At 41.3% G+C, this 129,616-nt stretch overlaps 6 protein-coding genes and 3 long non-coding RNA genes across 22 annotated transcripts; 3 read left to right on the top strand and 6 right to left on the bottom strand.

The window, feature by feature from the left end:
• Positions 1–7,628: 7,628 nt before the first annotated feature.
• LOC113029698 (uncharacterized) lies at positions 7,629–13,777 on the bottom strand. Of its 2 annotated transcripts, none has more exons than XM_080306706.1 (3): positions 13,516–13,777; positions 13,105–13,290; positions 7,629–10,667 (listed from the first exon to the last, which is right to left on the bottom strand). In XM_080306706.1, the coding sequence occupies exon 3, from the start codon at positions 10,630–10,632 to the stop codon at positions 9,052–9,054; it is 1,581 nt and encodes a 526-aa protein (XP_080162832.1). In that variant the 5' UTR covers positions 10,633–10,667; positions 13,105–13,290; positions 13,516–13,777; the 3' UTR covers positions 7,629–9,051. The 2 variants fall into 2 exon arrangements, with proteins under 2 accessions (XP_080162832.1, XP_026036476.2); XM_026180691.2 differs by having other exon boundaries at positions 13,578–13,777.
• An 11,874-nt stretch (positions 13,778–25,651) lies between these two features.
• Positions 25,652–50,736, bottom strand: LOC113029466 (uncharacterized). Of its 9 annotated transcripts, XM_080306701.1 has the most exons (6): positions 50,011–50,698; positions 49,600–49,785; positions 31,431–32,127; positions 31,126–31,226; positions 30,078–30,137; positions 25,652–30,004 (listed from the first exon to the last, which is right to left on the bottom strand). In XM_080306701.1, the coding sequence occupies exon 6, from the start codon at positions 29,967–29,969 to the stop codon at positions 28,545–28,547; it is 1,425 nt and encodes a 474-aa protein (XP_080162827.1). In that variant the 5' UTR covers positions 29,970–30,004; positions 30,078–30,137; positions 31,126–31,226; positions 31,431–32,127; positions 49,600–49,785; positions 50,011–50,698; the 3' UTR covers positions 25,652–28,544. The 9 variants fall into 9 exon arrangements, with proteins under 9 accessions (XP_080162827.1, XP_080162828.1, XP_080162826.1 ...); XM_080306702.1 differs by lacking the exon at positions 30,078–30,137 and having other exon boundaries at positions 31,369–32,127; XM_080306700.1 differs by lacking the exon at positions 30,078–30,137.
• A 775-nt stretch (positions 50,737–51,511) lies between these two features.
• LOC145431176 (uncharacterized) lies at positions 51,512–60,084 on the bottom strand. Its single transcript, XR_013911519.1, has 4 exons — positions 59,804–60,084; positions 52,385–59,645; positions 52,225–52,301; positions 51,512–52,087 (listed from the first exon to the last, which is right to left on the bottom strand). It is a non-coding gene; the product is annotated as an uncharacterized LOC145431176 (long non-coding RNA).
• A 2,363-nt stretch (positions 60,085–62,447) lies between these two features.
• On the top strand, positions 62,448–77,672 carry LOC113029506 (uncharacterized). The gene is made up of 4 exons (XM_080306712.1): positions 62,448–62,745; positions 70,528–70,633; positions 71,914–72,678; positions 76,065–77,672. The coding sequence occupies exons 2-4, from the start codon at positions 70,616–70,618 to the stop codon at positions 76,641–76,643; spliced, it is 1,362 nt and encodes a 453-aa protein (XP_080162838.1). The 5' UTR covers positions 62,448–62,745; positions 70,528–70,615; the 3' UTR covers positions 76,644–77,672.
• Positions 63,181–63,627, bottom strand: LOC145431178 (uncharacterized). Its single transcript, XR_013911522.1, has 2 exons — positions 63,498–63,627; positions 63,181–63,366 (listed from the first exon to the last, which is right to left on the bottom strand). It is a non-coding gene; the product is annotated as an uncharacterized LOC145431178 (long non-coding RNA).
• Positions 77,673–82,699: 5,027 nt separating the features above from the next.
• On the top strand, positions 82,700–97,050 carry LOC113029514 (uncharacterized). 2 transcript variants are annotated; one of them, XR_013911518.1, is made up of 7 exons: positions 82,700–83,008; positions 84,698–84,803; positions 86,137–89,038; positions 92,661–92,813; positions 93,229–93,333; positions 94,744–94,812; positions 94,919–97,050. It is a non-coding gene; the product is annotated as an uncharacterized LOC113029514 (long non-coding RNA). The 2 variants fall into 2 exon arrangements; XR_003273426.2 differs by having other exon boundaries at positions 82,741–84,803.
• A 1,517-nt stretch (positions 97,051–98,567) lies between these two features.
• LOC113029507 (uncharacterized) lies at positions 98,568–106,244 on the bottom strand. The gene is made up of 4 exons (XM_026180396.2): positions 106,006–106,244; positions 103,609–103,714; positions 102,005–102,685; positions 98,568–100,340 (listed from the first exon to the last, which is right to left on the bottom strand). The coding sequence occupies exons 2-4, from the start codon at positions 103,624–103,626 to the stop codon at positions 99,723–99,725; spliced, it is 1,317 nt and encodes a 438-aa protein (XP_026036181.2). The 5' UTR covers positions 103,627–103,714; positions 106,006–106,244; the 3' UTR covers positions 98,568–99,722.
• Positions 106,245–110,038: 3,794 nt separating this feature from the next.
• LOC113029487 (uncharacterized) lies at positions 110,039–114,886 on the bottom strand. Of its 4 annotated transcripts, XM_080306734.1 has the most exons (4): positions 114,715–114,875; positions 113,698–113,883; positions 113,221–113,282; positions 110,039–112,289 (listed from the first exon to the last, which is right to left on the bottom strand). In XM_080306734.1, exon 4 carries the CDS (start codon positions 112,252–112,254, stop codon positions 111,052–111,054), a length of 1,203 nt encoding a protein of 400 aa, XP_080162860.1. In that variant the 5' UTR covers positions 112,255–112,289; positions 113,221–113,282; positions 113,698–113,883; positions 114,715–114,875; the 3' UTR covers positions 110,039–111,051. The 4 variants fall into 4 exon arrangements, with proteins under 4 accessions (XP_080162860.1, XP_080162859.1, XP_026036161.2 ...); XM_080306733.1 differs by lacking the exon at positions 113,221–113,282 and having other exon boundaries at positions 114,715–114,886; XM_026180376.2 differs by lacking the exon at positions 113,221–113,282 and having other exon boundaries at positions 114,842–114,864.
• Positions 114,887–124,228: 9,342 nt separating this feature from the next.
• Positions 124,229–129,189, top strand: LOC145431169 (putative RNA-directed DNA polymerase from transposon X-element). The gene is made up of 2 exons (XM_080306650.1): positions 124,229–124,454; positions 125,523–129,189. Exon 2 carries the CDS (start codon positions 126,277–126,279, stop codon positions 129,187–129,189), a length of 2,913 nt encoding a protein of 970 aa, XP_080162776.1. The 5' UTR covers positions 124,229–124,454; positions 125,523–126,276.
• The last annotated feature ends 427 nt before the right edge of the window (positions 129,190–129,616 follow it).

Here is a 129,616-nt window from a genome sequence, read left to right as displayed (position 1 = left end):
TGTCTTTGTGCCATTCTGCCTTTAATCAGTTCGAACCAATCTCTCTCTCTCAGCTGCATGAAATAGTCTGCAAGGTTAAGACTACCAACTGTTCCACCGATGCTATCCCCTCTCGGCTTCTGAAGCAGGTTCTGGACTCAGTCGGACCTTTCCTTCTGGTCCTGATCAATGCCTGCCTCAGTTCTGGTTGTTTTCCAACACCCTTCAAGCACGCTGTTGTTCAACCTCTCCTTAAAAAGCCTAATCTAGATCCATCCCTACTCTCTAACTATAGGCCCATTTCCAACCTCCCTTTTCTGTCTAAAGTACTGGAACGAGCCGCCCTCACGCAGCTCCAGCTATTTCTTGACAATAACAATCTCTATGAGAAGTTCCAGTCTGGTTTTAGAGCTCGGCATAGCACAGAAACCGCCCTTCTGAGAGTTTTTAATGATTTGCTTTTAACTGTTGACTCTGGTTGTGCTGCTGTCTTAGTAACCCTGGACCTGACAGCAGCCTTCGACACTGTTGATCACAACATACTGCTATCCCGCCTTCAACATTGTGTCGGTTTAAAGGGCACTGTCTTAAAGTTTTTCCAGTCCTATTTGAATAATAGGAGTTTTTCTGTTCACCTTGGTGAACTGTCATCTCCCAGAGCTCCTTTAACCTGTGGCGTACCTCAGGGGTCCATACTAGGCCCCCTGTTGTTTATTCTGTACTTGCTCCCTCTGGGCGATGTGCTCCGTAAACATAATGTGTCCTTCCACATCTTTGCCGATGATATTCAGATCTACCTCCCTCTGAGGTTGAACTGCAATGTTTCTTTGCAGCCGCTACTCTCCTGCTTGTCTGACATTAAGACTTGGATGACTCTTAACTTCTTACACCTTAATGAAAGCAAAACTGAAGTCATTGTGTTTGGGCTTCCTAAAGATCCCAACTTCTCTCTTGACTTTTTGGGACCCCTAACCTCCGATTGCACTTCTTCCATTAAGAGTCTTGGTGTTATTTTTGACAATGCTTTTAAACTTGATAAACAAATCAGCTCTGTAGTTAAGGGATCTTTTTATCATTTGCGGATTTTAGCCAAAGTCAAGTCTTACCTTTGCAGGAACGATCTAGAAAGAGTGGTCCATGCTTTTATTACTTCACGGCTAGACTACTGCAATTCCCTCTATGCTGGCCTAGATCGTTCCTGTCTACATCGCCTTCAACTGGTGCAGAACGCTGCCGCTCGCCTGTTGACCGGTTCAAAAAAAAGAGACCACATCACTCCGGTTCTCTGCTCTCTCCACTGGCTCCCAGTTGCCTTTAGGATTGATTTTAAAATCTTATTGCTGGCTTTTAAGGTTTTAAATGGCACTGCACCTTCTTACCTGTCAGAACTCCTTAGTACTTATCGCCCCAGGAGATCTTTGAGGTCAGCCGACCTGATGCTTTTAGATGTTCCCAGGTATAAATTAAAGACAAAGGGAGAGAGGGCGTTTGCTGTGGCTGCACCCAGACTGTGGAACAGTTTACCTCCTCACGTCAGACTCTCCAAAAGCCTAGAAACTTTTAAAACCGCTCTTAAAACTCACCTCTTTTCATTGGCTTTTAGAAAGGTTTAATTTATTTGTTTTATATATTTTTATTTTATTTTTATCAGCGAGGTGTTATTACGAAATTGTGTTCTATTGTATTTTATCTGTATTTACTGTACAGCACTTTGGTCAGCCTTGGTTGTTTTTAAATGTGCTCTATAAATAAACTTGACTTGACTTGACTTGACAAGCACATCCTTGTGAAGATCTGTTTCTTGTGATGTTGCTTCCTGCTTTTATAACCCTTTTGGTCAGCAGGAGGTCACACACACATTCTCGCATGCATACAGATGTTTACACACACATACACACGCACATTCGTACGCACATACACACATTCTTACCTGCACACACACACACACACACATACATAAAGTGCATTGTCTTTGTAACCAAGTGGGGTTTATGAGGGGAGGTACTATTGTTTTGTGTCAACTGTTTTCCCAATAAAAGGCAGCAAGCAGAGGCCGGATTTGGGGTCATTTTGTGGTAGACACCGACTAGGCCTCCCTTGCATGTAAATCGATTGATCGCTGACTGTCTTGTTTTCTTCATGACAAATAAGTCTCTAAACCAGCGGGCCTTGTGAAAACACAGACCCAACAGCCACCTTCTCTCTTAAAGCCTCATTCTCTTTAACAAGCAAGGATTGGGAGGTCTTCATGCTGCTCAGTCTCTTGTCGAACTCATTCATTCCTTCTTCCATATCGGTAATTCGTTGGCCGTACCCACTCAGGATTGAATGTAGAGAAGCAATAGATGCCCGGTTCTCCTCCCGAAACGAGTTGATAGAGGCTTGTACCGCCGTAACCGCATTTGCTAGCGCATCCATGCTGTTAGCTTTAGCATCTGTTTCTGTACTGGCCGAGGAGTTTGAATCGCCCCGCGCTGTGGCTTTCCCACCCTGTCGTTTGGGCAGTTGAGGAGGCATTCATCCACTCATAGGATAATAAAGTCACCTACTAAATGTTCAAACGAAGTTCAGTCAGTTGCAAGGTGCAGAATGAATGAATTTAATATATTAAAGCGGGAGCTGTGGAAGACACGACTACTTATGACCTATGCTCAAGCGCCCCCCCTCCTCCCAATGTAGTATTAATTCTGTTCGAATGTCCTGGAGGAAATTTATCTATTTCAGCATCCATAATACAGTTAAAGTCTCGACCTAGTAATAATTTGGCATTTGGAAATTTATTTAACCAGCTAGATTTTTTTTTCATCACCGTCAAAAATAAATGATCATTTTCTAGCTTTGTGTTAAAATTGGCTTTATGTTTAAAATAGGTTTGAAGACCCCTAGCATTAAAAAAAAAAGAAAGTACACAAATTGACAAAGAAATTAAAAAAATATGCCCTTCGGGCCTGGGGAGGGTGCCATAGGACGAGCGTCTGGTGGCCGGGCCTTAGTCCATGGGGCCCAGCCTGGCACAGCCCGAAAAGGGGACATGGGCCTATCCTCCCACAGGCCCACCACCCGCAGGAGGTACCATAGGGGTCAGGTGCATGGTGTGCCGGGTGGCCCTGGCGGACTGATCCCCAGCTGCTAAAACTGGCAATTGGGACATGGAATGTCACCTCTCTGGTGGGGAAAGAGCCTGAGTTAGTGCGTGAGGTTGAGAGGTACCGGCTAGATATAGTCGGGCTCACCTCTACGCATGGCTTGGGCTCTGGAACCAGTCTCCTGGAGAGGGGCTGGACTCTGTCTCAGTCTGGAGTTGCTCCTGGTGAGAGGTGGCGGGCTAGGGTGGGTATTCTAATATCCCCTTGGCTTGCTGCCGGTACGTTGGGGTTCTTCCCGGTGGATGAGAGGGTTTGTTCCCTGCGCCTTAGGGTCGGGGAACGGGTCCTGACTGTCATCTGCGCTTATGCGCCGAGTGGTAGTTCAGAGTACCCAGCCTTCTTAGAGTCCCTGGGGGGGGGGGTGCTGGAAGGTGCCCCACCTGGAGACTCTGTTGTCCTGCTGGGAGACTTCAGTGCTCACGTGGGTAACGACAGCGAGACCTGGAGGGGCGTGATTGGGAGGAATGGCCTTCCTGACCTGAACCTGAGCGGTGTTTTGTTATTGGACTTCTGTGACAATCACAGTTTGGCCATAACGAACACCTTGTTCGAACCAAAGAGTGTCCATAAGTGCACGCGGCATCAGGACACTCTAGGCCACAGGTCGATGATCGATTTTGTAATCGTGTCACTAGACCTGCGACCATATGTTCTGGACACTCGAGTAAAGAGAGGGGTTGAGGTGTCAACTGATCACCAATTGGTGGTGAGTTAGATCAGGTGGCGGGGGAGGACGCTGGACAGACCTGGTGCACCTAAACGTGTAGTTAGGGTGTGCTGGGGAACGTCTAGCAGAGGCCCCAGTCCGCGAGATCTTCAACGCACACCTCCGGCAGAGCTTCAACAGCATTCCGAGGGAGACTGGGGACATTGAGTCCAAATGGACCATGTTCAGCATCTCCATTGCCGAAGCTGCTTCATTGAGCTGCAGTTGCAAGGTGGTTGGTGCCTGCTGGGCACCCCCCCCCCCCCTACTTTATCAAAGTAGATGTCTTTCTGAAAGTGCTGTAACTAAGTTTAAGAATATAATCCACCCACTGTTATCATCTTCAATGCCCTGTACCAACACAGAGCAGAGCAGCAATCTGAACGCTACCCCAACAGAGGTCGATTATCTTATTAATAATTTCACCTCCTCACTATGTACGACTCTGGATACTGTAGCTCCTGTGAAAACTAAGGTCTCTAATCAGAAGTACCTGACTCCGTGGTATAATTCTCAAACACGTAGCCTAAAGCAGATGACTCGTAATCTGGAGAGGAAATGGCGTGTCACAAATTTAGAAGATCATAATTTTGCCTGGAGAAATAGTTTGCTGCTTTATAAGAAAGCCCTCCGCAAAGCCAGAACATCTTACTATTCATCACTGATTGAAGAAAATAAGAACAACCCCAGGTTTCTCTTCAGCACTGTAGCCAGGCTGACAAAAGTCAGAGCTCTTTTGAGCCAACCATCCCTTTAACATTAATTATTAATGACTTCATGAACTTCTTCACAAATAGATTTTTTATCATTAGAGAAAAAATTACCAGTAATCATCCCACAGATGTAATATTATCTACAGCTACTCTTAGTACCATTGATGTTAAGTTAGACTCTTTTTCTCTAATTGATCTTTCTGAGTTAACTTCAATAATTACTTCCTCCAAACCATCAACGTGTCTTTTAGACCCCATTCCTACAAAACTGCTCAAAGAAGTCCTGCCATTAATTAATTCTTCGATCTTAAATATGATCAACCTATCTCTAATGATCGGCTATGTACCACAGGCCTTCAAGCTAGCTGTAGTTAAACCTTTACTCAAAAAGCCATCTCTAGACCCAGCAGTCTTAGCTAATTATAGGCCAATCTCCAACCTTCCTTTCATATCAAAAATCCTTGAAAGAGTAGTTGTCAAACAGCTAACAGATCATCTGCAGAGGAATGGTTTATTTGAAGAGTTTCAGTCAGGTTTCAGAGCTCATCACAGCACAGGAACAGCTTTAGTGAAGGTTACAAATGATCTTCTTATGGCCTCTGACAGTGGACTCATCTCTGTGCTTGTCCTGCTAGACCTCAGTGCAGCATTCGATACTGTTGACCATAATATCCTATTAGAGCGATTAGAACATGCTGTAGGTATTACAGGTACTGTGCTGCAGTGGTTTGTATCATATCTATCTAATAGACTCCAATTTGTGCATGTAAATGGAGAGTCCTCTTCACACACTGAGGTTAATTATGGAGTTCCACAGGGTTCAGTGCTAGGACCAATTCTGTTTACATTATACATGCTTCCCTTAGGCAGTATCATTAGAAGACATAGCATACATTTACACTGCTATGCCGATGACACCCAGCTCTATCTGTCCATGAAGCCAGATAACACACACCAATTAATTAAACTGCAGGAATGTCTTAAAGATATAAAGACCTGGATGGCCGCTAACTTTCTGCTTCTTAATTCAGATAAAACTGAGGTTATTGTACTCGGCCCTGAAAATCTTAGAAATATGGTATCTAACCAGATTCTTACTCTGGATGGCATTACCTTGGCCTCCAGTAACACTGTGAGGAACCTTGGAGTCATTTTTGACCAGGACATGTCCTTCAACGCACATATTAAACAAACATGTAAGACTGCGTTCTTCCATTTGCGCAACATCTCTAAAATTAGAAATATCCTGTCTCAGAGTGACGCTGAAAAACTAGTTCATGCTTTTATTACTTCCAGGCTGGACGACTGTAATTCATTATTATCAGGAAGTCCTAAAAACTCACTGAAAAGCCTTCAGCTAATCCAAAATGCTGCAGCAAGAGTCCTGACAGGGACTAGAAAGAGAGAGCAGATTTCTTCTGTATTGGCTTCCCTTCATTGGCTTCCTGTTAAATCCAGAATTGAATTCAAAATCCTGCTCCTCACTTACAAGGTCTTAAATAATCAGGCCCCATCTTATCTTAATGACCTTGTAGTACCATATCACCCTATTAGAGCACTTCGCTCTCACTCTGCAGGCCTACTTGTTGTTCCTAGAGTATTTAAAAGTAGAATGAGAGGCAGAGCCTTCAGTTTTCAGGCCCCTCTTCTGTGGAACCAGCTTCCAGTTTGGATTCAGGAGACAGACACTATCTCTACTTTTAAGATTAGGCTTCAAACTTTCCTTTTTGCTAAAGCATATAGTTAGGGCTGGACCAGGTGACCCTGAATCCTCCCTTAGTTATGCTGCAATAGATGTAGGCTGCCGGGGGATTCCCATGATGCATTGAGTTTTTCCTTTCCAGTCACCTTTCCCACTCACTATGTGTTAACAGACCTCTCTGCATTGAATCATATCTGTTATTAACCTCTGTCTCTCTTCCACAGCATGTCTTTATCCTGTCTTCATTCTCTCACCCCAACCGGTCGCAGCAGATGGCCCCGCCCCTCCCTGAGCCTTGTTCTGCCGGAGGTTTCTTCCTGTTAAAAGGGAGTTTTTCCTTCCCACTGTCGCCAAAGTGCTTGCTCATAGGGGGTCATATGATTGTTGGGCGATCGTGGCTCAAGAGTTGGGAGTTCGCCTTGTAATCGGAAGGTTGCCGGTTCGAGCCCCGGCTTGGACAGTCTCGGTCGTTGTGTCCTTGGGCAAGACACTTCACCCGTTGCCTACTGGTGGTGGTCAGAGGGCCCGGTGGCGCCAGTGTCCGGCAGCCTCGCCTCTGTCAGTGCGCCCCAGGGTGGCTGTGGCTACAATGTAGCTTGCCATCACCAGTGTGTGAATGTGTGTTTGAATGGGTGGATGACTGGATATGTAAAGCGCTTTGGGGTCCTTAGGGACTAGTAAAGCGCTATATAAATACAGGCCATTTACCATTCTCTGTATCTATGAAGCGCCTTGAGGCGACTTTTGTTGTGATTTGGCGCTATATAAATAAAATTGAATTGAAATTATATTGGTTTCACTGGTAAAAATAAATAATTGAAATGGGTATATATTTGTTTTTTGTTAAGTTGCCTAATAATTATGCACAGTAATAGTCACCTGCACACACAGATATCCCCCTAAAATAGCTAAAACTAAAAACTACTTCCAAAAACATTCAGCTTTGATATTAATGAGTTTTTTGGGTTCATTGAGAACATGGTTGTTGTTCAATAATAAAATTATTCCTCAAAAATACAACTTGCCTAATAATTCTGCACTCCCTGTATTAATGATTAACAGCCCATTGTTCATTAGTATGCAAACATACTCTTTATAAGATTGGAGAAACCTGCAGTCAGCTGAGACTGAAGAAGTCTCTGGGATGAGTTACGAAACGTTTGTCCCACTGAAAACGCTACGTCCAGATGAACAGAATCAACTTCTGGGATTTCCTTACCTGGATGATTGAGCATGCATCAAGATATTACCCACAATTACTTAGGTACACGGGAACAAAGGGACAGCAAGTCAGTTTCTTACAGAGGAAGAAAAAAAAATTTATACTGCAATTAATTTTAAGCAGTGTGTAATTATTCAGAAAAAAACCCCGGAAAGATACATCACATCTTTCTACATTTTATTTTTCATAGGATTCAGTTAATCTTTTACATACTGTCTAGATAAAATGACTACAATTTATGACTTACAATAAAAATATTTTTACTGCAACATAAAAAAAATGTAGGTTTGTCTCTTCATGGAGCAAAACACACTCACATCCTGTAAGAAAACACAGACCACTGAAAACTTTACACATGGGTAAGAAAATATTTAATTTTCCACATACTGCCTGTTTAAAAATGACACAAATTTATCAATTTACCTTTTTTTTTACTGTAACATTATAAATTGCAGGAGGGGTTGTGTCTTTGTGGAGCAAAACAGACTCACACAATATTGTACGGCAATAGAGCCCATTTAAAACACATTTCATGTGAGTTACAACAGAAGTGGCGCAGCACTGACACTGATAATTACCTCACGATGAACAGCCAAATAAACAGTAACAGGTCTGACAGTTTGATCCAGAAGGTGAACTCTTCTGACATTTTGCTTTTCTTGTGATCAGATGATGGGAGTAATGTTTGCTCTGCATGCTGTTTGTGGACACAGCCAGTGAAGTTTAACTTGCTAAACTTGGAACAAGTTGAATTGTGAAGCCTGATCTCAAGCTTTTTAAGTTTGACGCAGCATCCAGAAGAACTTTTGTTCAAACCCCCGTTTCTCCCACTGTGTTCAAATGAACCCTGTCAGGGTAATGTCTAGGGCTGCCACGATTAGTCGACTAGTCACGATTACGCCGACAACTAATTTAATAGTCGACGCGTCGTTTGAAGCTTTGCAAGATCCCAAAAGACGCAGGAATAAGTAGTAGGATTTAAGAGTGTAATAACGGACTGAAACAGAAGATGGCAGCACTGCATGTACAAGGATGACAGCTGCCATTAAACCCCGAAGAAGAAGAAGCTGTGTCCCAGAATTCATAGCACAGCTCAGTTTCCAACAATGGCGGCAGCTAGTCAGTTTTATTCTTATCATTCTTTCTGGGTGACAAAATAAACGTTTAACATATTTTCAGGCGAGAATGTAGCTGTGTAAACTTCAAATATCTGCTCAGTTTATCAAGACACCACATTTTTTCAAAAGCTCGATAGCGAACCGGTGAGAACACCGGACTCCCGGCAAATCGTTTTTCAAACCCACCGGCGTCTCTCGCTACTCAGGTTAAACATGATATATAAGTCACTTAGATAACTTAAAAATGTTACTGTTCGGGGTTTTTTTGTATTTTATTTGTTCCTGAGTAAATCGGTTTGGCTGAGATTAAAGTTATAGTTTTTACACAGCTGAATAAACGTCAAGCAGACAGCTGATTATCAGAAGTGTGAGATGCTCGAGAATTTACTCCGGTGTCCTGTTATATTTTAGATAGCAAGGAGTTTATTAAACTTCACCGAAACAATCTGCACATTTCATTAAAATTTAATAAACTATCACCTTGTCAGAGGAGGACACTTTGTGGGTTTTCTGATGCCTCAATAGATTTGTTTTATGGATGAAAGACTTTCCACACTGACCACATACAAATGATTTAACTCCAGAGTGGGTGAGCTGATGTGATTTTAAGCCACTCATGTAAGTAAAAGCCTTTCCACACTGACCACATACAAATTGTTTAGCACCAGAGTGGATGAGCTGATGTGATTTTAAGCCAGTCATGTGAGTAAAAGCCTTTCCACAGTCACCACATACAAATTGTTTAGTACCAGAGTGGGTGAGCTGATGTGATTTCAAGGCAGCAATGTGTGTAAAAGACTCTCCACACTGCTCACAGCTGAAAGGTTTATCTCCACTGTGGATGAGCTGATGTGATTTTAAGCCAGTCATGTAAGTAAAAGCCTTTCCACACTGACCACATACAAATTGTTTAGCACCAGAGTGGATGAGCTGATGTGATTTTAAGCCATTCATGTGAGTAAAAGCCTTTCCACAGTCACCACATACAAATTGTTTAGTACCAGAGTGGGTGAGCTGATGTGATTTCAAGGCAGCAATGTGAGTAAAAGACTGTTCACACTGCTCACAGTTGAAAGGTTTATCTCCACTGTGGATGAGCTGATGTCTTTTTAAGTTACCAACGTAAGCAAAAGCCTTTCCACACTGATCACAGCTGAGAGGTTTATCTCCACTGTGGATAAGCTGATGTGTTTTTAAATTGCCCATCTGAGTAAAAGACTTTCCACACAGATCACAACTGAATGGTTTATCTCCACTGTGGATGAGCTGATGTGTTTTTAATCTACCAATCTCAGTAAAAGCCTTTCCACACTGATCACAGGTGAAAGGTTTAACTTCACTGTGGACGCCCTGATGTCTCTCTAAGTGATCTCTATAATGAAAAGACTTTCCACACTGATCACAGACAAATGATTTACCTCCAACATGGATCTTATAATGTCTCTTTAAGTGACCTTTGTGAGTAAAAGACTTCCCACACTGATCACAGCATAAAGCTTTAAATGCAGTGTGGAGGTGCTGATGTACTTTTAAGCTGCATCTCTGAGTAAAGGTGTTTCCACACTGATCACAGCTGAATGGTTTAACTTCACTGTGGACGAGCTGATGTGCTTTTAAGCGGTTACTCTGAATAAAAGACTTTCCGCACTCACCACAGCTGAATGGTTTCACACTGCTGTGGATCAGCTTATGTATCTTTAAATGATATTTCTGAATAAAAGACTTTCCACACTGATCACAGCTGAATGGTTTCACATCGGTGTGGATCAGCTGATGTCTTTTTAAGTTGTTACTGTGAGTAAAAGACATCCCACACAGATCACAGTTGAAAGCTTTAAATTTCGTGTGGACGAGCTGATGTGATTTTAAGTTGCATCTCTGAGTAAAGGTCTTTCCACACTGATCACAGCTCAAGCTTCTCTCCTCCCTGTTGGCGCGCTTGCGTCTTCTGGGCTGCTTCATAGCAGGAAAAGTCTTTTCCACAGGGATCGCCGCTGGCTCATCTTTACTTGCTGGTGCTGGATGTTTTTGGTTGATGTCATCCATGTGCTCAGGTTTTGGCCTGCTTTCACTTCTTTCTCCTGTAATGACAAAGAACCCAAACAGTGACATCAGGTCTATACCTTCAGCTCATCCACAAGTGCCCCCTCTTACCTCACAAAGATAAACAGTTTCACCATCTGCCAAACGTCTCAGGTGCCTGGGGACGCTATGCTGTGGTAAATATTTGAAGTGAGTGTAGAATGTTTAGCTGATTTAGAGTTTAGAAATGTGTTATCATAGAATGTAGAACTATTGTAGAGACACTGCCCTTAAAGTAATAAAGGCCTCACTGTGTTGTGAACTTAGGAGTAGATTGTAGAAGGCTTCTCCCCCACTGAGTGGAAATTCCCCAGAGGATGTTTTAGGGTGGGGGTTTCAACATTGTAACTGGATAACTGTGGTCTGGAAGTGAGAGGGGTTTTATGACCTCTAGGGAGTTACCTACACCCACAGTGTTTTAACTGTCACGCACACACATCCACACGCACACTCACTTGAAGGAAATTTCCGTCCCCGGTTTCCTCCAAGGCGTGAGCGATAAGCAGAGTTTTGTCCTTTCCTTATAAGACTCCTAATTATTCAAAGTAACACTCTGGTATGCCGTTCAGCTGGGTTAGTTACGATATCGGGAGCAGTTAGGAGAACAAAGTGATACAGAGACTGTTCAGATTGCTTTCCCAGAATCAACTCAAAGGTTTATTTGGTACACAGCAGTTTATATAGAGAAAAAAAGGTTCGTGTGTCAGCTTTCCCAGTTCAAACCGGTACAGACTAAATAAGGAAACGTCTTCCTGCCTTCTGAGCAAAGTATCCCTTGTGTAGTTTATCAGTTCAGCTACAATTTATGATCATCCCAGCAAAATACACTCCTAGACATAGAATACAGAGTTCTTTCATTAGTGAATTCTGAAACAAACCACCTGGCCTTTAACGAGCCTTTTCCAGGAGATAAAGAAAAAGGGAGGATGGGAGTAAGGAAGTGGTCTCGTCTCTGTGGTGTTTTCGACCTTGGGGTACCAGCCTGTGAGTCTTACACATTAATTCTTGGGTCACAGAGAAAGAGAAAAACAACTAGTAAATGGGCCTTATTGAGTAGCAGTTTCTCTGCACAACATCACCACAAAACATTATCCTGTAAATGCTACCATGGTATCAAAATATCACAACATCACTCATGTGCACACAGTCACACACGAGCACTCATATAGGCACGCGGGAACGCGCACATGTAGGCATTCATGTGCTCGTGCACATAGACACAGACACAGAGTTTGCAGCACACCGTAGGGGGTTTTATGACAGCCTCTATAAAGCTGGCTGTAACTAACAAAGGGGTGAAGATTTTTGCAGAGGGACATCGGCCTCGTCTTCCCTTCTAGAAGTGCATGCTTAAATGAAGATGAATAAAGATTTTGTGAAAATGACTACTGAGTCCGGAGCCATCTCTGGATGCTCGAGGAATAAAAAGAACCGGGGTAAAACTGATTTCACAACATGAGCTCATTTTGGGGATAAAAGTAGTAAAAGTTCAACTTGTGAATAAAATTTTGGCTTGTGTGAGTTTTTTAGTTTTTACTTTGTTCAAATTTGAAGAACATCACACTTACAATGTGCAGTTCAGGTTGTATGTGTGAGAGCTGTACAACCAAATCCACACTGGCTCAGATTTCCCTCTGATTAACCACGAGGGTGTCACAGTTATCAAAGTCTGCAGACACTGTCAGCTGCAATCAACACCTTTTATTCTAATGCACAGGTGAGTTATAATGCATCTCCACTAGAAGATGGTCCCCTGTTATCTACTTTTTCACAGGCAAGCGTGGGTGAGAGTCTACAGCTTTCCACCCCCCAAGGACACGTAGTCTAATGCCTTTATTTTTCATGGCCATGTCCACTTAATACTGCACTATATGGTTATATGGCATTTTAGTTAATATACAGCATAGAATTGAGGCACTTCAAATATTTTCATCTCAACACCTCCTCCCTGGAGATAAGGAGTCTCACTATCTGCCTAATGTCTCATGGTGCCTGGGAGTGTCAGTCCAACTCACTCACAATACCCATCTGTGTGTGGAATAACATATTTGATGTTTTCCTATATGTAGAACAAAGTCGCACAAAATGTACTATAGATATTACTAAAGTCATTTTGTCAAAACATATGATCAACACATAAAATAAAGAAATGTCCATCACAAGAGTTAGCAGCTTACACAAGAACAGAAAGAATATGAAAGAGAAGTGGAAAAGGAAAACAGAGGATTATTAACGAGGTCATGATCACTCCACAGACATCACCTTCATATGAAGGGAAACAGAGAGTGTAACTCAAATGATAAAACATTAATGTACTGAGGCAGACAAACAGAGAGGCTAAACAGAAGGCAGAAATCAAACCAAAATGAGCTAAGAGAGAGAGACTCTGTAGAAAATGATAAAGTTAAGCAACCAGTGTAGTTATAACTGACTTACTCTGGATCTCCTCTCAGACTCAGGAGGGGGCGAGCGGGCCAGCTTTGTAGTTGGAGTCGGACCAGCAGAGACAATGGGCTCACTGACCTCCACTCCCCAAGTCAGTCACCACGAGGACAAGTTCTTTGTTTAGAGATGATTTAATCCAAGCTCACCAACAACATCACTCAGCTGTCCTCGTCAGAACTAATGAAATAAAAGCAGTAACATTTAGAAACGTCAGTTTACTAAACATAAAAATATTGCTCTTTTAGCCTCGCTCACATGTTCTGTAAAGATTAAATGACTTAAATCATCACGTGGTTTACAAAAACACATTGTTAATCTCAGCAAATAAGTGCGCATCCAGAAATAACTGTTTTATCTCGTTTGACATGGAAACTTAAAATTACAAAGACACACTGAACGCACCTTCCTACCAGCTGTAACCTAACAGGAGAACGTACGTTCGTCTTCGCAGCTGCGATACATACCTGACAAATTGCCGTTCATCAATTAGATTTAACACGACGCTTCTCCACAATACTTTGATGCGGGTTCTTCAAAAAGTGCCCATTTTTAAAACGGCGGAAAGACACAGCAAAGAGCACAGTACGCACACTCCTCCTTCCTCTTCGTCTGCTGCCCTGCTTCTTCTTCTTCTTCAGTTTTATTGGCGGTTTGCAAACAATAAAATGGTGCGTTACCGCCACCAACTGGTATGGAGTGTCGACCCTCAAGCCCTCCCCAAATGTTTACTCTTTTAAGCTACTGATGTGAGCAAAAGACTGTCCACACTGATCACAGCTGAATGGTTTCACACTGGTGTGGATCAGCTGATGTGATTTCAAGCTACCAATCTGTGGCTGCGCTGATGTCTTTTTAACCTATCAATCCGAGTAAAAGACTTTCCACACTGATCACAGTTGAAAGCTTTAAATCCAGTGTGGGCGAGCTGATGTCTCTTTAAATGACCTTTCAGAGTAAAGGTCTTCCCACACTGATCACAGCTCAAGCTTCTCTCCTCCCCGTTGGCGCGCTTGCGTCTTCTGGGCTGCTTCATAGCAGGAAAAGTCTTTTCCACAGGGATCGCCGCTGGCTCATCTTTACTTGCTGGTGCTGGATGTTTTTGGTTGATGTCATCCATGTGCTGAGGTTTGGGCCTGCTTTCACTTCTTTCTCCTGTAATGACAAAGAACCCAAACAGTGACATCAGGTCTATATCTTCAGCTCATCCACAAGTGCCCCCTCTTACCTCACAAAGCTGGTCCATGAAAATATTGTCAGGCAGGAAAATATTGTCCGTGGTGCAAAAAAGGTTGGGGACCGCTGGTCTACAGCTTTCTACCCCCCAAGGACACGTAGTCTAATGTCTTTATTTTTCAGGGCCATGTCCACTTAATACTACACTATTCGGTTATATGGCATTTTAGTTCATATACAGCATAGAATTGAGGCACTTCAAATATTTTCATCTCAACACCTCCTCCCTGGAGATAAGGAGGAGTCTCACTATCTGCCTAATGTCTCATGGTGCCTGGGAGTGTCAGTCCAACTCACTCACAATACCCATCTGTGTGTGGAATAACCTGTGAAATACATATTTGATGTTTTCCTATGTGTAAAACAAAACCACACAAAATGTACTATAGATATTACTAAAGTCATATTGTCAAAACATATGATCAACACATAAAATAAAGAAATGTCCATCACAAGAGTTAGCAGCTTACACAAGAAAAGACGTCAGAAAGAATATGAAAGAAGAGAAGTGGAAAAAGAAAACGGAGCATTTTTAATGAGGTCATGCTGAGCCTCTTGTCGCGATTGTTTTATGTTGGGCTGAGAACAAACAACCAATACTCAGATCAGGTCCAGTACACAACAATTATGTATTAAGCACATATGTGGGAGACGTGCACGATACCACCCTCAGTGTAATCCGGGAGATCTTAAAGAGGAAGCACAAGCACTTCTTTATTTAAAGGGTTGTACACGCCCCCTTGAACTTTCCCACATTTTGTCACATTACAGCCACAAACATGAATCCATTTTATTTTTATTCCACGTGAAAGACGAACATAAGGTGGTGTACACGTAAGAAGTGTAATGAAAATCAAACATGATTCCACACATTTTTTTACAAATAAATAACTGAAAAGTGGGGAGTGCGTAATTATTCAGCCCCCTGAGTCAATACGTTGTAATGATAATAATGGATTGCATTTATATAGCGCTTTTCAAGGCACCCGAAGCGCTTTACAATTCCACTATTCATTCACTTTCACATTCACACACTGGTGGAGGCAAGCAGGTTGCAGCCACAGCTGCCCTGGGGCAGACTGACAGAAGCGAGGCTGCTATACCGCGCCATCGGCCCCTCTGGCCGGTAGGGTAAAGTGTCTTGCCCAAGGACACGACGACCAGGACAGAGAGATCGAACCGGTGACCTTCTGGTTACAGATGCGCTTCCCAACCGCTGAGCCATGGTCACCCCACCTTTGTAGAACCACCTTTTTCTGCAATTACAGCTGCCAGTCTTTTAGGGTCTGTCTCTACCAGCTTTGCACATCTAGAGACTGAAATTTTTCCCCATTCTTCTTTGCAAAACAGCTCCAGCTCAGTCAGATTACATAGACAGGGTTTGTGAACAGCAGTTTTCAGATCTTGCCACAGATTCTCGATTCGATTTAGACACCAGACAGGTCAGAGATAAAATTATTGAAAATTTAAAGCAGGCTTAGGCTACAAAAAGATTTCCCAGGCCTTGAACATCCCACGGAGCACTGTTGAAGCGAACAGTGGGGCTGAATAAATACGGACGTCCCACTTTTCAGTTATTTATTTACAAGCAAAACACTGAGTATAAGCCATCTAATTTATCTTGTAATTTAGCAAGGTTCAATTTATCCTCTTCAATTAGTGTCAATTTGAGAGATTGATTTTTCTTCCTCTAATCTTTTCGATTTCACATTAAGGCTGCCAACCTTCCTTAAATATTTGTCAATTTCAAATTTTAATAATTCCCAGTTATTTGCAAACTTTAATTTTTCTCGAGCTATAGATCAATAGTTTGAGATCAGTTCTTTAAGATCCTTTTTCACATCATCTTTCTCTAAAAAAGAGCTGTTGAGTTTCCAATATGTAGATTTAACAACAGAAGATTTAGGGGAAGTTAAATTTATTTTAATACGGCTTTATGATCTGTTGCTGGCGAAGGCCACCTACATCTATGCTATCGCTATCAAAACTTTCCAAAACTAACCAAAAGGTTGCACTAAGTAAACGTTTTGGAATGAGGATATTTGAATCTCCAAATGTCTATGAGTTTAAGGCGTACTATAACAGCTTTCAATGTAGTAGTAATTCTTTTTTTTTAACACTTGTAGTTTTCCAATTATCATACATAGCATTCCTATTATTTTACAGAAAACCACAAAACAACAATCCCACAGATCATAAAGACAGATAATACCAAGACGGGAAAAGGGAAACAAAAAACAAAACAAACAAACAAACAAACAAAAAAACAAACAAAAAGCACAGCAACAACAGCAAAAAAAAGAAAAAGAAAGGGGGGAGGGGGGTGCACCTCTCTATTGTTTTTACAGGACTGTTCTAGGGCAAACAAAAACACTGAAGATTCCAGTTCCAGACCGGATAAATTGTTGACGTATGTTAACAGAGGGTTCCACGTTGTGTGGAATTTGCCGATGGATCCGTTCAGAGTACATCTGATTTTTTCCAGTTTGACATTTTGCATAACATCCGTTATCCAGCGGTGGTGTGATGGAGCAGTAGTAGACTTCCATTTAAATAAAATCAGGCGTCTCGCTAATAATGACAAAAACGCAATGACCCTCTGTAAATGGGCAGGGGGAACAGAAGTCACAATACCAGAGAAACAACCAAAAACTGTCACCAAGGGGGAGGCGAGATGTTATAGGCATAGGCTTTAGAGATGACTTCAAAAAATGATGACCAGAAAGGAGCAATTTTCGGACAGGACCAAAACATATGAAGGGAAGTAGCTGGAGTCTGTTTGCATCTATCACACGATGGGTCTATGTCTATGTTCGGAAATATTTTTGCTAGTTTAACTTTTGAAAAATGTAACCTGTGTAACACTTTGAATTGTATTAGGGAGTGTCTTGAACATATAGAAGACGAATGGACCCTGGTAAGAGCCATATCTCACTCTTCGTCAGACAGCTGGGCACTGTCGTGGAAAATTTAACAATAACCTGCAACACACCCAGCGAGCTTGATTTGAAGTGGGTTTAATAAACACATTGCAATGTGGAGAGAGCATCCCAGTGAAACACCGGGACCATCTCCGGATTGTGGCCACCGCCCACACAGACAAAGAGCATTCCACAACCTCACATGTTGGCCCCTCTCATGGGGGGGCTATACCTCCTCCCTCACAGAGAGAATTATGACCTTGTTTTCTGCTTAGCCTTCACCTAAGGATTTACATCCCTGATAAGCAGAAGGAGCCTCACTATCTGTTTAATGTCTCCCATTACAATGGCCTCACTGTGTTAACTTTCCACATGCATGTAAACTAGTGACAGGAGTGCTCTTACTATGGTAAAGTGGGAAAGTGATATTACTATAACTAATGTGATATGATTAAATGTGTGATTAATACATGAGAAAAGAAATCTGCCACCACAGCACCCAAATCATTCTCCCACTGTTCTCGAATGTATGAAATAGACAGGTTATATGTCTTAGTTACATCAAGCTGCTCTCTCATAAGAACCCGTTGTTAAGATAAGGAAGTTTTTAGGTGTGTGATATATTTCCTATTTTATCATTAAATCTCCCAATTTATTAACTGTTTCTGTAAAAGACCCTCTTCCCCAGTGTTATTAGGGATTGAGGCACACATGCCTCACCAAACATCACACACTCCTTTGTGCCATTTGCTTTGCCCTGTCCAGATGTTTGCCATCAGGGACAGTGAATGTCCGAACCTGTAGGCAAATGAATAGCACAAACATATACTAACACTGATGTTAGTGCTTCTCGAGTTTTAAAGTAAAACCCAAAAGTAGCCATGAGTTTCCACACAGCCAACACTTCTGAGCTACATTTTGCAACAGAATTATAGATCTTTCCTCTCTGTCTATGCAGCGTACTGTACTCTTTACTATTGTAGGGCCATCAGCCCGTTTAAAAGGTGTGAACCCTCTCCAAGGCATTTACAATTATCTTTACTGTGCCCACATCAGTGATTGGGGAAACCAAAACAACCACAACTCTGGAAGAACGACTTCCTTCTTTAGTGCTTCCAGCATGTTTGAGGCCGATCAAAACCCCTCAATGAAATGGGATAAACCAAAAATCCAATCTTTACGGTGTCAAATGTGTAAAAATTGAGTACACATGTCAAAAGAACTCACGACTGTTACTATTGTTAAAATCTCCCAATTCTTTCGATCTTTGGGCTGAAGGACGGACAATACTCGGTGTACAAATGCTCAATCAACAATCTTTTATTACATACAATTGAACACTTTACGAGCATAAACCATCCGGATGGGGAGACATGCATGAAGAGGGTCACAGCAAATCTCAAACTGGTGGAGGGTTACTCAAACTCTTATAGCCTCTAGTGGCCCACACCTAGTCATAAAAACCTAAACATTCACATTCTTTCTAACTCCTAGCGAGCCTGACTTATGGCCTTGGCTCCCTGTTTTGTCTGCCTTCAACAACGGTGGGGGTGTAGTCTCCCGTGGAATGTGCTCTCTGTCTCCTCCACTATCAGAAAAAGCAAGGACCTGACTCTCTGAAAACCGTGTTTCTTATAACTCAGCAGTATAATGCATCATAAACAATATCATTCATTCACACTGAATCAGCAGTCTAACGTAATACAAATCAGTTTAATAACTGTAATAGTTTTCACCTAATTCAGGAGAATACTACAAACTAAAACTACATAATGATTTCACAATCTTTAATCAGGGGTATAACATGGCATAAGATCATATTATAATCCCACACTATGTTTACTCAGACAATGAGGGCCTAATGCACTTACGCATCAGGAACTGACATGCTAGATAATCAGTCTCCCTACCCTACAAAATCTACACAAGTTGCTGTAAAACATGCATGCTATAATTACTCCAATCACTTTTACTCATGCTCAGGACTCTAACAGAGTTTGTGATGTTCGGAGAATCATGTAAATGCATATAATTTATAAAATGGTTATTAACGTCACAACAACAACCTCCGTAACTTGAAAACACACTAAGCTTTCCAGGGAAAGTGATTGGCTGTTTTAAGCAGGTGTGATAAGCATTCATTCGCTGATCCCTCTTGGGTGCCACAGAGTCTCACTCTGCAGTTGCTGAGTTGGAGCTCAGCACGCTCTTGTTGGAGGAGGGGGCTCTTTTCAGCCCTCACCCTCTCGTTCCAACGCAGCTTTATGGTTATTGCTGTGGTTCTGGAATCTTCTCATGATGACTAGTAGGGCCCCAAACCCCATGACCTTTGACCTTAACCACTGCCTGGGCTGTCAGCTCTGTTATGAATGGTCCCTGTTCTTGCTGGGTCTCTGAAGACTTCTGATCAGCACGCAGACTCAGTCAGGAGATTCCACCCTTGGGATGATTTCTTCCAGCAATACTCTGGCTGCTGCACCTGTATCTCTTCACTAGGAGGAAAAACTTCTAACCATTTAGAAAACACGTCAACCATCATCATAATAATAATAATAATGAATTGCATTTATATAGCACTTTTCGAGACCCTCAAAGCGCTTTACAATTCCACTATTCATTCACTCTCACATTCACACACTGGTGGAGGCAGCTACAGTCATGGGCAGACTGACAGAAGCGAGGCTTCAAACCACATTTTCCTTTCAGTTCAGTGAAGTTTACTTATAGATCATCAAAACCTTATCTGAACATGGACTTAACCCCCCTGTAGAGGTTTAATACCTGTACATGAACGGTTAATCCCACAAATCACAGTAAAAAGCCATGGACAAAAACACCATGAAAAAACTCATGGAAAACATAGAAAACATTGTTTAAACCTAGAATCCCTCCGTTTGACACGTGGTCTCTCCCATGAGTCAACTCATCAGAACTAGGAGAATAACAAAAAGGAAAAGGTTAGTTACACAAATTCTCAGACAACATCAGGGCTCCTCCTCCGGAGTAATTTTGCTTCAGCCCTGTTAAAGACTAAAACCAGCATTAATGTCATGTCAAGTGGGTCTAACTCTTGGCTCTGCCTGGAGCCTGCATCCACACCACAATTACCTAGAAACCAAAATTGGTGAGTAAATACAAACTTCACACTTACGAACAACTGTAGGTTATGAGAGTAATAAGGCATCCAACACAGACAAAAGTGTGTCATATGCAGTTTATTTCCCCAAATCATTAAAACACTACTGTTACCATAATTTGCTCAAACCATGGATCATCCCATGTGTTTAATTAAGTTACTGGTTACAGTAGTTTTATCTTAAGTAATGTCACTCACTTGTTTTCACACTTTGAGCTCAACACCTTAAAATGAATAACGATATGATAATGAGTAATCACTGCACAATCTGCTTCATTTCACTCATGTCTGCCTGCGTGACGCCAGAACCCTTAGAGAGGGAAAAAAAACATTAGCCAGTGGTGTTTCCTCGCAGGTCGGGCCTGGATCAACAGATTCCAGAGGTGTTGCTGTAAATCATGTGGTCAACCCTCCTTGTCTGTGAAAGGAGTGATACCAATTTTAACACAGTATGTGTTTCACATTGAATACACATTTTTCTCCTGTAGCATTTAACATTTTCCAACAATACAGTGTGTTACTGTAACCAACAAGCAGCCAGGAAAACACAGTTTTCTCCACACAAAATCAGTAACACAGAAAAGTAGCAGCTTAAGGGTTAAGTCTGTAAGGCCCACACACACTCATGTGAACCTACAGTCTCCCCTCCTCTGGTCTCTGTCATCCTCCTGCTCCTGCAAAAACAAGCAAACAAAAGCACATACATCCACCCCTTTTCACTGTTTGGGTGGGTTAGGCATTAGCAGTGACTAATGCTAAAATAGTTAACGTCTTCACAATTTCAAGTCAGTCACACTTAGTCCACATCATCAGTCCAGCCACAGTCCAATCACATGCATTCATCCAGTCACATGCAATCGTACCAATCATTGCTGATAGTAGAAAACCGCGCATGAATTTAAATATCCACTGACAGCAATATTTCATCATTCCAAAAATAAAAATTATTCTTATTGCTTTTGAAATGGATTGAATCGCTACAATTCTTTTAAAACAGAGGACTTACTATCTAATATGGTCAGCGTCCTATGTAGGTGAATTTTCTCAGAAGCCCATTGTAATCTAGAGAAGCTCACCTTATATTTGCTCTCAATTAAAGTATTTTATAACACTTTTACTCCTGATCTTGCAGGCCTGCTTTTACATCATCAACACACAAAATATCACCCCCAGAGGGATGATACCTGGCAGGTTTTTTCCCCCTAAGTGCACCGTTACAAACAAAACATATTAGGCCTTGTTCAGGACATGTCTAAATATATATAAAAAATAAACCTGTGTTTCTCTTACAAAAAGAAAACAACCCTAACCTATCTGGCAAAATCAGCCTGGTACTAAAACCAACAAACAAACAAACAAACCAAATCTACCAGAAATCACAGGAAAAGTTTTGCTTTCTGGTGACACAACATGCTGTAGGGATTAAAATCTGCCATGCAGTGTTGCAGTCACTGCTTCTGTTCATGTTCCCCACATCATATTTACGCCTTTAGACGAAGAAGAACACCCACTAGAATACCCAAACTGAGTTTCTAGGAACCTGCACCCAATAATTGCAGCAGTAAGGAAGCCAGGCTTTCCCTGTTGGTCCGCTTGAAAATCCTCCCAAATCAAAACAGCTCACCGTTGCAGATCCTTTTCAGTGCCTCTCTTGGTTCTTTTAAAAATTCCTGCATGTGTGAGTCGCTGAAGCACAGTTCGCAGTTCCCCCATGTACTTGAGGAACACGAGACTTTTTCAGATAAATAAAGGCAAATATTGCAAACTACACAAAAGGCAGCCGCTAAAGCGTTTAAGTTTCAAAATAGGACAAACAAAACAGACTAAATTGTCAATTCCACTTAGAAACAAAATATTAATTCTATAAATAAATCTTAGTTGGTTTTACAGAAGAACAGACAAAATTGACTAACTTTTGTCAATATCAAATAAACTGAGAACTAAAAGGAAATTCTCAATCTCTCCTTGTTGTATAGATTAGCTTTTCAAACAGTTTTAACAGTTACTTTAGTCTGACAAAAGCCGAATGACGAATTAGTGATTCTCTGTGCAACTTAATTTGGATTGGCTGTTCTTTTTTTTTTAAGAGTCCAAGAGAGATGAGGCCTATCGCAATAGTTTAATTTTTCTATTGAGAAAAAGTTATTTCGCAATACATTTAGTTATTGTTCTATCGCCCAGCTCTAATGCTTATCCTACAAAATCAATCTCTCACTCTCCCTCTCTGTCTTTCACTCACTCACACAGACACACACCACCACTGTCAACTTTGCTAAATTACTAATGAAAAACACTGACCAGGCAGCTGTGATTGAGCAGCAATGTCCATCCAACTCTTTTCATGGTTGTTGTAGTCGTGATAACTTTGTGAGGCCACATTGAAAAGCCTCGGATATGGAAGCGTAGAGCTGCCACCCAGGCAAAAGAAAAGTGAAAAGTATATTGTTCTAACAATATACCTTTCACGTTTTTTAACAATATAATATCACATTATTACAATATACAGAATTATCACATTCGTACAATATAAATATTATATAGACTACATCGCAGCTCCAGTCACGCTTCCATCACCGTCTTTCTCGTCTTTTCCCAGAGTAACAGCCAAACAGGAGGATCTATTGGCTAGCACAGCTTCACAGAAAGAACCTTGAGAGCAAACTGCTGCTGAAGCTTAACCATCACCTCACTGAGTGAAGAAATGGCACATTTTTGCTAAATATGCAGAAATAGATGCACACCCATACAATTTATGGTAAACTGAGCTGGCTTGTATGTACATGAGGAAGATGTCTCGTTCTGTTTTCTCTGAGGTTGCTGTGGCATTTGGAGCAAAAATGAATATAAAGTTTACAGCATATCTTGTCACTGGAAATTGTTTGCACTGTTTATATATTTATATTATTTACTGTAGGTATTGGTGAAAAAAGCTTGTTTGAAAAATGTTGTGAAAATCTGGAAATTAGAATTGTTGTGCTTTATTTTGTTGATCTTTTTACATATATTCCTTTTGGAAATACTAAAATTTGTATATTTATTAATTTTTGTTTGTCTGATAGCATTTATAAAATAAATCGGACATTTCAAACAGTTACTCGCTACTTGAGTAGTCTTTTCACCAAGTACTTTACTCTTACTCGAGTAACTTTTTTGAAGACTACTTTTCACTTTTACTTGAGTAATAATATTTCAAAGTCATGCTACTCTTACTTGAGTACAATTTTTGGATACTCGACCCACCTCTGTAACCGGGGCATGATCAGAAATGACAATTGGATCATATTTACAGTCTGTAATAGCACTCAGTAAGTAGGGGCCAACCAGAAAAAAAATCTATCCTAGAAAATGACTTATGCACATTAGAGTAAAATGAATACTCCCTTCTAGTGGGATACTTAAATCTCCAAGGGTCTACAAGTTTATGTGGCTCTACGAACGACTGAATTGTTTGCACAGATTTAGATGGTCTTGTTAGGATGCCTGGGTCGTTGACCCAGGGTTTTTGAGTTTATTATTTATTATTTCTAGTCTTTGGTTTCTTTGAGTTCTGTCTTATGGTTTATGTCTCTGTCTTCTCTAGTTGCTCTGTCTCCCCTGTCTGCTATATCCCCGTGTCCAGTCAGTGTCTGTGTCTGCCCTGGTCCCACGTCTCTGTTCCCTCTGTTGTAGTGCCTGCATGTGAGTCTGTGTCTTTTGTTCAGTCTGTGTTATGGGTTTCCTGTTTTACTTTGAAAGTCCATGTCTGATGTTACTGTGTCTGGTTTTGCTTCCCCTTGTCTCGTTAGGCCTGATTTGCCCCAGCTGTGCTTCCCTCCTGTTACCCATTCCCTGATTGCTCCCTCTGTGTATTTGAGCCCTGTGTTTGTGTCTGTGTTGCGATCTACCGTTTACCTAGCTGTGTGTTCTGTCAGTCCTCTGGTGTAAGTTTATTTTGATTTTTTCCAGTTATGTTATATTTGAGTTTAACATTAAAGCTGTTTTGAGTTCACATCTGTCTTCGGAGTCTGCACCTTGGGTCCTTTTCCTGCCTGCACACAGCCGTCACATAACAGGTCTTAGTAAAGATTGGGAAGAGCGATCCCAAACAGAATCCATTACCAGGTTGTAATCCCCAGACATAACCAGATGATAACTATCCAGATTGGGAATGGAGCTTAGCATTAGCGCTCAGCCTGAGCTGGAGGTTTAAGGGTCGAGGGTCTGCGAGCCAGAGGGGTCTGCTCAGCCAGAGCTGGAGGTTTGAGCTCCGGGGGTCTGCGTGCCGGATGGGCTGCTTAGCCCAGGCTAGAGGTTTAAGGGCCGAGGGTCTGTGCGCCAGAGAGCGCCATTCAGCCCAATCTGGGGGTTTGAGCTACATGGGTCTGCACACTAGAGGTGCCCGCTCAACCTGAGGTGGAAGTTTGAGCGCAGAGGATCTGCGCACCGGATGGTCCCGCTCTGCCTGAGTCGGAGGTTTGAGCACCGGGGGTCTGCGAGCTGTCCATACCTACCACACCTGCACACCCGCTTCCTCATCCAGCACCGACTGCACCGCTGCTTCCGAGTCCAGCAGCGAAACACCAGCCATCAGCCAAGACCAATAATCATTGGCCACTTTCCAGGCCAACAGCTAAGGAGCTGTTGAGAGCCACCGGAGCCGTTATGTTATCAGTGCCACAGGACCCAGGGCAGGCCGGTTGATCTGTAACACCACTGTCACTGGACCCGGGGCAGGCTGCCTGAGCCGCAATGCTGCTGCCACTGGTCTCATCGCAGGCCGCCTAGACTGTTTTGGTGCCACTGAACCCGTGGGAGGCTGCCTAAACGGTCTTGCCGGATTTGCCACCAACCAAGTTGGCCACAAGAACTTGGCTTGTTGGACTGTGTGCCGCTGCTGCTGGAGGTGCAGCCGGGTTTTTTAATTGTTTGGACTTAGGCTCTGATATTGTTTTGAGTCCTTCGTCATGGAAAACCACCACCCCCCCCCCCCCCCCCAGCAGGCACCTTCAGGCCTGCTGGGGGGGTTCATTCATTATGCAAATGTACTCTTTATAAGATTGGAGAAACCTGCAGTCAGCTGAGACTGAAGAAGTCTCTGGGATGAGTGACGAAACGTTTGTCCCACTGAAAACGCTACGTCCAGATGAACAGAATCAACTTCTGGGATTTCCTTACCTGGATGATTGAGCATGCATCAAGATATTACCCACAATTACTTAGGTACACGGGAACAAAGGGACAGCAAGTCAGTTTTATCATAAATGACACATTTATGACTTACAATAAAAATATTTTTATTGCAACATAAAAAAAAATGTAGGTTTGTCTCTTCATGGAGCAAAACACACTCACATCCTGTAAGAAAACACAGACCACTGAAAACTTTACACATGGGTAAGAAAATATTTAGTTTTCCACATACTGCCTGTTTCAAAATGACACAAATTTATCAATTTACCTTTTTTTTTTTACTGTAACATTAAAAATTGCAGGAGGGGTTGTGTCTTTGTGGAGCAAAACAGACTCACACAATATTGTAAGACAATAGAGCCCATTTAAAACACATTTCATGTGAGTTACAATAGAAGTGGCGCAGCACTGACACTGATAATTACCTCACGATGAATAGCCAAATAAACCAGGGGTCCCCAATCCCAGTCCACGAGGGCCGGTGTCCCTGCAGGGTTTAGAGGTGTCCTTGATCCGTCATAGATGATTTAAAAAATGTTAAATTATCCCCTTCAACATGTCTTGACGTTGTCCAGAGGCCTGGTAATGAAGTAATCATGTGATTCAGGTGTGTTGACCCAGAGTGAGATCTAAAACCTGCAGGGACACCGGCCCTCGTGGACTGGGATTGGGGACTCCTGAAATAAACAGTAACAGGTCTGACAGTTTGACCCAGAAGGTGAACTCTTCTGACAATTTGTTTTTCTTGTGATCAGATGATGGGAGTAATTTTTTCTCTGTATGCTGTTTGTGGACACAGCCAGTGAAGTTTAACTTGCTAAACTTGGAACAAGTTGAATTGTGAAGCCTGATCTCAAGCTTTTTAAGTTTGACGCAGCATCCAGAAGAACTTTTGTTCAAACCCCTGTTTCTCCCACTGTGTTCAAATGAACCCTGTCAGGGTAATGTCTAGGGCTGCCACGATTAGTCGACTAGTCACGATTACGTCGACTATCAAAATCGCCAACGACTAATTTAATAGTCAAGGCGTCGTTTGAAGCTTTGTAAGATCCCAAAAGACGCAGGAATAAGTAGTAGGATTTAAGAGTGTAATAACGGACTGAAACAGAAGATGGCAGCACTGCATGAAGAAGGATGACAGCTGCCATTAAACACCGAAGAAGAAGAAGCTGTGTCCCAGAATTCATTGCACAGCTCAGTTTCCAACAATGGCGGCAGCTAGTCAGTTTTATTCTTATCATTCTTTCTGGGTCACAAAGTAAACGCTTAACATATTTTCAGGCGAGAATGTAGCTGTGTAAACTTCAAATATCTGCTCAGTTTATCAAGACACCACATTTTTTCAAAAGTGCTCCGACGTTTTCGGAGACTTCGATAGCTAGCCGGGGTTACAGGCTCCCTGGAGCCGGTGAGAACACCGGACTCCCGGCAAATGGTTTCCAAACCCACCGCCATCTTTCGCTACTCAGGTTAAACATGATATATAAGTCACTTAGATAACTTAAAAATGTTACTGTTCTGCTTTTTTTTCAGTATTTTATTTGTTCCTGAGTAAATCGGTTTGGCTGAGATTAAAGTTATAGTTTTTACACAGCTGAAAAAACGTCAAGCAGACAGCTGATTATCAGAAATGTGAGATGCTCGAGAATATACTCCGGTGTCCTGTTATATTTTAGATAGCAAGGAGTAGGGATTTGGTATCGTTTAGGTTTTATCCGATACCGGTGCCAAACTGGTACTTTTGAAACGGTGCCGGTGCCTAAACGGTGTTCAAACCGGTGCTTAAAGAATGGAGAACACAAAATTGGTCCAAAAACCTCTCATGTTCAGCTGTTTTTTTGTAAAAAGATAACAATGTTAGTCTTTTCTGCAGCTATGGGGCATATATGGCAACACTCTTGGCTGGAAGCAGTGCTTAATCAATGGAAAAAACAAACTTTCTCCAAAAACCTCATGTTTAACTGTTTTCCAATCTTTCTTTGGTCATTTTAGCCTTTTTGGCCAGGGTGAAGGGAGTATCTGCCATCAAACAAGAAGACAGCCGCAAATAGATATGATGCTGTTTGCTAGTTCACCTTACATGCATTAATGTAATAACGTGTTTAGCCTACTCAACGTAAATTACACACGAACAACATTAAGCTACTCACGCAGAGAAGAACGGCTGCTGCTGCATCATCATTTCTGCTACACTGGCAGGGCTAGGGGCCAGGACTCCCCTCTTCGGGTTTTTGGGGGATGTTGCTAACTCCGGGTCCGATAACAGGCACCACACCCGCAGTAGATGTGCTCGGTGTGAGGTCTCGCAGCAAGCTCTCAAATACGGCGCATTTTTCGGCTTTAAAAAACACCGTTATGCGTCGCCAGGTGTTTCATTGGATTCGAGGTGTTACCTCCTTTGACAGTATCAAAGTATCACCTTAAAGCACTTGTTGCAGGCTGCTGAGTTTGCATATTTTGCTGTGAAGTACAGCCAGACTTTTCACCGCTTTGCCTTGGGCATTTTTAATCTGTAGCTCTGCTCCAAAAGAACGTACGTACCTGGACCCGCCTACTATCCTCGGAAACGTAAAATGATTGGCTAGAATCTAAAGTGTATGACATCTCAGGAAAATAAAAGCACCGAAATAAAGCACCGAAATGTGCGCTTCTTTTCGGTCTGGTTACTACCGTTTATGTCAGAACTGGTGCCGTCATGGCACCGGATACAGGTACCCATCCCTAGCAAGGAGTTTATTAAACTTCACCGAAACAATCTGCACATTTCATTAAAATTTAATAAACTATCACCTTGTCTCTATTCTTAGTTAGCACAGACCTTAAACACTTAAAGCTGTAAGCTCATGATAGTTATATAAGAGCAGATGCATGCTGTACATTTTACGTCCAATGGATGCATGATCTGATTAGTCGACTAATTGCAAAAATAATCGGTGACTAGTCGACTATCAAAATAATCATTTGTGGCAGCCCTAGTAATGTCCCATTGGTCTTCCACTTTTCTCAGAGGAGGACACTTTGTGGGTTTTCTGATGCCTCAATAGATTTGTTTTATGGATGAAAGACTTTCCACAGTGACCACATACAAATGATTTAACTCCAGAGTGGGTGAGCTGATGTGATTTTAAGCTAGTCATGTGAGTAAAAGCCTTTCCACACTGACCACATACAAATTGTTTAGCACCAGAGTGGATCAGCTGATGTGATTTTAAGCCAGTCATGTGAGTAAAAGCCTTTCCACATTGACCACATTTAAATGATGTAACTCCAGAGTGGGTGAGCTGATGTGATTTTAAGCCAGTCATGTGAGTAAAAGCCTTTCCACATTGACCACATTTAAATGATTTAACTCCAGAGTGGGTGAGCTGATGTGATTTTAAGCCAGTCATGTGAGTAAAAGCCTTTCCACATTGACCACATTTAAATGATGTAACTCCAGAGTGGATGAGCTGATGTGCTTTTAACCTTTCGATCTCAATATAAGCCTTTCCACAGTCACCACATACAAATTGTTTAGTACCAGAGTGGATAAGCTGATGTGATTTCAAGGCAGCAATGTGAGTAAAAGACTTTCCACACTGCTCACAGCTGAAGGGTTTATCTCCACTGTGGATGAGCTGATGTCTTTTTAAGTTACCAACGTAAGCAAAAGCCTTTCCACACTGATCACAGGTGAGAGGTTTATCTCCACTGTGGATGAGCTGATGTACTTTTAAATTGCCTATCTGAGTAAAAGACTTTCCACACAGATCACAACTGAATGGTTTATCTCCACTGTGGATAAGCTGATGTGTTTTTAAATTGCCCATCTGAGTAAAAGACTTTCCACACAGATCACACCTGAATGGTTTATCTCCACTGTGGATGAGCTGATGTGTTTTTAATCTACCAATCTCAGTAAAAGCCTTTCCACACTGATCACAGGTGAAAGGTTTAACTTCACTGTGGACGCCCTGATGTCTCTCTAAGTGATCTCTATCCTGAAAAGACTTTCCACACTGATCACATCTGAATGGTTTCACACCGGTGTGGATCAGCTGATGTGTTTTTAAGCCACCAATCCGAGTAAAGGTCTTTCCACACTGATCACAGCTGAATGGTTTCACACCGGTGTGGATCAGCTGATGTCTTTTTAAGTTGCTACTGTGAGTAAAAGACATCCCACACAGATCACAGTTGAAAGCTTTAAATTTCGTGTGGACGAGCTGATGTGATTTTAAGTTGCATCTCTGAGTAAAGGTCTTTCCACACTGGTCACAGCTCAAGCTTCTCTCCTCCCCGTTGGCGCGCTTGCGTCTTCTGGGCTGCTTCATAGCAGGAAAAGTCTTTTCCACAGGGATCGCCGCTGGCTCATCTTTACTTGCTGGTGCTGGATGTTTTTGGTTGATGTCATCCATGTGCTGAGGTTTGGGCCTGCTTTCACTTCTTTCTCCTGTAATGACAAAGAACCCAAACAGTGACATCAGGTCTATACCTTCAGCTCATCCACAAGTGCCCCCTCTTACCTCACAAAGATAAACAGTTTCACCATCTGCCAAACGTCTCAGGTGCCTGGGGACGCTATGCTGTGGTAAACATTTGAAGTGAGCTCATTTTGGGGATAAAAGTAGTAAAAGTTCAACTTGTGAATAAAAAGTTTTTTAGTTTTTACTTTGTTCAAATTTGAAGAACATCACACTTACAATGTGCAGTTCAGGTTGTATGTGTGAGAGCTGTACAACCAAATCCACACTGGCTCAGATTTGCCTCTGATTAACCACGAGGGTGTCACAGTTATCAAAGTCTGCAGACACTGTCAGCTGCAATCAACACCTTTTATTATAATGCACAGGTGAGTTATAATGCATCTCCACTAGAAGATGGTCCCCTGTTATCTACTTTTTCACAGGCAAGCGTGGGTGAGAGTCTACAGCTTTCCACCCCCCAAGGACACGTAGTCTAATGCCTTTATTTTTCATGGCCATGTCCACTTAATACTACACTATATGGTTATATGGCATTTTAGTTCATATACAGCATAGAATTGAGGCACTTCAAATATTTTCATCTCAACACCTCCTCCCTGGAGATAAGGAGGAGTCTCACTATCTGCCTAATGTCTCATGGTGCCTGGGAGTGTCAGTCCAACTCACTCACAATACCCATCTGTGTGTGGAATAACATATTTGATGTTTTCCTATATGTAGAACAAAGTCGCACAAAATGTACTATAGATATTACTAAAGTGATATTGTCAAAACATATGATCAACACATAAAATAAAGAAATGTCCATCACAAGAGTTAGCAGCTTACACAAGAACAGAAAGAATATGAAAGAGAAGTGGAAAAGGAAAACAGAGGATTATTAACGAGGTCATGATCACTCCACAGACATCACCTTCATATGAAGGGAAACAGAGAGTGTAACTCAAATGATAAAACATTAATGTACTGAGGCAGACAAACAGAGAGGCTAAACAGAAGGCAGAAATCAAACCAAAGTGAGCTAAGAGAGAGAGACCCTGTAGAAAATGATGAAGTTAAGCAACCAGTGTAGTTATAACTGACTTACTCTGGATCTCCTCTCAGACTCAGGAGGGGGCGAGCGGGCCGGCTTTGTAGTTGGAGTCGGACCAGCAGAGACAATTGCTCTTTTAGCCTCGCTCACATGTTCTGTAAAGATTAAATTACTTAAATCATCACGTGGTTTACAAAAACACATTGTTAATCTCAGCAAATAAGTGCGCATCCAGAAATAACTGTTTTATCTCGTTTGACATGGAAACTTAAAATTACAAAGACACACTGAACGCACCTTCCTACCAGCTGTAACCTAACAGGAGAACGTACGTTCGTCTTCGCAGCTGCAACACATACCTCACAAAAAGCCGTTCATCAATTAGATTTAACACGACGCTTCTCCACAATACTTTGATGCGGGTTCTTCAAAAAGTGCCCATTTTTAAAACGGCGGAAAGACACAGCAAAGAGCACAGTACGCACACTCCTCCTTCCTCTTCGTCTGCTGCCCTGCTTCTTCTTCTTCTTCTTCTTCTTCAGTTTTATTGGCGGTTTGCAAACAATAAAATGGTGCGTTACCGCCACCAACTGTTATGGAGTGTCGACCCTCAAGCCCTACCCAAATGTTTACTCTTTTAAGCTACTGATGTGAGCAAAAGACTGTCCACACTGATCACAGCTGAATGGTTTCACACTGGTGTGGATCAGCTGATGTGATTTCAAGCTACCAATCTGTGGCTGCGCTGATGTCTTTTTAACCTATCAATCCGAGTAAAAGACTTTCCACACTGATCACAGTTGAAAGCTTTAAATCCAGTGTGGGCGAGCTGATGTCTCTTTAAATGACCTTTCAGAGTAAAGGTCTTTCCACACTGGTCACAGCTCAAGCTTCTCTCCTCCCCGTTGGCGCGCTTGCGTCTTCTGGGCTGCTTCATAGCAGGAAAAGTCTTTTCCACAGGGATCGCCGCTGGCTCATCTTTACTTGCTGGTGCTGGATGTTTTTGGTTGATGTCATCCATGTGCTCAGGTTTGGGCCTGCTTTCACTTCTTTCTCCTGTAATGACAAAGAACCCAAACAGTGACATCAGGTCTATATCTTCAGCTCATCCACAAGTGCCCCCTCTTACCTCACAAAGCTGGTCCATGAAAATATTGTCAGGCATAAACCGGTCCGTGGTGCAAAAAAGGTTGGGGACCGCTGGTCTACAGCTTTCTACCCCCCAAGGACACGTAGTCTAATGTCTTTATTTTTCAGGGCCATGTCCACTTAATACTACACTATTCGGTTATATGGCATTTTAGTTCATATACAGCATAGAATTGAGGCACTTCAAATATTTTCATCTCAACACCTCCTCCCTGGAGATAAGGAGTCTCACTATCTGCCTAATGTCTCATGGTGCCTGGGAGTGTCAGTCCAACTCACTCACAATACCCATCTGTGTGTGGAATAACCTGTGAAATACATATTTGATGTTTTCCTATGTGTAAAACAAAGCCACACAAAATGTACTATAGATATTACTAAAGTCATATTGTCAAAACATATGATCAACACATAAAATAAAGAAATGTCCATCACAAGAGTTAGCAGCTTACACAAGAAAAGACGTCAGAAAGAATATGAAAGAAGAGAAGTGGAAAAAGAAAACGGAGCATTTTTAATGAGGTCATGCTGAGCCTCTTGTCGCGATTGTTTTATGTTGGGCTGAGAACAAACAACCAATACTCAGATCAGGTCCAGTACACAACAATTATGTATTAAGCACATATGTGGGAGACGTGCACGATACCACCCTCAGTGTAATCCGGGAGATCTTAAAGAGGAAGCACAAGCACTTCTTTATTTAAAGGGTTGTACACGCCCCCTTGAACTTTCCCACATTTTGTCACATTACAGCCACAAACATGAATCCATTTTATTTTTATTCCACGTGAAAGACGAACATAAGGTGGTGTACACGTAAGAAGTGTAATGAAAATCAAACATGATTTCACACATTTTTTTACAAATAAATAACTGAAAAGTGGGGAGTGCGTAATTATTCAGCCCCCTGAGTCAATACGTTGTAATGATAATAATGGATTGCATTTATATAGCGCTTTTCAAGGCACCCGAAGCGCTTTACAATTCCACTATTCATTCACTTTCACATTCACACACTGGTGGAGGCAAGCAGGTTGCAGCCACAGCTGCCCTGGGGCAGACTGACAGAAGCGAGGCTGCTATACCGCGCCATCGGCCCCTCTGGCCGGTAGGGTAAAGTGTCTTGCCCAAGGACACGACGACCAGGACAGAGAGATCGAACCGGTGACCTTCTGGTTACAGATGCGCTTCCCAACCGCTGAGCCATGGTCACCCCACCTTTGTAGAACCACCTTTTTCTGCAATTACAGCTGCCAGTCTTTTAGGGTATGTCTCTACCAGCTTTGCACATCTAGAGACTGAAATTTTTCCCCATTCTTCTTTGCAAAACAGCTCCAGCTCAGTCAGATTACATAAGATTTGTGAACAGCAGTTTTCAGATCTTGCCACAGATTCTCGATTCGATTTAGACACCAGACAGGTCAGAGATAAAATTATTGAAAATTTAAAGCAGGCTTAGGCTACAAAAAGATTTCCCAGGCCTTGAACATCCCACGGAGCACTGTTGAAGCGAACAGTGGGGCTGAATAAATACGGACGTCCCACTTTTCAGTTATTTATTTACAAGCAAAACACTGAGTATAAGCCATCTAATTTATCTTGTAATTTAGCAAGGTTCAATTTATCCTCTTCAATTAGTGTCAATTTGAGAGATTGATTTTTCTTCCTCTAATCTTTTCGATTTCACATTAAGGCTGCCAACCTTCCTTAAATATTTGTCAATTTCAAATTTTAATAATTCCCAGTTATTTGCAAACTTTAATTTTTCTCGAGCTCTAGATCAATAGTTTGAGATCAGTTCTTTAAGATCCTTTTTCACATCATCTTTCTCTAAAAAAGAGCTGTTGAGTTTCCAATATGTAGATTTAACAACAGAAGATTTAGGGGAAGTTAAATTAATTTTAATACGGCTTTATGATCTGTTGCTGGCGAAGGCCACCTACATCTATGCTATCGCTATCAAAACTTTCCAAAACTAACCAAAAGGTTGCACTAAGTAAACGTTTTGGAATGAGGATATTTGAATCTCCAAATGTCTATGAGTTTAAGGCGTACTATAACAGCTTTCAATGTAGTAGTAATTCTTTTTTTTTAACACTTGTAGTTTTCCAATTATCATACATAGCATTCCTATTATTTTACAGAAAACCACAAAACAACAATCCCACAGATCATAAAGACAGATAATACCAAGACGGGAAAAGGGAAACAAAAAACAAAACAAACAAACAAACAAACAAAAAAACAAACAAAAAGCACAGCAACAACAGCAAAAAAAAAAAGAAAGGGGGGGGGGGGGGGTGCACCTCTCTATTGTTTTTACAGGACTGTTCTAGGGCAAACAAAAACACTGAAGATTCCAGTTCCAGACCGGATAAATTGTTGACGTATGTTAACAGAGGGTTCCACGTTGTGTGGAATTTGCCGATGGATCCGTTCAGAGTACATCTGATTTTTTCCAGTTTGACATTTTGCATAACATCCGTTATCCAGCGGTGGTGTGATGGAGCAGTAGTAGACTTCCATTTAAATAAAATCAGGCGTCTCGCTAATAATGACAAAAACGCAATGACCCTCTGTAAATGGGCAGGGGGAACAGAAGTCACAATACCAGAGAAACAACCAAAAATTGTCACCAAGGGGGAGGCGAGATGTTATAGGCATAGGCTTTAGAGATGACTTCAAAAAATGATGACCAGAAAGGAGCAATTTTCGGACAGGACCAAAACATATGAAGGGAAGTAGCTGGAGTCTGTTTGCATCTATCACACGATGGGTCTATGTCTATGTTCGGAAATATTTTTGCTAGTTTAACTTTTGAAAAATGTAACCTGTGTAACACTTTGAATTGTATTAGGGAGTGTCTTGAACATATAGAAGACGAATGGACCCTGGTAAGAGCCATATCTCACTCTTTGTCAGACAGCTGGGCACTGTCGTGGAAAATTTAACAATAACCTGCAACACACCCAGCGAGCTTGATTTGAAGTGGGTTTAATAAACACATTGCGATGTGGAGAGAGCATCCCAGTGAAACACCGGGACCATCTCCGGATTGTGGCCACCGCCCACACAGACAATGAACATTCCACAACCTCACATGTTGGCCCCTCTCACAGGGGGCTATACCTCCTCCCTCACAGAGAGAATTATGACCTTGTTTTCTGCTTGGCTGTCACCTAAGAATTTACATCCCTGATAAGCAGAAGGAGTCTCACTATCTGTTTAATGTCTCCCATTACAATGGCCTCACTGTGTTAACTTTCCACATGCATGTAAACTAGTGACAGGAGTGCTCTTACTATAGTAAAGTGAGAAAGTGATATTACTATAACTAATGTGATATGATTAAATGTGTGATAAATACATGAGAAAAGAAATCTGCCACCACAACACCCAAATCATTCTCCCACTGTTCTCGAATGTATGAAATAGACAGGTTATATGTCTTAGTTACATCAAGCGGCTCTCTCATAAGAACCCGTTGTTAAGATAAGGAAGTTTTTAGGTGTGTGATATATTTCCCACTTTATCATTAAATCTCCCAATTTATTAACTGTTTCTGTAAAAGACCCTCTTCCCCAGTGTTATTAGGGATTGAGGCACACATGCCTCACCAAACATCACACACTCCTTTGTGCCATTTGCTTTGCCCTGTCCAGATGTTTGCCATCAGGGACAGTGAATGTCCGAACCTGTAGGCAAATGAATAGCACAAACATATACTAACACTGATGTTAGTGCTTCTCGAGTTTTAAAGTAAAACCCAAAAGTAGCCATGAGTTTCCACACAGCCAACACTTCTGAGCTACATTTTGCAACAGAATTATAGATCTTTCCTCTCTGTCTATGCAGCGTACTGTACTCTTTACTATTGTAGGGCCATCAGCCCGTTTAAAAGGTGTGAACCCTCTCCAAGGCATTTACAATTATCTTTACTGTGCCCACATCAGTGATTGGGGAAACCAAAACAACCACAACTCTGGAAGAACGACTTCCTTCTTTAGTGCTTCCAGCATGTTTGAGGCCGATCAAAATCCCTCAATGAAATGGGATAAACCAAAAATCCAATCTTTACGGTGTCAAATGTGTAAAAATTGAGTACACATGTCAAAAGAACTCACGACTGTTACTATTGTTAAAATCTCCCAATTCTTTCGATCTTTGGGCTGAAGGACGGACAATACTCGGTGTACAAATGCTCAATCAACAATCTTTTATTACATACAATTGAACACTTTACGAGCATAAACCATCCGGATGGGGAGACATGCATGAAGAGGGTCACAGCAAATCTCAAACTGGTGGAGGGTTACTCAAACTCTTATAGCCTCTAGTGGCCCCCACCTAGTCATAAAAACCTAAACATTCACATTCTTTCTAACTCCTAGCGAGCCTGACTTATGGCCTTGGCTCCCTGTTTTGTCTGCCTTCAACAACGGTGGGGGTGTAGTCTCCCGTGGAATGTGCTCTCTGTCTCCTCCACTATCAGAAAAAGCAAGGACCTGACTCTCTGAAAACCGTGTTTCTTATAACTCAGCAGTATAATGCATCATAAACAATATCATTCATTCACACTGAATCAGCAGTCTAACGTAATACAAATCAGTTTAATAACTGTAATAGTTTTCACCTAATTCAGGAGAATACTACAAACTAAAACTACATAATGATTTCACAATCTTTAATCAGGGGTATAACATGGCATAAGATCATATTATAATCCCACACTATGTTTACTCAGACAATGAGGGCCTAATGCACTTACGCATCAGGAACTGACATGCTAGATAATCAGTCTCCCTACCCTACAAAATCTACACAAGTTGCTGTAAAACATGCATGCTATAATTACTCCAATCACTTTTACTCATGCTCAGGACTCTAACAGAGTTTGTGATGTTCGGAGAATCATGTAAATGCATATAATTTATAAAATGGTTATTAACGTCACAACAACAACCTCCGTAACTTGAAAACACACTAAGCTTTCCAGGGAAAGTGATTGGCTGTTTTAAGCAGGTGTGATAAGCATTCATTCGCTGATCCCTCTTGGGTGCCACAGAGTCTCACTCTGCAGTCGCTGAGTTGGAGCTCAGCACGCTCTTGTTGGAGGAGGGGGCTCTTTTCAGCCCTCACCCTCTCGTTCCAACGCAGCTTTATGGTTATTGCTGTGGTTCTGGAATCTTCTCATGATGACTAGTAGGGCCCCAAACCCCATGACCTTTGACCTTAACCACTGCCTGGGCTGTCAGCTCTGTTATGAATGGTCCCTGTTCTTGCTGGGTCTCTGAAGACTTCTGATCAGCACGCAGACTCAGTCAGGAGATTCCACCCTTGGGATGATTTCTTCCAGCAATACTCTGGCTGCTGCACCTGTATCTCTTCACTAGGAGGAAAAACTTCTAACCATTTAGAAAACACGTCAACCATCATCATAATAATAATAATAATGAATTGCATTTATATAGCACTTTTCGAGACCCTCAAAGCGCTTTACAATTCCACTATTCATTCACTCTCACATTCACACACTGGTGGAGGCAGCTACAGTCATGGGCAGACTGACAGAAGCGAGGCTTCAAACCACATTTTCCTTTCAGTTCAGTGAAGTTTACTTATAGATCATCAAAACCTTATCTGAACATGGACTTAACCCCCCTGTAGAGGTTTAATACCTGTACATGAACGGTTAATCCCACAAATCACAGTAAAAAGCCATGGACAAAAACACCATGAAAAAACTCATGGAAAACATAGAAAACATTGTTTAAACCTAGAATCCCTCCGTTTGACACGTGGTCTCTCCCATGAGTCAACTCATCAGAACTAGGAGAATAACAAAAAGGAAAAGGTTAGTTACACAAATTCTCAGACAACATCAGGGCTCCTCCTCCGGAGTAATTTTGCTTCAGCCCTGTTAAAGACTAAAATCAGCATTAATGTCATGTCAAGTGGGTCTAACTCTTGGCTCTGCCTGGAGCCTGCATCCACACCACAATTACCTAGAAACCAAAATTGGTGAGTAAATACAAACTTCACACTTACGAACAACTGTAGGTTATGAGAGTAATAAGGCATCCAACACAGACAAAAGTGTGTCATATGCAGTTTATTTCCCCAAATCATTAAAACACTACTGTTACCATAATTTGCTCAAACCATGGATCATCCCATGTGTTTAATTAAGTTACTGGTTACAGTAGTTTTATCTTAAGTAATGTCACTCACTTGTTTTCACACTTTGAGCTCAACACCTTAAAATGAATAACGATATGATAATGAGTAATCACTGCACAATCTGCTTCATTTCACTCATGTCTGCCTGCGTGACGCCAGAACCCTTAGAGAGGGAAAAAAAACATTAGCCAGTGGTGTTTCCTCGCAGGTCGGGCCTGGATCAACAGATTCCAGAGGTGTTGCTGTAAATCATGTAGTCAACCCTCCTTGTCTGTGAAAGGAGTGATACCGATTTTAACACAGTATGTGTTTCACATTGAATACACATTTTTCTCCTGTAGCATTTAACATTTTCCAACAATACAGTGTGTTACTGTAACCAACAAGCAGCCAGGAAAACACAGTTTTCTCCACACAAAATCAGTAACACAGAAAAGTAGCAGCTTAAGGGTTAAGTCTGTAAGGCCCACACACACTCATGTGAACCTACAGTCTCCCCTCCTCTGGTCTCTGTCATCCTCCTGCTCCTGCAAAAACAAGCAAACAAAAGCACATACATCCACCCTTTTTCACTGTTTGGGTGGGTTAGGCATTAGCAGTGACTAATGCTAAAATAGTTAACGTCTTCACAATTTCAAGTCAGTCACACTTAGTCCACATCATCAGTCCAGCCACAGTCCAATCACATGCATTCATCCAGTCACATGCAATCGTACCAATCATTGCTGATAGTAGAAAACCGCGCATGAATTTAAATATCCACTGACAGCAATATTTCATCATTCCAAAAATAAAAACTATTCTTATTGCTTTTGAAATGGATTGAATCGCTACAATCCTTTTAAAACAGAGGACTTACTATCTAATATGGTCAGCGTCCTATGTAGGTGAATTTTCTCAGAAGCCCATTGTAATCTAGAGAAGCTCACCTTATATTTGCTCTCAATTAAAGTATTTTATAACACTTTTACTCCTGATCTTGCAGGCCTGCTTTTACATCATCAACACACAAAATATCACCCCCAGAGGGATGATACCTGGCAGGTTTTTTCCCCCTAAGTGCACCGTTACAAACAAAACATATTAGGCCTTGTTCAGGACATGTCTAAATATATATAAAAAATAAACCTGTGTTTCTCTTACAAAAAGAAAACAACCCTAACCTATCTGGCAAAATCAGCCTGGTACTAAAACAAACCAACAAACAAACAAACCAAATCTACCAGAAATCACAGGAAAAGTTTTGCTTTCTGGTGACACAACATGCTGTAGGGATTAGAACCTGCCATGCAGTGCTGCAGTCACTGCTTCTGTTCATGTTCCCCACATCATATTTACGCCTTTAGACGAAGAAGAACACCCACTAGAATACCCAAACTGAGTTTCTAGGAACCTGCACCCAATAATTGCAGCAGTAAGGAAGCGAGGCTTTCCCTGTTGGTCCGCTTGAAAATCCTCCCAAATCAAAACAGCTCACCGTTGCAGATCCTTTTCAGTGCCTCTCTTGGTTCTTTTAAAAATTCCTGCATGTGTGAGTCGCTGAAGCACAGTTCGCAGTTCCCCCATGTACTTGAGGAACACGAGACTTTTTCAGATAAATAAAGGCAAATATTGCAAACTACACAAAAGGCAGCCGCTAAAGCGTTTAAGTTTCAAAATAGGACAAACAAAACAGACTAAATTGTCAATTCCACTTAGAAACAAAATATTAATTCTATAAAAAAATCTTAGTTGGTTTTACAGAAGAACAGACAAAATTGACTAACTTTTGTCAATATCAAATAAACTGAGAACTAAAAGGAAATTCTCAATCTCTCCTTGTTGTATAGATTAGCTTTTCAAACAGTTTTAACAGTTACTTTAGTCTGACAAAAGCCGAATGACGAATTAGTGATTCTCTGTGCAACTTAATTTGGATTGGCTGTTCTTTTTTTTTTAAGAGTCCAAGAGAGATGAGGCCTATCGCAATAGTTTAATTTTTCTATTGAGAAAAAGTTATTTCGCAATACATTTCGTTATTGTTCTATCGCCCAGCTCTAATGCTTATCCTACAAAATCAATCTCTCACTCTCCCTCTCTATCTTTCACTCACTCACACAGACACACACCACCACTGTCAACTTTGCTAAATTACTAATGAAAAACACTGACCAGGCAGCTGTGATTGAGCAGCAATGTCCATCCAACTCTTTTCATGGTTGTTGTAGTCGTGATAATTTTGTGAGGCCACATTGAAAAGCCTCGGCTATGGAAGCGTAGAGCTGCCACCCAGGCAAAAGAAAAGTGAAAAGTATATTGTTCTAACAATATACCTTTCACGTTTTTTAACAATATAATATCACATTATTACAATATACAGAATTATCACATTCGTACAATATAAATATTATATAGGCTACATCGCAACTCCAGTCACGCTTCCATCACAGTCTTTCTCATCTTTTCCCAGAGTAACAGCCAAACAGGACGATCTATTGGCTAGCACTGCTTCGCCTTGCATGCGTTCTTATTTTAAACTTAATCTGGAATTCATTGCAAACTGTTTGTGCGGGATATGAATGACAAGATTTTGTTTTTCTACAAGAGTTAGTAAAAAACATCTCCAGTGTGATCAAATCTTCTTGCCAAACATCCGCAGCTTTGCAGTGTATACAGCACTATAATGAAGAGACCCAATTCTTTTGAAAACCATACATCTTTCCACAGGTCTCAACTTCATCAGACATCACCTAGACACAAAGCTGGATGATGCCAGCGCAAACAGCAGCCTAACCGACTAAGATGATAGATCCATGGGGTCAGGAAAGCCAGATGCAGGGCTGGAGCGGTACCTTTCATGTCCATTCACTGGAGGTGTGGATCTATTGCATGGCGTTCCTCACATCAAGAAGCTGTCAATCAAAGGCAATACAGCTCTTCCTGCATCTGGAGCTTGTGAAGGACTTCTCAGTCATGCAGGACTCCTGTTCACTGCTAAACAGTCACAGCCATTTGGAGCAAAAATGAATATAAAGTTTACAGCATATCTTGTCACTGGAAATTGTTTGCACTGTTTATATATTTATATTATTTACTGTAGGTATTGGTGAAAAAAGCTTGTTTGAAAAATGTTGTGAAAATCTGGAAATTAGAATTGTTGTGCTTTATTTTGTTGATGTTTTTACATATATTCCTTTTGAAAATACTAAAATTTGTATATTTATTTATTTTTGTTTGTCTGATAGCATTTATAAAATAAATCGGACATTTCAAACAGTTACTCGCTACTTGAGTAGTCTTTTCACCAAGTACTTTACTCTTACTCGAGTAACTTTTTTGAAGACTACTTTTCACTTTTACTTGAGTAATAATATTTCAAAGTCATGCTACTCTTACTTGAGTACAATTTTTGGATACTCGACCCACCTCTGTAACCGGGGCATGATCAGAAATGACAATTGGATCATATTTACAGTCTGTAATAGCACTCAGTAAGTAGGGGCCAACCAGAAAAAAAATCTATCCTAGAAAATGACTTATGCACATTAGAGTAAAATGAATACTCCCTTCTAGTGGGATACTTAAATCTCCAAGGGTCTACAAGTTTATGTGGCTCTACGAACGACTGAATTGTTTGCACAGATTTAGATGGTCTTGTTAGGATGCCTGGGTCGTTGACCCAGGGTTTTTGAGTTTATTATTTATTATTTCTAGTCTTTGGTTTCTTTGAGTTCTGTCTTATGGTTTATGTCTCTGTCTTCTCTAGTTGCTCTGTCTCCCCTGTCAGCTGTATCCCCTTGTCTAGTTAGCGTCTCTGTGTATCCTTAGTTGCTATATCCCCGTGTCCAGTCAGTGTCTGTGTCTGCCCTGGTCCCACGTCTCTGTTCCCTCTGTTGTAGTGCTTGCATGTGAGTCTGTGTCTTTTGTTCAGTCTGTGTTATGGGTTTCCTGTTTTACTTTGAAAGTCCATGTCTGATGTTACTGTGTCTGGTTTTGCTTCCCCTTGTCTCGTTAGGCCTGATTTGCCCCAGCTGTGCTTCCCTCCTGTTACCCATTCCCTGATTGCTCCCTCTGTGTATTTGAGCCCTGTGTTTGTGTCTGTGTTGCGATCTACCGTTTACCTAGCTGTGTGTTTTGTCAGTCCTCTGGTGTAAGTTTATTTTGATTTTTTCCAGTTATGTTATATTTGAGTTTAACATTAAAGCTGTTTTGAGTTCACATCTGTCTCCGGAGTCTGCACCTTGGGTCCTTTTCCTGCCTGCACACAGCCGTCACATAACAGGTCTTAGTAAAGATTGGGAAGAGCGATCCCAAACAGAATCCATTACCAGGTTGTAATCCCCAGACATAACCAGATGATAACTATCCAGATTGGGAATGGAGCTTAGCATTAGCGCTCAGCCTGAGCTGGAGGTTTAAGGGTCGAGGGTCTGCGAGCCAGAGGGGTCTGCTCAGCCAGAGCTGGAGGTTTGAGCTCCGGGGGTCTGCGTGCCGGATGGGCTGCTTAGCCCAGGCTAGAGGTTTAAGGGCCGAGGGTCTGTGCGCCAGAGAGCGCCATTCAGCCCAATCTGGGGGTTTGAGCTACATGGGTCTGCACACTAGAGGTGCCCGCTCAACCTGAGGTGGAAGTTTGAGCGCAGAGGATCTGCGCACTGGATGGTCCCGCTCTGCCTGAGTCGGAGGTTTGAGCACCGGGGGTCTGCGAGCTGTCCATACCTACCACACCTGCACACCCGCTTCCTCATCCAGCACCGACTGCACCGCTGCTTCCGAGTCCAGCAGCGAAACACCAGCCATCAGCCAAGACCAATAATCATTGGCCACTTTCCAGGCCAACAGCTAAGGAGCTGTTGAGAGCCACCGGAGCCGTTATGTTATCAGTGCCACAGGACCCAGGGCAGGCCGGTTGATCTGTAACACCACTGTCACTGGACCCGGGGCAGGCTGCCTGAGCCGCAATGCTGCCGCCACTGGTCTCATCGCAGGCCGCCTAGACTGTTTTGGTGCCACTGAACCCGTGGGAGGCTGCCTAAACGGTCTTGCCGGATTTGCCACCAACCAAGTTGGCCACAAGAACTTGGCTTGTTGGACTGTGTGCCGCTGCTGCTGGAGGTGCAACCGGGTTTTTTAATTGTTTGGACTAAGGCTCTGATATTGTTTTGAGTCCTTCGTCATGGAAAACCCCCTCATTCATTATGCAAATGTACTCTTTATAAGATTGGAGAAACCTGCAGTCAGCTGAGACTGAAGAAGTCTCTTGGATGAGTGACGAAACGTTTGTCCCACTGAAAACGCTACGTCCAGATGAACAGAATCAACTTCTGGGATTTCCTTACCTGGATGATTGAGCATGCATCAAGATATTACCCACAATTACTTAGGTACACGAGAACAAAGGGACAGCAAGTCAGTTTTATCATAAATGACACATTTATGACTTACAATAAAAATATTTTTATTGCAACATAAAAAAATGTAGGTTTGTCTCTTCATGGAGCAAAACACTCACATCCTGTAAGAAAACACAGACCACTGAAAACTTTACACATGGGTAAGAAAATATTTAATTTTCCACATACTGCCTGTTTCAAAATGACACAAATTTATCAATTTACCTTTTTTTTACTGTAACATTAAAAATTGCAGGAGGGGTTGTGTCTTTGTGGAGCAAAACAGACTCACACAATATTGTAAGACAATAGAGCCCATTTAAAACACATTTCATGTGAGTTACAATAGAAGTGGCGCAGCACTGACACTGATAATTACCTCACGATGAATAGCCAAATAAACCAGGGGTCCCCAATCCCAGTCCACGAGGGCCGGTGTCCCTGCAGGGTTTAGAGGTGTCCTTGATCCGTCATAGATGATTTAAAAATGTTAAATTATCCCCTTCAACATGTCTTGACGTTGTCCAGAGGCCTGGTAATGAAGTAATCATGTGATTCAGGTGTGTTGACCCAGAGTGAGATCTAAAACCTGCAGGGACACCGGCCCTCGTGGACTGGGATTGGGGACTCCTAAAATAAACAGTAACAGGTCTGACAGTTTGACCCAGAAGGTGAACTGTTCTGACATTTTGTTTTTCTTGTGATCAGATGATGGGAGTAATTTTTTCTCTGTATGCTGTTTGTGGACACAGCCAGTGAAGTTTAACTTGCTAAACTTGGAACAAGTTGAATTGTGAAGCCTGATCTCAAGCTTTTTAAGTTTGACGCAGCATCCAGAAGAACTTTTGTTCAAACCCCTGTTTCTCCCACTGTGTTCAAATGAACCCTGTCAGGGTAATGTCTAGGGCTGCCACGATTAGTCGACTAGTCACGATTACGTCGACTATCAAAATCGCCAACGACTAATTTAATAGTCAAGGCGTCGTTTGAAGCTTTGTAAGATCCCAAAAGACGCAGGAATAAGTAGTAGGATTTAATAACGGACTGAAACAGAAGACGGCAGCACTGCATGAAGAAGGATGACAGCTGCCATTAAACACCGAAGAAGAAGAAGCTGTGTCCCAGAATTCATTGCACAGCTCAGTTTCCAACAATGGCGGCAGCTAGTCAGTTTTATTCTTATCATTCTTTCTGGGTCACAAAGTAAACGCTTAACATATTTTCAGGCGAGAATGTAGCTGTGTAAACTTCAAATATCTGCTCAGTTTATCAAGACACCACATTTTTTCAAAAGTGCTCCGACGTTTTCGGAGACTTCGATAGCTAGCCGGGGTTACAGGCTCCCTGGAGCCGGTGAGAACACCGGACTCCCGGCAAATGGTTTCCAAACCCACCGCCATCTTTCACTACTCAGGTTAAACATGATATATAAGTCACTTAGATAACTTAAAAATGTTACTGTTCTGCTTTTTTTCAGTATTTTATTTGTTCCTGAGTAAATCGGTTTGGCTGAGATTAAAGTTATAGTTTTTACACAGCTGAAAAAACGTCAAGCAGACAGCTGATTATCAGAAATGTGAGATGCTCGAGAATATACTCCGGTGTCCTGTTATATTTTAGATAGCAAGGAGTAGGGATTTGGTATCGTTTAGGTTTTATCCGATACCGGTGCCAAACTGGTACTTTTGAAACGGTGCCGGTGCTTAAAGAATGGAGAACACAAAATTGGTCCAAAAACCTCTCATGTTCAGCTGTTTTTTTGTAAAAAGATAACAATGTTAGTCTTTTCTGCAGCTATGGGGCATATATGGCATCACTCTTGGCTGGAAGCAGTGCTTAATCAATGGAAAAAACACAAACTTTCTCCAAAAACCTCTCATGTTTAACTGTTTTCCAATCTTTCTTTGGTCATTTTAGCCTTTTTGGCCAGGGTGAAGGGAGTATCTGCCATCAAACAAGAAGACAGCCGCAAATAGATATGATGCTGTTTGCTAGTTCACCTTACATGCATTAATGTAATAACGTGTTTAGCCTACTCAACGTAAATTACACACGAACAACATTAAGCTACTCACGCAGAGAAGAACGGCTGCTGCTGCATCATCATTTCTGCTACACTGGCAGGGCTAGGGGCCAGGACTCCCCTCTTCGGGTTTTTGGGGGATGTTGCTAACTCCGGGTCCGATAACAGGCACCACACCCGCAGTAGATGTGCTCGGTGTGAGGTCTCGCAGCAAGCTATCAAATACGGCGCATTTTTCGGCTTTAAAAAACACCGTTATGCGTCGCCAGGTGTTTCATCGGATTCGAGGTGTTACCTCCTTTGACAGTATCAAAGTATCACCTTAAAGCACTTGTTGCAGGCTGCTGAGTTTGCATATTTTGCTGTGAAGTACAGCCAGACTTTTCACCGCTTTGCCTTGGGCATTTTTAATCTGTAGCTCTGCTCCAAAAGAACGTACGTACCTGGACCCGCCTACTATCCTCGGAAACGTAAAATGATTGGCTAGAATCTAAAGTGTATGACATCTCAGGAAAATAAAAGCACCGAAATAAAGCACCGAAATGTGCGCTTCTTTTCGGTCTGGTTACTACCGTTTATGTCAGAACTGGTGCCGTCATGGCACCGGATACAGGTACCCATCCCTAGCAAGGAGTTTATTAAACTTCACCGAAACAATCTGCACATTTCATTAAAATTTAATAAACTATCACCTTGTCTCTATTCTTAGTTAGCACAGACCTTAAACACTTAAAGCTGTAATCTCATGATAGTTATATAAGAGCAGATGCATGCTGTACATTTTACGTCCAATGGATGCATGATCTGATTAGTCGACTAATTGCAAAAATAATCGGTGACTAGTCGACTATCAAAATAATCATTTGTGGCAGCCCTAGTAATGTCCCATTGGTCTTCCACTTTTCTCAGAGGAGGACACTTTGTGGGTTTTCTGATGCCTCAATAGATTTGTTTTATGGATGAAAGACTTTCCACAGTGACCACATACAAATGATTTAACTCCAGAGTGGGTGAGCTGATGTGATTTTAAGCCAGTCATGTGAGTAAAAGCCTTTCCACATTGACCACATTTAAATGATGTAACTCCAGAGTGGGTGAGCTGATGTGATTTTAAGCCAGTCATGTGAGTAAAAGCCTTTCCACATTGACCACATTTAAATGATGTAACTCCAGAGTGGGTGAGCTGATGTGATTTTAAGCCAGTCATGTGAGTAAAAGCCTTTCCACACTGACCACATACAAATTGTTTAGCACCAGAGTGGATGAGCTGATGTGCTTTTAACCTTTCGATCTCAATATAAGCCTTTCCACAGTCACCACATACAAATTGTTTAGTACCAGAGTGGATAAGCTGATGTGATTTCAAGGCAGCAATGTGAGTAAAAGACTTTCCACACTGCTCACAGCTGAAGGGTTTATCTCCACTGTGGATGAGCTGATGTCTTTTTAAGTTACTAACGTAAGCAAAAGCCTTTCCACACTGATCACAGGTGAGAGGTTTATCTCCACTGTGGATGAGCTGATGTACTTTTAAATTGCCTATCTGAGTAAAAGACTTTCCACACAGATCACAACTGAATGGTTTCTCTCCACTGTGGATGAGCTGATGTCTTTTTAAGTTACCAACGTAAGCAAAAGCCTTTCCACACTGATCACAGCTGAGAGGTTTATCTCCACTGTGGATAAGCTGATGTGTTTTTAAATTGCCCATCTGAGTAAAAGACTTTCCACACAGATCACACCTGAATGGTTTATCTCCACTGTGGATGAGCTGATGTGTTTTTAATCTACCAATCCGAGTAAAGGTCTTTCCACACTGATCACAGCTGAATGGTTTCACACCGGTGTGGATCAGCTGATGTCTTTTTAAGTTGCTACTGTGAGTAAAAGACATCCCACACAGATCACAGTTGAAAGCTTTAAATTTCGTGTGGACGAGCTGATGTGATTTTAAGTTGCATCTCTGAGTAAAGGTCTTTCCACACTGATCACAGCTGAATGGTTTCACACCGGTGTGGATCAGCTGATGTGATTTGAAGTGAAAAATCTGAGTAAAGGTCTTTCCACACTGATCACAGCTGAATGGTTTCACACCGGTGTGGATCAGCTGATGTCTTTTTAAGTTGCTACTGTGAGTAAAAGACATCCCACACAGATCACAGTTGAAAGCTTTAAATTTCGTGTGGACGAGCTGATGTGATTTTAAGTTGCATCTCTGAGTAAAGGTCTTTCCACACTGATCACAGCTGAATGGTTTCACACCGGTGTGGATCAGCTGATGTGATTTCAAGTGACCAATCTGAGTAAAAGACTTTCCACACAGATCACAGCTGAAAGCTTTAAATTTCGTGTGGACGAGCTGATGTGTTTTTAAGCTCCATCTATGAGTAAAGGTCTTTCCACACTGATCACAGCTGAATGGTTTCACACCGGTGTGGATCAGCTGATGTGATTTCAAGTGACCAATCTGAGTAAAAGACTTTCCACACAGATCACAGCTCAAGCTTCTGTCCTCCCCGTTGGCGCGCTTGCGTCTTCTGGGCTGCTTCATAGCAGGAAAAGTCTTTTCCACAGGGATCGCCGCTGGCTCATCTTTACTTGCTGGTGCTGGATGTTTTTGGTTGATGTCATCCATGTGCTGAGGTTTCGGCCTGCTTTCACTTCTTTCTCCTGTAATGACAAAGAACCCAAACAGTGACATCAGGTCTATACCTTCAGCTCATCCACAAGTGCCCCCTCTTACCTCACAAAGATAAACAGTTTCACCATCTGCCAAACGTCTCAGGTGCCTGGGGACGCTATGCTGTGGTAAACATTTGAAGTGAGCTTATTTTGGGGATAAAAGTAGTAAAAGTTCAACTTGTGAATAAAAAGTTTTTTAGTTTTTACTTTGTTCAAATTTGAAGAACATCACACTTACAATGTGCAGTTCAGGTTGTATGTGTGAGAGCTGTACAACCAAATCCACACTGACTCAGATTTCCCTCTGATTAACCACGAGGGTGTCACAGTTATCAAAGTCTGCAGACACTGTCAGCTGCAATCAACACCTTTTATTCTAATGCACAGGTGAGTTATAATGCATCTCCACTAGAAGATGGTCCCCTGTTATCTACTTTTTCACAGGCAAGCGTGGGCGAGAGTCTACAGCTTTCTACCCCCCAAGGACACGTAGTCTAATGCCTTTATTTTTCATGGCCATGTCCACTTAATACTACACTATATGGTTATATGGCATTTTAGTTAATATACAGCATAGAATTGAGGCACATCAAATATTTTCATCTCAACACCTCCTCCCTGGAGATAAGGAGTCTCACTATCTGCCTAATGTCTCATGGTGCCTGGGAGTGTCAGTCCAACTCACTCACAATACCCATCTGTGTGTGGAATAACCTGTGAAATACTTATTTGATGTTTTCCTATATGTAGAACCAAGTCACACAAAATGTACTATAGATATTACTAAAGTCATATTGTCAAAACATATGATCAACACATAAAATAAAGAAATGTCCATCACAAGAGTTAGCAGCTTACACAAGAAAAGACGTCAGAAAGAATATGAAAGAAGAAACGTGGAAAAGGAAAACAGCATTTTTAACGAAGTCATGATCACTCCACAGACATCACCTTCATATGAAGGGAAACAAAGAGTGTAACTCAAATGATAAAACATTAAGGTACTGAGGCAGACAAACAGAGGCTAAACAGAAGGCAGAAATCAAACCAAAATGAGCTAAGAGAGAGAGACTCTGTAGAAAATGATAAAGTTAAGTGTATAAAGTTAAGTTATAACTGACTTACTCTGGATCTCCTCTCAGACTCAGGAGGGGGCGAGCGGGCCGGCTTTGTAGTTGGAGTCGGACCAGCAGAGACAATGGGCTCACTGACCTCAACTCCCCAAGTCAGTCACCACGAGGACAAGTTCTTTGTTTAGAGATGATTTAATCCAAGCTCACCAACAACATCACTCAGCTGTCCTCGTCAGAACTGATAAAATAAAAGCAGTTACATTTAGAAACGTCAGTTTACTAAACATAAAAATATTGCTCTATTAGCCTCGCTCACATGTTCTGTAAAGATTAAATGACTTAAATCATCACGTGGTTTACAAAAACACATTGTTAATCTCAGCAAATAAGTGCGCATCCAGAAATAACTGTTTTATCTCGTTTGACATGGAAACTTAAAATTACAAAGACACACTGAACGCACCTTCCTACCAGCTGTAACCTAGCAGGAGAACGTACGTTCGTCTTCGCAGCTGCAATACATACTGTAACGTCGGGTTGTGTTGCGTGGTTGAGAGGAGGCGGCAAAACACCTAGCAGGCTAGTCGGAAGAACACACACCCACGCTGGTATCGGTAATCCACGGTGGTTCTTTAATACGCCTTCTTCAACAACCATATAAAAGCCCGGTTGAACGGCTGCGGCTCAACAACATAACGCCCAGCGTTCATACAACCCAAGCGTTGCAAATAAAACAACAACAAAAAAGGTCTGGAGAAGAAAACATAAATCCGTCCTTCGTTAAGCACAAGCGTGAAGGCACGTGACCTCATAATCCCGGAGCGAGAGAGCAGTGGCACAAACTGATGACACCATCAACCCTCGATTTGGGCGTCTTAAAGACTGCGGTCAAGTGAGCCCTCACTTAGGAAGTCACAGTCAAGCTAGCCGCTCCGCCAGCCGCACCGAAAATGTGGTTGCACTACTCTTACGTATATTACGGTATGGGTGAAGACTGGCTTAGAAACGCAGTGTTTTGTGTCCTGATACTATTTTACTTCACAATCCACTACCAGTTTTGGTTTATCTCCACTTTCCCCCCTGTGATCCACAGCCCAAATTACTGTATGATTCAGAGAAAATTAACAATAAAATTTACCCAATTTACTCAACTGTATTTTTAATGTCCTCATCTTTGACCTCAGATTACAGGAAAACTATAAGAGGTGACGCAGATATTTCACTGGATTATGACTCTGGGTGACCCCCACTCTGCACCCTGTGATCCACAGCCAAAATTACTGTACGGATTTTGAGAAAATTCATAGTAAAATCTTCCCATTTTGCTTTACTGTACTCTACATATTGACATCTTTGAGCTCAGATTACAGGAAAACTGTAAGAGGTGACGCAGATATTTCACTGGATTCTGACTCTGGGTGACCCCCACTCTGCATGCTGTGATCCACAGCCAAAATTACTGTACGGTTTTTGAGAAAATTGATAGTAAACTTTGCACAATTTACTGTACTATACTCTATATATTGACATCTTTGAGCTCAGATTACAGGAAAACTGTAAGAGGTGACACAGATATTTCACTGGATTATGACTCTGGGTGACCCCCACTCTGCACCCTGTGATCCACAGCCAAAATTACTGTACGGATTTTGAGAAAATTGATAGTAAACTTTGCACAATTTACTGTACTATACTCTATATATTCTCATCTTTGATCTCAGATTACAGGAAAACTATAAGAGGTGACGCAGATATCTCACTGGATTATGACTCTGGGTGACCCCCACTCTGCACCCTGTGATCCACAGCCAAAATTACTGTACGGATTTCTGATAAAATTAAATCCTATTCCATTACCAAACAAAATGAGTTCATTGAAGTATTTGCTTAACTACAAGAAATGTCTTTCCACACACAATTTAAATTTTTCAAAATGTCATTCACACACCACCTCAAGTATCAACTTCAGTTTTAGACATTATTTATTCAGTGCTTAATCACAACAATAGTCAACTTAAGGCACTTACATAATAAGTTAAACCTTACAATAATACATACAGAGAAAAACCCAACAATCATATGACCCCCTATGAGCAACAGTGGGAAGGAAAAACTCCCTTTTAACAGGAAGAAACCTCCGGCAGAACCAGGCTCAGGGAGGGGCGGGGCCATCTGCCTCAACCGGTCAGGGTGAGAAATTACATTTCTCAGATTACTGATTTCTCATATTACTACTACACAGTTTAGATATATTGTTATTCATTATCTGTCATCACACAAATCAACCCAAAAAATCAAAAAGGAAATACTTGAAGTACGTGCACAAAGCAAGAATGTTATACACATTGTGTTTTACACATGTGTTCCTCAAAACACCAATAACAACTATAAGCAGATTATTCAAGTAGCTTTCACCGCATGTGGAATTAGGTTACACAAAGCACACACTTCCACTCTGTCTTCTGAGCACTGCTGAGCTGTTCATTTGTCATGTCCAGGCATTCAGAATGGAACCAGCGGTTGCAATTATCACACTGGATCTGTAAACAAAAACATATGAACTTTCATAAACACATTACATAAATAATTCTATGTTTTAATCAATTACAATCATTAAAGACACAGAGTCAAATATTTTTTGGAAGATAACATAAAACAATTTTTAAAAATACTATACCCAGTCAATGATGGAGGGTCCTGGATTAGGTGGTTTCACTGTTGCACACATGGCACAGTTGTTGTCACTGTCAAATACTAAAACATAATATATATATATATGTTAGTGTTCATCAGTTTGACACAAATAAATATGTCCATTTGAAGAAGATATTACACACCGGAGGCCTCAAGTATTGTCTGTGCAAATGTCCTTCGTGCCTGGGCCATCTCTTTTTTTGTCGTCAAAAATCTCTGTGTGTTAGCCCTGCGACAGACTGGCGACCTGTCCGGGGTGTACCCCGCCTCTCGCCCCATGACAGCTGGGATAGGCTCCAGTGCCCCCCGCGACCCTGAAAAAGGATAAGCGGAAGCGGATGGATGGATGGATGGATGGATGGATGGATGGATGGATGGATGGCTTCCATTACTTCTTTGGCCATCTGAAATAAATAAAAAAACAACAAAAACAATTAATTGAAAACATCTGCAAATGTTACACTTCCTGTTTACACAATTTAACCTTTTAAGATTATTTTAACTTCCCCCACCCCATCTTCTTATCTAATTTCACAGAAAAATATTATTGCGTTAATGTTGTACCATACCATGATGACCATTACTCCGCAGCTAGAACCATCCCGTTGAAATGGATGTGTCAGTACTCCTCCTCGAAGTCTCACATTCACCCAGTCTGTTTTGTTGTAGCATGTCCTCCTCATTTTGAAGTATTCACTTTGTGAACATAACATACATCACATTTATATAATAATGAAAGATAAAAGTCACACAGAAAAAGACACATATAGTACAAAGACCGTTGCTCTGAACGGACTTTACAATCATTATCACAATCACCATGACTTGAAAGAGTCATTGTGTCAAGCCAATGAAAGATTAAATTCTGGTAATACCCAGTGCAAATCTTTGCTTAAAAGAGAATTTATGACCTTACGTGACAAAAACATTTTTGTAAGATGAGTTATTTATCATGGTGAACAGTGTTACTTATTATGTTTGTGTTTTTTTTTACAAGTAATGCAACCAAACATTGATTTTGTTTTAACGTATTTCTTCGTACTACAAAATGTTACGTATTTTTCAATTATCTGAATGTGTTATCACTTCTTTTTCTCAATGAATATATATATTTTGGAAAAGATACAACATCAAAAGTCAAAGGACTGAGCAGTTTTCAGAATGTGCTCGTTTCTTGTTAATAGTCCCATTTGTAGTGTTAATTACTCACCTTTCCATTTTATTGTTGGTGGGTAAACCAAAAATTTTAGTCCACGTAGGCCTCGATGAAAAGTTCAGTGTACTAATAATAATTATATGTAATGACAGCGTAACCACATATAAACGTTTCCTGTCGCAATGAAAGCTACGTTATCTGTCCGTGCGACGCAACACCTCAATAAATACCGAAAGATCAAAAGTGGGTTGGCTCTATGTCATGTGACTCTTGTCCCACACATCAGTTTGCATTGAATTAACAAATAATACTAATTTAATTCTAATAATGAAGCAAAAACTAAAAAATGTTAAGGCAGGCAATGTACGACCTTGTTATTTCATGTATAAAATATAATCAAAATAGTATTGGCCGAAATATTTCTACGAGTTACAGTATGAAAAAAAAATTATGAAACCTGTAATCAAAAGGCAAGATATTGTATAGGTAATTCATAATATTAATGTTAAAGACAATGAGTGTCAGAGAAAAAGGCAAAAGCATATTGCTTAAAATATATTGTAAAAGATGTGATTAAAGACTTTCATATAAATTATGAGAATTGGAAGTTGTTTTTATACTTCTAAGACTACTATTACTTAGAGTGACGTGAAAATTAACGAACAAGAAGGAAAATATTATTTTCTATTAAACAAGTGAGTTGAATTAGATTTTCAATGTTTTTGCAGTTAACATATTTACTGAGACAATCAAAAATGAGCATGGAACAACATCTGTTACATGCCATGGTACCCAGCTCTTTGTTTTCTCTTACTCTTGTCTTTCAGGTGTCAAGCCTCATTCAATACTCAATACACTCAATACAAAGGTAATTGGCACGTCTCTATTGGCTGATCTGGGGAACAGTAGACCAATCGCTTGCCTGGGATAATTTCAAAAAACCAGCTCCCAGGCCAGCAGGTTGGCTTCAGACTGTCTTTGAACTTTTGTTAGTAGGTGTCTATGTGTGTGAACAGAGTGTTTGGGTGTGAGGCTGGACAGATAAGATCGGGGTACCCCAAACACATTCAACTGAGCTTTAAGTGTTAAAAACACTGGGTTAGGCAGGTGATGACACTTTTGTGTCCTGTGACTGATCTTATGTGTCAAGCAGGTACACAGGCCTTTTGTTTTGCATATTATTTTATTTCCACTTTAGGGAAGCTGTTGGCGTCTTTTTGTTTTAGTAATGTCTTTGATCTGGCTCAGCCGCCTGGTTCTCGTCCCCAACATTTTTCTTTTGTTAAGCTTACTGTTATCAGGGCATGGTAAATGAACAGTAAACCTTGCCTGATGACTAATCTTCCCGTTTCCCTATCATTGATTTATTTGGGTTGTCATGGAAGAAGTATTAAACAATGCCTTTTATTAGAACATAAGCATTGATATGCAGTAATTGTATTTGAATTAGTTAAATATGAGTGGGCAACTCTGACCATGACAAGACTGCATTTACTTTAAGGAATTAATAAAAAAATGTAGACATATTGTTGTCATTATTTTTACTCTTCAATTTGATGTGTTTTTTCTTTAAGATAGTATCAGAAGTTGCTCCTCCACCATGAAAAAAAAACAACTGCATGTATTCTTTTACTACATCCATGATTCTCCTCTGTGGTCTTCCTCACTCATCCTGTTTGGAGCTTAATGTTCAACATCCTTTATCTATTAAAATTACAGAAGTAGAAGAACGTAATCATCAGAGCAGGAATCATGATAAATGATAAATAGATTACCAGTACATAAAAACATAACATTTGCATAATTTCTCTGATAACCCTGCATTGGATGGGTTTATTAACGGTGGGCTGAAATTGTACTATAGTCTGCAGATGAGGAACTTTTTAGAGTGTTGAATTAAATGTCCTCCACAATCTGTATATGAATTGTCATTAAAACCATAGAGATTCTTACTTATAAAGGAAAGAAAAGTGTGACAATGCCCATCAACATATAGTGTATATTTTTTGAAACATTACAAAGATACATGTAATTCTGGGTTCACCTGAATTACAGATTAGACTGGTGGACAAACAGAGATGTTGTGTACAACTGGTGACAGCATCAGTGACAGGGATGCCAAAAGGAAGACCAAATTAATCAGCAAGGCTGGAAGCAGAATTAGGAGGCGTCATAGTCAGCGAGGGTCAGAGATCAATGAACAAATTGCCCACCTTCTTGGATAATGCATCACCCTCAAAAGGATTCAAAATTTGGGCCATGAAGAACAGTTCAGGAAACCTATTTTATTGTTTTGTCTGTGAAACTGTATAAATGAAATGTAAATTATGTTAAAGGCAAACACATTTGTAAGCCATAAGAAACAAACATGCTTTGCATTATGTCTCTAAACATCTGTATAGACTTGATGCAATATTCAGAGCTGTGCCACTGTACTTTGCAGAGCAGTCAAACACAACCCTGATTTTTTCCGGTTTTCTCGGGTGATAGACGCCTTGATGTGGAATATACCACATATTTCCTTCTCTGGGATCATCTTCAGCTCTTTCAGCATCACCTTCCTTGAAGACATTGTCCATGAACCTTACATAATCGTCCTTAAATTTGGGATTTTTCTCAAACTTCCCTTTCAGGTGCTTAAGTCGCACCAGAGCCAGACGCTTATTTTCTGGCAGCTGAGGGCGTGCCTTAAAGGGAAGTGGCATCTCTAGGTGCCCATCAGCATTCTGGTGTATTTTCTCATTTAGCAGTTGCATGAACTGTATGTCATCTTGTGATATGCTCTTTTCTCCAGGAGCTGTGTCTTTGAAGTCTGACTCAAGCACTCTGATGATGGTGGCTGGTGTCAAGGGTGGAAGTTCCTTAACAGATAAGCGATGGCACAGGCCTGTCACTTCTGCTGATGTTGCCATTTTTTGTGAACTGCCAACAATGCTCCAGCCCAGGTCTGTCTTGATTGCATATGGCTCTTCGTCACCTCCCGCGATTACTTGCCGTGGTGCCAGTGCTCTAGGACAGTCGTAGCCTATTAACAGCCTGACCTTGCAATCCATTAACTCAGGCATCTCCTGTGCTATTCTGATTAGATGTTCCCATCTTTTGGCAGTTTCAGAGGTGGGAATGTGTGAACGTTCAAGTGGGATGAAGTCTCTGGTATAGGCAAGTGGCAAGTTGATAAAGCTTTTGGAGGAAAACCCTCTAACTCTGAGCCCACTAACTCTTTCGCTCTGAACAATGGAATCTCTTCCCATCATAGTGGTTAGCTTTAACTTCACTGGCTCTAAACTCATCCCCATCTCCTCACATACCCCTTGATCTACAAAAGTGTTGCTACTCTGTGTATCTAATAGAGCATACACTAAGGTCTCTCTCTCTGGAGTGGTGGTTGAAGAAACCCACACAGGCACGATCATGGATGTGCTCCCACCATCTCCTCTGTCCATGCAACAAGAAAGTGCAGATATGTTTTCTTCTGCCTGCATTCTATGTGATGATGTGTTCACTGGAGTCTTTGGACGGTCTTCGTGAAGAGCTGTTGGATGATGTTTTTTACAAACCCCGCAAGTCGCCTTACGCTTACAGTCTTTTGAATTGTGTCCTCTTCTGAGACAACCAAAGCACAGGTTATTGTCAAGTATGAACTTTCTTTTGTTCTCCACGGACATTTTAGCAAAGGTCTGGCATTTGTGAATAGAATGGCTTTCTCCACAGCAAATACATGTGACTGAGTTTGATGGCAAAGCATTTGCTTTTCTTTCTATATCAGGCTCATTTGAATTGTTCTCCACTCCGCTGTATCCTGTGGTTGTTCTCTCTGATGCTTTCACATTTGTGATGTATGCATTAGCCTTTGGATGCTTTATGTCTCTAGCTGACCTTTCTTCAGTGTGTTTCAAGGCATGAAATGATGTTACAGGATTGCATGCAACTTCCGTTTCTTGTGCAACAAAATCAGCAAATTGTTTGAAGCTTGGATATTCTTCTTTTTGCTGTAACTGCACTGTGACGCGACGATTCCAACGAGAAGTCACCCAGTCAGGAGGTTTTTGGAGCAATTTTTGATTCTCTTCACAGTCATTTAACGCCTGCAGTTCTTTGATGTATGGCATAGCATTGCTGTAGGCTGTCAGAAAATCACTGAATTGTCTCAGTTTAAGCGACTCTCTTGAACCAATCTTTGGCCAGTTGTTCAGTTTTTCCCTAAATGCACGCTGAATTATAAAGGGGTGGCCATACCGAGCATTCAAAGCTTCCCAAGCTTGGTCATATGCTTCGTCATCCTTTCTGTAAAAGCTTCCCTCCAATACAGACCGTGCTTCTCCACTGATGTATTTGCGTAGGTAGAACAACCTGTCAGCTGGATTTGTGCATCGCCGCTCTATCAAAGCTTTGAAACTAGTGCTCCACTCTAAGAACTTAAGTGGGTCCCCTGAGAAGACTGGGGGCTCAGGTGCAGGAAGTCTGGTGAGGACCATTGTGTCATGCAAGGCTTGCATTAACAATGACTCATTGTTGTTTGGTTGTTTATTGTTATTATTCTTGTAGGTTTGCTCTGGTATGATTTCTTCAGGAGCTAATGGAGGACAACTGACTACCGCACTGTGTGCGCTTTTGTCTTCTCCACAGGCTTCACTTGAATCTGCTTGAGAATAAGCCTTTAGCTTTGCAGTTATTACCTGAAGATCTCGCTGATTTTCTAGTCTTTTAAGCTCTTGCCTTTGTGTAGCAATAGCCTCCTCCATCTCTATCTCAGCCTGCTTCGCGGCAAGCTGTGCAGCGCACTCTGCCTTTTTTACATTGATGCTTTGCTGCTCCGATAGACAGCTTGAGCGGCAGCTACGTACAGAAGGTCGGGAGATTGTAGTCCCAAATATTGACTGAGCATATTCTCTGTCTAGCACCATGTGAAGTCTCGCATTTTCTGCCTTAGCATCAAACTCTTCTTGCCCCACTTCACTCATACGTACTTTAAGTATTCTCATCAAGTCCGCTGTTACTGCTGTGCAGGAATCAATTTTTCTTCTAGTCTCAGTAGAAGGGGCTGACTGCGATCTCATATCTTCGTATGTATTTTTCACTTGTGACTCTAGCCCTTCGACAGTATCCATCATGTCAGCTAATTCCTGGTCAGAGCACTCATCTTTAAGTTTGGAACGTGTAGCTTTAACTTGTTCTTTCCAGCTTTCATATAGTTTGATAAATTTACTCTCCTGAGAGAACTCTTGTTGCTTGAGTTCTAGCATTTTGGGCGTTAACTTTCGCTCCCTTGAGGATTTCCTGGGCTCTAGTCTTGAAGTATTAGAGGCAGGCTTCTTCAACATTATCAGCTGGATTTCTATTTTATCATGAATAGCACCTATCAGTAACTCCAATTTCTCCCTTTCAACATCATCAGTCTGTAATTTCAATTGTTCATTCAATCTACTTAGCTCTTCCTTAAGGGAATCAATTTGTTCTCTGCATTCTTCAATTTGTGATTTTTCTGTGTTTACTGACATTGTGCATGTTTCAGCAAACCTGCTGCATAAACAAGTTGTTGCTATATGTACATGCGATCCTGGCAAATATACAATTCTCAGTACAATCTGATTCTTGCAACAATTTGCTTAACTACACCCCTTGTTATTCTTCTTTTAAGTTGAACTCTTAAACATTTTTAGAACACTTTAAACAACACCACTTGTAAAATAAAAGGGAACACTTTGGCTATAATGACAGGTTGGTTACCTTTAACTCAGTACCTTTCTTAAACAAAATAAATTATTATTTTAATAGACCTCTCCAAACTCCAAACCTCTCCATGAAGTTGTGGATATATCACAGCCCAACCTGGCGCTGACTGAAGAGCTGTTATCTTTTCCTTGAAGACCGCCAGGGATTTTACAGTTCTTGCTGTGTGCAGCGGCAGAGATTTGCAGAGCTGTAGTTTATGATGGTCAATGTCGCCCTCTATTGGTGAAGTCATGGTCGTTGCTGTCCAAAGCACCAATAATGGTGTTTCCTCTTTTTAAGTTTGCAAGCCTCTTTTCCGCTGTGTTCTCGAACCACACACACTGCGCTGTCAAGAACATTTCTTCTTTTCTTATTCTGGAACATGCATTGCTTCTAACGTCGAACTTCCAGCCACATTGGCGGTACGTTTTCACTGTAACTACAGGGGTCCAACAAAGAATGGCCACGCATCATACTGATGTCTTCGGAAATTTATTTCTCTCTCTCACTCTTATTGTCTTCAGACACCGTGAAAACTGAAGAAACACAAAGTTTACAACATAAATGTCCATAAACAGTCTTGTGCAAGCAGAACACAAAAAATGCACAATAATGGGTATCACAAAAATGTCCTCTCATTACCAGTGTAGAACACGTATGCAACATTATACAAACAATATACATGAAACCATACCGTGTGCGCCTCTTGGACCACATGCAGAATAACATTAACGCTGAGGCTGTAGATGCATCTGTAGCCACGTATCCATGCTAGCTCCACAATGCCGTGGTTGTGCTCTCAACCAAACTCTGGTCATGTGACAATTACAAACTTTACCTCATACAAACTTTACAGCACTTTACATATTTAACAAACCCATATTTTGTAATCACATATTTTAGACATGTTTTTTAATTGATGTTACACTTTTATCATCTTATCTTATAAATAAATGAACTAAATTAAGCATGAATCTATCACAGAAACACAAAATAACCAACTTTATTTTAACTGTCTCAGGGACAGTTACAGTTGCCCTATCATATATGTATGTGTTCTTAATCTGAAAGGTATAAATACGGAAGTGTGTGTGCAATAAATGATGGCACAGAGGAAGGCGTGTGCCTCTGATGTAAAACTCTAACAACGTGTGTGTGGTTTATTCCTCCGTGAGATATGCGAGTTACCACGGTATTTCTGCCCTAAAAAATGGAACCTCCAACACGGAGGAATCCTCCCGAGGGATTAATAAAGTTTTATTTAATCTAATTTAATCTAATAACTTTAGTCTCAGACAAAACGCTTTACTCACCAACAAATAAAACACAACTAAAGCACTGAAAAAGGCCAAACAATAACATGTTTATGTTATTTAACGTTTACACAGCTACATTCTCGCCTGAAAATGTGTTAAAAGTTTATTTTGCGACCCAGAAAGAGAAATAAGAGTAATATTAAAACTAAGTAGCTGCAGTAATAGTAGCCATTGTTGGAAACTGGAATTGGCTGGGCCGGTCTGCGATATGGTTTTCAGTTTTGTTGTCCGGGTGGAAAATCAGGAGAAATTGGGGGGAGAATGGTCGCCCCGGGAGATTATCGGGAGGGGCACTGAAATTCGGGATTTCTCGGAAAAATCGTGAGTGTTGGCATGTATGGCCTAGCATAGCCTGTAATGTTATTGTGACGGACACATTATATGAGTGAACTTGACTTTACGTGACTTACAGGTTTCTTTGAAAAACAATTTCTTATATCCAGGTTCTTCCTTTGCGCTGCCATCCTCCTCTCCTCCTGGCAGCGCAGGTTTGCCGCTGCTGAAACTAAACAGAGCTCCCTGAAAGGCTCATCCAATCACATTGGCCATATTTGTCACATGACGTAGGACTCCAGTAGAGAACATAATTTAACTCTTTCTGCACCGAGACGCTGACAGATCATTTTTTTCTTACTATCGGGCTTGTTTTTCTTTACTCGAAGAGATCAAATTATTGGTGGGGACATGTCCCTTCCGTCCATGCCAAATCTACGCCCTTGAGTGATGGCCAAATGAAGCTTTCTGAAGCACTGAGGCTTGTATTGAAAAACGGTTCATTACTCGAAGCTTTTCAACATAGTCATCTCTGGTGACATCTGGTGGCCAAAAATATGAAGAGCAGCTTGAATCCACAAAATAAAACCAACTGCTTCATTATGATTGCCCACTCACTCTACAGAGTGGAATTCTGTCTGCTATTGGGCCACCGTTGTGTTGCTTTGAACGTTTATTTTTTGGGGTTAAAAATGTGATTTATTTGTTTAATAAATAATTTCGACCAGCAAATTTTCCTTGTTTAAACATGCACCAGTTTGTGGTCTTTCTTTGCTTTTCACTTCTTGATGTTGGTAAATAGAATAATTGGAAAACACCACGTTACATACAATATACATATAATAATGTACAACACATTATGGAGTATGCTTCTGCTGTGAGGTCCTGCCTCCATCCACTTGTGAAATTAATCGCAAGATGGGTGTATTTATCAATAATATTATATTAGGGAAATTTTCCTATAAATATTTCTGACCTGGGGGTAGAATTGATTGTGAAAGGGAAAGTGCTTATGAACTTGCAAACTAAAAACATGATGCATTTAAGGTAACCCTTTTTCATTTTTATTTAAGAAGAGAATTTGTTCCACTGTGCGATGGCCGAAACTGTTCCTTTTCGTGGAGATAATTTCTCCTGCATTAAGGAAAATCCCTTCACGTGGAACAGAAGAGGCTGGAGTGCAGAGAAACTGGTAGAGATGCAGTTATACAGTCTACCTGGGCCCCACAAACTCAGCTAAAGAGAATAAATACATGAAATTGCTGCACATTTGGCAGACTAACATTTTAAGATTAATTGAAAAATAAAATATATATATTTTAACATTAAATGTAACGAGTCAAATGGAAGTTTTTCTAAAGATATTTGATGATATTTATATTATGAAAAACAGATTTTTGGCATTTTGAGTTTTTCCCGTTTTCAGATAAAATAAACACGCACAAAACAAAAGCAAACAGCCAGAACACAAAGCTGGAAAACCCACCCGAATGACCAAAATCTACTCAAAATACTCCCACACAACAGAACCTCCTCTCCTCCTCGCTGGCTCCATGTCTCTCAGTAGAAATATCAGTGGTTTGCTACCTGTCACCATCAAAACACCACAAATCCTGCGAATTATTCACTTCCTTATAAACCATTGAATGAGACCCCGAAGTAGTCACGTTCTAAACAAAGCTTCGGACGTCACTGATCACGTGACTTTGGCCAAACGAATCAAGCTTCGACACGGAGCTTCTGAAGCAGTGTGTTGATTTTTTGACACACGCACCGGAGCATCAGCTTCAAGCGGACCATCACTACAAACGTTTCCCTCATCTGTTTCCTGGGTATTTTTGAAAACGCAGGTTTTTCTATGCGTTTGCACCTTTCGTCCACACGTAAACGGCGTTTTCGGTCACTGAAAAACGCCTGCCAGGGTGGATACTTTCGAAAAGTCCGTTTTGACTATTTTGAAATCTCCGTTTTCAAAATACCCGTGTACGTGTGGACGTAGCCAAAGCTTCATCACGGAGTTTCTCTCGGTTTGTGGGCTCATCTAAAGGTAAGCACCGAGCTAACTTTACTGTGAGCAGGGCTCTAGACTAGTGATGGGCAGATGAAGCCCCATGAAGCACTGAAGCTTTTCATCCAATTGGTTCACCCCAACGCGAAGCTTCATGAAGCTTCATTTGCTCTAGCAGGACACCTACTGGACGTAAAAATAATAGCTGGCATGAATTTGAAGAGTGTGGCATTTTGCACACAGCCTGTAAATGTCAACAACAAAAGGAGTGTGTAAAACATGTATATTGTAGTGATGGCAGTATACTGTGTATATTTATAGTGGCAGTATGGGAAATGATTATTTGGAAATGCTTGAAATGGAAACGATCATTTACTGTGAGGTGAGGTGTGGTTGGGGTGTGGACAGTGGTTGTGCTTTTGTAACGTTGAGGTATGGACAGCTACACACTGAGGCTTTGAGCCTCAGTCCTGCCTGTTCACATTTTATTCTGTAAAAACTAAATTTTCACTGCTTTTATGACCTTTTTAGTGGGGAGAACATATCTAGGATTTAATGATTTAACAAATCTTTTGAATCCTTTGTCCTCCACAATGCTAAATAGCTGGGAGTCCTCAATCACCATGCTGACCAGGTCTTCATCTATTTGAGATTGTTCTCCTGAGGAAAGACAATAAAGATAAAGCACAAATATAAATATCACACACGTAACTTATAACAGTTGTATAATATTGTTATATCATTTAGTAACATTACTGCATGCTATATTATCATTGCATTTGATGGCTCACCTGGTCTTGCTCCACAATCGGTGTCCCCCTTATTCTCATGCAAAGCTCTGTAGTGCCTAAGCATGGATGAGGTGTTGTTGTTATATCCCAGCTCCCTGGCACATAGCAAACACTTCACCTTGTACAAAAGTCAAGACAGCTTAACATAAATTGTATTGCACCATCAGTATCATGAAAATACATCTTCTGTAGAAATTTACATACCTTGTTGGGAGGAATAAGATCAAAATGTTCCCACACAGGGGAGGACATCCTCCTCTTCTTAGCTGGCTCCATTCTCTCCTGACTTTCTCTCCTCACTCTCATAAACCTCCAAACGGTCTCCAAACTCTCACTAACCGCAACTCTCCATCAAACACCCACATTTTTGAATGAAGTCTGAGGGCTTTATATCGCTGTCATATCTCGCGGCAAAGTTCGAACCACTTCATGAACCAGTCACGTGGTACAGCCGGGCAGCGAGGCTTCGGACGTCATCATTTTCAGCTCCTCCCATAAATGAAGCAAGCCTCGATACGCGCTTCGCGGAAACGCCCCCTCCATTACTCGACACACGCTCCGAAGCCTCGATACAGAACGTCCCATCACTACTCTAGACTAACTTTTTGACATGGGCGCACCGGTACGCCTAACTTGAAAAATTTAGGCGTACTGGCACAAAAGTTAGGCGAGGGGACACTTGGGCACTGCATTTATTGCAGCATATAGTGTGTTTCCTGGATACACTGTGCTTTTTCCGAGCACTGGCTATGAATTTCAGAAGGATCAGGCCTTAACTTAACAAAAAAGTTATCTCCAACGGGAGATCGAGAGACCAGTGTCAGTGTCACTGTTTACTTAGCCTGATAGAGCAAAGGACACTGTCTCAGCTGAACTCTGGACACACTTACACTGATAAGCACGCACTCATCCCCCTCCCTTTCCAAACGCCTTCGATGCTTGTTTCCTGCGGGGGAAGACTGCGGGTCTGCGTGCCGCGCTGAAATGGTAGCGCTGTGTAGGACGACTGCTGTGTTCCTTCGGATTACCCCCCACCCCCCTATCCAACCCCTGTGGCTTGTCACGTGCTCTAATGTTGTGATGTGGACATTAATGTGCTCTCTGTGTAGAGGAGTTTTTTTGTTTCCTGTTCTCATGCTGTCCTCCCATAGGTGCTGTTACCAGTTCAAAATTGGGGATGGAGACAAGAGAAAAAACCAAAATAACAACACTGGTCCGGCCGGGTTAAGTCAAACGATGATTTTAATGATCACACGCGTGGGAGATGGACACTGTATGCAGACAGCCTCAGATCTCAAAATGGTGGAGCATTGCTCAAACTCTTATAGCCTCTGGTTCTCCCACCTTATCATAAAAGCCTAAACATTCACATTCTTTCTCTCACATGGCGCCTAAGCTACGACCTTGGCTTCCCGTTTATCTGCTCCTGCTGAGATGGGGCAGAAAACTCTAGCATGTTCCGTTCTCTTCTAATCAGACAAATAAGGCGATGACTTTCTGCAAACAGTATTTTCTTGTAACATCATAAAACAATATCATTCATCCACAATAAATCAGCAGTCTAATTTAATGCAAATCAGTTTAACTAATGCAATAGTTATCAGCTTCTTCTAATTCAGGAGAATAATGCAAACTAAAACTACATAATAATTCACAATCTTTAATTAGGGGTATAACATGGCATAAAATAATATTATAATCTAACAGTGCCCAGCGTGAGAAGAGGTCTCTTTTTTTCCTCTTGTACTTTTCCCATTGTTGTGTAATTTTTCTGTGTTATTCTCTGCAACGCTGCCGATCTCCGACTGTATTCCCATGTGATGTCTTTGTTGTGTGTGTAAGTCGGGGGGGGGGGGTCCTATTCCTCTGCGGGGCAACCTGCATATGGCCAATAAAGCATTAACTTAACATCAATGATACTAAGAGTAGCTGTAGATAATATTACATCTGTGGGATGATTATTGGTAATTTTTTCTCTAACGATAAAAATTTTATTTGTGAAGAAGTTCATGAAGTCATTACTAGTTAACGTTAAAGGGATGGTTGGCTCAAAAGAGCTCTGACTTTTTGTCAGCCTGGCTACAGTGCTGAAGAGAAACCTGGGGTTGTTCTTATTTTCTTCAATCAGTGATGAATAGTAAGATGTTCTGGCTTTGCGGAGGGCTTTCTTATAAAGCAGCAAACTATTTCTCCAGGCAAAATGATGATCCTCTAGATTTGTGACACGCCATTTCCTCTCCAGATTACGAGTCATCTGCTTTAGGGTACGTGTTTGAGAATTATACCACGGAGTCAGGTACTTCTGATTAGAGACCTTAGTTTTCACAGGAGCTACAGTATCCAGAGTCGTACGTAGTGAGGAGGTGAAATTATTAACAAGATAATCGACCTCTGTTGGGGTAGCGTTCAGATAGCTGCTCTGCTCTGTGTTGGTACAGGGCATTGAAGATGATAACAGTGGGTGGATTATATTCTTAAACTTAGTTACAGTGCTTTCAGAAAGACATCTACTTTGATAAAGTCTACTCTTCACCGCTGTGTAATCACTTATTGTAAATGTAAATGTTATCAGGAAATGATCAGACAGGAGAGGGTTTTCAGGAAACACTGTTAAATGTTCAGTTTCTATGCCATATGTTAAAACAAGATCTAGAGTGTGATTAAAGTGGTGGGTGGGTTCTTTTACATTTTGAGAGAAACCAATTGAGTCTAATAACAGATTAAATGCCATGTTGAGGCTGTCATTTTTAGCATCTACATGGATGTTAAAATCACCCACAATAATTATTTTATCTGAGCTCAGAACTAAATTAGATATAAATCTGAGAAATTAAAACGTACAGCTCTGTTATCACTTCCAGCATAAATGAAGACCGAAAACTAAAAAGCAGTGACGTTTGTAGGGTTACTGAAGTTGGGCTAGCTTGTATATAATGATGTGCTACGTGACCGCTAGCGACACAGCTATGTTAGCATAATATAAACAAGCTAACTTTTTTTCCAATCGATAAAAGTTAACGTGAGTGTTCTCGGTGGTCAGGAACAAATGTAATCGCATGGCAGGATGCTGTAAAAGGACCAAACTTCAGCCAGGAGAACAACTGAGATAATCCATCCACAATACGAGGTTAGTCATTCATATGCATGGGCTGGGCTGTAGTTACAGCCTAAGGTTTTAAAAACTGAGCTTAAATAAATGATTAGCGGTAATAAAAGCCGAGGGAGGTCAACAGTGATCACTGACTGTTTTAGGAGCTTTTTGAGATCAAATAGAAGAAAATACATAACATTAAACATGTTAACAACACAAAAGCCATATTAAACGCAGACTACTTTAGGCCCGGAAGTAGGATTCGTCGTGTCATCACTGAGCATCACTGCTCATATTTATAATTATACGCTTCTTGGAATGAGTGCATACACTCGTGAAGTTTAGTAACTTCAGGTCACTGCAACAAGCCCAGCTACAGTTTACCGACAGATGGGTACAGGACCTTGAAATGCACCGTGTAGAAAGTAAAGACCATCGTACATATCATAAGTTTACCAGTCTCACAAATCGTCTTCATAAATACACATTCATTAACCGTTTATAAACCGTTTATTTATTTATAAACCGTTTATTAATAGGACCTTTGAGCTCAACGGTAATTAATTAGTAGTGGAAATAATTTCTGGTAGCATCACAGAAATGTAGCAGTGACAATAATATTGTATGCTGTAATCGCACTGGGCAATTAGTGATACAAAACAACTGTTTTATCCTGTGAATAAAAGTACATGTTTCTGTCAATGTACCATGGTAATAACAGAAGCGAAACACAATATTGTGTCAGGACAATTCACTATTTATGCACAATAAATAAAGGAGCATTGCGCGACAATTTCTGTTCAGCGCCAGACTTGCTTGTAACCTATATCACCAATTATGTTATGAAAAATGACGCATTAACTACAACAGAAGACTGACCTTTGTGGAAATGCTTGGAGCAGACTAACCTGTGAGCTGGAGTGTTCTGGGACGTTATATTTGGTCTTTGAATGGCTGCAATCCAGTCGCCTCTTTGTTACTTCGGAAACATGGCTCGAACAATTTCTCTTCAACGACGTAATCCGAGAACAACCGATCTCTTTACCCGTCGGCTTTCCGTGGCTGTCATGGGACCGGCTATTGCATTTAATAATACAACAGCTTCTTGCCATTTTTTGTGTTTCTTTTTATCGCTGTATAACTGATTTCAATTGAAAGCCTGCGTGCGCTTGTACCTCTTGCCATGAGTTCCCAGAATTCTTTGCGGTTTTACCCCTGAATGACGTCACATTTTCAATCTCTATTGGGCTGCGGGCCAAATTTGGCGCGCGGGCCAGAGTTTGACATTCTACAGCCTCATTTCTATTTGAAGTGATAACAGGAAATCAGAGCGATCTGCTGCAGTATCGGGGTCACAATAAACTTTAATGTCCAGCTGCTGTGGATGAACACTAGGGCTGGGTATCGTCACTGATTTCTAGATTCGATTCAATTCCGATTCACAAGGTCCCGAATCGATTCGATCCACGATTCGATTTAATTCGATTCGATTTAAATCTGGGAAATTTTGACAGTCAGAAATATTATAATTCAGATCAGTACATTTACATATTTTTGTATCAATAAAAAGGAAGCTGACACACGCAAGACTTTTTCAAAGGTGTGAGCGTCACAGCAGATGCCTTTGTGTCAAAGTAGCTGAAGATAAAACACAGAAAAACATGAAGGTGATTTTCCTGGCCTGGGATTTTATAAAAATATTCTGCAGTACATCAAAAACGAAAGAAAACCATTAATCAACATATGAACATTACCTCTGACGTTACAGCGGTTTTATTAGAGACACGGCTAAGCGTTTTGCATTTTGAATAATTTTAAAAAGTTTAAATTTGTTCAGTATTGAACAGCAGAAATGAGGTTTTCTTTTCGGAAGAATGTAAAAGGGGAAAAAAACAGCGGCCGACAGCGCTGTAAACAACAGTAGACTTGTGCGTAACAAGCAAGCGAATAATGAAGAAAGGGAAACTGTTCTTGAAGTACAGAGAGAGAGAGAGAGAGCTGCGCATCGCGGTGGAAGCAAAACAGTAAAAGTCAGAGTGAATTCATGACGATGTTTATGTGAAGCGTTTGGATCTTCTTTTGCTGCTGGTTCGGTCAATATTGTTTGGTGAGACATCAAACTAACAGCTTTAGAATCTGCTCATAAAGGGCGTGAACACAAAGCGCGGACCCGCCGACAGATCAGAATCAGCGAGCTGTCGGCTTTCAGCCCCGACCGTGAGAAAGGCGACATCTAACTGATTCTGATCCGCGGGTCGCGCTGTGTGTTTAAGTCTATGTGCAGAATCTGTGTTCCTGCTCTCATTTACTGTCTTAGCTGTTTGGTGGTTCTTGAAATTTTGTGAGATGTCACCTGAGATTCTGGCATTTCGGGCAAAATAAATTTATATTAAAAAAATCGATTCAGGATTTTAATGAATCGATTTTACGTTATCCAAGCCAGAATCAATTTTAATCGATGAATCGATTATAAAAACCCACCCCTAATGAACACATGAGAGGAAGTGAACTCCTACAAAGTCTCATTTTAACGAGTCTGGCTGCTGTAAAGTGATGCACAGGAAGATGTTAACAAAAACTATTCTATGAAATGAATGTTTAGCATCAAGTGAATTCAGATGTTCTGTTCAGTTTTCTTTCTATAGGCAAGGCAAGTTTATTTAGAGTGTTAGGGCAGCCTGAAAATTCTCCTGGGCATCTCGCTGCAGGGCAACCTGCAAAATAAAGGCTGTTTCATTCATTCATTATATAGCACAATTCAACAGCAAGTTGATTCAAAGTGCTTTTCAGAGACATTAAAAAACAAAAAAATAAAAAGCATGATTTAAAAAGGGGGGGGGGGGGGGCAGTACATAAAATCAGTAGTTAAAATGTAGGTTTTGAAATTTAAGCTTAAAAGTAAAACCGTGCAGATTTGGTGCTTTATTCAAATGCAGCTGAGAACAGGTGAGTCTGCAACCTGGATTTAAATAAACTGAGTGTTTCAGCTGGTCTGAGGCTTTCTGGGAGTTTGTTCCAGATATATGGAGCATAAAAGCTGAATGCAGCTTCTCCATGTCCAGTCTCGCAAGATTTCTACAACCAATCAGAGTGAAATTTGTACTTTGTGTTGTCAGATGAACATCAGAATCAGAATCGTGTTTCTTGGCCAAGTATATGTGCAGACACATACAAGGAATTTGGTTCCGGTAGATGGAGGCTCTCAAGCACAGCAATGTAAAACAAACAAACACACACACACACACACACACACACACACACACACGTGTCTATATATACATTACACATACATACACAAAGCTGTGTAAACCAACTGTATGGTTTATGATGGAGACCCTGAGTCTGGTTCAGCTGCTTTGTTGGGGTCTGTATGTTAAAGAGTCTGTTTACATGGTGGAGGTGGTGGGACTGGGGGCCTGAAGGAGTTGAAAGTGTGGGGTGGGGGAGTAACAGGACTGTCCCTGTTTGTGGAAACCACAGGAGGAGCTGTTCAGGCTGTTGCTGGGTGTGAATTGTTGATGGAGTCTTTAAACTTGTAGTTGCTGTTTTCCAGACTGAAGCAGAGTCGTTAGCTGAAAACTGGTTTTAGAGGTTCATTCAGGACACCTTCTCAGGCTCTTACAGCCTTACCTGTATCATAACAAAGTGTATAAACCCCAATCCACCTTTAACATGGTCCTTCTCCCAAACCTTCAAATAGGACTTTCTGGCCCTGTCATAGTAAAGGGCTGCTTAGAATATTAGAGCCAATGTCACAAAGTTCCTCCTGAAGTATAAGTGAGTGAGAGAGTTTCCTCACTTTGCAGCACAACACGTCTCACAAGATTTCTACAAGCAATCAGAGTGAAATTTGTACTTTGTGTTGTCAGATGAACATATGAGACACTTTGACTCTTCAGTGCAGTGTGGAGCCTAACAAAGATCTGTTTTGTGTCCCAGCTGATCAGCAGGAGGAGAAGAGTCTGACGGAGCAGCAGAGGAACATTTTCAGCCATCTGGACTCAGCTGAGTCACTACAGAGGAAACAATGAGCTCAACACAGGAGGTGAGGAAAATATCACAGTTTCACCAAATAATCAGTCACGTCTAAAACTCTCATCCTCCCAACCTGTTATATGACTGTGTTGTATTTTATTATGTACTATGTTTTTATTTTATATCTATTATGTTTACAAACATCAAGAAGTCACAAGCAAAGAGAAACCACACCACAGCACATGTTTAAATAAGGATATTCATCAAAATTATTTATTAATGAAATTTCAAAACCTTTTCAATCACACAGAAAATACATGTGCAAAGCAACACAACAGTAGCCTGATATCAGACAGAACTGTCACATGATACTAAACATAATGAAGCGCTTCATTATAATTTGTAGATTCAAGCTGCTCTTCATATTTTGACCAGCAGATGTCACCAAAGAGGACTGTTGAAAAGCTTCAAGTAATGACAGTTTGTTCCACGACTGCATTTCACTGGGTTTTGATTATCGATTAAAATTGATTGTAGCTTGGATAACATGATATCAATTCATTAAAATCCTGAATGGATTTTTAAATATAAATTAATTTTGCCCAAAACGCCAGAATCTCAAGTTAAACCTCAGAAAATTTCACAAAACAGCTAAAACAGCAAATGAGAGCAGGTACATGACATGGACTCGACGTCGGGTGAGAAAGCCGGCAGCTCGCTGATTCTGATGCGTTTGCCGGTCCGCTCTTTGTGTTTACGTCTTTTTCGGCGCTAGATTCTGAAGCTGCCGGTTTTGTCTCTCTCCAAAATAAAATTAATTAAACCAGCAGAATTCTCTCTCTCCATTGTTTACAGCTCTGTCGGGTGCTGTTTTTTGTTTTTTCACTTCGAGCAACAAAGCCTAATTTCTGCTGTTCAATACAGAACAAATGTAAACTTTTTTAAATTATGCAAAACGTTTAGCCGTGTCTGTAATAAAACCTCTGTAACTTTGCTCTGCTTCACTTCAGCAGCATCAGGTAATGTTCATATGTTGATTAATGGTTTTCTTTCGTGTTTGATCCACTGCAGAATATTTTTAAACCCAGGCCAGAAAATTCTCCTTCATGTTTTTCTGTTTTATCCTCAGTTACTTTGACACAAAGGCATCTGCTGTGATGCTTACACCTCTGATGAAGTCTCACACATGTCAGCTTTCATTTTAGAAATATAAAATATGGATAAGTACATAGTGATCAGAATTCTAATATTTCTGATTGTCTGAGGCAAGATTTCCCCGAATCGAAATCAGTGATGATGCCCAGCCCTAAATTTCACTCACTGCCTGTGTTTGTATCTCTGTCACTGCAGGACCAACATGGAGCGAGAAGTCAGCGCTCTCAGGAGGCCGACAAACCTCACAGAACAAAGGGGGAGAAGAAATACACCTGTGATGACTGTGGAAAGTCTTTTACCCAGTCTGGAAGCTTAAAAGCACACCAGCTCATCCATAGTGGAGTTAAAGCATACAGCTGTGACGAGTGTGGAAAGAGTTTTTCCTGGAAGGGTAGTCTAAAAAAACACCAACTCGTCCACAGTGGAGTTAAAGCGTACAGCTGTGACGAGTGTGGGAAGGATTTTCTTAGGAAGGCTTCACTACAAAACCATCAGGTCATCCACACTGGAGAGAGACCGTTCAGCTGTGACGAGTGTGGACACACTTTTTCTCGGAAGAATGCTCTAAAAAAACACCAACTCATCCACAGTGGAGTTAAAGCGTACAGCTGTGATCAGTGTGGCAGAGCTTTTACTCAGCGTAGTAACTTACAGAATCATCTAGTTACCCACTCTGGAATTAAAACATACAGCTGTGACATTTGTGGAAAATCTTTCAGCCTGAAACAGAGCCTAAATACACACCTACGCATTCACACCAGACATGATGTGTACAGCTGTCAACAGTGTGGCAAAGAGTTTGCTAAACACACACTATTAAAACGCCACATGTTTACCCACTCTGAGGAACTACCTTATAAATGTGACCTGTGTGAGAATACTTTTAAATCTCCACATTACCTGAGACAACACCAACAGATCCACACCAGAAAGAGACTCTACAAGTGCAGTTACTGTGAGGTATGTTTTTATATTTTTATCGTGTCATTTTAGCCTGACTGTTTGGAACAACTCTGCTCATTAAACCGTGTTAGCATGTTGCTAACACAATTTAATAAGCAGAGTTCTACAGAATGGAGAGACGGTGTTGTGTGATTATTCAGATTTTCATTTTAGTTATCATTTTTGTTTAAATGATCCTAAAAAACTAAACTGAAAGTGCTGAAAACTGATATGGTGTTATTTAAAATTCACGTAGTTTCATGGTATTCAATTCAGTTATCATTTTTGTGTAAATGATCCTAAAAAACTAAACTGAAAGTGCTGAAAAGTGATATGATGGTGTTATTTAAAATTCATGTAGTTTCGTGGTATTCAATTCAGTTTTATTTATATAGCGCCAAATCACAGCAGTAGTTCCCTGAAGGTTCTTTATATTGTAAGGTAGACCCTGCACAGTTACCAGCTGTCAGCTACATAGAAAAGGATCTTGGTGTTATTTGTCTCTCAGAAACAGTTCATAACTTCAACTCATTCATGTCACCTAAAAGGTAAACCTGTTTCTCCATCACCTGTTCAGCTCTGATGATTCAGTAAGGACATCTCCTGGTTTCATCTTCATGTTTCCCTCTCACCACATATCCAAACCGACATCATGACCAGCAGCTTTACAGCTGTGGCTCCAGCAAACCTCAGCTGATATTAGAAAGGAATATTAAATAAATTCTAACAACAGCTGATCAAGCTTAAACGCGCTGCTGTTGTTTAGCGCGACATCCGCTGGTTTCCCCTCTCTGGCACAAAGTGGGCGATAAACAAACAAGAGAGGAAAGCTGATCAGCTGATCATTGATCAGTAGCAACAGGAGAGGGAGGGAGAGAATGAGAGAAGAAGAGGCAGCTGTGCAGCGTAAAGACAGAATAAATCAATCTTTGTCTTTTTTTCATTCTAGCTGAAGTTCGGGACAAACTCTGTTCCTTTTCACCTTAATACGAAATGCGTAATAATTTCTCTGAATGAGGGACGATTCGTCTTTTTACAGGCAACTCTACTAACTAACCTTATGAATAAAATACAGTTCACTATGGTATCACTAACATCAAAGCACCCACCCAGCAGTATATAAACTCCGTCATGCTAGCTAGCACGCAGTACAAGTTATTGTAACTGACGGTAAAAAGTCAGCACAACGAAAATAAACTCCACCTAAACTTGGTTTATATCTGACCCAGATAGACTGCAGGTCATAACTTCTTACCTGAAGTTCAGTTCACCTGACACTCGGACCGGCGGCCGCCTCGGGTCTCTCCTCCTCCTGCCTCCCCTTTCCCTCATCCACCCGCTGGCCTCCACCACTTGCTAATTTTACTGAATCTGAGGAAGCTCCGCCACAGCCACCACCAAACAACTGAGTTATTTTTACAGCATCTGGCCAATCCAACACCTTTCATTGTTTATACCGTTACAAAGGGGAAAAAGTCACCGGGCCACCGAGCAAATGCCCGATGGCCAGTCCAGCATTGGTCGTGCCATCAGTTAACCCTTCCCGTGCCAACTGTGGCACACGTGCCTAGGGTTGCCGACCCCTGCCCTACAATAATACATACAGAGAAAAACCCAACAATCATATGACCCTCTATGTGCAAGCACTTTGACGACTGTGGGAAGGAAAAACTCCCTTTTAATCAGTGATGGGAATAACGGCGTTACAAGTAACGGAAGTAGCTGACTACGTAAGTAATCTGGAAGCTACAGCTTTAAGCAGCTGCGTGCGCTCCCGTGGACGGTAATCACGATCACTTTCTAGCACAACACCTGGAGCTAAGGGGGAAAAACAATCGCATGAGTGCTGCTGTTTGACTGAGGAAGAATAAAGTAGCCGTGGTAAGCAAATCACATGACCACTTAAAGACAAAGCAAGCAGAGTCACGATAAACAATATGTATCCAGAGAGAGAGAGAGAGAGAGATGGATGGATGGATGTTTAGCGTGTTTGGAGTGTGTAGTTAATGTGTAGTGTTGTGGATAGTTTTGTGTTGTGTGTCAGAACAATGAGGCGACTGCTGTCTCCAGGTAGAAACAGGAGTGATACAGCTGCTGCTGTCAGACCTGCAGGTATCAGGCTGTGATGTTTCCTTTATCGTGGACAGAAATTTTTGGAGTGGCACAAATAATTTGTGTGGCATCTTATTGAAGAACAGCTGATTGTTCTTAAATAGTTTGAAGTGGTTATTTAAAAAATCAGGATAAAAGGTAAATGGATGCAAATAACTTTGTTGTTTGCAAAACTTGTGCATAGGATTTTAAAATTGACAATTTATATTTGCATTTAAAGTTATGAAATATGATTCATTAAACATGTTTGTGGTTGTTACAGTAAAAAATATAACTTTTTCTACTCTGATCTTATGTTTTTTGTCTGACCTTTAGATCAGTTGTGTTAATACAGTATGTAAAAATGAAAACATGACTGTAAATTCAGGGTCACCTGGTCCAGCCCTAACTATATGCTTTAGCAAAAAGGAAAGTTTGAAGCCTAATCTTAAAAGTAGACACTGTGTCTGTCTCCTGAATCCAAACTGGAAGCTGGTTCCACAGAAGAGGGGCCTGAAACCGAACGATCTGCCTCCCATTCTACTTTTAAATACTGTAGGAACAACAAGTAAGGCTGCAGTGCGAGAGCAAAGTGCTCTAACAGGGTGATATGGTACTACAAGGTCATTAAAATAAGATTGGGCCTGATTATTCAAGACCGGATTTTGAATTCAATTCTGGATTAAACAGGAAGCCAATGAAGGAGAAATCTGCTCTCTCTTTCTAGTCCCTGTCAGGACTCTTGCTGCAGCATTTCGGATTAACTGAAGGCTTTTCAGCGAGTTTTTAGGACTTCTTGATAATAATGAATTGCTTAATGTGCATTGAAGGACATATCCTGGTCAAAATGACTCCAAGGTTCCTCACAGCGTTACTGGAAGTTACTGAAGTGTTTCCTTATAATTGCCCACTCTAAGAAACTCAGTCGACGGGACTGAGCTCTGCAGCGTGGGTAATTACAAGGAAACGCTTCATAATTTGTAGATTCAAGCTGCTCTACATATTTTGAACAGCAGATGTCACCAAAGAGGCGACAGAATTTGTCCTGGTCCAAAATGAGTCCAAAGTTCCCCACAGTGTTACTGGAGGCCAAGGTAATGCCACCGAGAGTAAGAATCTGGTTAGGTACAATACTGTTCAACTGATGCTCACAAGGGTGTGGTACCACAGTGTGTGTTTGTATAGCCCAGTAAACTGTTAACTGAAGGAGTAAAATGTAATTGGCCGTCTGCAGAGATGCTCTTTATTTCAGGCGACGTTCAGGATGAAAATGTTGAAGGACTGACTTACACTGTCTTTGTGTCTTTGTTTAGAAGCAGAGCGACACAGATGGATCCAATTCTCAACCCTGTCGTCACTGTGGTGGTGGGAAAGACTTTCGTTGTGACCTTTGTGGAAAAACTTTCAGTCATTCAAACACCCTAAAACTACATCAACGTAGACACACTGGAGACAAAATGAACTACTGCAAAGAATGTGGGAAAGGCTTCACCACAAAACGTGACTTAAAACGACACGAACTCTTTCACAGTGGGGTCAAAAAGCATCTCTGTGATCAGTGTGGGTCATCCTTCACCACTAGAGGTGAGCTTAAAACACACAAACGCGTCCACACAGGAGAGAAACCATACAAGTGCAGACACTGTGACAAAAGCTTTCCACAATCAGGTGATTGTAACAGGCATGAACGGACACACATGGAAGGAAACTACAGCTGTGACCAGTGTGACAAGAGCTTCAAGAATTTCAGTTCATACTCCGAACACAAACGATCCCACGTTACTAATAAACTCTTTCACTGTTACCAATGTGCCAAAATATTCACCACATTGTCTGCTCTGTGCAAACATCAGCGTGATCATGCAGGACTGAAATCACTCTCATCACGGTGAATCTGCAGAGACAGAAAGATCCTCGTTTGGTTTCAGGGTCAGACTCAAAGCCCTTGAGATCAGGCTCCACAGAGTTCAGATGGAATCTCCTGTAAAGATCTGATGAGGCAGCTATGAATGAAAATGTGCCTCTCGTTACATTTTAAGCTTTCTAAACTGTTCTACTGTAGTGTTGGTGTTGAGTGGTTAGCATTGTTCCAGCAGTTGAATCAAAAAATCTGTTTCCTCTTATGTTTTTATTGAATGTATTTTGATCCATGTGTTTTTGTTGGGTGTTTTTTTTTTGTTTTTGTTTTTTTTGTGTTCAGGTTTTTTGTGTTTATGAAATCCTTCAACAGTTAAACCAAAATTTTACATGTTAAATAAAGAAATAATTTACTGACAAAGAGTTTGATCCATGATGTCATTTCCTGTATGTCAAACCAAAAACTGATGTGACAAATGTTCTCAGTGACCTGAAATTCATGAAAAAATAAGATCTTTAAAATCTTTTGTATTTTAACAAAGTTGCTGTAGGTATCAAAAATTCTGATTTGTGTTTGAGATTGTTAGAAGATTTTCTACATTATACATTATAACCAAATCTCTATAATACAATATAATCAAGTAGGCCTTATATTCTAACCAAGTGAGCCTTATATTCTAACCAAGTATGCCTTATATTTTGTGTGTTCACATAACCAAGCCTATTGTTGAAGAATCACCTAACCAAGTTTATTGTTAAAGGAAAACTGATGCATTCCTTACCTAAGTGTTTGAGATGTTTGACAGCATGATATAATGATGCATTCTTTCCTATAGTGTCTGTGATGTCAGATAAAGCATGATATACTTCTGTATTTTTATCCCAGTGTGTGAAAGATCAGATAAGCTGATTTAATGTTTAACCTCTCGTCAACATCTGTTAAAAGAGGAAGTACTATGTAACCCATTTTTGCCTTATAAATAAAGCAAGCGAGCCTGTGCTCGGAGTGTGTGTCTTCTCAGAGAGACATTCACCCGTGCGCACGTTTTCTAATTACACTCTGAGTCGGTCTGAAGTTGTCTCATTTCTCTTACTTGTGTTTTGAACAAATGTCTACCCCTGACAGAGATATAAAAAGATTAATTTTGGAAAATGATCTTTTAAAGTTGTGGTTTGATTTGCTCAGCTTATCAGAGTTTCCTTTGTTGGCACTGCCTCTCTGAAGTTGTTGGTCTATATTGACATGACAGCTGATTTTTCAGCTGGACGTCCATGATGTGAATCTTATTTCACCACATCCCAAAGGTGCTCTATTGGACTGAGACTCAGGTAGGCTGTGGTCTGTAAATGATGTCAGTTGGTACTAAGGGACCCAAATTGTGCCAACCAAACATCTCCACGCTATTACACCAGCAGCAGGATGGATCCATGCTTTATTTTGTTTAAGACAAATTCTGCCCCTAAAATCTGAAAGTTGCAGAGATTGAAAAAAGTTGCCTGGACTGATGGGTCTCAATCTTTTCTTGTCCACTTTTGTTGATCTCGAATGTAAAGTAACCCACCCATCACGTTAATCACACTCTAGAACTTGTTTTAACATATGACATAGAAACTGAACATTTAACACTGTTTTCTGTAAACCCTCTCTTGTCTGATCGTTTGATAATAACATTTAAATTTACAATAATGGAATGAAGCCAGATAACACGCATATAAAGACCTGGGTGACCTCTAACTTCCTGCTGCTGATTATACTTGGCCTACAATACCTAGAAATATGGTATCGAACCAGATACTGTCCTATATCCTGTCAGAGTGACACTCAAAAACTACTCCATGCATTTATTATTTCTAGACTGGACTACTGTAATTTGCTATTATCAGGATGTCCTAAAAACTCCCAGAGAAGCCTGCAGGTAATCCAAAATGCTGCAGCAAGAGTACTGACAGGGATTAGTTGTTGTTCCTAGAATATTTAAAAGTAGAGTGAGAGGCAGAGCTTTGAGTTTTCAGGCCCCTCTTCTGTGGAACCAGCTTCCAGTTGGGATTGGTGAGGCAGACACGATCTCTACTTTTAAGATTAGGCTTCAAACTATACCCTTTTACTAAAATATATAGTTAGGGCAACATCAGGTGACCCTGAATTCTCCCTTTTTAATGCTGTAATGGGTGTAGGCTGCTGGGGGATTCCCATGATGTATTCAGTATTTCTTCCTCAGTCAGCTTTCTCACTCACTATATAGAGCTCTCTGCATTGAATCATACTTGTTATTAATCTCTGTCTTCCACAGCATGTCTTTTCTCCTGTCTTCCTTCTCTCACCCCAACCGCCTGTGGCAGATGGCTGCCCCTCCCTGAGCCTGGTTCTGCCGGAGGTTTCTTCCTATTAAAAGGGAGATTTTCCTTCCCACTGTCACCAAAGGGATTGTTGGGTTTTGTATGTGTTATTGCAGGGCAGGGGGTCCACTACCTCCATGATCCAATCTGGAGCCACTAACCCTGAGGGTACATCTTTCACCATCTTACAAAGCTGGGATTGCAGCCATTCCCCAACTCTCTGTGAATGGTACTCATGGAATTTGATCTGTGGCTGTTGATCAATGGTCATGATTTGCATATTAATGATGAAGAAACTTATCTTACAGCTCATTGTTCATTCAGTGGGCTGTTTTCGTCATTATGCAAATGTACTGTTTACTAGGTTTGGGAAACCTGCAGTCAGCTGAGTTTGAAGAAGTCACTTGCAACACTGAAAACGCCATGTCCAGATGAACAGAATCAATTATTTTGGTACAAACAATTCACCACAAAAAAGACTCAATATTCAGAAATGCTTTAAACTGGGCAGTAAATATGTATGACAAACTCAAAACATTGTAATCTAAAACATACTGCAAAACAGTGCTGGCTCTTATTTCAGTGGGAGAAATTTTCATGGGCATGTGTAGCTAGAATTTTACTTTGGAGGAAATGGGGTCAATGCAATTCTTAAGCATGTGTGCAAATGTCCGATGGATGGATGGAACTTTATTAATGCCTCGGGTCGGTTCCTCCGGGAAATTCAGTTTCCAGTAGCACAGCACCGACAGAAGTTGCATGTTACAGATACGCTAAGGGAAATGAGAGTAAGGATATAAGCACACAGCCCCACTCCACTGACGACTTGCTGTTGGCCAAAGCCCTCAACGACTTTTACTGCCGGTTTGATGAGACATCAAGCAGCCTTGACATCTCCATCTTCCCCAACAATAGAGACATCATCCCCCCACCTCCCCACTCCCACCAGCACAGAGCCATCACCACCATCAAAGACTTCACCCACAGGAGCCCCCTCCTCACTCCACAGCTATGAGGATTTCACACCACCATCTCCCACTACAACCCTTCATATTCATGAAGCAGATGTGAGGAAGCAGTTTAACCTTATAGACCTACCACAGAACCAAGTCTGCCTGAGCTTATCTTTATATTTTTACATGTTGTACTTCCATTTCTGGGAGCATTTCAAGTTGCTATACATCAATACAACCCTTATATCCCACATTTTAATCATATGTATGCATTAAGTCAACAGTAACTACATAAATTGCAAAAGTGGTATTTTTACACACATTTCTAGTTAAAGAAATTTCAGAGGTTCCTCCCTCAAAATTGTAAATGTAAAAAAGTTGCATAAAACAGTTTGTGTGCTTCCAACCAGACGAAATTAATTTTGAGTGTCTTCATAGTTTTATTTTTGAGATACACCAATTTGTTTATACTGCAGCCACCAACTTTGTAATTCTTATTTACATGACTTATTTAAACATTCTCCTCTTGAATGCAAAATTCTTAAAAACATCTTTTATTCTTTAAGAGTAAACAAATCTGAAAGCTGTTCCATCCTAAAAGAGCACAACAATGTGTAGTTTATGATGTTCTAAAGGTTTCAGCATCTTTTTGAATTTGTCACATGAGTGAGCTTTCGTAACGTACCGTGAGTGATGCTTGTCAGCACACAAACCCAGAGTTTCTCTACAGCAGGGGTGTCAAACTCAACTGCACAGGGGGCCAAAACTCAAGGCACACTTTAGGTCGCAGGCCAAACAAGATAACCATTTTTTGAACACACTTAAACAGTTTTTTAAACATAAATATGAATAAAAACAGACGGGAATATTATTCCAGAAAAAAAAAACCTTAAAAAAACTTTAACTTTATATATTTGCTCTTCATAAAAATAGATCCTGTCAAAATTATGCAAGTTAGAAATATGAACATGCTGCCAAAAACCCCAGATTAAATAAATGAAAGCATACACAAGGTTGGAGCCGCATGTAAAGAGCTGGGGCATTACTTCAGGAATGGAACTAATAAACTGTGCGGGCCATTCAGTGTCATACTTTGCCTTGAGGGTCCCATTACAGTGGAACTCCATCTGAATCTGCACAGGTGCAGTTTTCACGTAAATGGGTTGCGAAGCAGCTCGAAATTCTCTTTGTGTGCTTCAAAGTCACCAAAGCGCCGTGCGTACTCAGTGCGCAGTGCGCTCAGTTTACCAGCAAAGTGCGCCGACATGGTTCAACATTACTTGGCAACAGTGAAAGTGAGACAAGTTGCACTGGTGCATTTGTGACAGCTTCACTTGAAATGCCTTCACCGCATCATACATGCCATGTCCATGAACTGACAGATTTCCTTGCTGAGCACAAAAACACTATTAAGAACTTTTCCCCAACTCAGCCAACGGACCTCTGTATGATAGGGAATGTCGGCAAACTCTGAATCTATTTCTCACATAAAAGACTGAAATTGACGGTGATTTAAACCTTCAGCTCAGATAAAATTTACGGTCGGCGTTACGGTGATCATTACATGCTCCATCTGTCAGTGCGCCCCAGGGCAGCTGTGGCTACAGTGTAGCTTGCTATCGCCAGTGTGTGAATGTGTGTGTGAATGGGTGAATGACTGAATGTAGTGTAAAGCGCTTTGGGGTCCTATGGACTAGAAAAGCGCTATACAAATGCAGGCCATTTACCATTTACCATTTTAGGACTTTACCACACAGCCTTTCCTGGTGTGTGATCTGCTATTAACTCACCGGTACATTTCTCCTTCTGCATCTTTACTCTCATTCTGCCGACTTGTCCACTGCACAACACCGGCGCTCCATCTGTTGTAAGTCCAACAAGTTTGTCCCAGGGCAGTTTCATGTCGGTTACACTTTGACATACGTTTTTAAAAATGTCTTTTCCTGTCGTTGTCCCGTGCATCGATTTAATGTTCAATATTTCCTTTCCACTGATGAAGATGGCGAGCTGAGCAATGCCCATCATGTCTGTACGTTCATCACAGCAAGAGAGTATGCAATAACGTGTTTGCTTCTTTCACAAAACTGTGTTTCTAAATCAGTGGCCATCTCACAAACCCGATCAGCAATCGTATTTCTCCTCAGGCTCACATTTGCCAAAATCTGCCTTTTTTTCTGGATAGCATCGCACAGCTTCATCAGAGTGGTACCGGGCTGATTTGACTGTCTCCTCTGCTACAATAAAATTTGCTTTCACAACAGCTTCACTTTGTGATTTACCAGTTTACTACCAATGTAAACTGTTGGTTTACCAGCAATGTCTGTAAACATACATTCAGTCTCCCACCGGTGCTCTCTCTTTGCCATTGTGAGGGGCTAGCTTCGCAATAACAGAAGTTTGACTTGATTGACGCGGGAATGTTGCCAGGTAGCCTAACGTCTGGGAAAGAGGCCGCAGTGCTGCGTTACAGGATCTGTTGTTTGTGGGTTAATAGCACCTCATATCATCGGGCCATGCATAACAGTAATTAAAAATAATCTATATAAAATGATCTCACTGTCACACAGTTTGAGTGTGTGCAGTGAGAATTCAGTCAAAGTATTTAACTGGAGTGTGAAAAAATAAGCTGAACTCTACAGCTTGTGTGGTCTCCTGTGGCTTTAGGTGCTGACAAGCCTTCCAGCTGTTCTCCAGCATTTTCATTTACAGCCGTAAAATATCTCCACATGTTGCTCCTGTTTCTCTCTCTCTGCAGTCCAAATGGGTTTTATGTGTGTAGCCGAGTCACGTGACGGCACAGTATCAAATCCGAGCAGGGCAGAAGAAGGGGGCGGAGCAAAGTTAGTCTGCCGCATAAGAAGAGGTGTTCGGACAGACAGCTGCTTCTTCATCCGCAGCGAGTAAAATAGTGAACTCGGAGGAGCATCGATCGTAAACCACTACCAATGTTTGGATCGATATCTGCATCGATCTGCCCACCCTTGTCTCCTGGATCGTAGCTGAGATCAGCGTGAACCACGTGGGTCTCTGCTCCCTGATCTGTTTCCTGTGTTTGGAAAGAGTTCCAGCTTCATCGCGGAGTTTCTCTCGGTTTGTGGGCTCATCTAAAGGTAAGCACCGAGCTAACTTTACTGTGAGTTCAGTTCATGTTGAGTTTAGCTCCTGAATGAGGTCTTCTGCTGCTCTCCTCGGTGTCTGTTCACAGTTTATTGTGAACACGTTGAGAGAAGAGTGAGAGAGTGTTTGGAGAAAAACACCAACTAATCATTAGCTCAGCATGCTGGGAGAAGTTGGAGCAGAAAAGTCTTTTCATTGTCCCTGCAGCTGTTTTTCTGCCTGCACCAAACCTCTACAGCCTTGTTTCTATTTGAAGTGATAGCAGGAAATGGATGAGAGCGATCTGCTGCAGTATCAGGGTCACAATAAACTTTATTGTCCAGCTGCTGTGGATGAACACATGAGAGGAAGTGAACTCCTACAAAGTCTCATTTTAATGAGTCTGGCTGCTGTAAAGTGATGCACAGGAAGATGTTAACAAAAACTAATGAAACAGAGATGAAAGTAAACAGTGTTCATATTTGAAAGTACAGAGAATAAAAATATATTGTGGTTAATGTGCAGCTCTTGGTGATTTGGGAGAATCATGTTTCTAATCATGTTGTGGATTGAATTTTTATTTCATTTTGTCTACAGAAGTTTTTCCCACCTGTGATTGTTCGGATTGATTTGTTGGGTTGACCTGAATCATCTGAAGGTTTAAAGCTGCACTTCCCCCAAAAAGAATAAAGTATAATCAAGAAAAATGTAATAATGTCTTCCTGTGTCAAACACAGCTGCAGTCAAAGCAGGAAGGAAAGCACTGAAACCACTGATCAAAGCTCATTAATCAAAGTCTGCTGATCAATAGCAATGAGTACCATTCCCGCTGCAAGTGATCAGTGGTTGTTGATCAATGATCATGAGAATTTGCAAATTAATGCTCAATAACTGACCTCCCAGCCCATTGTTCCTTCAGTGGAGCTCGTTTCAGTCATTATGCAAATGCACTGTTGAAGATTGGGGAAACCTGCAGTCGGTTGAGACTGAAGAAGTCACTTGGATGAGTGACGAAACGTTTCTCCCACAAAAAGCTACGTCCAGATGAACAGAATCAAAGTTTGGGGAATGGTGGAGTTTGGAGAGCGGCACCATGGGGGCTGGAGAGACTTGTGAAGTGGTGATCAGGTGTGGGCCCCTGTTATTATGAATGGTGGGGGTGGGGGGTGGAACTGGGGGCCTGAAGGAGTTGAAAGTGTGGGGTGGGGGAGTAACAGGTCTGTCCCTGTTTGTGGAAACCACAGGAGGAGCTGTTCAGGCTGTTGCTGGGTGTGAATTGTTGATGGAGTCTTTAAACTTGTAGTTGCTGTTTTCCAGACTGAAGCAGAGTCGTTAGCTGAAAACTGGTTTTAGAGCTTCATTCAGGACACCTTCTCAGGCTCTTACAGCCTTACCTGTATCATAACAAAGTGTATAAACCCCAATCCACCTTTAACATGGTCCTTCTCCCAAACCTTCAAATAGGACTTTCTGGCCCTGTCATAGTAAAGGGCTGCTTAGAATATTAGAGCCAATGTCACAAAGTTCCTCCTGAAGTATAAGTGAGTGAGAGAGTTTCCTCACTTTGCAGCACAACACGTCTCACAAGATTTCTACAAGCAATCAGAGTGAAATTTGTACTTTGTGTTGTCAGATGAACATATGAGACACTTTGACTCTTCAGTGCAGTGTGGAGCCTAACAAAGATCTGTTTTGTGTCCCAGCTGATCAGCAGGAGGAGAAGAGTCTGACGGAGCAGCAGAGGAACATTTTCAGCCATCTGGACTCAGCTGAGTCACTACAGAGGAAACAATGAGCTCAACACAGGAGGTGAGGAAAGTATCACAGTTTCACCAAATAATCAGTCACGTCTAAAACTCTCATCCTCCCAACCTGTTATATGACTGTTGTATTTTATTATGTACTATGTTTTTATTTTATATCTATTATGTTTACAAACATCAAGAAGTCACAAGCAAAGAGAAACCACACCACAGCACATGTTTAAATAAGGATATTCATCAAAATTATTTATTAATGAAATTTCAAAACCTTTTCAATCACACAGAAAATACATGTGCAAAGCAACACAACAGTAGCCTGATATCAGACAGAACTGTCACATGATACTAAACATAATGAAGCGCTTCATTATAATTTGTAGATTCAAGCTGCTCTTCATATTTTGACCAGCAGATGTCACCAAAGAGGACTGTTGAAAAGCTTCAAGTAATGACAGTTTGTTCCACGACTGCATTTCACTGGGTTTTGATTATCAATTAAAATTGATTCTAGCTTGGATAACATGATATCAATTCATTAAAATCCTGACTTGATTTTTAAATATAAATTAATTTTGCCCAAAACGCCAGAATCTCAAGTTAAACCTCAGAAAATTTCAACAACCACCAAACGGCTAAAACAGTAATGAGAGCATGTGCACGGATTCTGCACAAAGACGTCCGTGCCGTCGGGGCTGAAAGCCGGCTGCTCACTGATTCTGATGCGTTCTCAGTTCCTTTATGTTTACATCTTTCTTGGCGCTAGGTTCTGAAGCTGCAGGTTTTGTCACTCTCCAAACAAAACTGACTGAACCAGCAGCAAAAGAAGACTGTTGTTTACAGCTCTGTCGGGTGATGTTTCTTTTTTGTTATTGTTTTGCTTTTTGTTTCTCTTTTTTTTTCACTCCCAGCAACAAAGCCTAATTTCTGCTGTTCAATACAGAACAAATGTAAACTTTTTGAAATTATGCAAAATTTCAAAATGCTTAGCTGAGCCGTGTCTGTAATAAAACCTCTGTAACTTTGCTTTGCTTCACTTCAGCAGCATCAGGTAATGTTCATATGTTGATTAATGGTTTTCTTTCGTGTTTGATCCACTGCAGAATATTTTTAAACCCAGGCCAGAAAATTCTCCTTCATGTTTTTCTGTTTTATCCTCAGTTACTTTGACACAAAGGCATCTGCTGTGATGCTTACACCTCTGATGAAGTCTCACACATGTCAGCTTTCATTTTAGAAATATAAAATATGGATAAGTACATAGTGATCAGAATTCTAATATTTCTGATTGTCTGAGGCAAGATTTCCCCGAATCGAAATCAGTGATGATGCCCAGCCCTAAATTTCACTCACTGCCTGTGTTTGTATCTCTGTCACTGCAGGACCAACATGGAGCGAGAAGTCAGCGCTCTCAGGAGGCCGACAAACCTCACAGAAGAAAGGGAGAGAAGAAATACAGCTGTGACGAGTGTGGGAAAGATTTTACTAAGAAGAATTCACTAAAAATCCACCAACTCATCCACACTGGAGAGAGACAGTTCAGCTGTGACAAGTGTGGAAAGTCTTTTACCCACTCTGGAAGCTTAAAAGCACACCAATTCCTCCACAGTGGCGTTAAACCATACAGCTGTGATGAGTGTGGAAAGGATTTTAGCCAACATGCACACCTAAAAACACACCAGCTCATCCATAGTGGAGTTTCAATGGTTTTTGAAAAACATTTATTCTGAACTGTGCACCACAATTTCAAAACATTTTCTGAAAGATGTAACAGTGTACAGGTTCTCACTTTCATTAGAATTGTGTTTATCAAAAGGTCTGACATGGTAAATGCAAATAACAGCATTCTCAACACTTATTTCTTCAATACAATATGCATGTCCTTCATTCATCCCTTTGTGGAACTTCAACGCACTTCTGCTCTCCCCCATATTCCATCTTCACAAGCATATCCTGTGTGGAGATTGAATAAAAATTAGTTGACACTAATTAATGGCACAAATAATCCGGTAATCAATTCCAGCACAGTAAAAAAAGGAATCCTCTTTGAGCCATTACTTGTGTAAAGTATTTTCCCAAAAGACAAGGACACAGGCAACAGGTAATACTGAACTAAATGTAAAACCTCAACCTTTTTCATTTTTACCTAAACCGTGTGCACAAAACTCTGGAGGGATCTATGCTAACGTAGAATCCAGTCAGGACGTCTGCTACTGCTGTTTGCTCGTTTTTTTTTTTTTTTTATGGGCGATCGTTTTCAGGCTTCCAGTAGCACCATTATACCAACATTTCACATTCTAGACATTGTTTTAGGTGTATTTGACCAAAAGTTTGACTGAAAATTCACATGCAAGCTTTTTTTCAAGGCTGTGGTATTTGCCCGCAAACAATACCTTTCAGCTAGCTAAAACAGAATATTATGCTATCAGCGAGCAACATGGCTAATGCCTTTCACACAGCTTTGTCTCAACTCCAAAGAGTCACAGAAGTAAAAGCTCATAATAATAATTGAAACAATCTTTGAAAACATGACTTACCAAGCATGGCAAACAACTCAAATATGTAGAGCAAAATGTTCTGAAACCTTCACTTCAGCTTCGATTGGAGCCTATGGTGCTGGGGGCGGAGTCTGTGAATTTACTCTATTGGTGTCATAGCCCCTGTAGGAGTTCAGAGTTAAGAGGTCAAGAGTTAATGTTTCCATTGTAACACCTCCAGATTTGACATAGAAACACTCATTTTTAACACTCGATTTTAACCCTTTAAGACCTACCATAGAACCAAGTCCGCCAGAGCTTATATTATATTTTTACATGCTGTGGAGCCATTTTTGGGAGCATTTCAAGTTGCTATACATCAATACAACCATTATAGCCCAAACTTTAATAATATGTCTGCATTAGGTGCATAGTAATTACATAAATTGCAAAAAAGTGCAATAAACTACAAAGAAATTGAAAATCGTTTTTGTTTTTTTAACATATATTTCTAGTTAGAGAAATTTAAGAGGCTCATCCCTGAAAACTGTAAATACAAAAAAGTTGCACAAAATAGTTTCCCACCACAGGAAATTTATTTTGAGTGTCTTCATAGTTTTATTTTTGAAATACACCAATTTTTATACACTGCAGGAAAAACGAAAATAAATATTATAGTGCAAATTTGCAAAATAACAGCATATGCATCAAAATAAACTATTTCCAGCAGTGCAATATGAGTCCTAAGCATCCCAGAAACGACACAGAAAGTCATAAACTCAAACATAACTTTTTAAAACACAAGTATAGGCTCATAAGGCCCCGATCGTAAAAAAACTACATTTCCGCAAAATGACGTCACTTCCGGTTTCGGGCAGGTCATGCGGTCATGTGATAGTTCGCGCTGATGGACGTAGGAAGTGTTACAAACAGCTGATCGGATCGGCAAAGCGTGTTTCTGGAATATCATGTTTTTGTTGCTGCAAGTGATTTTTATGCAGTTTTTGCAAAGCTATATGTGGAAGGAAACTGTGACCTAGGACAAGCTGATGGCATAAGATGTAAGTACAACTCCTCCGGTTTCATATGCAAAAAAAATTATTGCGCTAGCTTACGTGGTTGCAGAGCTACCGGGATTTAAAAATAGTTACGCAAAATGGAGCGTGCCCGCTCCGATCGGCTGTAAAGGGTTAACTACTATCATTTTACACCTCAGAGTTACATTAAAAGAATGTGACTCTACTTAGAGTAAAATTAACTCTACTTTTGCAAGAAGACTACTAACACCAAAACATTTAACACTTTTGAATTTGCTGTGTATTATTGTGTTTTTGTTCCATGTATTTTGGCACAGATTTATGGTTGTATTTTCACATCTGTTGTTTCAAAGTTTCAAAGAAAAGGTTTGGGTCTCCAAAACCTGGAAATTCTACTTTTCATTTTGTAAAAAAAGAAAAACAATTCTACAAAGTTTTGTTAGGCGTGTGACAGATCATTTTTCTCTCTCTCTGATGTAACAAATGGAAAGTTCTCTTAACGTCAGCATACCTGTTTTCATTGGCACAGACTGAGGCCTATCAGAGGAGGAGACTTGGCTGATTTCCACATTGAAATTCTACCTTCTGTACAAGCACTGTAGGAGTGGCGTTGAGGCAAAGATAATCTGGCAAATGATCAAGAATCTCAAGTGTCAACAAACCAGATTTTTCTTAGTTGAGCAGAGCTGATGGCAGTGAAACACTGAAGACATTTCTGATTTCGCTTTGTGATGTCGGAGGAGAAGCTGAAGTCCAGACAACACCAGAGGGTAAGCTGACTTGCTGCAATCCAGATCACAATCAGGCAGAAAGAAGCAGGTTTTGTTGTTATTTTTATTGCGTGTTTTACCGAGGCTGGATTATCAGCAAAACACACCTGGGGCCGAGAAGCTCTGACCTCACGAGTAAGTGTCAGGTATTTTTGGATAATCTGTCAGTACAAATCTACAATGTTGTAGTATGTGAATATCATGTGTGTCAAGGAAAAGCAATAGAGAGAAAAACACGTATAAAACTGGCACACTGCATTGTGTGAGAAATGACCTGATGCAGAGCACCGTACAACAAAGCACTTTTAACAACCCAGGGTTTGTTTTCCTTATCACGCCTCACTGACTGTAACTTATCCTCATGTGTTACATGACTGTGGATTCCAGCTCAATACACCAGCTGAGGGCTATGAGTCCATTCACAATACAGAGACAGTGTTGGCAGCAGGTTCTCTGTTTCTGTATATTAAGTGGACAACAAACAGGAAAAAATGTGAAAAATAAAGCTCATCTTAAAAATCTGTTTTTCTTGTTAGTTTTTATCAGTTAAAGATAAAAACTTCAGGCTTGCTTTCAAAAATTCAGGTCTTATTATCTTTGCACTAAGATCTTTAAGAACAGTGATGCTATTTTCCAAACATTGATTAGTTGGGACCTGTGTAGGTGTAGCTTGGACTTGCTCAGGCTGCACGAGAGACAACTCAAAAATCAAAAGCAGGGGCTGACCTCTCCAGACAGAATCCCACTATATCTCTGCATGACAAATCTCCAGACTCGAGCTTTAATTTGGTTATTCTTCCTTATGAAACAAGCAGGAAATAGTAAAGAAGATCAGTCAAAGTTGTGAACAGCTGTCAGGCTTGGATTGGATTTCAAAGATATTTGGGATTTGTGTGTGTGTGTGTGTGTGTGTGTGTGTGTGTGTGTGTGTGTGTGTGTGTGTGTGTGCGCGTGTGTGTGCGTGTGTGCGTGCGTGCGTGCGTGCGTTCCTATACTGTCTTGCCCAAGGACACTTAGTAGGCATAAGAATGGAGACAGCAGCAGCCAAGGATTAGCAGATGACCTGCTCTCCAAAGCACCCCAAGCAGAAAAACCTCACAGCTGAATTACTGTTGCATTTTCTTTTTTCAGTTTTCTTTTGCTTGAAAAACATTCATGTGAAAATAGTCACCCCGTATGCTTTTCCGAAATCACAGTGAGCAAGAGCCACATGTTCAAAATACCCTCATAAAAAATGCTTGTTAACCAGAGGTCATCCATAACCAATATCTAGTTGGTAATATAATACGTTATAAAATACACCTTTTAAAAAGTAGACAGAAGATGTTTAATTGTTCATCATTTTTTATGCGTGTCATGTGTTTCGGAATGAGATCTCAGATTACTAGTAAAACAAAGTGCTCCCAATATTCAGATCTGTGCACTACATGGGGACAGTATCTTCTTATCTTTCTAATCCCCACATCCAGCTTCACAGCACAGACTTCTGCTTGATCAGCTCTGTTTTTTTATTTAACTCAGCCTGGAGTGGACTAAATGCAACATTACAGCAGTTTAGAAAATATTCCCCACCAAGTTGACCCATCGTGCATGTTTTATGTTACTATTGTTTATTTCTTCAAAACTAAAGTCGTCAGGGCTGACATTTTCTTTCCCACACAGAACGATGGACACTGGAACACCTGCAAATGTTTCCTTAAGCCTTTTGTGTGCATTGTGGAATATATGTAAAAAGTGCTTTAGAGTGTAAAATTTCAAACAGTAGAGGATACGATTACTAAAGCTGGACAAACACAGAGAATTTCCATAAAGTCTGAATGACAAAGGAAAAGAAGCTAGGCGTGTTTCTTTGTTTAGCGCTTTTTATGTGTTACGTGAGCCGTGGTGGAGAAAGAGCTCCGTTTGCTTGAGTAACCAAACACAGTACAACAAAGTGCAGGCATGCAAAGTACTGGCCTGTAGATAAGAATCAATAAAATGTGCTTCAAGTGTTACAGTGTAAGCATCTTTGTTTATAATGTAAAGTGATTAATATTATTACCATAATAAAAATAATATAAGGGCAATAAATAAGTGGCATTGCAAGTCTACAAAACGTTTGGGGTTTTTGTGTTTAGAAGCGATTTAAAGGATGTTGTTGATGACTTAAGCTTTTATATTTAACCCTTAAACAACCAGAAGGACCGACCTGATGATCTAAGACCATTTGAGCGATAGTGGTGTAACAGAAATGCTAGCATGTATAGAGGGATTCAGTCTGAGAGCTGGGTTTTGTTAATAACTTAATCAAAGTGTTTTTATTGAGTTTTCAGAAAGCATATCATTCATACAGAAAAGCTCGAACTCAAGTCCTACAACACAGTGTAAGACAAAACTATACCCAGACTTTTGTTAATAACTTAATCAGTGATTTGTGTTTTTGACGCATTTTAGTTCATGATAATTCATCTCATTATTAAATTGAACCAATGTTAGAAGACTTCTCAAACACAAGAGGAAACTGTTGGCATAACTTCAAACAGTCTTTACACAAAAAATGTGTACATATATATCTGATTTAACAATCAGTGGGTCATATGATAGTTGGGTTTTTCTTTGACATTGTAGGGTCTACCTTACAATATAAAGCACCTTGAGGTGACTGATGTTGAGATTGGTACGCTGACAAAATCTTCTGAGTAAACGAGAAGCTGTTCTTAGAAGTTTCTGCATGAATGCATCACTTAAAAAATTGGCGCTCAGGTTCACTGTACAAATGTTAGAAAAGGAAACCGGCCTCTTAAATGTTAAATCCTCTGCACCGGGTTAATGTGTTCTTGTGTGGCATGTTTGCATGACATCATCCAGGAAAGTAAAAAAAAAAAAACCCCTCCTGAGTCTGTTATTGTAAGATTGAGAGTAGTGAAGTCTTTGTGTTACTATTTATAGAGATGTGACTCAATACCAGTCTTCAAATACCAGTTCAGTTTAAGCACACAGACTTACAAACTGTGTAAGCAAGTGATAAAAAATTTAAAAAAATTATTATGTTGTTATTGAAATGTTATTATCATTAAAATATAAAATATTATTATATTATTAGTAATAAATATTCAAATGTTATTATAAAATATTAATCGCTACAGGAAATAGATAAACAAAAGACAACATTTTTTTAATTGAAATTGTTTATATCAGGGGTGCCCAATCCCGGTCCTCGAGAGCTACTATCCTGCAGCTTTTAGATGCATCCCTACTCCAACACAGCTGAATCAAATGGTTTGATCTCTTCAGCATGCCATCATGTTTGGCAAAGGCCTGATAACAAGCCATTCATTTGATTCAGGTGTGTGGGAACAAGGATGCATCTAAAAGCTGCAGGACGGTAGCTCTCGAGGACCGGGATTGGGCACCCCTGGTTTATATGAACAGGTAATGGGACATTTTGCACGTATCCACATACTGAGGAGGCAGTGACCCAATGATATTATGTGATTAACATCATCAGTGGAGATCATATGCTTGTAATGACGTGTTTCCACGCTGTGGTATTGTTACTGATTTAAATCATCCGCCTGGCCCTCTGCCAGCGAGCCACAGTTTTACTGAACGCACCTTTGTTCGTCTCGCTGATCTCGTTCAGGTTTTCTGGCCGTGCCAAAATGAGGCCCTGTGATGGATGCCATCTTGGAAGCATCACAGATCAGCACATACCAGAGACTGGAGCGACCAGCTGCTCTAGTTTCACAGAGCGCCTCATCAGTGCAGACTTCAGCCATCACCACAAACCTACAAAGTGAGACCCATGTAACAACTTAATGTTACTGTAACAAGCTTATTGTTCCATGTGTTCTTTCTTAAGGGTGTTTTTATTCAGAGATGGTATCAGGGTAGCTTTGCATGATTCACAGCTCATTATAATCCTTATTTATCTTATAATGGATTTTTGTGTAAATACCAACCAGTCATGTGAATAAATACAGTAACTGTTGAAGTATGTTTAGCATATGAATTCAGATTTACATTTTCTAGCACTTTTGCACTCACTATGTTCATCTTTCAAATCTCCAACTGTTTACACATTGACGCATGGCTGCCGTAAAAGAAATTATGATTTTAAAGAAATGAGGCACACTTCTTCTTTACTTGGCCCGCAGCTACACTACATTTGTCTCTTTAAACCGAACTGACAGACTGACCCTGTCTTTCAGTGATGACCTGCAGATGGATGCGGTGGAGTTTTCCACGATTCTTTATCTGCTGATGAATCACAACCTAGACCTGATAAACTTTAACTTGGAGAATAAAATCGTCAAGTAAGCTTGATTACCCATAAATACGCAGTGAACAGCAGCTCCTATGCTTAAAGCCCTGTCTCTGAGAGTTTCCTGATTATCTTCGATCTGACTGTACTCCTCTTTGATTGTCTCCCTGGTCTTGATGCTTTCACGTGGCTTCAATGTGCCCAGTTTGTGTATAAAATCTCGTCTTCCCTCACCTATTGTTAGATCATCTGTTTGTTCTCTCTCTGCGTCTACCTCACATCACCTTATTTGGCCTGCATCTGCATCCTCCCTTTAAGTCCTCTCACTTACTGTAATATTAAAAACTAGAAGCAGGGAAAAACAGCTGGCCCAACATGTGCACTACTCTTGCACAACCTGACATCCAAAATGTATGAAATGAAAAAAGTAAAATGTTTTTTTTGGCCTAAAATCATATGCGTTGTTTACACACAAACATTTAGCAGAGATAATCACATTTGAATTAAAGAAACTGCTTCCGGTGCCTCAGCAAGTAGCTCAGCATGTTTGATTCAGCAGTTATCCCAAGGCTGGAACTGACCCACAGACTGTTTGCTTGCAAGTGAATTTGTTAACCACTACACCCGACGGACATTTACAAACTAACTTTTTAAACTTTGTCTCCACTATAAATCACAAATGATCTGCCACTACATAACTACGCTACATACATATTAATACATCTGAACTTTTATTACTTCACATGCCTTCATTCTGTGTTTTATTCAGGATAAGATGTTATGTTAGTCATCTGCCTCCATTTCACCCTTTCTTTACCATCCTCGTTTGTCACACCAGCCCACTGTCCTCCTTTACAACCTTCATCTATGAGGTGTTACTCCTTTCCTGGCAGCTCCATCTTCAGCATGCTTTGGCCAGTATATTCACTTTCCATCTTCTGCACATGTGCAAACCATCTCAGCCCTGCCTCTCTAATTTTTTCTGTGTTTCGCACTCATTTTTAATCCTGTCCATCCTCTTGCCTTTTTGTTAGTATCACCATCTGTAAAATACGCACCATAGCAGACCGTACTAACATCTTGTAAACCTTCCCTTGCACTGTTGCTGCTTCCTTATTTTACAAATGACCCCTAACACTCATCTCCACTTGCTTCACCCTCCCCACGCTCTCTTCTGCACCTCTCTTGTTCATTGTTTGATGCTTTGAATGTTTGACCCCAGGTATTTACTCATCCACTTTCAATATCCTTGCTCCATGCATCATCAACTTTCTACCTTGCTCCCCTCTGTCACTTGACTTTTATTATTTTTAATATTTCACAATAGCAATCACATATTAGCCATCTTTACTTTTATTTGTACTTCTGCAAGTGAGATGAGCTGATGGTTTGTGTTTTTGTAGCCTTGCACTGTTGAGAGTTCATAAACACTTGGCTTCTTTTTTTAAAAATTTCTTTTTAGAAATGCTTGCGTGAGAACCAACAGTAAAGGACTGGACGTAAAATTCTAGACTCCACCCTCAGCATTAAAGTAAGATACCTTTTCTTTGATCAGTTTTTACCCTATTCCTTATACCATCAAGTTATACTCATCCTTTTCTCTGGTGACACATGGATAATGGAAGTATATTCCACAGGTCATGACATTATCAGCTGGAGAATAGTCACGAATCCTAGAAAGGTGTTCCCTCGATGGAAAACCTTGGATCCAAAATGAAGTTATTGGACCACAATTCTTCCAACTAACCTGCCTTGAAGTCATGTTAATGATTCAAAGCTCTTCAAACTTTGAAGATCATTATTTAAATCACGTCAGAAAGTAAGGACTGCTGTTGAACCTTATTTTCCAAGGTGCCTTCAGAGCAGATGGATTGATTTAGCACAGGTTTTATGCTGGACCACAACCCAAACTCAGCTGAAACAGTTCAAATTTAACTGTGGGATTCTCTCTTCTGCATATGTCTTTAGGTGTAAGTCATTGCTACACCTTACAGTACGAATGGCATCCCGGTGTGTTATGTAGCATTGTATAGTCTCAACATTAAAGCTTTTTAAGGGTCTGTACAGATACAACTGGAATCAAGTGTAGGTAACTTCTAGTTTGCTAAAGCCCCCATGTTAACAATTTGTATTGTAGTTATGACTTCTGTCACATATGTAAAGAGCAACAGAGACAGAGTGTGCCGGTGAAAATCTGGGACATCTCTTCCCCGAAAAGCACCAGCTGTGCTTGTAGTCGACTGGTTTTGTCTTCACTTTACACTTTTGCTCATGTTAACAGATTCCACAAACATTTAAACAAACCTGGGGGGCGGGGGTGGGTTATTTCCATTAACAGCCGGCTGCTGTTGGTTTTCTCAAAAACAAGGGACTTTTTTGGGGATGACTTTCAGTGGTCGAATAATCCGCATTTTTTGCCAGAGAAAAACCTGTTTTTGTTTATACTTCATTTGGAATTAATTTCCAATAAGAAAAATGTTTCCTTCCATATTTTTACCTTTTTGTTTCACTGATGTGATTATTTTTCTTAAGTTTTTCCAGTGAAAAATATCCATTAACTTATACACACACACACGATACCGGTGTTTGCTTACCACAGGAGTGCACAAAGCAAGTTTGGCATAGCCAGTGTGATAGGTGGCTCAAAATAAGCTAAAACCGTTTAGTTCTAAAATGTAAAAAGTTGAACTAATAGACGCTTTCAGCTGCTCCTCTATTTCCACAGAAGTCCCAAAACAGATGGATCCACATCACTTGGCACAGAATTTATGATGCAACCTCCCATTTGTCTGAGCTTAAAGTCCACAAACCTGGCCTAATGTTTCGTTCACTATGACCTGAAATTAGCAAATCAGCCCATGAACTCACCAGGAAACAATTTAAAGAGGTCCAGGCAGACAGATATTTACACAGGAGCTTAAATCTTTTTTGCAACCATAACTATCGCCCCCTGGTGGCCAGCGAGAAAAAAATATAGGTTTAGGGCACTTTGTATTGGCTTCACCTTTCAGACCTGGAGTTTGAAAAGAGACTAAAGAGGACATTTGAAACACCAGCTGAGTCTCCATCAGCACATAAAGAAACTATTGATTGTCCCCACTTCAGTCAGAGACGTCACAGAGAAGCATGCAGTGAAAGGAAACACTGCAAATACCTGAACTCTGTTACTCACATCAATTCAGGTGTTAATCTATTTGTTTTGTGAAATTACATACAATTCCTTATGATCTTGGGGGATAAAAATCCTACAAGTAATATTTTTTTCTCATTTGTGCTCTGTTAGCTGAAATTCCAGCAATAAACACATTTAGCAGCTAATCAGCAGTAATGAAAAGATGAAAGTGTTGCACTCGACATTAATGTGGCCTTGTGGCACACCCGTCTGCTGCCACCATCTTTACATCATCAAACACTTCAAAACTAATGCTGGGCACAAAATTTCAACTGTGGAAATCTAACGTGCAGATTTTGTATCTGGAAAAGTATCGACTGAACTGAAGAAATCATCGACGGTGGGACTGAGTATGTGTGCTGTACATCACAATGTTTTGTTCAATTTTGTTAACACCAGTGAGGTTTTTCTTGTGGTAGTGTTTTTTTAAAAACTTTTTTTAACTCTTTCTCTCATTAAGTTGAAATTTGTAATTTTTTTAAACCTGAGTAAGCTATGAGAGCAGTTGTATGAGCTGTAGTTTATGTTTTCTGTTATTCAACTGAATGAAACAGCATAAAGAGTTTTTGAATAAAGTGAGACATGTTTTCAACAGTAGATGAGTCAATGTGGGCTTTTAACTGGACTGCTAGGATGAGTCAGGATGTTGGGTTAAATTTGATTTGTAAAATAACTAAAGCTGTCAAACAAATGTAAAGGAGTAAAAAATACTGAATTTTCTGCAATAAATCTTTTAAAATAACAGCTGTAAAAATGCTGTAAAAAGACTATAATCTTAAAATGTGAGTTTAAGGTTCACCATAATCCAGTTTGCATTTGTTCCAGGTTTGCTGTACTGCAACCTTAGAGATCATCATGACTACATTTGACTTGATTCACAGAAAGTCTTAATGAAGGAGGATTTACACCTTTCTTCAACAGGAAGAGGAAATATATGCAGGCACCAACTACTGACAATGTGACACATTTAATCTCACTTTATAGGATTTCTGTTCCTTTTTCTGTCAAAGACAGAATTATCGATGAACATAATTTAGATAGACGTGTTTGGCAGTTAGCCTCTGATGGTATGTCTTGGCAGAACGGACCCCAGCTGTGAAAGGGATTAGAGTAGGACCCCTAAGAGCCTAGATCCTGATGGTGGAGACGAAGGTGGTTTATATGGAGCCTGAGTGAAGAAGGGCAAAGAAGAGGAGGGGGTGGGTTGCACAAAGGCGTCTGTAAAGGCCAATGGCAGATGCAAGGTTAGATTTAAAGTATGGGGCATGACTGCTGATTGGTCTGGTGAAGGCGGAACTAGACCAGTGATAACACAAAGAGTTTGACAGTGTGGGAAAGTCAGAGTGATAAAGCTTAGATTTAGCTGGCAGCACACTCCAGGCCTCAAGGGTCAATGACCTGCAGGTTTTAGATCTCACCCTGGGTCAACACACCTGATTCAAATGATTGTTTCATTACCAGGCCTCTGGAGAACTTCAAGAAATATCGAGAAGGTCATTTAGCCATTTAAATCAGCTGTGCTGGATCAAAGATACATCTAAAACCTGCAGGACACCGGCCCTTGAGGCCAGGTTTTGGACACCCCTGGCATAGATCTTGGTTATGGAAATTCATTTATTTATTTATTTATCTTCACACCACATTATGGCTTTATAAGTTCTACTCTGAGTTCTAGTTAATTTTATTTCACCATCAGTTATTTCATAATTTATGGACTTGAATCTTGCTTTAACTTTGGATTGAACTCTTTTATCTAAGACACAAAAAATGTTTACTGTATGTCAATAGACACCAATAAAACATGCATGAGACAGAGTTGGTTTTCAAACCTTTTTCCATCACTTGTCTGTCAGGCTCCCGTTTACAGATCAAAAAGACGAGAAAAAGGCCAAACCTCCTCAACCTGGTGAAACCAAACTACAGATGCTGGACCCAGGGCGGATTAGGACTACATGTTTGATATGGATACATCATAGATTCATAAGGTTTTCACTGTTAACCGTGCTAATTTCAGTTACTGCCCCAATGCACTAATCAATGGAGAATTTTGGATTGACCTCGAGGCGAACCAGACTGCATGAGACACGTTTATAGAGCAAAAGACATTGAAATAGTTTTTCGTTTTAAAGCGAAAGTAAACTTTATTGTCATCTCTGCTATATACAGTACAGTATATAGAGATGAGACGACGAGGCTCCAGTTCCATTCAGTGCAAAAAGAACAACAATTAATATAGGAAGAGTAGGAATAAATATACACTATAAGACTAAGGTAAGGGGAGTAAATATACACTTTGAGGTAAAAAAAAAAGGTTAATTTCAGTCTAACTTTACAATTTAGAATTGTGATTTAAAGTGACCTTGAAGTGGTTTAAAATGACCAACGTAGCAGCTTTACAGTTTACAGTATGAGTGATTTAAAGTGACCTTGAGTGAAATAAAGTCACCAACATAAGCAGGATTGAGTGTAGGATTGTAGGATGGGTCCAATGGCTGTAACGATAATATACGATTATTTCTTTATTTTTCACACCGAAACATTTAATAAGACAAACTTTAAAGTTAATTAAATATAGCTACAAACTAACATGTGGGCAAGGTTACATGAAACGAACTGAGCCTAAATTAGAAACCAAAACTAAAAGATTAAATCATTTGAATTAACTGAAAAAAACGAGTCAGGAAATGAGTCTCAGTGCTGCCATATTTATCAAAATAAAATATCGAATGGCTTCAGGTTCAGGTTAGATTCGATTATTTGTAGGTACATTTGGTTTCCACTGAGCAACTCATCCATGTTAAAATGAAAAACTTTCATTAATCTTTGGTTCTCTTCCACAGCATGTTTATGTCTCTTCTTCATCCCAGGGACTTTTTCCTTCCCACTGTGGCCAAAGCACTTGCTCGAAGGGAGTAAACTGATTGCTGGGACAAAGGCTTTTACTTCTGCGGGCCACCACTGTAAATAAGTATTACACAGAAGTACAGCCCAGGTCTAGTTCAAATTTAAAATTATACTGGTCCCATGGTTAGTCATGTATGCCACAGCTCAGAACGCCAGGGCCTCTGACTACCACCTGGTCCAAATAGCACTAAACCCATATGGCACCTCCTGTTGGTGGTGAATGTCTGTAGTTTTCAATGGTTGCCACTTATTAAATACAAAGAGTATCACTGCCAGTCCAAAAGTCATAGCTATGTCATAAGAACCAGGTGTGACATTAGCTGACTCTTTACAGGGGTAAACAGTCAGAACTATGTGGAGCCTGATCAGGAAGAGGTTCTTTCTGTCTGTTCAGATTTGTTGTGATCCAATGGCAGCAAAGATTTTAGTCCTGCATGATCATGCAGATGTTTGGTCAGAGCAGATAATGAAGTGAACGGTTTTGCACATTGGTCACACTGAAATAGCTTATTTGCAGAGTGCGATCGTTTGTGTTTGGAGTATGAACTGAGATTCTTGAAGCTCTTGTCACACTGGTCACAGCTGAAGTTTCCTTCAATGTGTGTACGTTCATGATCATTACGAGTATTTGCACGAGAGAAGCTTCTGTCACAGTGTCTGCACTTGTATGGTTTCTCTCCTGTGTGGACTCGTTTATGAGCTTTAAGCTCACCTGCAGTGGTGAAGGATGACCCACACTGGTCACAGAGGTTCATTTTAATGCTACTGTGAATGAGTTCATGGCGCTTTAATTCGCCTGCTGTGGGGAAGCCTTTCCCACATTCTTTGCAGTACTTGAGTTTGTGTCCAGTGTGTCTACGTAGATGTATTTTTGGGCTCCTTTGCCAATTGAAAGTTTTTCCACAAATGTCACAATGAAACGCTTTCCCACCACCACAGTGATGACAGGGTTGAGAACTGGATCCATCTGTGTCGCTCTGCTTCTAAACAAAGACACAAACACAGTCAGAGTCAGGGAATTTCTTCAAAATCTTTTTTCCTGAAGGTTGCCTGAAATTAAGAGAATCTCTGCCAATGTCCAGTTACATTTTACTATGTCAGTGATAACTAAAAAGTAAAATATAGTTATTGTAGGTATACCAAAAAGAATACAACAATAACACTCATGTACTTTCAACTAATGCGTTCGGTGTGAACGCATTAGAAGCGACCAGAGCTTCAGGTTAACATGTAAAGTCAATGGAGGAGCGTGATGAAGCGCGACAGATTTGCATCGCAAAAAACACTTTTCTGCCTGATTCGCGCAAAAAGAAGCCTGGCTGATGCGTTTGAAGCGCGAAGTAAAATACGCACTGCATTTTGTGTGGTGCATTTTGTGCATTCCCGCTTATTGCGTCTACCGCTTGAGTTGGAAAAATCTGAACTCCAGCGTCAAGTCGCGCCGCGAAAACCAATCAGGAGCCTCCAGGGCAGAAACAATGTTCTTATTTTTCTCCTCCTTCTCCCTGAGGCTCTTCCACTTTAAGCTGGGTCCTTTTTATTCCTGTCTCTCTGTAAATAGTTATATTTTATATATTCATGTTTAATGTTTTTCAGTTTGAGCATCTTAATATTGTTTCAAATAAATTTTTGTAATGACTAATGTGTAAAGCGTCCTTTACGCCACTGCTCTGCTCTCCACGGTGAATAGAGAAGGGAGACCCTCTCTTCAAACGCTAGATCGACAGCTGCCATCTGGCACTACTTCCTCCCACATTTCCGCTTCACGGGCATGAAAATTGCATATTTTAAAGCCTGACCAGTTCGCTTTGGACGTGCTTCGAGGTGCGAATGCGCACACGACCAGTGAATGCACCATTACTCTAAAATTGTCACTTGAAATAACAAACTTAATGTTTCTTTGCAATATTAATCTAATATTTTTACAATTATGTAGAAATTTAGTGTTACACTTTTATTTTCTTTATATTTCACCACTTTATCATCATTGGACAATGTCTTCGATTAGATTAGGTGGCACTCATGGGGATCTTTTTATGGTTGACATTTTTTATATGACCTCGTACAGAAGCTGAAGCGGAAAACTTGATCTCTGACAGTGGTTGAAATTCCCTCATAGTAAATCCCTCAGGTGCGTCAAAGATAACTAAAATGTGTTTTGAACGGAGACAGAAGAATTTGTGCCTCAAAAGTTTAGGTGTGGACAGTTTCTAAGGCCCACTTACCAGCTGTAATGGAAGTGTTATGAAAACATTAATGTTAACAACCAGCAGTGGCATCACAGCCAAACAGCCTACTTGAGAGTAGACTATTTAGTTGTGGTTGTTTTTTAAGTCTTATATCTTTATAATGACACTACAATTCTTTTTATTCTATGTAGACCAGACAGAAAATGAGTAACTGTAAACTCACATACAGCCACATTTTTACAGAAATAATCTTTTAATACCATGAAAGTGCCATTAAATAATATAGTTACATAAAGGTTTGTTTTGTTGACCTAATCATGAAAGAAACAAAACAAAAAATGATATTGAAATGTGATGAATCTCCTGTACATACAGCATAGTTGCTAATATTGTAACAAAATTTAATAAGCAGAGTTGTTCAAACACTAAAATTACAAGATAAAAATGTAAACACATACCTCGCAGTAACTGCACTTGTAGAGTTTCTTCCTGGTGTGGATCTGTTGGTGCGCTTTGAGGGAACTTGGATCTTTAAAAGCCTTATCGCACACGTCACATTTATAAGGTCTCTCTCCAGTGTGAGTGAATTTGTGGATTTTTAAGTCTCTGTTTGTCATAAACACTTTTCCACACTGTTCACAGTAGTACACATCCTCTTTGGTGTGAATGCGTAGGTGTGCATTTCGGTGCCCTACTTGGCTGAAGGTTTTTCCACAAACCTCACAGCTGTATGCCTTAATTCCAGAGTGGGCAACTTGATGAGTCCATAAGCCGCTACGGTGAGCAAAGACTTTACCACACTGATCACAGCTGTACTGTTTAACGCCACTGTGGATACGTTTGTGCTCTTCCAACCCTTCTTTCCGAGAGAAACACTTCCCGCACTGATTGCAAGTATGTTCTTTAACTCCACTATGAATGAGCTGGTGTCTTTTTAAACTTCCAGGCTGTCTAAAAGACTTTCCACACAAGTCACAGCTAAACGGTCTCTCTCCAGTGTGAATGACTTGATGTTTTTTTAATGAGACCTTCCAGGTAAAACCTTTCCCACAATCGTCACAGGTGTATGTTTTGTCTCTCTTTCTTCTGTGAGGTTTGTCGGCCTCCTGAGAGCGCTGACTTCTCGCTCCATGTTGGTCCTGCAGTGACAGAGATACAAACAGAGGCAGTGAGTGAAATGCAGTCGTGGAACAAACTCAACCTTCAAACTTCCTCCATTAACACGAGCTTTAAACCTGATGTTGAATCATGGCAGTTGCCAAATACCTTGTGGATTACCCCAACCTTCTGGTGACAGGAGCATACTTTACTATCAATTATTCATTTTTCCATAACTTAACCATTAGAATATCTGTAAATGGCTATACCTAGTGTTTAGATTGAGATATTAATTAAAACTATACCAGACCCCTTATGACAAAGAAGCAACTAAAAGTGGTAAATATCATCTCTCTTATGTTTCTCATCCCCACCCAGAACAAGCAGTAATTAGTAGAGTGAAGCTGATTAAAGCAGGATTATCACGATGCTACAAACTCAATCTCAATACCCAGAAAATTACCTGACTGCCAGAGGGAGGGGAAAAAGAAAATCAGAACAATACTGGACCATGAAAACGTATCCAGCTACTATCCTGTTTATTTTCTCTACTTCTAGTCATATTTCACTGCTGATCAGCTGAGAGTTGTTGGGTGGCACTCCACTGTTTTAATCCTATGATATTGTCGAAATGGGAGCTTTAAAGACTTCACAATATTTCTCATAAAGACCAGGGCTGTCACTCAGATGTTTGTAGATCAGATTATGTTTAAATGGGAAATTATTACATTTAAAATTTGGGGGTTTAATATGAATTTCAATTTTCTTAATCTGCTATTTTAGTGTCCTGTTAATGTGTGATCTTCTTATTTCATCTATTAACTTGATTCTTGTTTGTATAGGTATGAATGTGTAGCCTGGGGCTAACACACAGCAGCCGATGTGGAACCAGCTCCCAGTTTAGATTTGAGAGCCGATGAAGTGCACCCAGATTCACCAACAGAGAAACTGATATTTTTCTCACCTTTTCTGCGAAACTCATTGTTTCCTTTGTAGTGAGTCAGCTGAGACCAAATAGCTGAAAATCTTTCTCTGCTGCTCCGTCAGACTCTTCTCCTCCTGCTGATCAGCTGGGACAAAGAACAGATTTTTATTAGACAACGAGACTACTGAGAGGGACTACAAAGAGAGAGAATACTACACTGGCGTCCCTTCATTGACTCTCTGTTAAATCGAGAAGTGAATTTTAAATCTTCCTCCTCACATACAAGGTCTTGAATAATCCGGCCCCATCTTAATGACCTCAAAATACCATGTTTCCACTGCAGACCACTTTGCTGCAGGTTTACTTGCCGTTCTTATGATATTTGAAAGTAGAATGGGAGGCAGAGACTTCAGCTTTCAACCTCCTGTTGCCCCTCTCTGCTGCAGAACTAGCTCCCAGTTTGGATTTGGTAGGCAGATTCTACTTTTGAGATAAGCTTCACAACACTCATCTTTGATCAAGATGGATGTCAGTGTAAACTTTTTACATCACATTTAGCCCGAGATTGAATTTTGTGTCATTTCTATACAAAACCTAACACAAGTATAAAAAAGTGCTTTTCATAGGTTTTTTTGAACCACAGAACTTTTTAGCCTGAAACACAGTTTTTTGCAAAGTCAAACTTTAGTGTACCCATTGTACGACAAGGCCCAGACATTTTTCTTTCCTTCTCGGTTTTGTTACTTTAAAATGATGAAATGATGAGCCAAAAGTGCATTCATGCCTGTATTTCCCGAATAAAAACTCGAATAACAAAAAACTTACTTAAAATTCTCCTGTTTAATAAAACTTATAGTTAATGTTGGATCAAGTGACCCTGAATGCTTCATTAGTTATGCTGCAACAGGCTCATGCTGCTAAGGCCTTCCCATGATGCAATGAGCACGTCTTCACACACCTCTTTTTTTAATCCACATGTGTTAATGTGTCACTGCTGCGTTCTTTGTTATTATTAAACTCGGTGTGTCTTCTGTCCCATCTCACCCCTCCCATAGCACATTGGTGCATCTCCCTGAGTCTGGCGGACATGCACAAACACATGCACATGCTCAGTGGAGTTGCAGCTTCTATGTGAGGCTTTATTAATTGCTCCTTGGGGATAAATAAAGTCTTTCTGATTCTGATATAGCCTAAAAGACAGCATGTTTGCAAACATTAACCAGATTTGTGTAGCTAGCTACATAGAAACAGTGAATATCAGCTTCCTCTTAAGCTGGGCTTTTACTCCTAGCTCTGTACATGCTCACAAAAACAGGCATATCGGGCATCAAAATGACCCCTATGAGTGCACAATACTCTAATAAGCGACCTTATCAGACGGTGATACAATGCAGATGACAAGTCTGTAAAGAGAATCAAAGTGTAACAGTAAAATTGCTACATTGTTGCACATAACACGCTCTTCATTTGTAACCTCACAGCTGTCCAGTAGAGCTCTCAAACTTTAAAATGGACACATTTAAACATTTAATGTTATTTAGGCATCCTGCCACAAAATATGACCAATAATTTTAACACCTGCTGCTATCAAGTAAAAATGTGATATTTCCAAGTTGGGTTTTAAAAATTTAGTAACTCCCCTGCAAACAACCTCCCTGGCTTTTGGAGTATAGATAGCCGAGTTCCCCAATTTCAGCTTAAGCCTAATTTTCTCCTGGCCTCAACACACAGACCGCAGTCACCGGTGCATGTCTTTCTTTTTGTCTCCTGCAGTTTGTGTTTTGTCTTATGTGTTGTTACTGGTATCTCTATTCTCTCCTCATCACTCTCACTGCTGTCTGCAGATCATTTTAGGAGTTCACTTCCTCTCATGTGTTCATCCACAGCAGCTGGACAATAAAGTTTATAGTGACCCTGATACTGCAGCAGATCGCTCTCATCCATTTCCTGTTATCACTTCAAATAGAAATGAGGCTGTAGAGGTTTGGTGCAGGCAGAAAAACAGCTGCAGGGACAATGAAAAGACTTTTCTGCTCCAACTTCTCTACAACATGCATGTAGACAAAATGAAATCAAACCCAACATTTAATCCACAACACGATTAAAAACATGATTCTCCCAAATCACCAAGAGCTGCACATTAACCACCACAATATATTTTATTCTCTGTGCTTTCAAATATGAACACGGTTTACTTTCATCTCTGTTTCATTAGTTTTTGTTAACATCTTCCTGTGCATCACAGCAAACACTCAACTTCTCCCAGCATGCTGAGCTAATGGTTAGTTGGTGTTTTTCTCCAAACACTCTCTCACTCTTCTCTCAACGTGTTCACAATAAACTGTGAACAGACACCGAGGAGAGCAGCAGAAGACCTCATTCAGGAGCTAAACTCAACATGAACTGAACTCACAGTAAAGTTGGCTCGGTGCTTACCTTTAGATGAGCCCACAAACCGAGAGAAACTCCGCGATGAAGCTGCAACTCTTTCCAAACACACGAAACAGATCAGGGAGCAGAGACCCACGTGGTTCACGCGGTTGTCAGGTGCGATCGTAGCTACAGGTGACGCCACGCGCTGTTTTCTGAAGCCGTTTGAAAGCATCGGGACGAGCGTTTCCGCGGTCGCCATCTTGGTGATAGAAAACCCACGTAACTTTGGAAGCACGGATCTGGCTGTGAAACGGCTTGCTCATTGGCTAATAATTTGTGATTGACAGGCTCCTGTCCAATGAGCATGCGGAGAATATCAAATCCGATTCTTCTTATTAAAATACGGTATGACCAAGAGGATCCCTCAGGGATGGAGAAGTGAACTTGATTGAACTGTGATTAGCAGAGTCGTAACAGCTTTGGTATCTGTAAGAGCCAAAGTCAATGTTTATGTTTTGCTTATTTGTTACGGTGGCACAGGTGTATAGCTTTACCTGCGTCTTAGGTGATGGCATGTGGGTGTGGTCACAGTCTATTTACCTGATGCAGGTGTGTTGGGTGAGTGGATGTGGGCAAACTTTTCTGTTGAGCGTCATTTTTTGGCACACCAGTTAATCCATGCGCTATTTGTAAATTGATTGAAAGCGCAAACGTTTGTTTTTGTTTTGTTCTTAAAATAAATGCGCAAAGTACAAGTCCGACTCATATGGATTATTGGAGGCGCGTCACAGGGACACAACCAACTCAGCCGGCCGCGGCTTTATTTATGGATGAAAGTCGCAACAGTATCGATCTGATACTGAGTTACTACAGGACGGGTATTCCTGATGCTAGTAAATGCAGCTTATGCGGGCTCCATATTGTGTCATGATTTCTGAGATTAATTATCTTCAGTTTACAAATTATGAACACATACACCAGTTTAGCCTCTGTACAAAACCACAGCGGATTTCCAATCAAGTGCAGATGTTTAATTTACTTCAAACACAGTCCCTATTTCCAGAGGCTTAAACGTATTAATTAAGGACTATCCCATTTCATTCCCCACAGTTTTTTTGAATGAGACATTCACTGACCCTGTCTGAAGTGACCCGAAGTCACCTGCACATCTGTTTGGTCTGCTTTTATATGAAGTGCATGAACCATCACTGTAACCAGTAGCGGTTTTTGATACGGGCGGTTGCCCTAGTGGGCATCGGCAAAAATAAATAAATAATTGCTCGTACTCATGCTGCTCCAACATCAGCCAGCGCATATTGGGAATGGCATGGGCACCAATCGTTTTTCTATCGCCCATTTGCTGGGAGTAAGGGCGCCCTCCGTTTGCGAGGTGCGCCTGCTGCTTGCGGCACAGAAAGGAGAGGGCGGGGCGGCGGGGGATTCTCTGACCGGCTGGAGCAGCATCTAATAACCGACTCGCAAAATAAAAACAAAATAAAAACAAATCAACAAACACTAAAACACCAGACATCATGATACAGACTTATAATTTGCACCCATGTTTTTCCTCGGTGCTCCTGCTCGCTGCTGAAGTCAAAGTAAACTTTATTGTCATCTCCGCTACAGACAGTCCAGAGAGACGAGACGACGAGGCTCCAGTTACAGCAGTGCAAGTAAACAAACAATAAATATAAGAAGAGTAAGAAAATAAATATACACATTAGGACTCGGGGTAAAGGATCAATAACAATTTAAAATGTATAATTTACAGTTTGATGATTTAAAGTCTCACACACAACCTGTCGAAAGGGGCGGGGCCGGCTGCTTCCAGATAGAGCACATTTCATTCATAATGATGTAAATCCAAGCCCATCATGTATTCATGATTTGAATCCTGGGTTGTGTGAAATCCCAGAAATAAAACCTACACAAAGGGAATCTGTGAACTAAGGTGTAGGTCTGTTAGGTTATGTTGTGGTGATCCTCGAGTTGAGGGATGGGTGTTCATACTGGAGTGCAAAATTAAAACCAATGGAAGATGTACAAGAAAAGTTCAAAGCCATCAGGTGCTCAGTTTAGAAAAAATAGAAAAGGGTGATAACAGGGTTCTTGCCATGATAACAGGGTTCTTGCTGATCGGAGCTGGCTTGGCCCTGACTTATCGGAGAAATAAGAGAGCGGAACCAGCTGTTCAAACTCCCCCTAAGCTGACCGCTGGAATTGAAGCGATGGGACGAGGCGCGGCCTCCCACACCGAACGCAGCATGGTTAACACCTTGGAGACGCTTACAGCTGCCGTGAAGACTCAAACCAACACCATTGAGCGTATGATGGGATACATCAGAGAGGGGCCTGCTCACAATAACACCCTTGAGCGAAAGTTGGATAACATCGCGGAACGGCTCACTGCAGCTGTGGGGTCTCAGAACCAAAAGAATGACAACACCACGGAACAGAAGCTTGATACCATCATGGGGAGGCTCGCAGCGCTCCAACGGGAAATCGAGGCCCCAGTGTCAGAGTGCTAAATTCGCTGCTCGCATAAAGGAGAAATCAACAATATTCAACATTTGGACACCACGGCGCCAGCTGCTAGGCCCAAGGCTGGAGCCGACCAAAACAACTCCCTGATAACGACTGTGTGATGACTATTCTTCCCATCCCATGAAGGACACCAGGATCGGCTGGAGGACTGTTTACTTAGCCTGATACAGCGAAGGACACTGTCTCAGCTGAACTCTGGACACGCACACACATACACTTACACTGATAAGCACGCACTCATCCCCCTCCCTTCCAAACGCCTTCGATGCTTGTTCCTGCGGGGGAAGGCAGCGGGTCTGCGTGCCGCGCTGAAATGATAGCATGGTGCAGGACGACTGCTGTGTTCCTTCGAATCACCCCCCACCCCCTTATCCATCCCCTGTGGCTTGTCATGTGCTCTGATGTTGTGATGTGGACATTAATGTGCTCTCTGTGCAGAGGAGTTTTTTTGTTTCCTGTTCTCATGCTGTCCTCCCATAGGTTGCCCAGCTTGTGAAGAGGTCTCTTTTTTTCCTCTTGTACTTTTCCCAATGTTGTGTAATTTTTTCAGTGTTATTCTCTCAACGCTGCCGGTCTCCGACTGTATTCCCTTGTGTTGTCTTGTTGTTGTGTGTGTAAGTCGGGGGGGGGGGGGGGGGGGGTCCTATTCCTCTGTGGGGCAACCTGCATATGGCCAATAAAGCATTCATTCATTCATTCATTCAAAAGAAGAGGAGGAGAAACGAGCTACAGGTAAGCAGACGTGTGATTGGATAATGGCAGCTCATCCTGAAACAATCAGAGTCAGAATACTTTATTAATCCCTAAGGAAATAATGTGGGTTACAGTTGCTCCAAGAAGAAATGGTAAAAATAGTAACAGTAACGGACTAAACTCAAAACAATATGTTATGTTACAGATTTTAATATTAATTAGTCAGTGTCAGTTGTTGATTTGTCCTGTTCTCATTGTATGACGAATTATGATGGCTGTTTGGTAGCCGTTTGCATACTATGTATACTCTCTCTCTCTTCATATGTGTGTGTGTGTGTTTTTGGGGAAATTCAGTATGGTTCCGACAACACTTTTATGTTAATATGTTTTATGTGTGTGTGGCGGGGGAAGGGGGATTCCAATCAAATTGATTCATGTTTGTGGCTGTAATGTGACAAGATGTGGAAAAGTTCAAGGGGGCCGAATACTTTTGCAAGCCACTGTATAAAATATCCTTGCTCTTATACACAGCGACTTTACCATTTCTGGTTCGGGACCACTGTCTTCTAAAGGCTGGTGAATCTTCTGGTACAAAATGTGGAGAAGTAAATGTGATGCATTCAGCTATGAATGGAGCGGACAATGTACACTCCAATAGTGGATTTAGTGATCAGTGGTCATGACACTTTGCATGCTAATGATTAACAGCCTTCATTATTCATTATGCATGGATGAACAGAATCTACTTCTGGGATTTCCTTACCTGGATGATTGAGCATGCATCAAGATATTACCCACAATTACTTAGGTACACGGGAACAAAGGGACAGCAAGTCAGTTTTATCATAAATGACACACATTTATGACTTACAATAAAAATATTTTTATTGCAACATAAAAAAAAGAATGTAGGTTTGTCTCTTCATGGAGCAAAACACACTCACATCCTGTAAGAAAACACAGACCACTGAAAACTTTACACATTACCTCGTCCCCCGCGGCATGAGCCTTACTTTTTCAAAGTCAAAGTCAACTTTATTTGTCAATTCTGCCACATGTACAGGACATACAGAGAATAGAAATTTCGTTACTCTCAAACTCTCAAACCCTAGATGAAATAGCAAATGAACATTTAAATATAATTTTGGTTCCCTTAGCTGTGTTAGAAGATTCCTCAGTTATATAAAACTTGTACATAGTTCTGAGCTTGGGTGTACTGAGTATGCTTTTGGGGTTCTGTTACCTGTACACTCCGTGTTTTGTGACAATAGAGCCCATTTAAAACACATTTCCTGTGAGTTACAACAGAAGTGGCGCAGCACTGCCACTGATAATTACCTCACAATGAACAGCCAAATAAACAGTAACAGGTCTGACAGTTTGACCCAGAAGGTGAACTCTTCTGACATTTTGCTTTTCTTGTGATCAGATGATGGGAGTAATGTTTGCTCTGCATGCTGTTTGTGGACACAGCCAGTGAAGTGTAACTTGCTAAACTTGTGTTGGGATAACTAACTCCATAAGCTAAGATTTTGTAATCGCGGCTCGATCGCTTCACAACATTCATGATCTTCTCTTAAACTCTTTTTCTTTCCATCCTGTCTTGCAGCTCTATTGTCATCATCCTTTCCTGAGTATTGCCCTCTCTTTGAAAAAGGAAGAAGGCGCTCAGAATTGATGTAATCCTCCCCCCACCTTCAACCCAAGTATGTGTGGTAGTCACTGCTACCACACAAACATGTCCTGAACCACGCTCACATACTTCTCTGTCACTTCTGACTTCATCATGCAGTACCACAGTGCCTCTTTTTGCACCCTTTCATGTTTTCACTAGATCTACAAAGACAGTGAAGCTCTGACTTTCTCAGGAAATTAAAGCTGAATTCTGTGAAGCCTGATCTCAAGCTTTTTAAGTTTGACGCAGCATCCAGAAGAACTTTTGTTCAGAACCCCCGTTTCTCCCACTGTGTTCAAATGAACCCCGTCAGGGTAATGTCCCATTGGTCTGCCACTTTTCTCACAGGAGGACACTTTGTGGGTCTTTTGATGGCTCAATAGACTTTTGTAATGGATGAAAGACTTTCCACACTGATCACATACAAATGATTTAACTCGAGAGTGGGTGCGCTGATGTGATTTTAAGCTAGTCATACGAGTAAAAGCCTTTCCACAGTCACCACATACAAATGATTTAACTCGAGAGTGGATGAGCTGATGTGAGTTTAAGCCAGTCATAGACGTAAAAGCCTTTCCACACTGATCACAGCCAAACGGTTTATATCCACTGTGGATGAGCTGATGTGCTTTTAAGTTGCTCTTCTGAGTAAAAGCCTTTCCACACTGATCACAGCCAAACGGTTTATATCCACTGTGGATGAGCTGATGTGCTTTTAAGTTGCTCTTCTGAGTAAAAGAATTTCCACACTGATCACAGGTGAAAGGTTTAACTTCACTGTGGATGCCCTGATGTCTCTCTAAGTGATCTCTATCCATAAAAGCCTTTCCACACAGATCACAGATAAATGATTTACCTCCAACATGGATCATATAATGTCTCTTTAAGTGACCTTTTCGAGTAAAAGACATCCCACACTGATCACAGCTGAATGGTTTCACACCGGTGTGGAGTAGCTGATGTTTTTTTAAGTTGCATCTTAGACTAAAGGTCTTTCCACATTGATCACAGCTGAATGGCTTCACACCGGTGTGGATCAGCTGATGTCTTTTTAAGGTGCATCTCAGAGTAAAAGACTTTTCACACTGATCACAGTTGAAAGCTTTAAATCCAGTGTGGATGACCTGATGTAATTTTAAGCTCCATCTAAGAGTAAAGGTCTTCCCACACTGATCACAGCTGAATGGTTTCACACCGGTGTGGATCAGCTGATGTGATTTCAAGTGACCTTTCTGAGTAAAAGCCTTTCCACACTGATCACAGCTCAAGCTTCTGTCCTCCCTGTTGGCGCGCTTGCGTCTTCTGGGCTGCTTCATAGCAGGAAAAGTCTTTTCCACAGGGATCGCCGCTGGCTCATCTTTACTTTCTGGTGCTGGATGTTTTTGGTTGATGTCATCCATGTGCTGAGGTTTGGGCCTGCTTTCACTTCTTTCTCCTGTAATGACAAAGAACCCAAACAGTGACATCAGGTCTATATCTTCAGCTCATCCACAAGTGCCCCCTCTTACCTCACAAAGCCGTCCGTCAAAATATTGTCAGACATAAACCGGTCCGTGGTGCAAAAAAGGTTGGGGACCGCTGGTCTACAGCTTTCTACCCCCCAAGGACACGTAGTCTAATGTCTTTATTTTTCAGGGCCATGTCCACTTAATACTACACTATACGGTTATATGGCATTTTAGTTCATATACAGCATAGAATTGAGGCACTTCAAATATTTTCATCTCAACACCTCCTCCCTGGAGATAAGGAGAAGGAGTCTCACTATCTGCCTAATAGGGGTGGGGGAAAAATCGATACTGTGTAGTATCGTGATATTTTGTTTGCTAATAATGTATCGATACAGGGACAGCAGAAATCGATATTTTGTTACAAACAATTTTTTCGTGGACTGGAACATGATCTGACTTCATGTTGATCCTTTTTCTGAGCAAGAATCCTGACATTCCTTCACTGTCCAAATGTGTTTAACTTTTTTTTTGGCAGCAATAAACATGACAGTTTACTTATTTTAATTTAAGACATGTTTTATTTTAATTAAGTTTAAAACTTTATTTAATGTAAAATTATATTTTGTTTTAATTTACTTTCAAATTCTTCAGTTGCTGAAGGGGCTGCATAGTTTTCATAAATAGCTATAATTGTACCAGATGGTTGCATTCAGTTAAGTTGGACTAGACTGTAATACAAACCGTTCAGTTTGTCAACAATAAAACTGAAATGAGAGAAAGACTGAGTGTGAGACTTTGTTATTAGATAAAATGAATATTGATAAAGTTTACCTTTATGTACAGAATCTGAATATCGCAAAATATTTTTAAAAAATTGCAATAATATCGTATCGTGAGTTGTATGGTGATTCCCACCTCTACTGCCTCATGTCTCATGGTGCCTGGGAGTGTCAGTCCAACTCACTCACAATACCCATCTGTGTGTGGAATAACATATTTGATGTTTTCCTATATGTAGAACAAAGTCGCACAAAATGTACTATAGATATTACTAAAGTCATTTTGTCAAAACATATGATCAACACATAAAATAAAGAAATCTCCATCACAAGAGTTAGCAGCTTACACAAGAAAAGACGTCAGAAAGAATATGAAAGAAAAGTGGAAAAGGAAAACAGAGGATTTTTAATGAAGTCATGATCACTCCACAGACATCACCTTCATATGAAGGGAAACAGAGAGTGGAACTCAAATGATAAACCATTAAGTTCCTGAGGCAGACAAACAGAGAGGCTAAACAGAAGGCAGAAATCAAACCAAAGTGAGCTAAGAGAGAGAGACCCTGTAGAAAATGATGAAGTTAAGCAACCAGTGTAGTTATAACTGACTTACTCTGGATCTCCTCTCAGACTCAGGAGGGGGCGAGCGGGCCGGCTTTGTAGTTGGAGTCGGACCAGCAGAGACAATGGGCTCACTGACCTCCACTCCCCAAGTCAGTCACCACGAGGACAAGTTCTTTGTTTAGAGATGATTTAATCCAAGCTCACCAACAACATCATTCAGCTGTCCTCGTCAGAACTAATGAAATAAAAGCAGTAACATTTAGAAACGTCAGTTTACTAAACATAAAAATATTGCTCTTTTAGCCTCGCTGACATATTCTGTAAAGATTAAATGACTTAAATCATCACGCTGTTTACAAAAACACATTGTTACCAAACTCAGCGAACAATTGCGCATCCAGAAATAACTGTTTCATGTCGTTTGACATGGAAACTTAAATTTACAAAGACACACTGAACGCACCTTCCTACCAGCTGTAACCTAAAGCTGGGCAGACGCTGTGCGATTTTTTCAGTCGCATTATTCAGCTTCTGCTCGAACTGCACGATTGACTCGCAGGGGTTAGAAGTTCGTAGGTCACGATGCAGAGTCTCACACTATACGGCCCGATGCTCTGATGCGACCCGAGTGCTCACACTGTGCGTCCATAAAATGAAGGTTATAACAGAAATTCTGTCGCTCGCTCTCCCTCTCTGCCTTTCACTCACACAGACACACCACCACCATCAACTTTGCTAAATTGCTAATGAAAAACATGATCAGCTGTGTTTGAGCAGCAATGTAAATCCAACTATTTTCCCGGTTGTGTTTGCGCGTGCGCAGTGCGAGAAGCTGCGGTGACACCCTCCCGACCAAGCGATTTATGTTCGGGAGCTGCTCGGAGGTGTTAATCGCTTCTCGTTACCCCCACGTATACTACACGACGCACGATGAAGGCCAAAACCGGGCCGATCGACAAAACGGTCGCACGACTCAAAAACTGGCTCAAAATGGGCCAAAAATCGCACAGTGTGAGCCCAGCATAACAGGAGAACGAACGTTCGTCTTCGCAGCTGCAATACACACCTCACAACACGCCGTTCATCAATTACATTAAACACGAGGCGTCGCCACAATACTTTGATACGGGTTCTTCAACAAGTGCCCTACTTTTAAAACTGTGGCAAGACACAGCAAAGAGCACAGTACGCACACCTCTTCTTCTTCGTCTCCTCCCCTGCTTCTTCTTCTTCTTCTTAAGTTTTATTGGCGGTTTGCAAACAATAAAATGGTGCGTTACTGCCACCAACTGGTATGGAGTGTCGACCCTCAAGCCCTCCTCAAATGTTTACTCTCTTTTAAAAAGTGGAATAGGGCCTGATAACACTCACGTCTTGAGTCCTTTTGCAGTAAATCAATAAGATCCAGTTTAATTTTTATGTTACTGAGGTTTTGGATCAGTTACCTTCTCTCCACCTGATATTTCTGACAGTGTAATCTAACACGTTCTATAGTTCACCCTTCTCTGCAGTGATCACGTTTCCCTGCATCATGTTTCCCTGTCATGAATAGTTTTGTGTTCAAACCAGTATGTCCAAACCTTATTCTAGAAATGACCACCTCCTCGCGCCTACTCCAAACTGTGCTCCTCATTTCTCCTGCTCTCCTTTGAATTTGATTACAAGCATCGTCCCCTCCTTTCTTTATCCATTGTATTTCTCCCTCTTCTGAAACCACTTTGATGTTTAGATATGTATCCTTTATTTTCTATATAACACATTAATTTGTCATTTATTATTCGCTCCGTAATTTTAAAGATAAATGGTAAATGGCCTGTGTTTATATAGCGCTTTACTAGTCCCTAAGGACCCCAAAGCGTTTTACATATCCAGTCATCCACCCATTCACACACTGGTGATGGCAAGCTACATTGTAGCCACAGCCACCCTGAGGAGCACTGACAGAGGCGAGGCTGCCGGACACTGGCGCCACCGGGCCCTCTGACCACCACCAGTAGGCAACGGGTGAAGTGTCTTGCCCAAGGACACAACGACCAAGACTGTCCAAGCCGGGGCTCGAACCGGCAACCTTCCGATTACAAGGCGAACTCCCAACTCAGATGTTAAAGCTATGAGACTGTAATTTCCTGGATTTGTATCATCCTTTCTTGGTTCATGTATGGGCACAACCACAACCTCTTTTTTAAAGTGATTTAATAAATCATCCGTATCTTCTATCTGTTTCAGTAAAGCCCTATTCTCTATGATGGCATTACTCTTCCTCTTCACCCTTCTTCACTAATATTGCCTGAACTGTGGATTTTAACAAACGTTTTTGCCAACACATTTGCCTTCTCCTCATTTTTTACTGCTCTTGCCTCTCCATTCCTCAAGATTGGACATCCATACTCCTCGTTTATTCCATCCATCTGACCGTACCAGCTTTATTTATATGGTTTTATGTTAACGTTTATATAGCGCTTTAAAAAGTACTGTATATATACAGGTAGATTTAAACAAATAAACAAATAAACAAAATAAAATAATTTCATTAAAAATGTTTTTAAAGAAAGTTGAGTCAACCCCTTAAAATAGTGCCAAAGGCTTCAGCAAATCAGTATGTTTTCAGATAAGTTTTAAACTCAGTTATGCTGTCTCATAACACTCCTTTGATAAGATGGGCTTTATTTTGGCTAATTGCCTCAAATATAAAAGCTTGATCTTAAGACCTTATCGCCCGATTTGCCACCTCTGAGACTGCATTACAAGTAGAAGAATTTAATCAGCAACCTCAACATTTATATCAATCTTTTGTATTTCCTGGTCACTGACTAATCTAAATGTTTACCAATCAGCAGTACTGCAACACCACTTCTAAACACCCCCTTTGTCATGTTTCTCTACATTCAGCTCTATCTCAGTCATAGGATAGCGGTCTTTACCTACGGTCGGTACCTGCCATGAACAAATACCTGCCAATGAGTCTGACACTATTGTGAGGTCAGTTGCCGATTCTGAACTTGTTCTAACATTCACTCTTGGACAGAGGTGGGTAATGTCGAGATGAAATATTATTTTATATTCATAATCAATATTACTGTTGTATCATTTATGATTTATCATTGTAATCTTTCATTGACACATTTATTGAAACTGGTGAGGTTATATTAAAGTCTGTATTTCACGGGTTGGCATAAGCACATAATCTTTCATTGCAGGTGCAACTGTAATCATGTTATACACATATTGCATAATTAAAGGGTTGAAGCTCGGTCAAGTTAATTAATGGTTTGAAGCTACGGGCAGCGCGATGTCTGGCCGATCAATGGAGCAAAGTTCAGCTATTGAAAGGTTGCCTACATGTTTATCGTATAATTTACTGCATATTGCCTGTGTGCATTCAGCAGCCTCCTGCATTGAAGTTTGCCTGGTAACAGAGGACGTAGAGGGGGGTCAGGCGCTAAGGTCACAACACAGACACATAGTCTGCCTGAGGGAACTGATTGCAAAGGCTGTGTACCTGTATACGTGACAGTTTAGTTCTGATTAGTCCAGTGTAAGAGTGTAATGACAGGATGCATCTGTTAGGTGGAGGAACATCGGAAGGAACTGTTCTTTTTGGAATATCTCCTGAGATAGAATTACTGGAACATGCATGTTGTTTTTCATCTGTAGTGACGCATGTCACCATGGTCATCATGTCTATAAGTATCACACCCCAACTATTGTTCGGGGAAGATCGATGCTGTTTGAGTGATCGTGCTCGACTTCCCCCCATATACGTTTCAATAAAATCCTTGTTTTGGCGCACCGTACTGGGACTCTGCAGTCGTTGTCTTTCCTCAAAATACGAATCAGGTAACAGTAGTAACGAGTTACATTTACTCCATTACATTTACTTGAGTAAGTTTTTGAAAAAAATGCACTTTTAAAGTATCTTTTTTGCACGATACTTTTTACTTTTACTTGAGTACATTTGTGAAGAAGAAACGGTACTTTTACTCCGCTACATTTGCAAAATTCGACTCGTTACTTTTTAAAAAAATAATTAGTTTAACACATTAGATAACATGACGTCAGTGGAGTTTCTGGTAACTTTTTTTACCAATGAGATGTGGCCATGCAGTCACATGACCAGTTTGAAGCTGTGGTGGGCAGAGCGGCCCAAGCGTTTCAAAGTAGCGACACATGGAAAGAAGAAACATGAAAACATTGCAGAGTCTACACTAGAGCTGAAGAGGATGAACAGCATTTTCCTCACATGCAAAGAATGTTTCGTTTAAAAGCAGCAGAAAGGAACAGCTATGTCTGCAGTGTCGGTGTCTTCGGTGAGAGCCAAAACAAACCAACTTTTCAGCGTGAAAAAACTCAACTCGTGTAACTTGAGGAAATGGTACGTTTTCTCTAAATATCTTTTTAGCTGTGGCTAGCTGGATGTCAGCAGCTGTGTCGTGCTGGAGCTGCGAGTCATATTTTCGGCACCACGTTGTAGTGAGATAAGTTTGTAGGTGTTTTGTGCAGCTTCGGCTGTCCTTTTAAAAGGGAGATTTTCCTGCCGTTTTCATCAGATTCCACTACACTGCATTTTCGCAGGAAATGCAACCTTTTCTAGCTTTTATTTAACATTTAATTAACAATATATATTTTTGAATTTAAGCTAGAACAAGACTTGGCATTATTTAAAGGATATGCTTATGTCTGTGACGTTACCCCAATTAAATTGGACTCACGTCTTGAAAGTTGGTCTGCTAAAGGATTACCTACATTTGATAGTCTGATTAAAGATGGGAATTTAATTAGTGTTGATACATTGAAACAAAAATACAATCTGGAAAGACAGGATTCATGCCGATACTTGCAAATAAGGAACTAAAGACGACGATGAGAGTGGCGTCGGACACTAATGTAGATTTGATAGCAACGCTCAAAAAGGCATGTAGTGGCGAAGTCAACAAAAAACACATTTCCTCTTTGTATACATTTTTTACAAATAAGATATTATGGGAGAAGGAGGGAGGAGTGTGCATAACACAGGATGAATGGACTCAAATATGGAAACAACAATGGAAATGCACTACCTCACAAAGATGGAGGGAATTTGGATGGAAAATTTTGATTAGGTTCTTTATCACCTCTTACCAAAAGACTCATTATGATGGGAATCCCCCGTATGCTGGAGAAAATATGGACACAGACGAGTACACCTCTGACATTTGCAGGCAGAATTTTAAACCTTGGGTGAAATGGGGTCAATGCAGTTCTTAAGCATGCATACAAATGTTCATTAGTCAGCTGTGAGCGAGTTTTCCCATTCATCTTTAAATGCCATATTTTCACTTCAGGAAGTACACAGCCCCACCCCACTAATGACTTGCTGTTGGCCAACACCCTCAACGACTTTTACTGTCGGTTTGATGATCCATCAAGCAGCTTTCACACCTCAATAGAGACACTTTGGTCCATCATCCCCCCACCTTCCCCGCTCCCCCCACAACAGAGCCATCGATGCTATCAAAGACTTCACCCACAGGAGCCCCCTCCTCACTTCACAACCTTGAGGATTTCAAACCACCTTCTCCCACTACAGCCCTTCATATTCATGAAGCAGATGTGAGGACGCAGTTTAACCCCTCTAGACCTACTAAAGAACCGATTCAAGTCAATTCAATTTTTATCTATATAGCGCCAAATCACAACAAAAGTAAAGCTTTCCCTTTTACTAAGTCATATAGTTAGAGCTGGTTCAGGTGACTCTGAACCCTCCCTTATTTATGCTGCAATAGGTGTAGGCTGCCAGGGTTTCCCATGATGTATTGAGTATTTCTTCCTCAGTCATCTTTCTCACTCACTATGTGTTAATAGACCTCTCTGCATTGAATCATACTTGTTATTAATCTCTTGTTCTTTTCCACAGCATGTCTGTTATCCTGTCTTCCTTCTCTCATTCTACCCGGTTGTGGCACATGGCCTCCCCTTCCTGAGCCTGGTTCTGCAAGAGTTCTGCTTTCTTGTCAAAAGGGAGATTTACCCCAAATAAATTGGACTCAAGTCTTAAAAGCTGGTCTGCTGAAGGATTACCTACATTTGATAGGCGGATTAAAGATGGGAATTTAATTAGTGTTGATACATTGAAAAAAAAATACGATCTGGAAAAGATCGCAGGATTTCTATTGATACTTACAAATAAGACACTATATAAAGATGACAATTACAGTGGTGTCGGACACTAATGTAGATTTGATAGTGTTAAGAGTCAATTATACATAATGTGATCAGTTTTATGAAATGTGCCCTTGTAAGGATAGTTAAGCAAACCTCATGTCTACGTGACTTTTCATATAACAACTTTTAATAATAATAATAATAATAATAATAATAATAATAATAATAATAATAATAATAATAATAATAATAATAATAATGGATTGGATTTATATAGCGCTTTTCAAGGCACCCAAAGCGCTTTACAATGCCACTATTCATTCACTCTCACATTCACACACTGGTGGAGGCAGCTACAGTGGTGATAAACTTATTTAGCAACTAACAGCTTCCTCTGTTCTGAGAACATACAGATGCAGAAAAGGGGAACCTCAGCTCTGAGTTCTTGGAATAACTTTGTTATCTTTGTACACACGTGTAACCAGCTTGTATAAATAAAGAACGCAGACAGTGACAGAGCACGAATCCGTGAGCGTCTCTCTGCGAGTACGAGCGCTCTGGCTGCCCTCGGGAGTAAAGACAACTGCAGTGTTTGTGTTTTCTAACTCAGGTGTCTCAGCTGAAGAACTGTTGGGAGATTCTTAGAAATTCCCTGACAGATAGCAATGCTCAAAAAGGCATATAGTTCAATTCAATTCAATTTTATTTATATAGCGCCAAATCACAACAAAAGTCGCCTCAAGGTGCTTCAACAATCATATGACCCCGGGGCCTGGCGCCTGTTGCTCGGTCAGGCTTCCTCCGGGGTGCGGGGGGGCCCTCGGGCCTCCGGCCTCTGGGCCTGCGGCTCGGTTCACTCTGGCACAGCTGGCTGCCGGCAGAGCCGGCGGGCACGCCGGTGCAGCCCCCTCTAGCTTCTGCTCGATGGCTACTGGGTGACCCCTCGTCTGGGGATCCTCAGCCCTTCCCATGAGGGTGGCACGGATGCCCTCCAGTGGTCCTCCTTGGGCTCTCGCACTCTGGGGCCTCTGGATGTCTGGGGCCTGGATCTCCTCCATGCCTACTTCATGCCCTGGGGGACAGGGCTATGGCTCTCTACATCCTCTTGCAGACCATTACATGGGGAAACCATTTGAATATAAGTGCGCTGATCCACACAGGTGTGCACATGGGTGTTCACTGTTCATAGACTTAAATCACACCTTTCTTGGCTGCTACGTCAAAGCACATTGTGCGCTGTCTGTCCTGCGTGCTGCACAACAACATTCAATATTTAGTGTTTACTGCTGTTTACACTTAGCTAGATTAATGTGATGCTAGAATAATGTGTTGTGTTTAGTATGTTGCTTTGGTTTTTTTTGCTTGTTTTCTATTCTTTTTCTCTCAGCAGGTGATCCAGGAGATTTTTTTCCCCTTTCTCACTGTCCCTCTCCCCTTCTATTTTTCTTTTCCTTCCTCTTTCTTTCTCCCTTTCCTATCCCTCACTCATGTCTGTCCCGTCTGTAACAACTGAAAATAAAATAAAATAAATAATAAAAACAAAAGTCGATCAAATGGACCAATACGGCAATGCCATGATGACCCATTTGGCAAAATAAATCCATTGGGTATCCTTGTAGGTCTTCAGACAACAATTCTGACGACTACAGGAAGAAACTTCCGGCAGAACCAGGCTCAGGGAGGGGCGGGGCCATCTGCTGTGACCGGTTGGGGTGAGAGAAGGAAGACAGGATAAAAGACATGCTGTGGAAGAGAGACAGAGGTTAATAACAGATATGATTCAATGCAAAGAGGTCTGTTAATACATAGTGAGTGAGAAAGATGACTGAGGAAGAAATACTCAATGCATCATGGGAAACCCCCGGCAGCCTACGTCTATTGCAGCATAACTAAGGGAGGATTCAGGGTCACCTGGTCCAGCCCTAACCATATGCTTTAGCAAAAAGGAAACTTTTAAGCCTAATCTTAAAAGTAGAGATAGTGTCTGTCTCCCGAATCCAAACTGGAAGCTGGTTCCACAGAAGAGGGGCCTGAAAACTGAAGGCTCTGCCTCCCATTCTACTTTTAAATACTCTAGGAACAACAAGTAGGCCTGCAGAACGAGAGCGAAGTGCTCTAATAGGGTGATATGGTACTACAAGGTCATTAAGATAAGATGGGGCCTGATTATTTGAGACCTTGTATGTGAGGAGCAGGATTTTGAATTCAATTCTGGATTTAACAGGAAGCTAATGAAGGGAAGCCAAAACAGGAGAAATATGCTCTCTCTTTCTAGTCCCTGTCAGGACTCTTGCTGCAGCATTTTGGATCAGCTGAAGGCTTTTCAGCGAGTTTTTTGGACATCCTGATAATAATGAATTACAGTCGTCCAGCCTGGAAGTAATAAATGCATGAACTAGTTTTTCAGCGTCACTCTGAGACAGGATATTTCTAACTTTAGAGATGTTGCGCAAATGGAAGAAAGCAGTCTTACATATTTGTTTAATAAGTGTGTTGAAGGACATATCCTGGTCAAAAATGACTCCAAGGTTCCTCACAGCGTTACTGGAGGCCAAGGTAATGCCATCCAGAGTAAGAATCTGGTTAGATACCATATTTCTAAGATTTTCAGGGCCGAGTACAATAAGCTCAGTTTTATCTGAATTAAGAAGCAGAAAGTTAGCGGCCATCCAGGTCTTTATGTCTTTAAGACATTCCTGCAGTTTAACTAATTGGTGTGTGTTATCTGGCTTCATGGACAGATAGAGCTGGGTGTCATCTGCATAGCAGTGAAAATGTATGCTATGTCTTCTAATGATACTGCCTAAGGGAAGCATGTATAATGTAAACAGAATTGGTCCTAGCACTGAACCCTGTGGAACTCCATAATTGACCTCAGTGTGTGAAGAGGACTCTCCATTTACATGCACAAACTGGAGTCTATTAGATAGATATGATACAAACCACTGCAGCACAGTACCTGTAATACCTACAGCATGTTCTAATCGCTCTAATAGGATATTATGGTCAATAGTATCGAATGCTGCACTGAGGTCTAGCAGGACAAGCACAGAGATGAGTCCACTGTCAGAGGCCATAAGAAGATCATTTGTAGCCTTCACTAAAGCTGTTGAAACCTGACTGAAACTTAAAATAAGCCATTCCTCTGCAGATGATCTGTTAGCTGTTTGACAACTACTCTTTCAAAGATTTTTGATATGAAAGGAAGGTTGGAGATTGGCCTATAATTAGCTAAGACTGCTGGATCTACAGATGGCTTTTTGAGTAAAGGTTTAACTACAGCCACCTTGAAGGCCTGTGGTACATAGAGGATTATTAGAGATAGTTTGATCATGTTGAGGCTGTCATTTTTAGCATCTACATCAGGGGTCAGCAACCCTAGGCACGCGTGCCACAGTTTGCACGTGAAGGGTTAAGTGTTGGCACAACCAATGCTGGACTGGCCATCGGGCATTTCCTCGGTGGCCCGGTAACTTTTTTTTCCCCTCTGTACACAAATATTAAAATAAACAATAAAAACAATAGACATTATATACAATGTAAAAGATCAAATGTAAATAATGTAAAAAAAATTAAATAAAATATGTAGATCAACAAAAGGCTTGTTTGAACAGAAAAGATTTTAACTGTTTTTTAAAAGAATCCACAGAGTCAAGCAAACGTAATTGATGTGGTAAACTGTTCTACAGGCTTGGTGCAACTGACTGAAAGGCTGTCCCCTTTTGTCTTCAGTCGTGTACGGGGAACAACTAACAGACTCTGAGTCTGTGAGCGGAGATGACAAGCAGCAGTGTATTTTATAAGAAGCTTGGATAAATAATCTGGGGCCTGGCCATTTAGTGCTCTGTATGTTAAAACAAGAATTTTAAAGCAAATTCTAAACTGTATTGGGAGCCAATGTAAAGAATATAAGATGGGAGTGATGTGAACACGCTTGGTAGAGCGAGTTAGTTGTCTGGCTGCTTCGTTTTGTATTGCCTGGAGGCGACAGAGAGATGATTTATCCAAGCTAGTAAACAGGGAATTACAGTAATCTAAGTGTGATGACACAAATGCATGAATGAGTTTTTCCAGTTCAGCTGAGGAAACCACATGTCGCAGTTTAGAGATGTTTCTTAAATGATAGAAACAGGAACGAGAAAAATATTTTACATGAGAGTCAAGGCCCAAAGAAGAGTCGAATATTACTCCAAGACTGTGAATATTTTACTTGACAGACTGTGTATAAAAGGCCCCAAGAAGAAGAAGAAAGTGTGTACATTATTGTACTTTATTGAGCCCCGTGGGGAAATTGCTCTCTGCATTTAACCCATTCACTCAGTGAAGCAGTGGGCAGCCATTGGGCGCCCGGGGAGCAGTGTGTAGGGACGGTACCTTGCTCAGGGGTACCTCAGGGTAGCTGTTAAGGGGAATCGACCTTCCGATCATGGGGCAACCACTCTACCTACTGAGCTATCCCTGCCCAAAGTTCATATAATAGTTTTACTGGTGTTTATAAGTTTATATAAGTTCATGTAATGTTCCATCTTCTGTCAGTTTGGGCCAGCCCACCTTCTAGTGACATCATCCGGTTAGTAAGGTGGGCAGTTTAATGGCGGCTGAGCAGTGTTGGTCCGGAGGGGGTGCACTGATTCCTGGGGCATGTTAGGTGTGCGTAAATGACAAGTAAGTAGTGACCTGTGTCGTATTTTGCCTTTGTTGTGTCAGTACTGTAGTATGTTACCATTTAGGAGCTAATGTAGTCCATAGTTGGAGCGGTAGGCCACGCATGCAACGCGTGAGTTCACCCTCATTTCATATGCTAACTTATGTTGTTAGCTTGGCCCCGGTTTAGCTTGTTGACGCATGTACGGTCGCTCGTATGTCCATAATGTCATTCCTGTGTTATCAGACCTTCTCTATATGTTGTATGTGATGCTTGTGATTGTTTACTTTGAAGTAGCGGAGTTTGTAGCGAACAATTAGGTACGTGGATTAATAAAATAGCAAACGTAGTATAACCGGAAGTATGGCGTCCCGCTTGCCCTTCACAATAAGAGCATTATAGCGGAATATAATGGGGGACGCTTTTATTTTGTATAACTACCGGAAGTAGTTCACATGTACCGACGGTTGCTTAACCTCGCACTAATGCTATTTAGTTGCATAGTGTGAGCAGTTTGAAGTGTATTATATTTTTCTGATCTTTATATTTGATTATGTTAACTATGTTGTATTATGTTTATATTTGAGTATTTGACTTTTCCATTCTCTTTATTTATTGTTATTTCCCTTGTTTATTTCCTTTGTAGGAAACCACACACACACACACACACCCACACACACCCAGACACACACTTATGTACACCCGCTGTGTTACAGCCCCAGAAATTAAGCGGTGACAATAAAGTGCCTCAAACGGAACCTTAAGCTCTCTCCTTCTTTCGTGCTCTGGGCAATTTGGCCTTAAGTGGTGTTCTGGCCGACACACCGGGGTGACCGTAGTGCTCAAAGACTGAATCAGTGCCACAGCCGTGCCTATCTTTGATATCTCCACTACAGACTGTGCAGTGAGAATTCAGTCAAAGCATTTAACTGAGATGTGAAAAAACTAAGCTGAACTCTACATCTTGTTGTGGTCTCCTGTGGCTTTAGGTGCTGACATGCCTTCCATCTGTTCTCCTGCATTTTCATTTACAACCGTAAAATATCTCCACATGGTGCTCCTCTCTCTCTCTCTCTCTCTCTCTGCAGCCCAAATGCGTCTTCCGAGCGCATCTGAGTCACGTGACCGCACAGTAACAAATCCCAGCAGGGCAAAAAGAAGGGGGCGGAGCAAAGTGAGTCTGCCGCATAAGAAGCGGTGTTTTCACAGACAGAGCTGCTTTTTCATCCAAAGGGAGTAAAGTTCTAAATTTAGAGGAGAGGGACGAACTAAAGCATCGATCATAAACCACTACCAACGTTTGGATCGATATCTGCATCGATCTGCCCACCCTTGTCTCCTGGATCGTAGCTGAGATCAGCGTGAACCACGTGGGTCTCTGCTCCCTGATCTGTTTCCTGTGTTTGGAAAGAGTTGCAGCTTCATCGCGGAGTTTCTCTCGGTTTGTGGGCTCATCTAAAGGTAAGCACCGAGCTAACTTTACTGTGAGTTCAGTTCATGTTGAGTTTAGCTCCTGAATGAGGTCTTCTGCTGCTCTCCTCGGTGTCTGTTCACAGTTTATTGTGAACACGTTGAGAGAAGAGTGAGAGAGTGTTTGGAGAAAAACACCAGCTAACCATTAGCTCAGCATGCTGGGAGAAGTTGGAGCAGAAAAGTCTTTTCATTGTCCCTGCAGCTGTTTTTCTGCCTGCACCAAACCTCTACAGCCTGATTTCTATTTGAAGTGATAACAGGAAATGGCGGCGCGGCAGTAGCACGCAGCGGCCACTCCGGAGCCAAAACTGGTGCTGCATTGTTTATTGTTTACGTTTTTGTGTGTAGCGTGCTTATTTTGCACTATGTATGGATAACGTCGCAACTGGTGTCGGTGTTCGTGCATACAACAGCCAGACACTTTTCAACCTAAATAACCTAGTTGACGACATCCAGGAGGGGCTGCGGGAAACGCTGCGTGAACTCGGCTTGCTCCGCGAACCAGGCCTCGAAGCCTCGGCGTTGCCTGATGCCGGCGGACGGAGGTGGAGACATCGGAAGCGTTGCGCGAGGAAGCGGAAGCGCGGCAAGCGGGCGGGAGTCTGTGCTAGGCTAAAAACAAACCCTTGCCGGCCGGCTCTACCGTCCATCATCTTATCCAACGTCTGCTCCCTGGATAACAAACTGGATTACATCCGACTCCAGCAGGCCACACAGCGTGAGATTAGAGACTGCTGTGTCTTTGTTTTCACGGAAACATGGCTCAGCGAAAGAGTACCGGACGCCGCTATTCAGCTAAACGGGCTGGCCTCGTTTCGCGCCGACAGAAATGCAGCTCTGTGCGGTAAGACTCGCGGTGGCGGCTTGTGTGTTTACATCAACGAGAAATGGTGCAAGAACTCTGTGCTAGTCTCTAGTTATTGCTCATCCCTGGTGGAGTTTGTGACTGTTAGATGCAGACCTTTTTACTTACCACGGGAATTCACCACTGTTTTCATTATCGGAGTGTACATTCCACCTAGCGCTAATGCTAAGGAAGCGCTATGGGAATTGTATACAAAGATCAGTGAACTGCAAAATACACACCCGGATGGACTGTTTATTGTTGCTGGGGACTTCAACCATGCAAATCTCAAGTCAGTGCTTCCTAGATTCCATCAGTATGTGGACTTTGCAACGAGGGGAGAAAACACGCTGGATCTTGTTTACACAAACATCCCCGGCGCATATCGGGCAGAGCCCCGCCCCCACCTCGGCTACTCAGACCACATCTCTGTTATGCTAATTCCAGCATACAGACCACTCGTCAGGCGATCAAAACCGGTTCTGAAGCAGGTGAAAACCTGGCCAGCAGGAACCATCTCTGCTCTTCAGGACTGTTTTGAGAGCACTGACTGGAACATGTTTAGAGAGGCTGCAACTTACGGCGACTTCACTGACTTGGAGGAGTACACATCATCAGTGTCCAGCTATATCAACAAGTGCACCGATGACGTCACTGTCTCCAAGATCATCATCTCACGACCCAACCAGAAACCGTGGATTACTGCGGAAGTGCGTGCACTTCTAAGGACCCGAGACTCTGCCTTCAAAGAGGGAGATAAGGTGGCGCTTAGAAGAGCGAGGGCTGAACTTTCTCGGGCCATCAGAGAGGCGAAGCGCGCACACGCCCAGAGAATCCACAACCACTTTAAGGACAGCGGCGACACACGACGCATGTGGCAGGGCTTACAAGCCATCGCTAACTACAGGACGACACCACCTGCCTGTGACAGTGACGGCTCCCTCCCAGATGTGCTTAACAACTTCTATGCTCGGTTCGACAGGCAGAACGACGTGGCGGCGAGGAAGACCACCCCTCCTCCGAACGACCAGGTCCTGTGTCTCACTACAGCTGAGGTGAGGAAAACTCTACGCAGAGTCAATCCACGTAAAGCTGCTGGACCAGACAACATCCCAGGCAGAGTGCTCAGAGAATGTGCTGATCAGCTGGCAAATGTTCTCACCGACATCTTCAACATCTCTCTGAGCAGTGCCGTTGTCCCCACGTGCTTCAAGGCCACCACCATCGTCCCCGTGCCCAAGAAGTCTTCTGTGTCCTGTCTCAATGACTACCGCCCTATCGCACTTACACCCACCATCATGAAGTGCTTCGAACGGCTCGTCATGAGACACATCAAGACCCTGCTGCCCCCCTCACTGGACCCAATGCAATTTGCATACCGCCATAACCGCTCAACGGACGACGCCATCTCCACTGCACTCCATCTTGCCCTGACACACTTGGACAAGAAGGACTCACACGTCCGAATGCTGTACATAGATTTCAGCTCAGCATTTAACACGATCATCCCCCAACAACTGATCGGAAAGCTGAGCCTGTTAGGCCTGAACACCTCCCTCTGCAACTGGATCCTGGACTTTCTGACCGGAAGGCCTCAGTCAGTACGGATCGGGAACTGCACCTCCAGCACCACCACACTGAGCACTGGGGCCCCACAAGGCTGTGTACTCAGTCCTCTGCTGTTCACACTGCTGACTCATGACTGTGTAACAACACACAGTTCAAATCACATCATTAAGTTCGCTGATGACACGACCGTGGTGGGTCTCATTAGCAAGAACGACGAGTCAGCGTACAGAGAGGAAGTGCAGAGACTAACGGACTGGTGTAAGGACAACAACCTGTCTCTGAATGTTGACAAGACAAAAGAGATGGTTGTTGACTTTAGGAGGACACGAGGCGACCACTCACTGCTGAGCATCAACGGCTCCTCTGTGGAGATCGTTGACAGCACCAAATTCCTGGGTGTACACCTGGAGAAGGACCTCGGCTGGTCCCTCAACACCAGCTCCCTGCACAAGAAAGCCCAACAGCGTCTCTTCTTTCTGAGAAGACTGAGAAAGGCCCGGCTTCCACCACCGATCCTGACCACCTTCTATAGAGGAACTATTGAGAGCATCCTGAGCGGCTGCATCACTGTCTGGTTTGGGAGCTGTGCCATATCAGACCGCAAGACCCTACAGCGGATAGTGGGAACAGCAGAGAAGATCATCGGGGTCTCTCTACCCTCTATTGAGGACATCTACACCACACGCTGCATTCGCAAAGCCACCAGCATTGTGGCTGATCGGACACACCCCTCTCACACACTCTTTACACTCCTGCCATCTGGAAAAAGGTACCGAAGCATTCGGGCACACACATCCAGACTGTGCAACAGCTTTTTTCCACAAGCCATCCGTCTCCTCAGCAAAAAGGGACTGACTGATAAACAATAAAGTTGAACTTGGAACTTGGAGAGCGATCTGCTGCAGTATCAGGATCACAATAAACTTTATTGTCCAGCTGCTCTGGATGAACACATGACAGGAAGTGGTTTTCTTTTTTTTTAATTAGCAAAAGAAAAACACCAACTAATCATTGGCTCAGCACGCTGGGAGAAGTTGAGCATTTGCTGGCAGAAAGTTGGAGTAGAAAAGTCTTTTCACTGATAGAAGCTCATTGATCAATGGTCATGAGTACCTTTCACGAAGAGTTTGGGGAATGGCTGCAATCACATGGTCATGAGAATTTGCATATTAATGGTCAAGGAACTGACCTCCCAGCCCATTGTTCCTTCAGTGGTGCTAGTTTCAGTCATTATGTAGGTGGAGCTGGGGGCCTGAAGGAGTTGAAAGTGTGGGGTGGGGGAGTAACAGGTCTGTC

This window comes from Astatotilapia calliptera, chromosome 9 (assembly GCF_964374335.1).
Source record: "Astatotilapia calliptera chromosome 9, fAstCal68.1, whole genome shotgun sequence".
Classification (NCBI taxonomy): domain Eukaryota; kingdom Metazoa; phylum Chordata; class Actinopteri; order Cichliformes; family Cichlidae; genus Astatotilapia; species Astatotilapia calliptera.
The sequence above is the reverse complement of the archived record's forward strand: the minus strand, read 5'-3'. Positions and strand labels throughout refer to the sequence as shown.

Coding starts and splice junctions, on each gene's coding strand:
- LOC113029698 (XM_080306706.1), bottom strand. CDS start 10,632: ATGGATGACATCAACCAAAAACATCCAGCACCAGCAAGTAAAGATGAG.
- LOC113029466 (XM_080306699.1), bottom strand. CDS start 48,427: ATGGATGACATCAACCAAAAACATCCAGCACCAGCAAGTAAAGATGAG.
- LOC113029506 (XM_080306712.1), top strand. Junction 72,679..76,064: donor ACAAGTGCAGTTACTGTGAG/GTATGTTTTTAT, acceptor GTCTTTGTTTAG/AAGCAGAGCGACACAGATGG.
- LOC113029507 (XM_026180396.2), bottom strand. Junction 100,341..102,004: donor ACAAGTGCAGTTACTGCGAG/GTATGTGTTTAC, acceptor GTCTTTGTTTAG/AAGCAGAGCGACACAGATGG.
- LOC113029487 (XM_080306733.1), bottom strand. CDS start 112,254: ATGGATGACATCAACCAAAAACATCCAGCACCAGAAAGTAAAGATGAG.
- LOC145431169 (XM_080306650.1), top strand. CDS start 126,277: ATGGATAACGTCGCAACTGGTGTCGGTGTTCGTGCATACAACAGCCAG.